The sequence below is a fragment of the Colletotrichum fioriniae genome, assembly GCF_027942845.1.
Source record: "Colletotrichum fioriniae strain IMI 355084 chromosome Unknown scaffold_11, whole genome shotgun sequence".
Taxonomy (NCBI): domain Eukaryota; kingdom Fungi; phylum Ascomycota; class Sordariomycetes; order Glomerellales; family Glomerellaceae; genus Colletotrichum; species Colletotrichum fioriniae.
In genome coordinates, this window is record NW_027076847.1 from 3,419 (window position 1) to 139,192 (window position 135,774).

A 135,774-nucleotide genomic window follows, 5' to 3' on the forward strand; every position below is an offset into this window, starting at 1 on the left:
CTTTTCCTATCATCATCTAATCAGTCGTTCAGAGTCTGTGCTATCAATGGCGACTACCCCGGTCAACGTCGAGACTGCAAATGCACTCACAGACCCGAGTGCTGCAGAAAAACACAGCAAACATGAGCCGGTGCTTCTGAATCATGTAGCCCATGATGCCCAAGCGGCGACGGAGGGCCAGAAGAACATGTCAGTCATGGAGTCCTTCCGGGCGTACCCCAAGTCTGTGGCATTCTCAATGGTCCTCTCTCTCTGCATTGTCATGGAGGCATACGACACCTCCCTGATTGGCAACTTCTACGGCTTGCCGCAGTTCCGCCGAAGATTTGGAGTGCGTTTGGAGAACGGCGACTATCAACTTACATCAACATGGCAGTCGGGTTTGCAAAACGCTACTCAAGTTGGTCAGATGATTGGACTCTTCGTCGGCGGCATCGTCGCGGAACGCTACGGATACAAGAAGACTTTCCTCGGCGCCCTTGTACTTAACATCGCCTTCATCTTCCTTTTCTTCTTTGCGCAGAATATCGGCTACCTTCTCGCAGGAGGTCTGCTTTGTGGCCTCCCCTGGGGTGCCTTCCAAGCTTTGACGACAACCTACGCCGCCGATGTCACGCCCATGGCCCTTCGACCGATCATGACAACTTATACAAACATGTGCTGGGTTATTGGGCAATTCATCGGTACTGGTGTCCTGCGAGGACTCCTTTCTCGCCCCGACGACTGGGCTTGGCGCATTCCCTACGCCATCCAATGGGTGTTCCCTTTGCCAATCATGGTTGGTGTTATGCTCGCACCCGAGAGCCCGACTTGGCTGGTTCGCAAAGGCCGTCTGACTGATGCTCGCAACGCTCTGCGGCAACTGGCGAGTTCCTCGACAACCGATGCTGAACTCGACGTCAGCATCTCCATGATCGCCCACACGAACGAGATGGAGAGACTGAACTCGGAGGGAACGTCATACATTGACTGCTTCCGCGGCACCAACCTTCGTCGTACGATGATTGCCTGCTTCGTTTGGGTAGGACAAGTTGCCTGTGGCGTTTGGTTTGGTAGCAATGTTATCTACTTTCTTCAACAAGCTGGCTTTGACTCGGATAACTCTTTCAGCTTTGGTCTGGGAACGAACGCCATGGCCATTGTCGGCACCTTTCTCTCTTGGTTTCTCCTCCCCCATGTCGGACGCCGGACGCTATACGTCGTTGGTCTTTGCATTATGTTCATCGTACTAGTGACCGTCGGCGGCATGGGCATTCCGGCTCCTCGTCCAGATCTAGGCTGGGCATCGGGAGCCTTGTTGATGGTCTTCGTCATCACATACGACATGACGGTCGGACCGACTTGCTACTGCTTAGTCGCAGAGATCCCTTCCACCCGACTCCGAATCAAGACGGTTGCCATTGCCCGCAATGCCTACCTTGTGGCTAGTATCGGTGCGAACTTCTTGAACCCACCCATCATCAACCCCAGCGCCTGGAACTTGCGAGGAAAGGGAGGGTTCATTTGGGCAGGTATCTGCTTCTGCGAACTGGTTTGGGCGTACTTCTGTCTTCCCGAACCGAAGGGACGCTCTCCAGCTGAGCTTGAGATGTTGTTCGAGAACCGCGTGAGTGCACGCAATTTTGCACAGGCTAAGGTGGAGGTGTTTGCAGATAATGTGGAGAGGGATGAAAAGTACGATGGACCGATGGCGGTCAACGTTGAGGGCCGGTGAGTAGGATTAGCAGCTGGAGAAGGCACTTGTCAAATACAACATCATGAGCTTGGCCGAGATACTACACGAACTCCTTCTTGAGCCTTTCGCCGATGAGACCTTCAGGGAAATGATCTTCTGTGATGAGAAATGCAGCGAGACACTCGATAAGTCACTTAGTAGCTTTCATGGTGATCGGAGGTGAGGATAGACACGACAGCATTGTTTTCAAGGCCGTTTAGGCAGAATAAGTATTCCGCACGGGCATGATGAGTATCGCTTCCATCTTGGTTCGTATTTACAATCTAGTAGTCGTATACAGAAGCAACTTCCAATGCCTCAAACAATCATTGCGGCCGCGAAGTTCAGTTGAAGTATAGGAGGAAGCAGTGTCCTCCAACATCCAATCTGATGTGACAGAACCAAACGCCTTGGCCCAGAATTCCATGACTCAAGCAAAGATCCTGGACCAGTTTATCGAACCAAAACTTCGACCCAATACCTCCGTAGGGTATCATGGCCTAGAACTTCTCTAGCAATAGACGACTGCTCGTAAGGGGAGAGACACGGGCTCGACAGCTTAAGACAGTGTCACTGAGACCCACGTCTATACACGCAGTGGGGCAATCTGCGACTTCCACTTCTTGCCTTGAGGCTGGCGCCCAACACGCGCGACCTCTTCATCCGACAGCCAGCGCTGTGGTTCCTGTTCCTGTTGCTGTTGCTGTCGCAGGCCGGGGCTGGGGGCCACTAGCCTCGTTCTCTTTGCAACACGGGGTTCATCCTCGTGTTCCCCAGCCCCTTCGCATCTTCTCTTGGTTGAAAGGAGAGACTTCGGCTCGGCACTCTTGGGTGTGGGTGTATTCTTAGCCGAATGCTTAGCTGGCTTCCCCGGAGAGTGAGAAGAAGCGGGCGTGTTGTTCTTTGAGTCGTTCTTGTTCGGGGCCACTTTTGATTGCTCTGGCACCAAGAAGAGAATCTCTGACATGTGCCTTTTGATTTCTTCGAACCATTGAGAGCATCGTTTCGTGACGAGTTTCTTCAACCCCTGCTCAGAGAGGTAAGAAGTGAAGTTGCTCGCACTGGAATAGTGGTCGTCGAGGAGATCGTGGCGCTTGTTGTGCGGGATCTGACGCCAGACAGAGTCTGGGGGCGCAACGGACTTCGACAGAAAGAAATTGAATACACGCGAGTGTGCAGCAACGGAGAAGTGATCTTTAACTCCCGTTTCTTTGATCTTCTTGGCAAGCTGAGCTGTAAGGCATATAAGAGCCAGACGTTGCTCACCAAGTACGGTGTATGAAAACTGAGTTGTAGACATCTTGAGTGGTAAATGGTGGGGTTGTCCGGTAAAAAGAGGGTAGCTCTTGTTTCCCAGAGGTGTCCCAGTGGTGGTTATGAATGAGGTGAAAAGATGTATGGTCTGTCCAAGAGAGAGCTTTTAGATTGTAGAAGTGTGTGTGCAATGAGCAAGAGTGTGATTAATGCCGAACGAAGAGAATGAGAATCCATGTGGGATGAAGGGCGGTTTATATCAGTCTAGATGGACGAGTAGGAGAGTACCGCGACGGTCCAGGGCGTCAACCTTGGTTCTAACTGCAAAAGTTCGACCTGGATGTCGAAGTGAGTAAATTGGACAACAACGCCTCCTAGGCAGAGTCTGCGACATCGAGTAGATCATTGGGTGACCGGGAACTTCAGTTAGTTGAGTTTGAGGCTTGAGGGGTTCTCTAGCTATATAAAGTCTGCAGATGTGCCAAAAAGGTGTGGTGTACACGTTGAGAAAGCCTCTAGTCCGGGATGTTATCTTGAACGTGTATCTCCGAAATCGTTCTGACGGCTCCCAGCCGCGGCAGAGCGATTGAGATATCCTGGGGAGGACATCACGGTTCACGAGACTCAGTCGACCCGGGACTCAAGGTTTACGCCACTAAGCGTTATCCCGTACCGTTACGACCTTAACCAGGCGTTTGGGCAGGCACCCAGGAACGTACAAGAAGTCATCCGTGTGGTTGTGGAGAGTAAATTTTGACCTGGACAGACGGCATGCGTGAGCCAACGATACTGCGAAGCGTACAGTACCGCACCTCAGGTAAGGAAGAGAAAATTCCTCAAGTGGAGTACACTGTAGCATGGACCTCGAGATGAGAGAGCGCAGAGAATCGATAGTGAGCAGCTCTTGCTATCGTATGATATGCTCCTTCCACCACTGCATGACTTTCTACAGATGAACTTTTGGTCTATGAATCGACTGGGATATGAGAGTCCTATAGCCTTCGGACCCAGTGCGGCGGATCAGCCAACTAGGCCTAAACTCTCTCTTTGCGTGCCCCGTTTGAGGACTTCTGCGGTTAGCTTTCCGAACAACCAGGGTACCTGGGTCCTGTCCTGGGTTTGGCCGAGCAGGCGTCGACATATCTGGGCACACTTAAAGATCATGGTCTGGGTCGCTTAGGTATTATGGCATATACACAGTGAATCTCCCAAGACTAGAACGTGTTATAGACGGTCTGGATTGGAAAGATACGGGCATCAAGTTGTCATGCGAGCGAAGAAACGCAAATACCTGGTAGTAATCCTAAGAGTGCCCATCTCAATGAGATGACATGACCGACTTCTCCATTCGCCTCTGTCTAAAACAATTTCTCCAGATGAATTGGAAGATCTAACCGAGAGGTCATGAGAGGCGTATCATACTTTCGAAAAACAGAACGTCCTGTCAATCTACAACTTGTCAAGTTCAGTCGTGTTGGCGGCCCCATACTGGCCTTGTTTTCCCTGTGTCAAACTGAGTGTTTAGCCGACTCCGAAATTTGCGGCTCCGAGACTTTTCTCTTTCGTAGGCTGTCTTAGATGCAAACATACTCTCATTCTCCGGCTTCATCGCCGGAGACCGGGATACGTGAGTGGCCCGCTCTAGCCATCTGTGTTTGTTGGTTATTTGCTGCACTGACGTGAAAGCTGCAGAAAAGGAAGACGGCGATGATGAATTAAGATTTTAGTGGTAAGAGCGTAGCGTGAAAAGATTGGTTATATAAAACAACGTGGACTCGGGAAGCTTAAGGCTTTGTGCTACATGTCATCCGAGTTGTGGGGGCTAGCGGACTTAGACGCGGCCTTTAGCCGTGGCTGACACCCCTGCACACGGAGCCGAACGTCATAACCTCTAGTACGATGACTCGCTAGTTTCAAAAATGAAGCCGTAGTGACAGAATAAGTCACATAAGTCACGAATCTTGCATTCGGATTTACCTGTTATTGCCGGTGTATCTGCGGTTTGCTTACCTCTCGAGAGAAAATTACCAAACTAAAGCTGTAAGCCATGGTTCCGCTTTACGACAACGACTGATGATGATCCTGCACGAGAAGTTGTATAAAGTCATCTAGTCCGTCCCTCAATTTCTATCAGATGATGTATCACTTGCAATTCTACAAAGTCATACTCTTACTACTCGCCGTACCTACACATCCACCCTCTTCACTCCAATCTCATACCAAGATGGTCAAGACTCTCCCCTTTGGCGGCATCCGCGTCCCAGTGCCGGGATTCGGTGCCATGGGCATCACGTCGGCCATGGGCACTAGGCTCTCGGCCGAGCAGGCGGAGCCGGTGCTTCTGAAAGCAATCGAACTGGGATGTACCTTTTGGGATACCGCTGTAAGTCTGGTCCGAACGCAGCAAGTCTTTTCATGCCGTTTCCTTATATGTGTGTCAGGTTGCATACGACGCAGGTCTTAACGAGAAGATTCTCGGGGATTTTATTCGCAAGCACAACGTCCGCGACAAGGTCTTTGGTAAGTTCAAGTTGACTCGAGGCCTCTGGTTACGACCTAATACTGACTTTTACATGTCAGTTGCTTCCAAGTGTGGCTTTGATGTCTTCAATGACCGCAGTGTCACCAACTCGAGATCCCACATCCGGTCTTACATTGACGGAACCATTGAAAGACTAGGCTTCGCGCCAGACTTGTACTACTTGCACAGAATCGACCCGAGTATGACGTCCTCTCCAGCTTATTTCTACTCGTCTAACGAAGGTTATAGAGACACCTCTGTCGGAGTCCATCGCTGCTCTTGACGAGATCCGGAAGGAAGGAAAGACCAAGTATATTGGCCTGTCAGAGTGCTCTGCCAAGACCCTGCGCGAAGCTAACTTGAGTATGTCCCATCCGCCACAATAACTTCAGCTTCGTCTATTCTACGCCTAAAAACTGACACTTGAAAAGTCGCCAAGGTTGATGCGGTCCAAGCGGAGTACTCTGCCTTTGAGACCCTCCACGAGGAGAGTGGTCTCATCCAAACAGCCAAGGAGTTGGATGTTGCCTTTGTAGCATTCAGTCCGTTGGGCCATGGCTGGCTGGTTGATAACTTTGATTACCAGAGCCCGGAAGACTTCGCGCCCGATGACTTCCGTCGAACTGGTACGTAGTCACAGGCACTCGAAAGCCTTCCTTTACTTCCCTTTCAAGGACATATTTCTGACCTGCATCGTAGTCCCCAAGTTCCAAGGAGAAAGTTTCTACAAGAACAAGGCTATCGTGGACGAGATGAAAAAGATAGCTGCTGAAAAGGGCTGTTCTCTAGCTCAGCTTGCCCTGGCCTGGGTGGCTGCGCAAGGTCTCATCACCATCCCGGGCACCACTAAGCCGAAGAGGCTAGAGGAGAACTGGGCCTCCCGGGATGTGGAGTTGTCTGATAATGAAGTCCTTGCCATCAGAAAGCTGGTGGAAGCCAATAAGCCCGAGGGGAAGAGGTTCTCTGCGATGCACGAGGCCGCAGTCGGTCACTAGCATGGACCGCCGGGATCGTGGATTAGTGATTTGAGCGTCCGCTATAGATGACCTGCTATGGATCGCGGAACCCAAGCTCGAGAATAGGGATGAATTAAGATAACCAGGTGTAATTACCACGTACTCAGTTCCGCCTTCATGAACAACTCGCACACAACTGCGACACTCTCGGAGGATCAATTCAGAGCCGTTCCGGTGTCTTCATACAAGAGCTCCGGACGGCGGTCGGTGGTCGGCGGGGTTATCGGATCCACACTAAGCGGGTCAATCGGACCAGCTTCCTTACGCCATGCCCCGCAAAACCGCGCTAACCTCTGAAGCCGAGTACCTACCTCAGTATCCGGACGCAGAAGTTTGCCATGTGAATGCTGCACACGTTGCAGTAAAAACTCCATTGCCGGTCTGCGATGAATTGAATTTGAATTAATTGCTTCTCCCACCTTCACTGTGGAGGATTCCGTTTGGAGTACGGCGATGCAACATGTCTCGGCTGGCGACCTACAAGGCGTACCGAGGCCACGGTGGCCGTTGATTGCAAAGGAATGTTAGAAGCCATGGAAAAAAGTGCTTCACGCAGCTCGCCGTTTCTCCCTAGTGAGACAGGGTGTCAATGCCAGGGGTGGAAATCTATCTCATTCAGCACACGCGTCCAGCCACGTGTTCACGAGAGTCGCTGATAAGATATGATCTCGAGGCGGAAAAATGGATATCGCGATGTGAAACAGACAGGTCAACAACAAGACAAGAAATTGTGGATTTGATTGATCAAATAGACTTTGGAGGCCTGAGTCAAGACCGGCGAAGACAGGCAGTAATGTCGGCATCGGCGGAGCTCCATGCTATTATTTTAGCGGCGGAAATCAGACATTGTGATGTCCCGATGGTGCCTGATTGTAGAACGAAGAGCACGACAGCATCTCGGCGTACGGATACATGTGAAGGGCCAGATGAAGAGCTCTCCGTATGTAAGGTACGGGGCAACATCGTATTATTTACAGAAGATGCCTAGTCAGGGTCCACGAGCCGGGGGGGAAAAGGTCCCTCCCTTCCATCCACCTCATTGTGTCGTGCTTCAAGGTGGAGCCCAAGCCTCATGGCGCCACAAGAGCTCTCAACAGACAGACCTGGCCCGTGCACCACAGCTGGGGCGGTGCAATTTCCAGGCTGCGAGAAATTCCATTTACTGGCAGAAGGGGCCAAAACTTAGCCAACCAAGCAGGCCTTCGGGGAGATACAAGCAAAGGGCACACGACAGAAGCGTCAGACTTCCCTTCGACACATTGCTTCATTCAACAGCTTGCTTCCATCGGCAGGATTGGATTGACTCCGCCATCTCTTGCCGCCATCATAAAGGGTGTCCCCAAACTTCTGACACATAACCCACAAGTCCCATTTCAGCCCGCGCAGCAGCTGTCAGCTCCCTGGCCCGATCGCCGAGATAGGGAGAGAAAGAAAGCGCCTCGACATCACGACCGAGCGCCCGCAGCCTTACGACCTGCAAGCAACTTTCCAACACCTTGCTGGCACGTCCTTTATCGCCTTGCTATCCGGTGACGACCTGCGCGACCTGCGACGAGTGCTTAGCGTCTCATCTGCGACCATCGCTTGATCTGGCCCGAATCTCAGGATAATCCCCGAGCCAGCCCTACCTCCCTTTCCCTTTGACGATATACCCACGACACTACCCCGACATCAGACACAATGTCAGCAGCGGCAGGAGGTCTTACCCGGCGCCGTGGAGGCGGAGGTGCTGCGGCCGGTGATGGTGAGGCCAGCAATGGCGCCAGCCGGACCAACTCAACGCCCAACATCAAGGATAGCGCCCCCGAGACGAGCTACGAGAGCGGCGAGAACGGCCACAAGATCGCCTTCGACCCCCGTGATATCAGCGAGAGCGCCGAGCGCAGCAAACAACCCAAGCTGACGTTGATGGAGGAGGTTCTGCTCCTCGGTCTCAAGGACAAGCAGGTATGCCGACGACGAGCGCCACGCACCGATTTCCACAAGTGAAGCCAGGTCGCTAATTGACTTTTTTACACGGTGCAGGGTTACCTGTCATTCTGGAACGACAACATCTCATATGCTCTGAGAGGATGCATCGTCATCGAACTCGCATTCCGCGGTCGCATCAGCATGCAGAAGGATGCCTCGAGAAGACGCTTCCCCCTCGCGGACCGCGTCATCGAAGTTATTGACGACACCCTGACGGGCGAGGTCTTGCTCGATGAGGCATTGAAGATGATGAAGCAGAGTGAGAAGATGAGTGTCAGCTCTTGGATTGACCTGATGAGCGGTAAAGCTGCCCCCCCTTTCCCCTCCCTGAAATGGAATGGAGCATGCGCTGTCCACTTCGCCCTTGGAAAGCACTCAGGCTGATGGGTTTGTTTACCTACAGGAGAGACCTGGAACCTGATGAAGATTGGATACCAATTAAAACAGGTTCGCGAGCGCCTGGCCAAGGGTCTAGTCGACAAGGGCATCCTCCGCACCGAGAAGCGCAACTTCCTGCTGTTCGACATGGCAACCCACCCCGTCGCCGACGGGGGCGCCAAGGAGGAGATTCGCCGCCGCGTCCGCAATGTTTTGACCCAGCGTACTGTCGTCCTCCCCGCATCCCAATTCCTGCCCGAGAACCTCGAATTCCGCTACGTCCGCACTCTTGCCATGGTGTGCGCCGCCTACGCTGCCAACGTGCTCGAGAACGCCCTTAGCACCCTCGGCCACGAAGCCCGCGAGCGCGCCTTTGCCCAGACAGACGAGCTTCTCGCCGACTACAGCCAATGGCCCTTTGGAAAGAAGGCTACCGGCAACGGTATCGGTGCCAACCTGCCTCAAGTCATCGCAGATGTATGTTGAAGACAATTCCTCCATGTGGCTATATGGCCTGGATCTAACAATTTTGTAGGAAATCAGCAAGGGCAAGGATAAGGAGCTGCAACTCGAGGTTGTAGCTGCCTGTCTCAGTGTCTTCACCCGTCTTGATTCCCTCTTGTAAACCTAATCGACCTTGACATCCTCGAAACCGATCATTCCGCTGCCCTAGCTTTGTGTAGGGCAGAGCACTGAGCGAATTTCGGGAACACGACTTCCCCCATTTCTCAATCCCATTCACAACCTAGACACATCGAAACGCCCCGGCATTGAGCTCTCCCGACCTTCACCAAATTCGAACCCTCACGAGAAATGATAAAATAAAGCAACAGGGGAATGCGACTTTTCTTGTGCTCCCCATTAAACCAAAAAATGTGCAGCATGTAAGGTGGTGGTGTGGGAGCAGGATATTGGGTTCGCAAACTTGGGGGCAAAATATCATGAAAGGGCGCTATATCCTTCTTTTGCCTCATGGGAGAGAAAAAGGTTTCCAGCAAAGGGAAAAAAACGAAGGATGATGGGACGGCAAAAATACACACGCGTGTAGTTGGTTGGGTTTCAACTACTTTTTTTCTACCGTAAGCGATCGTTTTAATGCAGAACACACTCAGTCCACGTCCCGAGAAACGAGAGCGCAGAGGGAAAATGAGTGTGAGAGATATCAGTTTGAAAGATCTTCGTGGGCTTGTTCTACCGTCCGTCTTCTTGCCTTGTGTTGTTGTGCTAGCTGAAGTGTTCGAGATGTGAACATATATATCTGGCCGGCGTTAGTGAGAACTCCATTTAAAGATTTTTCTTCTCTACAAGACGTACCAACGTCGTGACGATAGCCTCAGCAACACTGGCTATTTATCCTCTGCACTGACGTATGGTAGTGCAAGTTCACGAAGCGAAGGAAGGCAATCATGACATGGCTAGAACGATTGAAATATGTATTCATGGGTTCCCTCCTACGCCGCCATCCCCCTTTTTTTGTGCAAAAGGAAAAAGACAAAACAACGTACAGTAGTTCTCTTTTTGTTCCCAAAACGCCGTTTTCCATCCATAGTGATGATGCAAAAAAAACCGCTCGTCGGTTTTCCTCGAACACACACACACACACACACTTGCGTCCTTCCTCCACTGCTCCGGGGGGGATATCGATTAATCTTCTGTATCGCCAACCTCCTCACACCTCTGCTCTGTTCCTCACAATGGCCTTCTCATGCGTTACGGCTTATTTCTTCTTCTTACCACCGCCAAAGCTCCCCTCAAACCCAGGACGCGCCTTGGTCTTCTTGGCCCCGCCACCGCCAACCTTCTTCCCGCTCTTGCGACCGAGCTTATGCGCCAGCTTATCATCCTTGCGCTTCTTCAAGTTATCCTCGCGCTTCTTCTGTTTCTCGCGAATGGATTTCGCGACACCGTCGCTGCGCTCCTTCCACGCCTTTTCGCTCTTCTTCTTGGTCTGCTCCTTGCGCTTGACGGCCCTCTTGAGCGCCTGCTCGTCGTCGCGCACGCGCTCGCCCTCGGCGCGTTTCCGGGCGATGAGCCACTGCTCCTTTTCGGCAATGTCGGCCTGTTTCTCCTTATCCAGGGCCGCGAGGCGCTTCTTTTGGTTCTGGATCTTGATGAGCGCCGTCTTGGGGTCCGAGGGCCCGCGCTTCTTGTGCGTGTTGAGCGCGTGCGAGAGGTCGTGCGAGAGCTTTGTTCCGTCGTCGAAGGCGACGCGGCCGAACGCAAAGTTGGCGGGTTCGCCATCTCCGTCGTCGTCGCCGCCGAGGCCGACGCGGGGGGACATGACGCTGGGGGAGTTTGACGCGAGCGTCTCCTCACGCCGGGCTTCTTCCTCGAGCTTGGCCTTTGTGCGGAGCTCCTTCTTGTGCTCTTTGCGCTGGGCCTGCTTGAAGCGGCGCGCCTCGATGAGCTCCTGGCGGGTGCGGATCGGTTTGCCGTCGGGCCCGTCTGCTTTGCGGGCGGCGCGGAGGGCTTCTATGCGCGCGGCGAGGCGGGCGCGGAGGGCGGAGGTGTCGGCGGGGAGTTTGATGTGCTTTGGCTTCTCGGAGGGCGGGACGGTGGAGCTCGTTGAGGTTGTGGTGCTAGCGCTCGCGGCGGTGTTGGAGGGACCGGCACTGGTGTCAAAGGTGGGCGAGGCCGGTGTCGAGGCGCCGCTGGACTCTGTGGCCTTTTGTTGTTGGGCGAGGCCGGAGAGGTCGAGGGGGTTGAGGTCGGCGGACTTGGACTTGGACTGTGTCGCGGGCTCGGTCTCGTCGTCGGACTCGTCGACGGTCTCGTACTCCTCGTCCTCGTCCTTGTCCGCGTCCCTGTCGTGGTCGTTGCTGACGGGCTGGGCATCCTTGGACTCGGCCTTCTTCTGTTGCTTCTTGCTCGACTCCTTCTTGGCGGCCGCCGAGGACTTTGCAGCCTTGGTATCGGCGGGCTTGCTGGACTCCTTGACCTCAGGCGCTTCAGCATCAGTAGCATCAGCAGCATCAGTGGCGGCGTCGCCACCAGCAGCCTCGAGCTTAGCAGCCTTCTTCTCAGCCTTCTTCGCCTTCTTGCTCGCGCGCTTCTCCAGCTTGGCCTCCTTCTTCGCCATTCTCATGAGCTGGTTTTGCGACATCTCGGCAGGGTTGGCGTCATCAATCGTGTCGATCGGGAGGTCGGCCGTCTTCTGCTTCTTGTAGTCCTTGTTCATCCGCAAGCCCTGGCCGGGCAGCTCCCTCTGCACACCCGGGATGGGCTCCTCGTCCTCCTTGTCCTCTTCCTCCTGCATCGCCTCCAGCTTGCGCTTGTTGCGCGCCGCCCGCTCGTCCATGACCTCTTTTGCGTTGCGGTTCAGCTCGCTGTCAGGGTCCAGCTTGGCCGTCTTTGCGGCTTTGGCTTCGGCCTTCGTCTGCTTCGTCCGCTTCCATTGTTCCTGTTGCAACAAAGAAGCGTAAGCAAAATGCGCGCTTTTATAAAGGATACCAGGGTGCTATTCAGTTGAGGCACAAGCGATGGAAGGGGAGGAGGCTGGGTTCCTTTCGGTCGCTTTGCGATTTTGCTTTGCAGGGCCATTGAGGATGTAAGAGACGGACTGGGGGAGCAAACGTACAGAGTTGTCTTCTCCATAGTACATCTTTGCCGGAATGAGGGACAATAGACCATCAAAGGCCTTTGAGTGCTCGCGCAGGCGATCCTACGAAGCATGTTAACGTTGTGCCTTTTGTGGCGATCTCACAGGATGATCACCACCGCCGGCAGCCTCTCTCTTTTTTTTCCTTCGGCCAGTGGCGGGGCACGGGCAACACAACGAACCTGCAGAGTAGATTCCGCCATATTCCCTTTGTTCTGTTCCTTGGCTTGTGAAATTCTTATTGAAAGAAGCAAAAGTCCTCCTATGTCTTGGCCACAAAAAGGTTGGTGGGAGTGCTGCAGAGCCAAATGAAAATCAACGGCTAGGCGGGTGCAAGCAGACTCGGTGAACAGAGACAGAGCTTTGATACTGCGGCGGTTGCGGGCGGATTGGCTGCGAATTTTCGGGCGGTTCGAAATTTTTTGGGGTGTGGAGAAATCGCTTATGCGAAATCTTGGCGCTTTTCTGCCGCCGGATCCTCACCTGTTACTCGGGGCGGTGAGCTGGATTTACACCCCGCAATGACATAGCGCCCCGATAAGCGCATCTTATCAAGTTCTCTAGCTTCAAACCTCAGGGTCCAAACTGCAGGCCCCCATCACCAAACCTCTGGCTGGGATTCGCTCATCTTGAAACATATGCTTATCTGACCACCAATGTGTTGCTGCTCTGCACTGCCTGCAGTGCTACACTCAGATACCCAAACCAAGTTATAACGACCAGTGGCATTAATCGCTGCTTTGTTTGGTAGCAAGTCTTTCTAAGCATACACGTCTACTCCGGAATACCATAACACAATTCGCAAATCTATCACACGGCTTGGAAACTCCACCGCCAGTGGGTAAGTGGAACCGCCCAGCTGTAGACCCATTCCGTCCAATAATCAGTCCTACAAGCCCGAACGCCGCATTCCTGGGATTCCCATGCCGTCCCATGCCGTCTGAGAAGCAGTGCTGCCCAGCCTAACCATGTCACTCTCAACAAAGTCAATGACCAAGAAAAGGGCATCGACATCACAACGCCTGTTCCGAACGTTTTGTTCGGATAAGACAACCGCCCCTTGCTAGTCTTTCTCAAGTCGTAGCCGCAACAGTAGCCTCCTTAAAGACTGCTCTCTATTGACCCACTTTCCGTTGTATGTTCGTTCGTTGCAAGCAATGTCTTCAAAGACACCATGCCCTCTCGACGAGGACATATGCCGTGATCATTAGCATCCATTGTGTCGTAGTGGAGGGAGTTTTAGGCGATTTACGCGCCCGCCATTCCAGCTGCAAAGGAGGGCGTCTGCGGCTGAAGTGAGTAGCCATTCGTAGACTTTGCGCTCAGCTCAGCCTGTCGCTGGCGATCGGCCTTTTCGCGCTCGAGCTGCTCCTTTTCCGACTTGGTGATGCGCGGTTTGCGAGTAAGAGAACCGCCTCTGGATCCGCGACCACCTCGGGAGCCTGGTCCGCCCCCACGGCCAGTGCCCCCCTCACCTCGAGTCGTACCGCCACGGCCGCCAATACGACCGCCTCTACTTCCACGGCCACGCTTAGGCAGTCCATCAGGTCTGGGATGTGTTAGTGAACTATGCAATATAGGAATAGAAGTGAATGCAACATACCTTGTATCCGCAGGCTTCTCAACCTCTGGCACCAAAGGTCCAGAGTACACAAAGAAGCCATCTCGGCTAGCGGCCGCCTGCTGTTCCCACAAAAGCTCGGAATCGTCGACAAAGTCATCATCCTTGTCGTACTCATCTTCTTTGAAGTTGCGCTTCTTCTTCTTCGGCTTCTCGGGAAGGTCGGCACCACTTGTCATACCGCCCATCTCCACGTTGCTAGCTTCCTTGTCTGAGTCCTCGGACATTTCGTCGCCAGATTCCTGGCCTGACGCCGTTTTCTCCAAGGCAGCCGAGGCAGCAGCAATGCGGGCCTTGCGATCTCGCTTTTCAGCCAAGCGAGGGTGCAGAGCATCCCAGCCATACTTCTCCTCAGCCATACGCATGACGTTGACGTAGATATTCGTGTCGCCGGGCTTGATAGGGATGTCCAGGACAATATCCGGAGCCTTGTACTCCTTGCCAGTCTCGGCTCTGCCAAAGTCTAGAATTGAACGATCTCCGACTATATCACGAGAGTCGTCCAAAGCATTCAGCTTCGGTGAGGAGACACCGGACTTCTGTGGTTTTTGCTTTGGTGAATGTTTCTTGCTGGCGACAGAACCAGTAGTTGACGCGGCGTCCTTCAGCTTCGCATCTGCCTTGATAGCTGGAACTGGCGGGGGAGCGAGGGCCTTCTTCGGCTCGGGTGCGGGTGGCTTCGAGATCGCTTGTGGGATTGATCTGGCAGGGTATGACGGAGATGCTGGCACAGATGCATTCTCAGTTCGTGACTGAGCAGCAGAGGCAATGCGGAAGTTTTGTGCGGAGGGCGAAGTGACACTCTGCGTGGGCGGATCTACCAAGCTTGCGATAGAGGGAGACGCGCTAGGTCGGTTGACAGTTTGTGTTGCGGGTCTTGGAGATGAGGCACTACCAAAGATGCCTCTGACAGGATCGTAGCTTCCACGGATAGGATCGTAACCCTGTCCGCTAGTACGCGTGGGGAGAACAGTATTCTGTGGTTTCGGTTCAGGCTCGGGCTCTGCGTTCAGAATGCTTTGCATTGAACGCGGCATCTCCTCTCGCTTGGGTGCCTTTTGCGCTGTGTGTTCGGGCTGAGCAGAGCCGGGTCGGGAAGAGGAGCTCATGCCAACGAGGTCTGTAATCTTGGTCTGTCGAGAGGGAGGAGGTGTGGAGGAAGATGCGGCTGCGGCGGCAAGGGACTTCGAATCTGAGCCTGCATCGGCATCCGCAGCAGGTGCCGACTTTCTCTTCCTTTGAATGGGCGGCGCATTGGGATCGCGAGGCTTTCGAGGTCGGCGCACCTTGGGCGGCTCGTCGGGGTTCTTAGGCTTGACGGTAGAGCCAGGTTTGCGACCAGGCTTCTTTCGTGGCAAACCAGCAGCGGTAAGGCGGACTTCCGGTTGAGGCGGTTGGTCTCCTGCGACGACACCGAAGCGAGGTTGGGAGGGATCTACTATGATCTCGTCCATATCCATATCGTTGTTGTTTGGCCGACTGATTAACGGCGAGCCTGGGTCTGAAATAGAGCCGGAAGGTGGTGATGAAAGTCCAGGTGAGGAGCTGTCGCGCATAGCTGGCTCTCCTCCACCACTAAAGTAACACCACGCCGAAAAGAGGTCTTCGAAGGTAAATTCGACAGACACCTGCACCTGGAAGAGGGTATGAGGTTGAAAAAAAAGTTCAAGGCAGTATTTTATACCGTGGGATTACCGGGAATCACAGCAGGTATAGTGCATCGAAAATTCCTTCGATTGTAGTCGCGTGGTGAATTGCTTTGAGAGGTTCGTCCTGAATGACCTCACTTTTTCCCTTCTGACAGGGAGGTGGGTTCGCGTTTTGGTACGTTAAGGTTACGTAGCTCCGGATTGGCTGAAAGTAGGTTGGGGCCAGACGCGGAATTATGTAAGGTAGACGGACTAGGTTGGCTAAGGCAGGAGACTGCTGCACCGATTGAGCAGTGGTCACCTGCGGTGTGGCCGTGCGGAGTTGGCAAAGGTGGGAACTCGTGAATAACCTCAATGATGGGTAGACGTGTTTTTTGACGACAATTGACACCTTTGATCGACAAAAAAGAGATGCTGTGCAGAGAAAAGAGGAGTTTGACGACCGTCAAAGAGTGCAGCTTGATGAGCCGAACAAAACAGTGTTATTTTGAGGATGTCGACGATGGGGATTAATGTCGAGATTGATGGATTTGGCGATTCTGCAGTCGAATTTGCAGTGTCGTGGTAGTTGCAAAGAGGAAAAAGGAGGAGGGGAATGGGAGGTCGAAAGAGGAGATGGGGATGGCTACGTTTTTGGGGGGAACAACAATTATTTTTTGGGCCGACATTTGGCTGCTGCGCAAGACGAGAAAAACGGGGCACCGAGCAGACGTGGATGGCCTCAGCAGGAGTGAATGGGAGGGAAATTTTATTATTAAAGCCGAATTAGAGATTCGGACTAGGCTGGGGGGGACATCGACGGGATCAGATGGCCTCAGGGCCACGAGGAACGTGGACGAGGTGGGCAAGCACGGCAAGGAAAGAAGAACAGGACGCGGACGGGGCGGGTAAATGGATCATGGGGGGGAGGGAATGGGAAAAAGGATGGGAATGGACAGGATGGGATGGGGTGGGCGGTCAGTCACGGTCAAGCCAAGGTTAAAAGAGGGAAAAGGCATTAGGAAGAGAACAACTGGGAATGATGGGAATGGGAGCGGGAGAAGGGAAATGGGAATGGCAACAACATGGAAAGAGTGGACTACCGTACTGATTGAGAGCCAAAGGGGGGGCGTGAGCGATGGGATGGCTTCGGCTGCACCTCACCTCAGCAAGTAATGGGAGTGGGGAGGCAGGAAAGGGAAGGGAAGGGGGGAAAACACCAAGATGACAAGAAGCGATGGCACTTGGAGAACGGGCCGCCCAGGGAGGAAAGCACGAAAGGTCGAGACAGCCGGACCAGAGATGCAGAGAAATGTGTAAACCTCCAACGTGGGCCAGGCGCAGAAAGAAAAGATGGACGAACGGGATGACGGGATGGTATGGCAAGGAACCTCAGGTAAGGTAATAAGAGAGACAGGCTGACTGACAATGGACGGGACGGGGTGGATGGGAATGGGAGCACGACCACCCCCATCATTTGCCCATCACCGGGCAGGCAAGTACCACGAGAGAGCGAGAGAGAGCAACAACACACGTCGGCGGCTTTTTGGGGCTTTCTCCGCTTGACGATGGTGTCTCCTCTTCATCAGTCAAGGCATGTCTCGCCAACAGCCGACAAGGGGAAATAAACACCACTATGGCAGACCAGGGTACAAGAGGAAGGTACGCCGCCCGGAACCAGGCCACGCAGGGCAAAAAGCAGGGCGAGCGGCCAACCCGATGCGAGGAAGTTCGTCGCCTCCAGCTCAGGTAACTTTGGGGAAAGGGCGAACCTGGAAGTCAACCCGCTATCAACAGCCAGCAAGAACCGTCGTGGGCGATGAGACGGGATGGGGATTGGGAAGGGAAGTCTTGCCGCGGCAGGCACTCTCTAAGGTAGTGTTGTAGGTTGTCTCCAGCAATAAGGTACTACATTTGTGTAGTGCGGCACCTCATGCGGCGCGTGTGTGTGTGTGTGTGTGTTTGTATCCGTACGGTACACCTTTTGGATGCAGTAACATGAATTGGGAAGACATGGAGGCAGCGCGGCGCTACGGGGATGCGAGGGGGTTGCAGGTGGTCGATGGTACCTCATCCAGCCCAGTGCGTGCAGCCGCGTGAGGAGGGGAGCAGGAGCCGAGCCGTGGGGAAAGGAAGGAAAGAAGGGGTCGTGGAATTTTTCCCATGGGTGGTCATCGGCAAGCGAACAGGAAAGGGGGACCGCGTTGTGTGGTGCAGGTGCAAGTGCAGGTGCAGGTGGTTGCAGCTTTTTTTTTTCGGAGCTAAGAAATGTCGCCAAAAAAGAGAAACACGGGTCCGGGCGCAGGTACCGAGTACAAAGATGTGCCACCTCTTGTTGTCCTAACAGCCTTTTTTCCTTTTGTTCCCGCCAATCTGAGGAGCGGTGCAACGTTCAAATGTGGGTAAGAAGTGGATCCTGCGCGTCTGACGTTGAACCACGTCCGGCTTCCATTTCCGCCCTAGCGTCCCAGATAACCGCAGCAGGTGCAAGGATCTTTGTGCAAACCACCCAACACCCACCCTGCTGAGCCCGACGCAGAGGTATCCGTCCGCAGCACATAATACTTGGAGTACCTTTCTATGATTACCTAACGGGTTTGGAGACCAAGAGCCAAGAGGGAACTTGGAAAGTAGCCAGGGGGAGGGGCTGCGAAGCGAAGAGATGATGGCCGGGGCACACCTCACCTCATGGTCCAGCCAGATCTCCGCCAGGCTCTTCCCCCACTGTTCAGGGGAGCGAACAACGGCGCAGGGCATACTAAGTATGTACTATTTCAATCCCCCCTTCTGCATGTCTGGCTGATCATGGCGGAGGGAACTGCAGGCCTATGAGCCTCATTGACGATTTCTGCGCAGTATTGCTGTAGCAGGATACATCGCCAGCTCATTTATTCCTCATATTCCCTCTTCATTGTCAATGTTGAATCTCGTGGAACAAGCCTTTCACTGCAGCCTAAATACTTTTTTCGGGGCAACACACAGATGCTGGTAGGTGGTACGCTACGGACATGAAAGACATGTTGCAGATTCTGCAACACGCCACAAGTTCGAAAGAACGTGCATAATCCTTCCTTTTGTCACCCGAACATTCCTTTCCAACAGCGAGACATAAACGACAATTGTGTGTATTTTAAGTGGCATGGTTGGCGGAGGAAAAGAAGCAAAGGAGGGGGGTTCAAGAGGTACACACATCTCCCAGCCGAAATTCCTCTCGGATGTTCTAACCTAATTGCACACAATAATCTCTCGTCAAGAGAAACACGGCAACACCGACATGGAAAGAAACTATGAATATACCTGCCAATATACAAATTTGTCGCTGTGCACAATTGTCGATGCATCTTCCGAATGAACTCTCAAACAAATCCAACGCGTTTCATCTATTCCATCAAGCAGCGACACTGTGCCAATCAAACGGAAACACAATGCTGTGGTGCACAACGATTCGCACCCCCCCCTCGGCATGGTCGCCTGCCAGTCCGCCTCTCCGCCCATCCAAAGTTTTCTGGAATTTTGCGAACGATCGACGCTAATGCAAAACTTGATGTGGCTCAGTCCCGCTTGTCAGCCACAACTCTAAAACGGCGCATTCTCGGGATTTAGGACGAGTCGTTTTCCACCCTCCCATGAGCCTCCATCTCTGGTAGCGTGGCCTGCAGCCAGCCGCCATCACCGTTGCACTCCCCCCTCTAGTCGGGACAGCTGAAATAATGATTGACTTCCTATTGCACCTGTCCCATTCGCGACCGGAGTGGCAGGCGCTCACAGAGAGCCCGAAATTTCGATATGCGGCAATTTTCGACCCCCAAACGTATCTGACCCCTTGGCGCGGTGACCCTGGTTCCCCGTCGTACTCCCATCTGAAAATGAGCTTGTGTTCGGGGTGCCGCACGGGCAGTTCCGAAAAAGGCATGGAGCCTTTGAGCAGGGGGGCACCTCCATGCCTGAGGGGTGTGTAATCTGATAAGGCAGAGCTACAGCCCGATAAGAAGGAAAGGTACGTCACTCTGGACTGCAACCGAAGGGGAAAAAAATAATTGGTAAACCCACCATCACTCCTCCCGGTGAATCGCCAACATCTCATGATCCTACTCTCTTCCAAGTCACCCCTTCCACCCCCCACAACGCAAACATGGAGCCGATGATGCTAGTCGGAGACATTGTCGAAAAGGAGACAGCTCCTGCGAAACCCGTCGTCTTTGACGACATCGACGCCGCCCCGACAGGCTTCCCCGCACACAAGAAGCGCGCAGCCCGCGTCTCGGCCTTCAAGCAGCAACGGCAAGGCAAGCCCACGACAGGTGCGCAAGCCGCGGCCGCGACCTCCTCGATCCAGCCAAAGTCCCGCGACGATGTCGCCGCAGACTCACAAAAGTCTTTCGAGGCCGCCGAGCGACGGAGAATCGACCGCGAGAATAGGCAGAAACTGGAGGATATGAGCCCGGAGGATATTGCACAGGAGAGGCAGGAGTTGCTAAACTCTCTCGACCCGTCCCTCATCCAGCGCCTTCTCGGAAGGGCCAATATAGACGAGCAGCACGGCCCGAATCCCTTTGATCCGCCCGCGGACGAAACCAAGAGAGAGCCGCCGGCACCAACACCAGAGATCAAGATCGAGGACACGTCTGTGCCGCCGAAACCCAAGCCAGCACCAAAGCCCACTACGGTTCCGAAATCCGTCTCATTCGCAGACGAAGAAGAAGAAGACCCAACGTCAAAGGCACCGCCAAAGCCCCCGCACACACACGAAGACAAGGCCCCCGCCGCTCCTCCGGCAGACCTCTTCCCCCTAAACGATCAGCCCGACAAGACGCACTTCCCACAGGCGCCCGCCCTTCCCGACCTCGACCCTTCGCACCCCGACTTCCTCCAGACCCTCCACGAAAAGTTCTTTCCCAACCTCCCCGCCGACCCGAGTAAGCTCGCCTGGATGGCGCCCATCCCGACGGCCGACTCCCCGCCGACCGCGAATCCCCCTACTACCCGGGCCAGTCCTCCCTCCCCATCGCCGCTCTCCGCTTTGACTTCAAGGGCGGGCTGATCCCACCCCGCCTGAGCAGGTCGATCCCCACGTCAAAGGGCCTGCACCACCACGGCCAGGCGCCCGAGGCGGCGGGGTACACGATCGAGGAGCTGGCCATTTACGCGCGGAGCGCCGTGCCCGCGCAGCGGTGCGTCGCGTTTCAGACGCTGGGGCGGGTTTTGTATAGACTGGGAAAGGGCGAGTGGGGCAACGGCGAGGAGGATAGTCTGGGGCGCGGCATCTGGAGCAGTGTGCAGGAGGGACGCGTGTTGGAGAGCTTGTCCGAGGCGGCGATTGTGGACGGCGGTCACAGGGGGAGTCGGGCGTATGCGACGGAGGCGCTGTGGTTGTTTGAAAAGGGCGGGTGGAGGGAGCAGTGGTCTGGTAGATAGTGGCTGTTCTCGCGATTCTGGAGTATCTCTGCTGTGACTAGGCACTCGCCCCGAAATGATACCAATGTTTAGCAAGATTTCCAAAGGGTACATGACCTCTGATATGTCAGTTCATACTAAACGTTCGCCACGTACATTCTCCCACAGTGAAGACCTCGAAGAACCAGAGTATGAGTATGTGAGTGACGTTGTTTCTACTTTCCAAAGTCAATGGGAAGCGCCGCCAGAGTCCCCTCATCTCCCGCAAGAAAACCCCATCATCAGAACCACTAAACAAACTAGCAATGAATGAGTCAGGTCTTGATCCCCGTCACGTTCTCGATATCGTAAAAGCCTACGAGTAATCACCAAAAAACCAACTCAAGCTTTTCGTTAGCGAGTCAAGTCCCACACCCTACTGATTCCCTCGTTGACAGACATTCTTGAACTACGGTAGAGGAGACTCCGACCCGAGCGGAGCCGGCTCCGGCAAACCTTCACGATACGTGTAGCTAGCTACCTTTATGCGCAGGAGCTAGGTCACGCTTTGACCTGTCGTTGGGGCACTTGTAAGGTAGCAGTCACTTGATCTGTCGCTTTACTTTACACAGTAATTATAGGCCGTTGAAGCTCCTGACTCACAGAGATACCTCGTCGTAGAGGGTTCACGATCCAATGGCCGGATTCGCGGGCGTACAGACATCGGCGACGGGCACTTTCTCCAAAGTCCTCTTTGCAGCTGTTGCCCAACGTCTCGTGTCCCCGGTAGAGAGTTGGACTAGCATCATACTAGCAACATCAAAGCCCTAAGCAAAGAGGACATGACTCTTGACCCTTCATGCGTCCGATGCCCTAGGCAAGTCAGCTTTACATAAAGATTCCTAGCTCTGTACATAGAACTCCTGGTCCTAAAGACATTGTTGCCTGAGAGCCTTCGATCCACAAGACCTCTTCCTCCGGACCCTGCCTCCCCGCTACTCGACACGTGCCATGCTCATCCCCACGAGCTTATCTGCTCAAACTCCGCGCCTTCCACGCGGAGGTGTTGTGGACTCTCATACCGGAAAGCGGTCAAGATTTGCCCGGTGCCGATGTGAACCTGTCGGCCGGATGCTTAGGTGATGCCACTGAGCCACAATGTGCTGATTCGAAGTTCGACGGCTTCTCTAGAAGTCAATTCTTGGGGAGCGATTCCGGCCTCGTCGTCTCTAGTTCCAGATCGGACGTATATAGCGGAAAGCTTCTGCCACCCCACGCAGAAGAAACCTACCCGGCACCCTCTGCTGCTACGCCAGCCTTTCGTTCGCTGGCTCGCGACTGACACATTGCAGCCTGGCCGGAAGAGGTCTACGAAAACCTTCATTTTCGTCATCTGCTCCTGAGGGAGTGTCTTGGGTTGACGGTACCGGATCATAACGAGAGTCACACCATCTCGCAACTTGGAAATGGCTTCATGATGCCGCCGAACGATTCGCGGCCTCGTCGACGAATACTTAGCTCGGCTCCTGATTATCTGATCAAGGTCCTCGCTAGTTTGCCCCAAGCTGCGTGGATGCCGTGCGGCTGCTCAACGGCAGCTGTCGCTGTAAATCTCGGGCGGTTTGTCTTGGCACGGTTTCGAACCAGACTGCCGGGCTCTATCTACGATGCATCGTACCCTGAGACGTCGTCCCGTCGAAAGATATCCCAACTCGAAAAACGCGCAAGATGCTAGACTGAGGCGGGCAAGTCCACCTCACTGTGCATGGCTCAACCTAGGTCCACCTGTCAACCAGCATGATCTGTTGCTTGTCCGCGCAGCCAAATGGTCCAACATTGCGAAAAAGACGTTTGACGACGGTGTTCCCGACCGAGAGAGGGTCCGTCCGTAGATAAGGTTCACCTCTGTTCCAGAACCTCTAGAGGTTGGGGTCGACGGGCCATTCATGGGTCTCAAGCATGAGACGAGACCTCTCCACAAAGGATAAGGATTGGTCAATCCACCCGGTGTTGAAAGAGAGTTCTCTCCCTCCCCTCCTTTTGGCATTCGTTTCCAAGGCTGCATCTAGAACTTCAGGCCGGAGAGTCTCTCCGACCGAGCCGAACGAGTTCTGGGCCGCGTTGGCTTACTCGCGTTCATCGCGGAGACCGTACCCCGTCCCTTTTCTGTGCTATCGTCAGTATTTCGAAACTCAATGCTAAGATGTCATGTCAACGAGCACATACCCCCCTCTCCAAGTCTCCCCTGCGGCACGTGTTTACCAGGGGAAGGTGAACTCCTCTGATCTCTTTATACACAGAGGGGTCCACGGTCCTCCGTCCTTCGTTCGGGTGGGATGCAATTGTCTCTCGTTCTCGTCTTGGAAAAGTCTGCTCCCGTGGTGAGGAATTCTGCCGCTTGAGCTTCCTGGACCCGTCGCCGTTAATCAAGGCATCGATATGCACAGAAAACGTTCCGTCATGGGCCGGAGCGATCAGTGATGAGCACCAACACAGGCTCGATAGGAGCGGCGCCACCACCGCCCGGGGAGACGCCCAACTTTGACAATCCGCGGGACGCTGGACATATGCTCCACATGGTGTATATGGTTCTCATCCAGATTGTTGTCGTGGTTTTCTTCGCACTCAGGGTCTACGTCAAGCTGTCAGTGAATGGAAAGTTTCGACTGGAGGATTGTAGGTCTTGACCTGAGGTACCTAGTTCGAATTATACTGATATGTGAGACAGGGAGTTGCCTAGTTGGATGGGTGAGCTCACGACACCTGCGCCAAATGACTTGCAGATGTTGACTGTGTTAGACCTTTACTGTACTCCTGAACTCGACCATTTTCATCAGTAAGAACTGCTCGCGTGTTTTAGAGCAAAACGAGCGTCCGCTGACGAGATGAACAGAATTACATTTCGGCGAAGGATTCCACATTTGGGAGATTACTGCTGGCAACTTCACCGAGCTCCAGAAGGTAAAGTAAATGGTGGAACACGATGGCGATTCCTGTACTAAGAGCAGCATCTCCAGTGGCTATACATCAGCTCCCTTCTGTATTCGCCGGCAGCATTTTTCACCAAAACGGCTCTCTTGCTTCTCACCGTTCGCGTTTTCTCTGTCGACAGGAACGTAGCTCGGATGCTTCACGCTCTTTTGGCATTCTTTCTTCTGTGCTATATACCGGCACAAGTCGCAAAAACTCTCGTCTGTATCCCGGTTCAGGCATTTTGGGATACGACTGTTGTCAACTTCAAGTGCATCGACCAGACTAAGCTGTTCTTGTACGACGGCTCCATCTCGATCGTGTCGGATCTGGTGATCCTGGTTGTTCCCATACCTTTGACATGGGCTCTGCGGGTGTCGTTTGCCAGAAAGGTGAAGGTGGTGGCACTTCTAGGCGCGGGTGGTGTAGCATTCGCCGTGACGGTGTATCGCGTATACCTCACCATCAAGTTCGCAGACACCAAAGACCCGACTGTGGACTTCATCCCTCTTGACTGGACTGTGTGAGTCTCCGCCCTTTGAAAAAGCTGCGTCCAAGGTAACACCCCTAACTGACACCGATTTTGCTAGGACTGGAGAGCTCGCCATTGGCATAGTCTGTGCTTGCTTTCCCTCAATCAACCACCTGCTCGAGCGGCGCAGCGCGATAAGAGTGTCGTCCAATTCTTCCACGGCGGGACTTTCTTGGTGGAGGAAGGCATCGAAAGATTGTCTAGACTCTCTGTCATCTTGGGGCATGAATCGTCGGTCTAGGCTAGCGGCGGGGAACAGGATAAGACTGCAAAACACGACAGCAGATTCGAATGCGAGGCTTGCGTCGACCCCTGGAAGTACTCCTGGCACAGAAAGAGATGAGCCGCAGCAGTCGGATTACGATATTGAGCTGGCCGTGATTTCGATGCCGCAAAGCGAGCCTCATCCGGGAGAGCTAGTAACGACAAGAGTGGGCAGCCGCAACGACGACCTGCTGAACCCTCTACCTGTCATTCGACGTAGTAGTCCTTTCAGAATCGAAGGCCCGTCTTGAAGAAGCCTCCCGTCCGCGTCCATGCCATGCGGTGAGAAAGGAGCCAGGCTCGTACAACGTCCAGTCGTAAGAACAGGTCGTTTAAACCGACTCGGCAGCGGGCCAGCAGGATCACCTCGCTAATCTGGGAAACTCGAGAAACAAGGCTATGGGCCATGCCGAAGCCCAACTTGAGTAATAATCCTGACCAGAGCTAGACACTCTTGCGTCATCAGGATGGTTCTTCGCGGCAAAAGTAGCTCACTGCCTGGCCAATCCCTAATTGCTGTCTTGATCAGCCTCTTGCGATTGCGGGCACCGTGGGATGTGGGCCATGCACAAGCTAAACAGGAACGACGGTCGATAGCTACAATGATCGATTGTGGCTAACTTGGCTACCGTCGCCAATGCTATCGATGCACCCCTGTCGTCAATCGAGATGAGGTTATCGTGGCCAGTCAATCTAAGGTTCTATCCCAGCAGGGTAGTTGGTGCTGGGATCCCCGCAGGCAAAGGGTCGAGAACAAGGGCGAGGAGCATGAGTGGATCGCAATCTCCGTTGCTCTCATGCGGAGGAACAATCGATACGCCCAAACATGGGCAATTCATGCTGAAGCCTGAGCGGGATGGGGGGAGGATAAGGACTACAGGCCTTGACTCTCGACCCTGTCGCAGCTGAAGCGGGTTGGAACCGGAAGAAGAGTTGGTACTTGGCTCGAGCACGGAACCCTGTAATTAGAGATCTTCTATTGACACAGAGGCTGGCAAGATGAACAGACGGTAGATGGAAGAATGGCTAGACGGTGGTTTGTTATTCAGGTCATTGGACACTGGAAGGGAATTGTAGTTTGCTGGAATTGGAACTGGTCAGATGTGGGACAAGAGAAAAATACAGCCAGCCAATAGATGAGGCCACGGAGAGATGAGTAAGACACGCCTTCCTGGAGATGCAGAATTGATACGGCAACGGCGCAGCATTTGGAGGTCTCAGTCTCACCTGCAAGTCCATCATTCCTGCCAGTGCTAATCAAGCTATTGTCTGGGGAGCAGTGGAAGGAACGCCCGTCTTTGCTGTGCCAGCGCCGTAAGCGGATGGAAAACATGTGATTGGCCACGCCTACACCTCACGCCGCCTGAGGTAAGGCCTTAGGTAATTGAAAGCCACACTTCACCTCCAGCTTCTCGCGGTGAGAGTGTGGGAGTGGGAGAGTCCACCGGCCACGACTGGACCCGGGATTCATGGGGTTTGGGGGACGACACCATACGCCGCGCTGCCCTGTCCGGCTACGGCCCGCGTTGGGAGTGTGGAAGTGTGTGTGTGTGTGGCTTGGCTTCCAAGCTGCACCTTGTCGCTCCAGCTACTCAACTGCTGCATACTAGGTAGTCAGCTGCATTGCCTACTAAGTTACCTTGCCTTGTTGCAGAGGCTTTCATATACTCGCTCAATGCTGTGAGCAATAGAGAAAAGGGCGTCATAGTGCGGCTCATGACTTAAGGTATCGCGCCTATCTTGGCTTCTCCCATATTGATTTTGACAACAAACAGCAAACAATTTGATACTTTTTGAAACTTGTGGGATTTGAGAGGTGCGCTGGCAGCATTACATAAGACACCTTATTCAGGCCAGATACGTATCCGTACCTTAAGGTATTCCTCCCATCTCTGAGTGGGCCGTCTGACCGTCGGGAGCCTAACATGATTGAGGACCGGGAGTGCTTGTGTGCCTCCCATCCATTAATCGTACAGCGTGTCAGCTCTGGAGTACTTCCCCAAGGCCCCCAAAGTGCCCTGAAGCCATTGTGAGGCGTGTAGTAAGCTCAGGCCGAAAAAAAGAATAAGAAAAGAAAAAAGTGGCCAGGGTGTGCCAGCCAGAGCCAAGGCGAACCCGCGCAGGCGACGGGACCAGGGGGCGCAACTGGCAAAGCAGAAAAAAATATTCACAAAATCCCACTTTAGCATTCTCTCCCCTTCCTTTCCTTTTCCTTTCCTCTCCTCCAGCCCACACAACAACACGCACCGTTGCACGCCAATCTTCCCCCCTCAGGGTGCCTCCTCCCATTCCCTTTCTCCCCTCTTCCTCACGTTCTTCCCTATCTTTCTTCCTCGGGTCCCTAAAGCCTCACGGCTCAAGCTCCAACCAGTCGTCGTTGCTGTCGTCTGCCTCTCCGTCCTCGTTGTCACTGCACGTGTGTTTGCATCTCGATTCCGACGCCGCTCTGAATCACGACTGCCCCGTCAGCCATCGACCATCGATTCACACGTCATCCGTCGACCAGCTTCAAAGCCAACATCTGACGCCAGCTCTGTGGTATACTCAAGTATCCATATCCGACGTTAGAACACAAACACAAACACCCTGCCATCAATTGCGAGTTAGCAGATCAACAAAGCTTCCTTTGCTGCAAAGAAAAACAAGACGTCGCCGGAATATCCGCCCCCCCCCGGTCAATCCACGGTTTCCGTCCATCGCAAAGCAATACAAGCAAAGCTCTCGAGCCATCGCCATCTACCCTTGTCCGTCTACCCCGACGACTTCGATCTCGACGACCGCCTCTGATCTCTGAGCCAACTGAAGAAGAACCATCAATTCCACCCAAGAACGTCAATCTTCCGACCCGACACTTTCTGCTCTTGATACACACTGTGACTTTGACTAGTTATGGCGTCCTCACAATTGCAGTTTGCCTACCGCACCCAGAAGGGCATCGGCCTGTTCGATGCTGCGCCGTCTTACCAGCCTCTCTCTGGGTTCGCCAATCCTGAAGGGAACCTCCGGTGTTGTGCATACTCGCCCTGTGGCCGTTACTTTGCCTGGGCGAGCCCCGAAGTTGTTACCGTTGTCGACGCTTCCACCGGCCAGCAGGTTCTTGCCCTCCCCATCCTCAATGTCCTCGAGCTCGGCTTCTCCCCTCTCGGCACCTTCCTCGTCACCTGGGAGCGACCTGCCAAGGACGAGAACGGAGATGCGACCAAGAACCTGAAGGTCTGGCGTACTGTCGAAGATGGCGTTGCCGGAGCCGACAAGCTGCCCTTGGGCAAGTACGTCCAAAAGTCGCAGGGAGGCTGGAACCTTCAGTACACAGCCGACGAGAAGTTCTGTGCCCGTCAAGTCACCAACGAAGTCCAGTTCTACGAAAGTCACGATCTCGGTACCGTCTGGAACAAGCTGAGAGTCGAGGGCGTCGCCGACTTTGCCCTGGCTCCCGGCCGTTCCCACTCCGTTGCTGTCTTCATTCCTGAACGCAAGGTAAGCAATCTCTGCGTTAGTTCCGTGAGCTTCTCAACATGCTAACAACTACTTTTCAGGGACAACCCGCTGCCGTCAAGGTCTACAACGTGCCCCAGTTCAACGCCCCCATTTCCCAAAAGACCTTCTTCAAGGGCGACAAGGTCCAGCTCAAGTGGAACCAATTGGGAACTAGCATTCTCGTTTTGGCCCAGACCGATGTCGACAAGTCCAACAAGAGTTACTACGGCGAGACCACCCTGTACCTGCTTAGTGTCAATGGCTCTTTCGACGCCCGCGTCAGCCTTGACAAGGAGGGCCCTATTCATGATGTGACTTGGTCCCCGAACTCCAAGGAGTTTGGTGTCGTCTATGGTTACATGCCTGCGAAGACTACCATCTTCAACCACCGCGCCGTTGCCCAGCACTCGTTCCCCCTGGGACCTCGCAACACCATCATCTTCTCGCCTACGGGACGATTTGCTCTTGTTGCTGGATTCGGAAATCTGGCTGGCCAGATCGATGTCATTGATCTCGAGAAGGATTTCCGCAAGCTCCACACCATTGAGAGTGGTAACCCCAGCGTCTGCACGTGGAGTCCCGACAGCCGTTATATCATGACGGCTACCACTTCTCCTCGTCTTCGTGTCGACAACGGCATTAAGCTCTGGCACGTCAGCGGTCCCCTCATGTACAACGAGGACAAGGTTGAGCTTTACCACGTTGTCTGGAGGCCCCTGGCTGCTGAGAAGGTTGCGGGCGGAGATCCTCTGAACCCGGTTCCCACCCCCCACGCCTCCGCGGCTACTTACTTGGGCTCCGTAAAGACGCCCAGCAAGCCCGCAGGAGCTTACCGCCCCCCTGGCGCTCGTGGCCTCGCCACCCCGCTTCATTTCAAGCGAGAGGACGAGGGCGGCGCGGCCCACATCAGCATGAACAACGGATCTGCGCCCATTGGACCTAACGGGTTCGGACGCCCCCGCCGTGGTGTGCCTGGTGCAGAGTTTGCGGTCCCTGGTGCTGCTCCTAAGGTTCCCGGAGCCGACCCGAACGACGATGAAAATTTGTCGAAGGCGGCGCTCAAGAACAAGAAGAAGCGCAACAACAGAAAGAAGGACGGAGAAATCAACCCAGAGGGCCAGAACGGCGGTGGTGCCTCGCTTGCCCCGCCTCCCCGTGACTTCGGCGCGGGTTCTGGTCACGAGGGTCGCAGCCCTGAGCGCCGTGGCGGTGCCGGAGGTAACCACAGACACCGCAGCCACTCTCGAAACCCCGGTGCGGGCCAGCATCGTAACAGGAGCAACACCCACCGAGGCCAGAATGGCGCGCCGCAGGTACCTAACGCGCAGCCTCAACAGGCCGCACCGGTGACTGTGACTAGCCCCGGCGCCGATAACTCGCAAAACCCGAACGCGAAGAAGATTCGCAGCTTGCAGAAGAAGGTCCGCGCGATCGAAGATCTCGAGATGAGACTGGCCGGAGGCGAGAAGCTTGAGGATACGCAGATGAAGAAGATCGGCACCAAGTCATCTGTGCTCAAGGAGTTGGATGGTCTCGGTGGCGAGGGTCACTAAAGTCATCATCAACGCTTAACGAGAAAGACCAAGGATGCAAAGAGTTTTGTAGGAGAAGGGGTCGCCTAATGGATACTGGAATACTGTAGGGGCCATAGCCCAGATGATACAGGTCCCATGGATCCCTGGCATTTTGGACGAGTAGAGTCAGGATTACGCGTAGAGGATCAGGAAAATGGAAAATGCAAAAAGTAAAATGCACGGTGCTCACACTTCGTGTTGATTCGTGCGCTCTTTTCAACCATGCGAGATTCATTTATGAATGAGCCCGTGAAGAAAGGGGATACCACATTGAAAGGGCTCCATGCTGAATGCGTGGAAGTCAGGCTGGCAATGAGCATCCGATATCCAACCTTGTGAATGAGAAGTAAGCTTGGGAAGTCTGGGAAACCGGGACATACTAGAACAAAGCTGTCCAGGGGCAAAGCTGTCGAGATCACAGTGGTTTATGGGAGGAGAGTAAGTTCGCAGTCTTTCTCTTGATAAGCTTATCCTGCCCTTATCCCTTCTCCTTCTCTCACTTGTTCGATTCTCAGCTCCGGCATAGGAATTACCTTGAGCGATAGACAATTTGGGTATGCGTATTCATAAGGCGGAAGATGGAGGCGAGCTAAGCTAGCGCTAGACGGGCACGCGGGGTGGTGAGGAACCGGACTGATCGGCACGGCAGCCCGGGCGTTTTGTGGGGGTATATGCTTACTACCTTAAGTCAGGATCGTGGCCTGGGGTCTGTGGTTGACATCGCGAGAGGGAGGAATATCGTCGACCCCTGTTTGCCCGTTCTGAGCAACGAGGTGATGTAGAAATAATTGAAGATGTTAACTCGAGTTAGATTTGCGCTGCAAATCTTGAACTTGGATACCGAATATTTTACCTTCGTGGGTACCTCTCCATTAGTGCATCTCCGTGATACATCTCCAGGAGGGATACAGGAAGGTGAAGGCCAAGGGTACTACTTATACCCATTCAACGTCGAATCTGTCACCAGCACCCCATCCGGCCACTTGGCCGGGTGGTTAGACTCTGACGCAGAGTCGATAGTAAATGAAATACTCCAATGACTTCCGTGCTGGAAACGAGGGGCGCGCTGTTCGAATCCGAATAGGGGCGTGAATTATAAGGTCAGTATTCCCCCTCCCTCGTTCCTTCCTTTTTGGTTTTTGACATGTATTAAGAGCAAGAAGCTGGAGGTTCACTTACGTCCGGACTTGGAATTGATCCGAACATAGTTGTTGCTCGTGAAGCTTCTATCATTTTCAAGAGACTATTTACTACCCGGCGTCTACGGGCATCATAAGGTGCTTAAGCTACCGCCATGATGAGAAGGTCAAGCTTGGGTAAGGAATTTATGAGTAAGGAAGCTCGAGTCCACTCAGGTTACATAAGGTTGCAAGAATTGGATTGACTGGAAGCCTGAATCTTCCGCGGAGCAGAGCAGGTTGGGCATGAAAGAGATGAGCAACTTAGAGGTCGACATGATTCTATCATCAATTGAAAATGCATCATTGTCAATTCACTTGACTCTGTGCCACTTATGATTATACTGACGATTATGCTTCAACAGCATTGACGCTTTGCCCTCACCTCTCCCCCATCAGCAGCAAACCCATCATCACTCTTCCCATCCCGATCCCGCTGCCCCTTCAAAATAGCATTCATCTCATTTTGTCTCCTCAACAGAACAACATCATACCCCCTCAACCTCCTCTCCGAAGCCTTCTCCATCCGAAACTTTTGCATCCTCACCCCCAAAACACTCCGAATCTTGCGCACCGTCTGGTACTCGGCCAGCTCGTTACTCGAAAGACTCGCCTGCCCACCCGAAAGATTCCTCCTCGCCCTCTTAATCCTCAGATAAAACTTGACGAGCGGCAGCACAACCTCCCTATTCTCCACGATCCACGCCACGTTTTCTTTCGTTGCGCCCGTTGTGCCACACACCTCGTCGACACAGGACGCCATATCCTCGTACCGCGCCGCCGTCTTCTTGTTCTCCCTGTCGAGCGGCTTCACGTCCTTGAGCACGTCGAGCTTCATCCAGGGCTGCGGCTGGCAGCCGATCTGTTCGAAACGGTCGTACATTTCAAGCTCGCGCACGTCGGCTTCCCTCTTGGCGATGGCGACGGGGTCGCGTTTGGGGTTGGGCGTTGCTGCGAAGGCGGTATAGACGGCTAGGCTGCGGTTGTGGGAGACTACGTCGGCGAGGGCGCTCGTCTTTTCGAGGAGGGTCTCGACTTCGTCTTCATTTTTGGGTAGTGAGATGATTGTTGTGGGCTGTGGTGGTCTGTCGTTGAAGTTGATGGAAGCTAGTGTTGCTTTGCAGCTGGTGGTGGTGGTGTCTGATCCTGGTTTTGATCTCTTGCGACTCGCTGCCATTGTTGCGGTGATTGACTCTGCCATGTTTGTACAACTTTTGTTTTGCCGCGCGGGTTACTATGTGTGATGCAAGAGAATGTGGGTTTGAGGCTACCTTGGGGGAGAATGTAACCGTAAGGGTAACGCGCGGATCTCATGGGAGAGTGAGAGTGAGATAAGGTGGCTCGGCATCGCACGTGTCCAACCTTCTTCGTCTGATGAATATCACGGGCGGGGGAAGCTAAACGCAAACAAACCCGGGGTCTTAGCACCACCACAGAAATGATCGCTGAAACGTTCCCGAAGGGTGGGACACAATGGGTTGGAAACATTGTTTAAGCGCAGTGACTCGGGTTCTGTAGGGCTTGGCGTCGTTCTTCGGTTTCGCGATGAATCGGTCTTTGCCCGATGGAAATTGTCACTGACCCCCCAGTGGTTGGTATGTGCGCAGTTTGAAGCTGCCTTTGCAAATGTCTTTATGGATTCACCATTCGTTTGCTTTCAGTATCCTTTTCTCTTTCGTGAATAACGGGTTGATGTCGCTTTCAAAGCTATGAACTTCATGCACTTTCTGGAAGCAACTTCTACTCTATCTCTTTATTAAGGTATCGGACTCTATCAGCTATGGCTGTTCCGACGAGGCGAAGCCCTTGGCCCAATTACCAAACTTTCCCACCAATGTGTTGTATCAAGAATCTCAAGTCTCCTCTACTCAGACTTAGGGACTTCTATCCATTCTCTTCGTCTTGGCCATCTTGCTCATTCTCTTCATCCGCTTCCCCATCTGTCTCAGTTGGCGATCCGCTAGCTCCCGCTCCTCGCCAGTAAACTGATCACGGGATCTATCGACGGACTCAAAAAGGTCCTCGAGGGCGGCAACACAGTTGTGTTGCTCCTTGGGCACTTCGACTGGCTCGGTAGTCGCAACCGTCCGAATCGGCGAGAGACCGAGTGGCGACGGACGCTCCATCGAAGGCTTGGGTGATTCCTTGCGTTTAAAGATACGACGCCCTCGACGTCTTTCCATGGAAAGGGGTTTCTGATCGTCCATGTCGCTGTCGGAGTCAATCAGGATCGTGGGTGAAGATCCGTCGCTTTGAGGAGGTGTGATGAGGGCATCAGCGGGCCATACTCTAGCAAGACCTACAGTTTTCGCCAGGGGTCGTCGGCGTCGCACAACGATATCGTCGTCGGAGCTCTCGAAGTCATAGACGAACTTGTCGACGCACTGATGGGTCTTCGCTCTTTTCGGTGTGCTGACTGGGCTCAACGGACTGGCCGCCTTTCTCTTCTTGCCTAGAGCGGGTCGTTCTGCAACGAAAATGACGTCTTCAGTGTCCTCTTCCATACCGTGCTGGTCGTTCATTCCGCACTGCTGTAAGGAGCGGGAAAGACTTCGAACATCGCTGTTCTCTTCGACAGAGTCTTCCTCTGTCTCCTCCTCTCTCACTTGAACGAATGTGTTCCCACACTCTTCGTCGTCGATATCGTCAAATGGTAAGAGTCGGGCAGCATCTTTGCGCCAGGTTCTGAGGATGTCGCTAGCCTTGAATCTGTTATGCTTCCAATAATTGCTCTCAAGCAAAGGATACATCTGAGGAAGAAGTATAGAAGTGGCTATATTGGCGTTTTCTCCACTCCACCAAAAGGAACGCGCCGTCGGCATCAAGTGAGCCGTGTAGCATTCGGATATGAGGCGTTGATCGTTGTCGTTCAGCAGTTGAGTAGCGAGCTGGGGACACTGAGAGTTCCAGTTATCGATTGCATTGGTCAATGCCAAGAAGGCAAGCTGCTGATGCAGAGACGTGCGGTTGCCTCTTCCGACGTTGATGTCATCCATCCTTTAGGCGTGCCGCATGTTAGTGTGGCTAAAACTTGGGGTTGGGGGCTGATGGATCCAAGTACCTGAATGTGATTCGCAGAAGCCGCTCAATACATGTCTGGATGAAGCCGAAGGGGAGTTGCAATGACCAAGAAGCTAAAGACATAGTTGACGGTCAAGTTAGGTATGAGCGACTCTCAAAACAATACACCATGGGATTTTCTTACCTCAAACGAAGGGTAAAGCCATCGGTGACCTTAAGTTAAAGTAAAGATTGACAGCTGGAAACCCCTTGAGTGATGCTAGACAGGGCTCATAGAATGAAGTTAAAGTGAGGGTCGTGGGAGAATATAGCAGGCATAAAGAGCGAGGGCCATCGAGGTAAGTGGGCGAGTTCAAGGAACGAGGGGGGGATTTTCGACGCTCTTTTCTTTCTGAAGTAGAAAAGCAAAAATTTAAATTTACCGTTCTATTTTTTCTGTTTTCTGTACTTCACTTTTTTCTGGGAAGGAACGACAATTCCTGTGGGGCTCCTGCCTTCCTTAAACCTGAGATGCCTTGGGGTCTTGACAACGTGGAAACGTACCTTGCTCTAAGTTCATGACCAAGTTTACCGGCCCTCGGTAAGCAAAATCTGTCATGATTTTAGGGGAATTAGGAGGCGGTAGTTTCCATAAAGAGACCCAAAGGTAGAGGCTTTGGAAAGCACTCATTTTTATATGACACGCTTCCCAATCACACCCTGTACCATACTTCATTAAAGCAGAGGGAAAAGCGTTCCAGGTGTTGTCTTCATGGAGTTGCTTAGTAGAAATTGACCATTGTATTCTGGGATGACCTTTGTTTCTAATCTGAACTTGAAGGGCAGTTGCCTTGTCTTTAGTTACATCCCATTGGCTATTTACATTTCTCATGCCTCCTACAACACCCCCTGTTGCTTTGACTTCATGATATCCTATACGTGCAGTTTCGGGATGACTACAGCGATGGTCGCATCTGGGCAATTCAGCAGCACTAGCAAGTTGCAAGGCCAGCATCACAGCCAGCTCTGGGCACATCGCCGTACGTGACAGCGGCGCCACCGAGGCGTTGGCCCACAAAATCATTATGGTGCCGCCAGTTGAAGGCAAGTTAACAGTGGCTGAGAATAAGCAGGTGTAGAATGACAACTCGCACTACCCTTACATGGAGAAACCCGGTCTCGTATCCATCCCCAATCCCACGAGATTCGGCACCGTGTAAAGAACAGCAGAGCCGGGCGAGGTTGTCAAAGTTTGAAAGAAGCACAAGATCATCTTATACCTAGACGGTGCAATTTTCGGCGCATCACTGCCTACGAAGGTGAGTGATGTTACACTCGAGAGAATTGGCTGCCTGATAGACAGTTTTAGATAGACGCAGTGGATTAAAGTAAGTAAATAACGCATCAACGAAGGTCTGCAAAGACTCAACAAGCCGTTCTCTCCTATCAAAACTAGCGTTTATCTTGTGCTTGAAAACACTAAAAGTGCCCCCAGCTTCTGCTAACTACATGAAGTGCTAGTCCCAAGAACCGGTGCCGCCAGTGACCCCAGTCGACCATCCCACGTTACCGGCCTGGAACGACATCTTCAGTGAACCATTCCGGAAGAATTGAACCGAGTACCATGGCTGCAATACCCCATCTGTCAGTTTATTACGTTCTACGCCCCGACGAAGCGGGGATTCAGCCAGAGCTGTATGATGTATATGAAAACTCACTCCGATAGAGCCAGCTTGAACGGTATAATCACCACCGACGTCATTGATATCATCGTAGTAGAGGTCTCCACTGGGAAAGGGTTCGCCGCACAGTCAGTGAATCATGCTTTGCGGCAGGTATCATGTCTGGTGATTTCCAACTCACAAAAGAGCACCGCCCGGAAAGCCCGGCGAGAACCCGCCAAGGTTTGCGGTAAACTGTCTGTCCTTTCCGTTGACGTTAACGTTGACGGTTACGCGCTGATAGAACCAGACGTTAATCAGAGAGCCTGTAGCGCTCATCTTGGATTTGAATGCGCCAGCATCGTTAGTGGCCATCGCGGTAACAGGCGTGCTGACGCTTTGAGCCAGAAGCTGAAGCTTTTCCTCTCCTCCCGGCTGGGTGAGAATGTGGTCGTGTAGTTCCTGAATATCGGACTCCAGGATTGCCTGCTGTTGGGTTTTGGCGACGACATCCTGCAAAAGACTGAGAGTCTCGGTTTGAGCCATGTTGGGATGAAATAGACAAGACTGATGATGGAGAAAAGTCAGGTGCGTTTGAACTATTTAAGATCTGCTGTGGAGAGTTGTATTTCATAGACAAATAGTATCTACTCATGGGGAAACTCTTCGTCTAGTTATACTTCTCCCACGTTCACTTCTTACATCTACTTTACGAACAAGAAGTCAATAGAATCACGCAAACATGCAGCCAGAGGTTGTGGCTGGCTGTAGTGAACTCATCTAGAGTGGGATGAGGTACTCGAAAGTCGAATCATATCATCAGAATATGATGTGTGGAAGAAACGTGTGTGATGAAGTTGCGGCTGGACTGCCTTAGTCTCAAGAGAGTTTCCACTACGACCCTGTCATGAGTTGAGACTAAAAACACAGCATATGTTCAAGTGTGACAGCGGGGAAGAAGTAGCATGGGGGAACATTCAGCTGTGAATCGGGGTTCCCTATTGGTCAAAACCAGAGCAGCCACCGTCTGGATCACCCGTATGTCCATCCACGCGGTGAATCACGCCTGGGGCCGGCTGTGATGAGTTCAAAAATATACGCTTGCGGATTCAAAAACAGACGCTTGCAGGAAAACCTGTACGTACCGGAACAAAACTGTGTGTCTCCCCAGCATTTCGGGAGGAATAAAGTAAAGGCTGAGCGAAGACATCGTATCTGAGTAATCTTGTCAACGAATCTGTGCATCTTGCAAAACGTGACCATTTCTCGTAAGAAATCGCAGAGCTATCGTAAATCATTAATCATGGTTTGTCAGTATGTATAATTTCATTCACAGCAGTTTTACTAAATCCGGTGAAAGAAGCTGTTTTGATATCTTCCATTCGTCTTCATACAAACAGAACAAAGAGAAAACACAAGGAACCTCTTAATGCCATAGGACTTGTAAACTTATAGGGGGAACTTGGAAATCTATAGAAGTGAGTCTAGACCACCGCTGATAACAGCTCGACTTTCATGCCGAGGCACTGTCAGGCCTGTTAGGCCTTGACTTCACTGCAACTTTATCATCTCATGTAATGCCATCAAACGCTCATGGTCCTGAATCACGTTGCATTTCCGAATCTAATGCCTCATCAGGTTGGCCAATGAACCGAGCCATTTTCGGGGGTTACTCGAACTTGTAATTAGCTGAATGTATGAGGAAGAGTCCTACGACAGTGGCTCTGAGATGAGTGGACGACATCAAGGCAAGGGGATACTGAAGATTGAACAGTCCCCTGTTTTGAAATTTGCGAACCTCATTCAGAACTCATGGCGCGGTTGACTCTCATAGGCCCATAATGATTGATATTTCCGGATAAGCCATCCGATCGAACGCAAAATTTTCGATGAATCGGTCGCAATGCAGACGATCCCATCCCAAACGGTAGCTGACAATGTCATATCGGGCAGACGAAACCTCTACTCCGTGCCGATTTTGCCTCCTCGGTATCCCGCTTCTCCTGTAAAATCATTGATTTACTTAACTGGAAAAGGCTAAAGAGTTAAGAGGCTCCATCTTGGTTCCTTGAATATGGAGCTTTGATATTACGTGAAACTTGGCTAGAAAACAATGCTCATCGACTTCCCGAACTGAGTAAGACGTGGTAGGTGACTTCTGTACCTTGTTTACTGACAAGCTTTCGTTCTCCTAATTGAAGATCATGGAACCTTGTAATGATCGGCCACTGTTGTCAGAAGTTAGGCAAGTGGAGCTGTCATCCCACAAGTATCAAGAAAAGGCGGATGCGATTGGACGGGTAGTTCGGATGATGGCAACTAAGTCGTGGATAGCGATTAATCAACTGAAATCCTTGGTTCGAAACTAGATCTTTGTGCCTCAGAGCTCGGAGGCCTCTACAAATCAAAGGAAACCAGACTGAATGAAGGAAAATACGCTATGTAAACTCTTCGAGCTTAAACTTGAACGCAATTCGAGTGTCATGTGTGTAAAGCAGGCTTGCAAAATTATCATGGCCATACGGACGCGGATTTTGGGTAAAAATATCCCAATTAAGATTGGAACGACAGCTCAGCCATTGAAGTAGCCAAGTTTCATTGCATCCATTCTTGAAGCCTACTTCACTAAACTGTCATTGATTATTTCAAATTCGTGATAGCATCTTCGTTTCATACAACGTCGGAACTGGGAGTTTAGTATCCATAAGGACCCATTGTGTGGCAAATTCCGTTGGCACACTTGAGTAAGGTGACCGAGGGGGCAATACGACCGATCAATCCATGTCACACACCTCTTTTTGAGTCCAGACTTCAGGGTGACAGGACTCAAAGACGTTTTGTGCGGAGAAAAACAGGTCAGGAGGCGACCATGCCAGCTGGCAGTCATTAGAGTGGTAGGCAACCCTGACTAGCTGAAACGGCCTAAGTAGGAGTAAGCAATGCGTGGTTCGTCCTGTCATTGGCCTTTCACGTTCATCTTGTCATTGTCTGCGTCCGAGTCCAACACGCCAGCCGCACTAAATGGTCTAAACAAGTAATTCCAACGACCGCGCCGTATACATATATTCGCAAACGGCGCCTGTTTAGGTTTCTGGCAGGTTCAGAGCTGCATACGATATAACGAATGACAGGCCTGACTCTGCATGACGGACCGCATCTTCGGGAGAAACATGGCGGATCCTCGCGGGACTCGCCGCAGTGCCAATGTGTTTGATCCCAAGACATTGGTACCTTCCCCGACTTATGGTAACATGCCTAGGTAATCTTTGATCATCCTGATCTGTTCGAGACCTCAGTAGAATGAACTCCGCACCTTGTCATCCTTCCATACCAACAATACCGCCGAGGAGTCTCTCTTCGAGAGCCGAGGAATCCTGGGAGCCGAGGAACAACAAGAAATGAGGAGAACATCTCGTTGAATATTCCTCTTTAGGCGTAGATGCTATGAGGCTGTGGATATCATCGCCTTCTATAAGAACTCAGAAAGCTCACCACAAAGCCACGATAGCTCATCACCCACTCAGGCACCTCAGCAGCTAACCGCAACCGCTTCCATTCTCTTCAGTTCTTTGCCATCTTGTCCGCGACAAGTCACTTCACGTTCATTCTCTTTACAAGTCCAAGCACTTTCAAACGCAACTACCTCACCATGAAGTTTCTCAGCACTCTCGTTCTGGCCTCCACCGCCTTTGCCTACCCTACGATCCCGCAGGAAGAGACCAAGCGACAGTTGGGCGGCACCGTCGGCAGCACGGCCAACGAGTTCAAGACCGGCGGATGCAACGACATCATCTTCGTTTGGGCCCGCGGCTCCACGGAGATCGGCAACATGGTGGGTTTGCCCGAATTCCTTCACCCCAACTGTCGAATATCGGTGACTTTGATGCTAAAACTTTCTTTTCTTTGAACAGGGCACCGTTGTGGGACCCCCTGTTGCCAACGACCTGAAGGCCGCATTCCCGGGTAAGGTTGCCGTCCAGGGTGTTGACTACGCCGCTGGTCTGGACACCAACTTCCTCCCCGGTGGTGCCGACCCCGTTGGCATCAACCAGATGAAGAGCATTCTCAGCGATATCAACAGCAAGTGCCCTACCGCCATCGTCGTCACTGGAGGTTACTCGTAAGTCTCACAGCTTCGTTGCTTATTTTCTTGGTCGGCTCGAGATGCTGACCGCTTCGAAAACAGCCAAGGTGCGGCCGTCAACCACCGCGCCATCGAGAACGCCCCCGATGCGCAGAAGACCCAGATCGCTGGAGTGGTGACCTTCGGAGACACCCAGTTCCGCGCCGACAACGGCCAGATTCCTAACTTCCCCAAGGACAAGATCAAGATCATCTGTGCTGCCAACCCGCGCGACACTGTCTGCGACGGAAACTTGAGCGCCGCCGTCCTGGCACCTCACCTGTCGTACGGCGCCAACGCCCAGGAGGGAGCCGACTTCCTCATTGCGCAGATCAAGAAGGTCCAGGCCTAAGGCTGTCTTGTCTTGTACTATCTGCCATGCTGAGGCCCAAAGGGGACATTGCTCCCTCATTGAGAACGGTGTCCCGCGATCAGATCTACTGAGTGGGCTGATGGGAGTGGTTCCGCACATATCATGAAAAAAATGGCTGGGTCCCCTTTTTGTTTTGCTTGCGACATGAGGCTTCCGGAGGCTTCTGTTCTTTTGTTTCTATCCTGTCTGGCTTTGGCCAAGACACGCGGTTGTTAGTCCTGCTTGAGTGCTGCATCTTTTCTTTCCAAAATACACTACCGTTACCCGCCAATCTTAATTTTCAAGACCAGTGACCTGATGAACATGAATTTTCTGCCCACATGAGGCCAGAGTAAGACATGTACCATAAGAACGGGACCTCATTGCGGCGGTGCCGACAGACAAGACCACGCCACGTGAAGGTCACATCCGTGCTTGTCGCTTTGGCCTCGTCCAATGGAGTATCTTTACCCTAAGGGCGCACAGAGGCTCGGGCCGCACTATCAGTTCAGATGGATAATTTATGTGAACATGTCAATGGGTCGCTGCGTTTCTTTTTGCGCGCAAGCTGTTTCACACTGAGCTTTCGTCTGCCGAATTTCCGTTCCGTATCATGAACAATGACATTGGTTTGCTCCGTCACTTGGGGTGGATTCAGCAATCCATTGAGTTTAACAGCTGTCAACCGTCCGATTTGAGTTCCACAACGAGAAAATGCGAGCAGCAGCAACCTGCAGCACCGTTCCAAGCCGTTGAATGTCAACATATCCTGCGGGGAGCCAGCTTGCTTCTGTGCCCCCACCGCGATGTTTTCGGGGAATTATCTGTGGGGGCTGAAAAGGGGCCAAGACTGAATGGAAACCCGTGTGTCTAAGTCAACCAGTTGCAGTGAGCTGTCTGATATAGATGAGAAGCCATGTTCTTACCATTTTGAGTAACTCCCGCGAAGGATTCTATTGCTGCGAGTCCCGCTGTTCCACAACCCCGCCTGGGGTGCATGCAGACTGCGTCACATTGGTGTGTATCCACCATTGGCCAGAATCGGCCATCTTACGAGATGCGATTGGAGGACGACCATGGAGAAGCCAGATCCCTGTCAAGTTGAGAACATCGCGATCCCTTCGTAGTCAGAGTGCCGAGGCAGACGAAGCCATCACTCAGGGGGCTTGGCCAATGTCCATTTCTTGACGTCGACCGGAAACAGACTTGCGATTTCTCCTCAAATATTTTTGATGAGCACACCATCACACGGTAGTAAGCCGAGAGTGACAACTTCGTTTGCGTGAAGTGACGGTGCATCTCGTCCTGTAAAATCTCCTCTTGCGGAAGCAGTTGCGATGAAGCCTCAAACTTGATGGACTCAATCAACTCAGACAACTTCAATAATGTAGCAGCCGAGGCCCCGAGGCTCATCATCTTGGTGTATCGAGCTGGCATCACACTCTGTGCTGGAAGTATTGCAGATAAATAGCTTAGACGTATTCCTCCCGCAGAGTGAGGCTATTCCCACAAGATTGAGAAATCATTTGGCAGACCTCGATCTCAATCAAAACGGCAACATACCAATCACCATGTTTCTCACCAAGCTTGTCGCTCTTTCTGTTCTGTCTTTGTCCGTTGTAAACGGCCAGGGCACCGACGATTGCCCTGAGATCCCAGAAACTGGAGTTACTATTGGCGATCCTGTCCCCATCCGACCGGAAGATATCCCAGCTGGCTGTTCTGACTTTGAGATCCTTGTTGGTTCGTTATTTACAAACCTGATCCGCTAGTTCTCCAAAGCTGACTCGAGGACGTACAGCTCGAGGAACGAGTGAGCCTAACTTTGTCGGCGGCGGCGGCAAGTTCGGCATCATTGTCGGCGACCCGGTCGTTAGTAACGCCACAGTTGCTCTGCCTGGTTCCAGAGGATATCCAGTTCAAGCAAGTACTGGTTCTCTCATGTTTTTACCAAGCTTATGTTAACTCAAAAATGCCTGCAGTATCCTGCCAGCTCGCAAATCATCACGGGCGTCCGTCAAGGTTCCAGAGACGTGGTCAACCGTCTCAAGTCTCAGGCTGCTGCCTGTCCCAATCAGAACTTCTCTCTCGTCGGGTACTCCCAGGGCGCAGCTGTGATGCATGCTGCCGCAGCTGACATCCCGGCTAAGCTCTATGGCCGCATCAAATCTCTCGTGATGTTTGGGGATGGTTACTTGAAGCTCGGAGCCAGTCAAAGCAAATTCCCTGCCGGTTTGAACGAGAAAGTGAGGCAGGTTTGCGCAGCCGGCGATCCAGTAAGAATGACACCGACTTCCAACTGATCTCAAATGACACCGGCTGACTTTTCCGTGCCCTGATTTTCAGGTCTGCGATGCCAATGGCACCTGCACATTCTTCCACCTCACTTATATTCGCCCTGAGTTCATTGATCCTGCCGTCGACTTCATTGTCCAGAAGTTCAGTCAGTAACTCATCAACGGGCAATCTTCGAAGGGCTACATAGTTGCAAACCGTGGCAATCTGTGGGTCGTCAAAACAAAAGCACAAGAGCTTTGGGTGTGACCGCTTTCCATGGCCTGTTTTATCTAGCTTAACATCGAACATGACAAACTTGCGTCCACGCAAGCCACCCCCATTCAAGCTTTAAACCATCCCTCGGATAGCTCTTCCTCCATATCATGATAGACCTTGAACTCGCAGTAACAAATCTCAGGATCATTCTCAACGTCAAAGTTGAAGTTCGCCTCATCATCACTGATGAGCACCTTCCGGAGGCCACTACCTTCATGTGATGACGCCTCTACCAGCAGTGGGACCAGGCAATATTGCCGATTTGGCTGCCAGTATCGATCTCGTTGACGACAGATCCGCGGACTGTGTTGTGGAAGATAATGCGTCGATCGGCCTTACCACCACCTGAACCTGATATGTTCGTTCCATAGATGTGAAAAGGCACGCAGCCTCGTCGACAGTATTCCCAACGGTCAGGATACCATGGTTTCCGAGAATGCACCCCTTGCCATTTGGACCAAGTGCGCGAGCAATACGGTCACCTTCTTCGCTACCCAAGACGACACCTCCGCAGCTGTCATACACAGTATATGCGTCTCCTCGAAACATACATGCATCTTGCGTCAACATGTCTAGCCCTCTGCCGAGGACTTACCACGGCTTGCCAAGCACACTATGGCAGTGTCAAGCAGCATGGGCATCCGGTCTAGCTTTATGAACCGAGGCGTGAATGAGAAACCGGCAGTAGCCGGAGGAGCAGATCGATTGCCACCAATATGACAGAACCATCTAAGTTGACAAAAATCATGTCGTCAACTTTGAAGAGGCCGAAATGCCGGCCTAGGGGGTTGGTCCAAAACGCATTCGGAAACTCTGGATCACGGACCGAAATATGACCGCTCATCCCCTCGACATAGCCTTCACGATGCCAGTGACGGAAAGCAGCAGCCATATGATCGAGTTGCCACTGACAATGTGATCGGAAGTCCAAATGCTTTGGAATGCCGCCAAGAACAACGCCACCATGGGACAAAGCTTGAAGCGGTGTTTTGTTCTGCAACTCGTGGCCGTGTTTATTTCGGGAAGTCTCCGAGTCGCTGTTACTGACGGTGTCAGAAGCGTCAACTGAAGCCATGCTGAAGAAAGATAGAATTTGTTCTTTGGCTGTGTTTGGTGCACGGTCAATGCTGTTGATCGTGGTGAGAAAATCAATCTTCCTTTGTAACACTATTTCCCGGGATTTGGGGTTTGGTAAACCTAGTGCAAATCCGTCCCTGCTCTGATAATAATCTTGCACAACGCTTCAGAGCACCTACTTACTTTATCATGCACATTTTATCAAGGAAAGATTCTGTATTGCAGGTAGAGACAAGTCGAATTAATTTTAGATGAATGGTGAACCGATCGTGCTTTTCCGGGATGGCCTTCTCGATCCAACGGTCTGACTCCTTATATATGTGCACCTCAACAAGAAGGAACAGAACACATCGTCTCTGCATCGTTAATGTCCACAGAAGAGCTTGCATGTAGCAAAAGATCCTTCATTTCGAGATCGATCCATGTCAAAAGGGACAAGGACGACGCGATTGTGTAACATGCTGCATTCGAACTACTTGCGGATGACAAGTGCCACCCTATCTCCCCTCAGGGATCTCCTGTTCCGGGAGTACTCTGTTACAAAATTCGAACCAGTGGCTTCAAATGATCGACTACTTTCTTATCATTGAGTGCCAAATGCGGCAGGTAAGCCCCAGGTTTTGTTGCTCGTCAGTGCGGGGTTGTGAATGGTCGATGTGATTGATACATTGGGCGATGGACCCATGTAATCCCGTAGAAACATGCCTATATCGTCACGGCCCATCGGTACTTCCAGAGATCATCTGGATGAAGAGTCCTGCGTGATTAAAAGCCACCTCTTCCTGAGATCTTATACGATTTGACTTACTCTTCTGTCAAAGTGTTCGCCGGAAAAGACGAATAGACAAAAGCCCGACTGCTCTCTTAGTCTTCCCTGTCTTTCCTGTCTCCACAATGCCGAAGTCAATTAGGTGTCGAGTTGAGCATACAGGAACGTTTACGGGTTGTCGAACTTGCCGGAGTCGTCATGCCAAGTGCGATGAGGGTAGACCGCAGTGTGCAGCTTGCCGTCGAAGTGGGATCAGCTGCGCTGGATACACCGCTCGTCTAACCTTGATCGAAGATTGCTATGCCTCTGTAGAAGCAAACCGGCACGGTCCTGAAGTACCTGAGTATCGGTACACCTTATTTTCAGGTCGAATTCATCCTCTGGTAATTCCTGCACATGCTGACGCGGAAGGCTGTGTCTCCAGACTCCGAACGTGAGACCATGATAAGCTAGCTCATAGATAGCGTGGCAATTATTATTCCTTCCGTGTGCCTTCGAGACGTTTGCGGAGTTGTCAGTGCTGAATGAAGCATCTCAAAGTTGGCTGGCGATCCTGTACGCATTACTTGCTCATAGCGCCTTCCAACTCAACAAAACGGATTGAACCCCGCGTTCCCCGAATTACTGGCAACATCTGGGCAACGAACACCAAGAACGAGCTCGAATGCATTTGAAGAATGCTGTGAAGATAGAGATCCACGATTCTGGGCAAGGCGTATGCCAAGACCTATTGATGGTCTTGATTGCAATGACCATGGGATCTGTTAGTATTTTGTGTTGCACTTCTAGTCTTTCGAAGCTGACGGACTTCAGTTATGTCATGGAAGCCGTGATTCACGCGTCTTTCCACTGGATGCTGAACGTTTGATACGAGTGAAAGGGCTTTCTGGCCACAACTCTGAAATAGTCAGAGTTCCTCATCACACTTATACCTATATTAGGGTCATTGCAGAGGCTACTTACCCCCTCTGGGATTTTGAAAGCGAGCCTGATCGCGCAAGCTTACTGGTATTCGAAGCAATTGCAACCAATAGTTTTCATATCCGCGCAATCCCTCAACACAGGGCTAGATCCCAACGAAGAAAAAAGTGAGATGATTGGGCATACAGACATACACCTTGAGTCGCAAGGTCTTTGGCGGGAGACATTACATTCGAATGCACACGGCATCCCTGAGTCTCTCATGACGCTGCTTGCTCAGACGATTCAACTAAGCAATGAGAAAGATCACCTCGAAGCTCGCGCACGCAGCAATCCAAAGCTTGCTCGTGACCTCAAAACGCACGTCAAGACCTTGGAGGGAATAATATGGACCTGGTCGATTGAACCCGAAATAGCAGTACTATCTGTGGCCGACAAATCCCAGCCCATTAACGAATGGAACTTAATCACCCAACCTTCTACACAGCCAATGGTACAAACGATGCATCGAGCGTTGATCATCTATTTCTATCGCCAGATACATGATGTCAACGCCATGCTACTTCGAAATGTCATCCATCAAGCTTTGGGGCACTTGGAGTCCTGCATTGATACAATGGTTAGAGGCAATGACTTTGCGCTTGGCATAGCGTGGATGGTCTATGTTTGCGCTAGGGAATCCATTTCTCCGGAATTTCACGAGAGGGCACTGAAGTGTATCAGTATGACTGATGCCCGAGGACTGCACCTTACTTCAAGGCCTACTGCTGAGGCGGTTTCATTGTTATGGGAAAAAAGTCAGCCACTGAAGTCGTCGATTGATGATGGTGTTCTCCTAAAAGAAACATTATGCCCTGGCTAATCGGCTTCAAATGGCAATTTGGTGAGTCATTCCAGCTTTTGAACAGTATGCTCAAAGGAGCAATGTGATAATTGATAGCCAATTGAGATCCATGACTTCCAAGATCATGTTTCTAATTATCGCCTTGAAAGAAAACCAAAGACAGAGAGGTACGACTAGTCACAGCGTGACTCCTGCGGTCTTGAGAAAAGCAGCCAATTCGGATTGAGGCCCCTCCTTGAGAGGAGCAAATGGCCTCCTGACCCCTCCAGTCTTCCATCCTCGAAGCTGGTCATTGTAACTGTGATGTCGGATGGCCTTGCAAGTTTCGGATGATTGGATACAGCCTTACAAGGAGTAATATGATGAAGATATTTGCTTGATACTGAGTTACTGAATCAGTGTCTTCGTTTCGGACTAAGTCAATGGAAGAACAGAGGCCTTTTTATCTCTTCTGATGAAAGTCATCAAGCCATGTTTCGGACCCAAAGTTTTAGATATTCTCTTCGTCGCTCACGCGCACTTGCTTTACTTTCGGTATCATCTATCATCGTTCATGTGCCTTCGGCACAAATCGAGTTAATCAAACGAGATAATTCTCAAAGAGTAGCTCGAAACAGATTGGATTGCAGATCCACGTGTATTGCTCTCCAGATCTGTCTCCTCATTGACCCGCTGAGGAAACATATAGTAATGGTCGTTGACTAGAAAGCTTACTTCTACGGTGGTTTCTCCTGGAAACGGCCTCGTGCCAAAACCGCATGCAAAGCGGGCAAGTTTCCACGCCTGTACTCAGGAAGAGCTGTGCATCTTGGCTTGAACATCGGCAACCCTATTGTCTCCTTCCATCTTTAGCAGCTTTGCAGCTTTTAGTCAAGATAAACGATTTGAAACCCCAGTTTTTATCAAAAGTGTGCCCCTCACATAGGCCACAATGACCTGACTACCTTGGATGAATAAGTGCACGTGTATCAACTTAGCGTCTCAGCCGGGTTTTGCCGTTCGAGATATGACCTCAGCGGCAAAGTCGAGGGAAGTTCAACCGCCACAAAACATATTCGAGAGGTTTTTCATTCTGGACATGATGGGTTTGATAGTTGCACTAATTACCATAAGTTTGATCATCTCTGTTAGTTGGGTGGTGTTCATTAGTTGCAAGAAGCTCTAGCTGCTTAGGTGATGACTAATTTCGACGTTGTCTTTGCTCCAAAATTCAGTGTAAGGCTCCTGGTCTGGTTGGTAAGCAGGCCCACTCCAGACTTCAGAGAATGATGCTGCCAATGTACTCCGTACGGGACCCACGCTAAGCAAGGTGTCAATTTTCGCCTTCGAGTTTCGAGTTTGGCACATTGATAGACGCGCATAGATGCCGCTGAGTGCGCGGAATGTGAAATGTGCTGAGCCCTTCCGACTCTAAAGCAACCGTTAGTTAACAGAATCTCACATGTGCGACATGCGTTGGATGTATCACGATTTCAGACCCTCTCAACACGATACAACGCATCAAATGACTTGAGTGGTATTCTCATGGTTCTTCCATGGGATAAACTGTGGTTTCTGGAACAGCTACTACTATGACCGAGTGGGTCAATTTACAGTTCCCTACAACATGCCGGACGTGTTTGCCTTAAATCGTGGGTCGTAGTGGGTTAGACTGAGGGTGGCTGTCTACGTCGACATCAAGCACGGCAAATACATGACGGAGGTGTTAAGAGAGCTAAATGAGAGCCCAACGAGGCGAACACAAGATTTGGAGTCAATGAACCTGAGATAGTGAGACAAGCAACATAAAACTTCAACAGAATGCGCAAATATGACTTGCCACGTTGACCACGAAGCCAACGAGTAATATTGCTGGCTATATGTGGAAAGCAAGCGCTGAGCCTCTTAGACTCCAAGGTTTTGATAGGGAAGCTTTCTGCTGAGAACTCTTATGAACGGCATGGTACTCCCGTAAAAGTCTGAGTGCATTTTGATTGATCAGAAACTCATCCGAGGAGCCGAAATTTGGCATGGCTTTTACCATACCGTAGATAATATAGTTCAAGTTAACTCGAGAACTCGTGCCACGTGATTCATGGTCTATGGAATGGATCAGAGACATGATCTACAGGTTCGGAACCCACGAGTATCCATACCCCAGTTCGATCGGGCTTGGGGACCCTGAGCTGAAAGTGAGTCAAAGCAGAGTGCAGGCTGCAGAAGACTACCTTATACGAAAACACACATGCCATTCACACGATCTTTCGTAGAAAAGCCAATGAAATATCTGAGGCATTCATGGCTGTGTTAGGAATACCATTGAACCAGGATAATTCACATTAAGCAGGGGTCCTAGCCTCTTCTTCAGCCCCTCCTCGTTTAAGTGACCCATTGTGTTTATGTTGGCTCCACTCGGAATAGCCGTTCTTCTGCGAGAAGCGATTTTAGGCATGTTCAGGCAGAAGGAGACAGCTCATTCACTGCCGAAAAGAGGACATACTGGCCCAGCCGCAGGAGTAACAACCTCAGATGAGCCTAGTACGTGAAGTTTTCGTTCCATCTTTTTCACGCAAAACTATCCTTTCATCCAGAAAACGATCCAGGCTCTCGGAGAGGCAGGGTCTCAGGAATCAAAAGTCGGCTACGTTCACCGCAGGATCGGAGAATTCTTTTTTCTGAGGCATGCCAGGGGTCCCAACATGGTTAATGGGGTTAAGGCAGGGGTTTTTTCAGCTAGTGGGGAATACGTTTCCCATCTCGAAATCGTTCGGAGCTGGTCACACTAGTTTGCAAACTAGTGAACATACCATGGAAACCATCAGCAGACCATAGTGAACAGTCCGTCGGAGTAAGCTAGCTGATTTTGCCATTCGAGCGGGTGGCAGCGCACCGTTCGGGCCTAGGTGTTGGCTCCCGTACGGCTTCACCCGCAGTAGCGGCCAAACTATAGCTTGAAATGGCCGTTCTGGACTGTTATATCCTGGTTGACAACGTCGCAATGCAGCAAGCACTCCGAACATAGGGTCGGAAAAACGCATGGCCTGACAAGGTATGAATTGAGCTTACTTGAAATTAGCCGTAGGATTTTGTCTCACTTCGGAGTCGCTTAGAGGTGGGTGTCCCGAAGTAGAAATAAGCATCTCTTGAAAGGGAATGCAGGGAGATGGGAATGATTGCCGAACTATGCCATTCAGCTTTCGGACCCAAGCCCACGGTACCGTCCAAGCATGGTGGATCATGGAGCATTCTGGGCATGAATCTCGTGGAGAGAACACTCCGCTTCGGTCTCATCCGAAGCCTAAAGTAAAATTTAGCGAAGCATTGGGGCTTGCTGAACTATACGGAGTTCAGCTGCGATGATTCTAGCCCAGTCTGAACAAAGTTGCGGTCTAGATGGAATCAAGCATTTGAAGTATGAAGGCACTTACAGAGCTGTTGTGTATAAGAACCACTGGTCGGACTCGGAAGGAATATGTTTCTTGCTCACTCATCACCTCAACTCAAGCAGCTTTGGCTTTACCTATCACTCTACACATCTTCCAGTCATCTAATTCTTTAAAACAAATCAGACAAACCTCACTCCAGGTTCTTACCTAACGCCACGATGAAGTCCTCCATTATCACTGCCCTCGTCGGCGGCATCATCGCACAACGTGCTGCCGCCACCCCTGCGGACGAACTCTTCGCACGTCAAGCCGGTTGCAACCGTGACAACTGCTTCCGCGCGCTTCTCGGTTCCAAGCCCGGCCCAGCTTCGGCGTCTGTAGACTGTTCATCATGGATGCAGGTCACTGAGACTCCTTGCACTTCAACCGCGACCCAGACGGCTACCGTCACATCGTACACCACTACCTTGGCCAATGCCTACCCCGGGCTCAAGAAGATGAAGCGCGAGGAGATCGAGGCTCGCCAGGCCTTGACTACCACTGCTGCTGCCCCAGTCTGCACACCCAAGCAGAACCGCCCAAGCAGCATGCCGGCCTATGCCGAAACGGGCTGCAAGAGCACCATCGGAACACTCGTTCCCACGGCGCGCTACTCCTCTGCCTGCTCCTGTGACGGCATCACCGCCACAACCACCACGCTGGCTACCCCGGTCACCACTGTTACTGTCACCACCACCGTTGAGGCTGCCTTCACGCCCACGGCCACACCCACGGCATTCGTCCTGCAGGGTTCCGGCGACCGGAGCCTGTACGTGACAGTCGATAGCCAAGGCGCGCTCCGCCTCGTCCGCGATGCGTCTGTCGCCACACCATTCTACGTCGACAAGGCCGGACAGATGCGCAACTTGAACAGCCCGGACAAGGTCCTCGTGGACTACTACCAGCCCGACCCTGCCACGGCCAACGACAAGGTTTACAGCGACTTGCAGGGCACCGGAAACTACCCCATCACCTGCTCGTACACCGGTCGCTCTGATGGTGCGTACTACGGCAACTGCCAATCGAGCGGTTCTCCTACTGGAAACCCTGTTGTCTATGGCTTCGGATACTGCCCGAACCAGGGCGGATACGTCTACATGATCCCCAACAACTCAAACGTGCGCTGTGCTGGAGGTTATGCCTTCCTGGGCTTCTGGCTGCAGGCTTACACCAAGGCCTGAAGAACTCAGGAGCTGATTTGTTGTGTTTTCTATTCTCAAAGAAGGGGACAGTTTCGTATGAGACTGTTCTTTCCCAAACAACTTCTTTGCTCAAAAAGGCCATTGGCCTTCAATTCCTCCTTAATTTATAGCATTTGATAGTTTGTTGTGGCGTTTCAGTTTCTAATTAATGATAAGTTTAAAATAATTCACCTTGACACGATTTAAAAGCAGTGATGATGTACGGCGCACAATGTTTTGTTGTTCGAACCGTTCCCCAAAAGCCGAAGTTCTGGCAAAAGATTCAATTGTCAGCTTTACGCTAAGCCACCAACTCACACTCGATGAGATTCTCGACATCCGACTGGCCGCACTTCCAGAAGTTGACGATTCTCAAATTCAACCCGCTCTCCTCAATCAGCTGGTGCCAGTGGTCTTCGGTGCGTTCCAACGCCGAGAGCTGGGTCATCATCAGAATATCGCCGGCTGTGGCCTCCCAGTAAGCACCCGTGCGCGGAATTACCACCTCAAAGATCAACAGCTTGCTGTATCCGGGCTTCATCGCCTCTGCCAGGGGAGCCAAAATCTTCTTGCAAACGTCATCTGGCCAGTCGTGCATGATTGAGTGCATGAAGTAGGCCTTTGCGCCTTTGATTGGCTGCTCGGTCAAGAAGTCGTGGCCCATCAGCTCGATGCTGGTGTCAATGCCTTTGACGTCGTTGATGACTACTGGAAGATCCTGGAGGATGAGTTTCTGCTTGACTGTTAGCAATGATTCAAGAGAATATGTTGGACCTCGAGCAAGACGGATCCTGTGAAGGGGAAGAACTGACGCCTGGATGATTCGGGTACATCTTCTTGAACTCATCAATGTCATGGCCAAGGCCACCGGCGACATCCACCAGCAGTGGTGCATCGGGTGAAGTATCCGCACCTGAGAACAAGGTCTTCTCGACAGGGTACAACGAAGGGTGCATCCAGGGCACCCGCCCTTGTCGATAGCCTCCCACTGTGAAGTCATCGTCAGTGAACATGTTTTCATGCCTTGGATCCTACTTCTTAACCTACTGTGATGGTTTGTGTGAGGCCCCAGTCCTATTGAACGGAGGTACTCAAAACAGTTAGGCGAGTCTGTCTTATAAGACGCGTGCATGGCTGTATGTGCAGCATCAATAGGATTCTGCCAATTGGTCTCCCGGAGAAACTTGGAGAACTCAATTGGGCTTCGACCAATGCCACCTAGTCTGTAATTTGTACGAGATATCAGTTGGGATGACAGATTTTGCGGAAAACATAGAGACAGGTATTCTTACAGCGCAACATAGCCGTCGCCGATGACATCTAGGGCCAATGACTTGGTAAAGTTGGTGAGTATGTACTCATCCTGCGCTGTCTCCTTCAAATGACCCATGGCGCAGACGTGACGCAAAAGACGTCCTGTATACACTGTAAGCCGAGCAACCTTCCAAGGCTACATGATGCAATCCACTTACCAAGAAGTACCGGATCAACTCTGAGAGTCTCGGCCAGAGCGCCCACTTTTTGGGGCTGATTGACACCATTTTGGGCCATGAGCTTCCATAGGCCAGTGTCGACTCCAGTGATCAAAGCTGCGTTGAGTCCCGGCTAGCTCCAGTCAACAAACTTACAACTTAATGTACCGGGTTTAGGTTAATACTCACGTCCGCCCACGTGTGCTGTACCATTTGCTCACGTGGTGTTTGGAGGGACTGAAGAAGGCTGCGAGTCTTGATGACCAGTTCATGGCGTGTTTCCTCGTCTCCCTCGACTAGCTTCTTCTGCAGATCGTTAATGTCTAGGATCAGGCCATCCACAGCCGTTAAGTTGCTCGGGCGGGTCGCAAGAGACAGGTCAAGGTTCTCAGTCATTTTCAGATTTCGTGAAGAGGGACGAATGGTAAAAGGAAGGCTGTAAAGAAACTCAAACTTTGACGATCTCCAATATGTCACACCAGCGGTTCAAAGAGGATTGTCTTTAAGTAATGCAGAGGCGCAGCTTCTCAAATTGTCAAAGTGGATTATGGATATCCTCAGGAACGTTGCAACGATTACTTCCCGCTGTACCCACTGAAATCATGTTGGCTTGGTTGGCTTCCAACAGAAGTCACCACTTTTACATCCGTTTTCGTCTCAACGCCCGACAAGGGGACTGATAGAGTCTCTGGGGTGCTAGTTGAGGGGTACGTAAGTTATCGCGTGATGAAGTGCTGTTTGCTTTATAACCCCCACACATCAATCTTCAAGAACAGGCATTGAAATCCTATAGGCCCAAGCCGGTGGGAGAAGCGACAAGATTGCACATCGGTAATGAACCAACAAGTTATCCCAGCCGTCAACAACTTACACGTAAGCCTTGACAGACGGGCGAGCCTTCCCCGGGCTTCCGGTCTCTGGGGTCTCATTCCCGGACTTCCTCCGAGGTCGCATCAGGCCATAAGTGATAGTCTTCAACCAAAGTTCCTTTCGAACCAACAGCTCGGGAAAGGATGTTGACGGTTGATCATCGACCAACAACCAACAACCAACCTGCATAGTCATGGATAGTGTGGAAACAGACCCAAGTTGAAATGCACAACAAGCGGAACCAGTCCGAGGCTTATGGAATAATCATGTTTACGCCGGAGATCTGAGACGTTGAAAGCCTTCTGCCTCTTTACTTACTTTCGTGATGGTGAATCTAGGCCTTCGCCGTCATTTGCGCACCAATTGATATTTCTCATCTCATCATTCGGTAGGCATAGTTTGTCAACATGGTCGACGATAAAGGTCCAATGATCATTGCGGTCTGTTGGACCTTCACTGCTCTTGGCCTTATATTCGTTGGTGGACGGCTCTTCGTTCGAGCCACTGTGCACCGAAAGCTATTCAGTGATGACTACTGGATCATTCTCTCATCTGTACGTCTGTTCAGTTCTGCGCCCTCTGGATCATCGATATCAAAGCTTGAGGCACACTGGCTAACAAGTTGACGTCAACCAGGCCTGCGCCATCCTCTCGAACGCATTGGTGACCATCTCAGTCGGTTGGGGCAACGGCAACCACTTCACGGCTCTTGATCTAGAACAAAAGCAGAACACGGTCAAGTGGATGATAGCGGCTTATGTGCCCGGCATCGAAACTCTCGGCTTCCCCAAGCTAGCCGTCATCGCGCTTCTCACCCGCTTGCTCGCGCCGGGAAAGCTTCACCTCCGGATACTCTGGTTGATGGGAATTATATGCTGTCTCTCACTGACAGCCATGGTTCTGACACTTCTCCTGCAATGTACACCTCCTAGAGCTCTTTGGACGTTTTCGATGCCGCGGAACTGCTTAGACCCAAAGGTTCTAGAAGTATTGGCTTTCTGGGCTAGCTGTGAGTAGTTATTCGTGATCGCAATACCTGGTCCCGAGAGCACTGACTGACTAATACCGACAGCCTTTTCTGCCTTTCTTGATTTCTACTTGGCTGTATATCCAGCAGTGGTGCTCTGGAAATTGCAAATGCGGTTTCAGAAGAAGCTGGCGCTCACGTGCGCTCTTGGAATGGGCATCATGTAAGTGTCATTGCCGCAGGCTGAGAGGCGTGTCTGACGAAGATCAACAGCTCCGGATGTGCTGGTGTTGTGAAGGCTACGGGTGTACCAACGCTTTCAAGCCAAGACGTCAGCTGTAGGTTTTCCAATCATCTAAGCCTCAACTACAGAGCCTGCAACTAAGAAATTATCAATTGCAGACGACTTATGTGACCCACTATATTGGACATCGTGAGTGACTCCTTCTCTCTTTGAAGTAGGACTCGACTCACCTGTGGAATCGACAGCATCGAGGGGAACCTCATCATCATCGCGGCTTGTATCCCGATTCTACAGCCTATCCTAGAGATGTTCAAAGGGCGCAGCATCTGGTCTCTTGACAAGAAGTCGGGCAGCTACCAATACAACAGCCACAGCAAGAAAAGCGCACATCAGCAACAGCATATGCAGCAAGACTCGATCGAACTAAGAAGCAAGCCTAGAAAAAGGTAGATGTGTACGGGTTCACCATGCACGCCAAGGAAGACAGTGAAGAGAGCATTGTAAATCCAGGAAAGCATGCTGAGACATCCTCTTCTGGACGCCAGAGTGATACATATCCCGAAAGCGAGGACAAGATTGTGAAGAGTAGTACCGTCACTATCGCGTACGATCAGGGGGAAGAGGGACCGACCTCAGCAGCAACGCGATGGGCTGCAATCTGAGTTCAGTCAGAGAAGATAGCATCATCAAGAATTGAGCTCAAAATATTGACTCTAGGAATTTATAGGCAGTAAGGCATTCTTCAGCCAGTGCGACTGCACTTGCCCCCCCCGGCTTTCAGCCCTTCTTCAACAAGCAAGGTGAGACTGCCGCGTTTCCGAAGACGCCAGTGACAATCCAGTATCATATCAAAGAGCATTGGAAGACGCTGAACCAACGGCTGCTACGTCCCAAGAGAATATGAGACGGGGACGAGCCGCAAAGCCGCCTTCGTCGCGCTGATCTCCTGGCCAGTCAGGTTTCAGAAACGTTGCTGAAACTGGTGGGGGGTCCCCCTCGATGCCCAGACTAACACACGGCAAGAGGCAGCTTTTTCATCCCATGTCCACAAGGCGGGATACTTTAACTCCACGTCAGGCAACTGACAGGAATGCAAGTTCGTCTCATAAAAAAGAGAGCCTCGAAGTTGTAGGTTTTTTTTTTTTGCACATTTAGACAGACATGATGCTGTCTTCATCATTACTATTCCCTCTCGCGTTCGCGTCTTATACGGTCGCATCAGAGGTCCAAGCACACTTGGGCGGGGTACGAACATGCCCCTGGACACCACTCGAGACACTGTTGGAGTGCTCGACTTGTAATATCGCGACAGAAAGAAAGCAAAATGCAGAGACTAGGCAGAGGCAACGGAATGAGACGACAGTAAATGAGCCATTAGGATGGACGGGACCTCATGGATGTGCGGGAGCTTACTGCCTATACGCAAATCGCGGCTTCGCAAACGGGCGAGGGATCGTCATTATCTCAACACCAGAAAACGTGCAGAAAGCAAAGAACTTGGAACAAGACCTACAGACTCCGAACCGGGAAGATGATCTCTCATCACGGAACCCATCATTCCAGATCGCAGAGGTAGAAGGCAAGGGACTCGGCATGCTCGCCAACAAGACCCTCGCTCGGGGCGACACAGTCATGCTCAAGACGCCAGTTCTCCTCGCCCACCGCGCCTTCATCGAACGCACGCCAGCAGCAGACCGGCATTTCCTCCTCGACAGCGTCACGAGCTTCCTACCAGCTGCAACACGCAAGACCTTCCTCGGCCAGATGGGACACTTTGGCGGCCACAAGGTCAGCGACATCATGGCGACCAACTCGTTCCAGATGGACCTTGGCGGTGGTGTGCACGGCGACGGCCACCACTACGGCAACTTCCCCGAGGTGTCGCGGTACAACCACGACTGCCGTCCCAACGTCGCCTTCCGCATCGACGGCCTGCGCCACCGCACCACCGTCGTCAGGCCGGTCAAACCCGGCGAGGAGCTGACGATATCGTACCTCGACCAGCTCGGCGTCCGCTCCGTGCGGCAGCACCGCGCCAAGAGGGCGTGGGGCTTCGAGTGCGGGTGCTCTCAGTGCAGTCTGCCTAAGAAGCTTGCCACGGCGTCGGATCAGCGGCTGATGGAGGCGGAGGAGCTGGAGAGGCAGCTCTCTGATATCGGAGCGAGGGTGACGGTGGCTATGGTGGAGAGATTCTTGAAGTTGTATAAGGAGGAGAGGCTGGAGTCGAAGCTGGCGGGAGCGTATACGACTGCGGCGCTCAACTTTAATCTGCTTGGGAGGAATAAGCTGGCTGTCAAGTATGCCAAGCTAGCTGTTGAGGCGGGTACCATTGAGAGCGGGCCGGAGACGGGGGACGTTGAAGCGATGAGGGAGTTGGCGGCGGATCCGAAGAAACACTTTACTTGGAGAGGGAGGCTTAGATAAGGATGCACAAAATAGAAACTCGTGGCCGGTTTATGTTCAGTTGAAATAGACACACCACCATTTATGCACTTAAAGCTCTCGACCAATTTCTTCGGCCCCCTCAACGCCGTCTTTGGAGGTGTTAAAATCACAGTGAATCCCAAACAGGAAAATGTACATTTTTTGAGCCTCATCAGCCCTATCACTGCCTTAGGAGGTGTTGAAATCGCAGTGCAAAATTTACAAGGGTTCGCACATCCCCTCAAATCTAGGTGGGCGATGCGCCAATTGAAGAATCTTTCCATACCGAGATAAGTAAGTTATGAAGAGCAGACACAACTCTTCACTGCAAAAAGGACAGCATGGCTCGTGAAGTCGTCTCGAGAATAAGGTCTTAGTCAAGAGCATAGCAACAGCAGGGGTTCATCCCGAAAGGGAAAGCAACAGAGTCAAGCACCCTGCCACAGCCCGAAATGAGACACCTTGTCGTCCTGTCACGGTCAGCAATAACATCAGACATTGCATGCGTACTCCATAGCTCCACGTGGGTCGTGATAGACGCAGGTTGACGCAGGTCCAGATTTCAGACTTCAGAGAGCATTCGACGCAGGCCTCTTAATTCTCGTCGAAACATTCGTTGAACAAGCTGCTGTGCAGCTGGTTTAAATGAAAAATCTTAGATCCTCCCGTGACGTTTTGTAAAGAACGCGCCGCATGCTTGAACGCAGATCCGGGTTCCCCCCACAGGAAGCGGGTTCCCTCATCTAAGTCCAACGGGCCCCATCGCGATAACCTTTCGGCAGATCCGGGCTGCGGGCCGTTCAATTGTTTCTCGAATGGTCGCCGCGCGGCGAGTCGGGCGAGCCGTGGTTCTTGGTCCTCAATGTGACACATGAGCTTGGTACGGAGCAGGAATGCGACTGTTTTGAGCAGGTTATCCTACGTTGACGGTAGAGCGCGGTTCCCAGATCGTCGACTGATTGCGTGGGGAGTGTTCTGGACTAGGTGTTGTCGTGGGGTGAATCCCATCGGTGTAAACCTAAATGACAACTACATGACAAGAGAGATCATCCACAGCTCAATACCCTTTAATCTAAGGGCACGAGGAAGAATATTGTTAAAGCTGGTAAGGTTATCGTGATCGCTGTTCTAGGGCGTGCAAACGTCCCTGAAGATCGTTTATTTTGGGTCATGGGGGGGCTCCGCCAAAACGCTCGAAACGGGACTCAGTCAAACACTTTCGCTGTTCGTGGTCGGCTCGGTGAGCTCGGTGAAAGAATGATTCGCTGAAACCTGACTCGCCCAACGGCGTGTCCTCGTATGATGGGGGAAAAAGCTCGGGGCATGAATTTCTGGACCAGCATGTTGTATTATATTGGAAGCCCAATGCAACTCGGGGCAGGCGCCCTTCCCCTAGTCTAATAGAACGGCCTACCCGCGCTGCTAACTGCGTCCAACACAGAGAGGTCTTCCCCCCCTCCCCTTCCTTCTCGCGATGATGGATGGGTGATGTCTCACGCGCAAAGAATCCGCCGGCAGTCCGGGAAAAAAAAAAAAAAAAAAAAGATCGAGATCAAAGACACGGGACGCTAGCCCCAGGAACAAGGAACATGGCGGCAGAGAGGCAACTCGGCGCCGTGGGCTGGAGAAGGTTCGTTGTGCGCTGGACGTCCTTGTGACGGGATGACAGGCGGGCGGGTGAGAAGGGACGGGGCTTGGTTGGTGGTGTGTCAAGATGTGGGGGGGCCCGAGGTGCCGGAGGTCCCACTCCGGATCAGTCTAGCGAATGGCAATGGTGCCTTGTCGGCCGATGCGGAATTTTTGAACATCCACCCAGCCACCCCGGCCACGAGCCAGTGACGTAGCGGTGATGGTCCTCGGCGGGATCCACGCTCAACTTCTTCTCTTTTTTTCCCTTCCCTACTGCGATGTACTAGCCCTAGCGCGCCTAGTATTGAGTCGTATCGCGAATTAACCTTCCGTCCGGCATCGCCAGCTTGTTTTTTTACTGATCGTCTAGGCCTTTTGTTATGGGGAATTCTCAATTGGGATACCTGGTGATGTGCGGGCGACCGACCTGCCCCCTCCCTTCCTCCTCTCCAGTGTAAGACAGACGTAATGTTCCCTCCAAATGAAGAAAGTCGAGACTAGGGTTGTGGTTTGATTCATCAAATTCAAACGGCCTCCTTGCTCGAAGCAAAACAATTGATCAAAACGGCGCATCAGAGACGAATGGTCCCCGAGACGTGGTGGACCCGAGTTTGGGTAAACAGCTTCTTTGTCTTGGACACAATGCGGTAGAGCTGTAGGTAAAACAAGCTTGAAGTGGCACTCGCTCAGGCGCAGAAGCTTGAATTCTCCCCCTCAAACCCGGGTTACTCGCAGTTCGGCAGACCAAGCTACCGAGGGAAAAGCTGCATATCTGCGTCGTAGTCCGTGGTGTTAGTCCAAGATTTACCCTGCAAACTCGAGCGGGGGGGATTCGACCAAGAATTGCGTCTGCTTTTCCTACGCTTGTTCAATGCTACCGTCAATGCCCATGGCACGAACAAATGTTTCCACTCACACTTGTTCAAACGGGCACTTCGACCTTTGCTCCCCGAATGCTGTTGGCTCTTATCACTGGTTCTTCGTGACATCCCTACCCCTGCTTGTCACATCCATAAGGCCCATGACTTGCAGGCCCGGGCTTCCCACCCAGCCCCATTCAATCGTCCTCGCCGGGGGTGGCCTTTGGGAGGTTCGCTTGGCAGATTTGCAGTGAGCCATACCCATAACGTTGCCCTGCCCTTTCCTTCTTATTGAAATGCGCTCATTATGGTAGACGGGCGTCATATTTCTGTCACCAACTACATACTATTTATCACTTGTGTCCTTCCCTCCCCGCCCTTTGCAAGGTCTAGCTCAGCTGTCATCTGAGCTCTCATCTTCCTTCGGGTTGTCTCTACTAGACTCTCACCCACCACCGGCCACTCACACATAGCTCCCACCAGTCATACAACATACACCACCATCCAAAATAAACATAATCTCAACACCATGGCGCCGATAACACCAATCTCAAACACCCTTTCGGCCCTCGCCGCAGGTCTCACAAAACGCCACCCATCAGACTTCCTCCCGCCAACAAGAACCCTCCCCTCCCCGCTCCGCGCCATCCTCGCCTCCCGCCAAGTCGTCACCACAATCACCTCGACCCCCGAGACGACAGAAGAGTCCGCCTCCAACAACAACCTCAGCGGCGGCGCCATCGCCGGTATCGTCATCGGCTCCATCGCCGGCTTCCTCCTCCTGCTATGGATCGTTAAATCGTGCGGCATGTGGAGCCGGCCCAACGACTGGTCCGAAAAGGACGAGTACGACGAGCGCAGCCGCCGATACCGCGGCCGATCACCCGGCGCCAGGCATCGTAGGCGTACGCAGCACCGGTACCACCACGAGACCTCGAGGCATAGCCACAGCCGTCGGCCTTCGTATGTGGTTGACGAGGTTCGGTACACGCAGCCCGTTGTCGTTGACAAGAGGAGGAGGGCTAGCGGGTCGCCTTTGCCGCCTGCGAACGTGTATCGCAGCAGTCGCAGCAGGACGAGATACTAAACATGAGAAGGGGAAGGGCGGGCCGGGTTCCTCTGGTGAGACGAGGACCCAGGTGCATGATTAGATGCTGTTGTTGCGAGGTGTCTTCGGTTTTCATTCCAGCTTCCCGAGGACTTTTGTTTGTGTAACAAAGACACACGGAGCAAACACAACTTTTACGACTTTATGAAATGTATTTATTTGCGTGCGGTACAATGTAATTAGACCTGATACCAAGAGCAACGTCGTGTGTATACATCAAAGACATCTCTCTCTTCTAAGCTTTGTATATGACAGATGCAAGAGTTGTTCAGACGTTATGGCGTTTCGCGTAATTATCTCATATCTTATGCCTTGAAGTGGCATACCACTTTCGAAGTGTAGGGGAATACACAAGTACGCAGTGTCGCAAGGTCTGATATAGTGCCAAGTCCACCTCGGACGGAAGAGGATCAAGACTTTTGCAAGGCCGACGATGAGCGAAGCTTATCATCTCGTAAATAAGTGACCGTCGAAGTAGCGCCCAGGATACCTCAGACCCAATGACTAACACTTTAGATGATGCTTAAGAGGCTCGGGGCCATGTCTCAGGTTGAACACTGATAATAAAGTTACATTAAGCGACCAAAACATGCTGCTATCGTAAATGAGCTTCAGTAACGATTGTGATACGATCGCTATCATTTGAGAATCGCAACTGTTGTCATGTTACATACCTACCTTACCATGAGCACTCCGATGCCGCTGCAGAAACATCTGCCACATACGGCCACAGTCAGAGTTCTTTACCTAGACAAACGGTCAACTAGAGTTGTAGAGCTTAAATTGCCTGTATTACCACACAGAGACATCCCTCCATCTAGCAGAAGGGACTAGAAGCCTTCTATATCCATGTAACCCATCGCCTGATCCATGACTCCTAAAAGCGGATGTCCCGATTCCCAAGTATAACGCCATTTCCATATTCTTCATCATAATGATAATGTAGGCAGCACAGAAAGCTCGGATGCTCAGCCAGACTTCGTCTTGTTCTTCTGAACCCAGTCGGCCCACTTCTTGTACTCGCCGTACTCCAAAGACTCCTTCTTGCCCTGATACCGCACGACCTTGAGCTCGACGTCCTGCCACTTGCTCTTGCTGCCCATCCAGCCCGCCTTGCGCATGAGGCTCACGAGCGTCTCCTCCTTGGTCCACTCCTGCTCGACGGCGACGTCGGGGAGGTACGTCGCGCCGTAGCGTTTCCCGTGGTAGAAGAAGCTGATGCGCAGGCCGTGCACGCCGAGGGTCCAGTCCATGGCGTCGTCGGCGTCCTCAAAGTCGGTGAGGAGGGTCACGGCGACCTCGAGGGAGGGGAGCTCGGGGGCCTCGACGGGCGGGAAGCGCATGTCGTGCAGCGCCGACGTGAGGGCGTAGCTCGACAGACCGTCGGCGAGATCTTGTGCTTCAAAGGTGCCAATGCAGCCGCGCAGCGAGCGGTGGCCCGAGCGGGGGGAGACGGTGTTCCAGGTAACGAAGAGGGGGGACTCGGAGATGTCGTCGGCTTCGTCGTCGTCATTCTCGGCGAGGGAGTCGGTGGAGGTTGCGGGTGTCTCGGCGGAGAGGGAGATGCTAGAGCCGGAGGAGGCCGAGGCGGAATCGCTGGAGGGTTCGGCAAGGCGTTGTAGGGCCGGGAGGAGCTTCTTGCCGTCCTTGCCGTCACCGAGGCCCGGTGACAGGGTCTTGGCGTATTCAGGCCATGACTGTTTGATCTCCTTTAGGGACAGTCCCGGCCGCTTCTCCAGGTGCGAAGCCAGAGCCTCGAAGCAGTAGAGGCAGTGTTCAACGGAAGCCATGAGCTCGTTTCAAAAGAATCTGGCGGGTGGCGTGAGGTGACAGTGGTGGTAAGGGTGGTGGCGTGTCTTGGGAATGAGACGAGGAGCTACAGAGCGTTCCAAAGAGTTGTTCGGGCTGGCGACCGCACGAGGTTCAGCAGGGGACGCGGAGATTGACGAGTTTTGCAGTAGTCGAGTACGAAAAAGAAGGAGATGTGGATGGCGAGGAAAGCTTCCCCCCAAGTGAGGTCAGCTTGGGCTGGGGAGGGGCTGCCTTCCCTCGAGCATAAGGTAGCTCAAGGTGCTGATCGGCGCTACGTACCGCTTCAAACCCCACTTCAGATAACGGAACCCCGCGATTTGGCCCCGGCGGTTGTGCAGTTCTGGGGCATTTATGTCGTGAAATGTCACTGGACATAATTTGCATGGCTCAGTTATGCAATCACTGTACCGTGGCTGACGCGAAATGACTGAGCCACACTTGTCAAGCCACATCTCCCATTTCCTGGATGAGTAAGCTACCGAGTGCTCGTGAACCAAAGTCGAGGAGGAAGCAGACGCTAAAAATATCAGCGGGCCGCTCTAATGGTTTTCCCGTATCAAACTCTTCCTGACGTCGATGGAGCAAGGGTCAGCCAGTTTCGAAACGCCCCCTGAACAGGAATGACACTGGTCCGAACGCCTTCTTCATCCCGTCATTCCGCTGTCGAAAAAGTGAGCCGCCCCCTGGAACCGGTCTGTTCTCTACACCTCTCCTGTCTCTCGCAAGGACGAAAGTCTGGACCAACCCACGTCCCGGGAGCACCATTCCCACTGATCAACCTCAAAGCCAAGCTTCACGAATAAGGTACACCGGGGTGAAGACTTGGCAACATGCAGCAGCCGGGGTAGCGTCCGCAGCGTCCCCTCCCCTTCAAGAATCAAAACCCCGCCTTCCCCTGCTGACTTTGCTACCGGAACTTGCTGAAAGCGAGCGTCTTCTTGTCTGATCTTCGCTCGTCCTAGCCTTGGGCGACAGGGGTTGCGACCTTGCGAGAGAGAGAGAGGAGGATCGATGGGCTTTCTGTGACAACGGCACTCATTTTGACTAGTGGGGCCACTGCTACGCGGCTTCTTCGTCACAGCCCAGTTTCAGACGTTGCCCCATCGTCCCCTCTCGAGTCCTCTGCTCCCGCGATCAAACCTCTCCCCAAAAAGATGCCGATCTATCCACTTCCCTAACGTGGGCTTGAAGCAGAAACCTGGCGGATGGGCTGGGGAAGAAGGGAGAGACGAGAACAGAGGAGGAGGAGAAGTCTCCAGATGATGGGGATGGGCCAGCCAGTCAGCTCCATGTCCCATGATTTCCTTAACTCTCTTGTTCCAGGTCTTGGCATCGTTCCTGTAAGTGCAGATGACACGCCGGGAAGTCCCTTGTCTTCATCCACATCCAACTTGGCCTCGTCTGGAAGAGCTCGCGGCTGCCTCCTTCGTGGACGACTAGGGCCATGGAAAGTTGAGAGGGGAGGCGGCGGGTCGCGGCGACCACGGCCAGGGATGGAACCGGGCGTTGGGAAGCCCTGACCGCTTGGCCTCAACTTCATGGTGCGGGAGCGACAGGACTGTAAAGTTCCAGTCAGAATTTGGATGGCAGATCTGCGTGTGTGTGGCCGTGTAGCCGTGCGCTATCGATGCTCCTCGTCTATAGCGTCCTTGTCTGATGTGTGATGTCGATGGTGATACTTGGCACAGAGAGGTGGCCCCTGACGGAAACCGGGGGCGAAAGTAAGGTATGTGGGCATTGTCGATAACATACAAATACGTCCATCTCCTGACCGTGTTCTGTTTCTTTCGATCTTGCCAGTCAACTAACACACACTCTCTCTCAACGTACTTGACTTCTACAACCTTCTCTTCTTGTACAACTTATCTGCTCGTCGCCGGCCGACCACTCGTTCCATTCAACAACTTTTCCAACCAACCGTCAAAATGAAGTACTCCATTTTCACTCTTTTCGCCGTTGCCGCTGCCTTCGTTGCTGCCGCTCCTACCGAGAGTACGTTGCCATCTCGACTTGGATACCATGGATGAACTTGGGGGTATACTAACATGAGTCCAGTGGTCGAGAAGCGTCAGGCTGCTTCCACTGTTCCCGTCAACGAGGCTGCCATGACGGACGCCAACGGCAACATCGTTCCTTTCAACACCGCCGGTGTCTACCAGGCCAATAAGGAAGCCGGTATCTAAACGACCAAACCCACTCGACTTCAAGAGGAGGATTGAGAAATAGAGACCGACGGACACTATCACGAACTGCTAAACGACAACACAATATTATTAAACACGTCCATAAACTCGTAATCTGGCGGCAATACCGGTATGGAGGGTTATAGGGCGATATAGGCATCATGGCAAATCAATCAATGATTTTGGCTTTACTTTGATTTTTTGGGACCGGAATCAACGGAATGGGTGACAAGACAATATCCCCCCGCCTTCTGTGGCAGATAATTCTGAAATATAACCTGGCAGTCAGTAACACGCCGTTATGCGGTTGTCGCTGGCTTCCAGCCTTTTCTTCTCACAGAAGTCATTTTTGCAGTACCTCTCGCGCTCTCTCCCTTCTGCACTTGCGTCAGCAATATTGTGTCTGATGTCTGTCAATCAATGCGCCAGCCGAACTGTCACTCACCATCCATCACGTCAAACTGACTCCGCAGGTGATCAGCCTCTCGAACATGACCAGAAGAGGAAGTGTCCCGACGACGGTTGCTATTTTCTGCTTACTGAGAACCTGGGAAGACCCAGGCTCGAGAAAAACCAGAACTTGGCTGTAAGCTTAAACGCGCCAAACCCACTCCATGTGGGCGGTGGCAGGGGTACGCCCTGAGAGGGGCAGCATGCGCAGTTCGCTTGAGACACCTGGGGCAGTGGGCACAACGGCCTGTCTCCACGAACAGGAGGAACTGGGGTCCCGGTTTATCGTCTGGTCGCTCAGCCACGTTTCATCGTCTTGCGAAGCGGGTTCTCTTCCTGCTTTGATACAGCTGCTCCGCTGAATAGTCTGCTGCGTTGCGGACGGGGTCCGGTAATGCGAGTGCCTGTTTCTGGGTGTTCCATGGTTTCTTTGTTTTTCCAGCGAGCCCCGTCTGTCTGGATTGGAGGCTGAGCGCAATCGCTGGCACGGCAATGCTGACCCGAGTCTCTGGTCTGTTGGGGCTGTTTGGCAACAGCAGACAGGGCCGCTCCACACCGCCTGTATGCAATGATCCAAGGTCGACAGCAAGAGGTCGGGATCGTTTGGGGGCTCAATAGAGTTTGTGTCTGATGTTTCGTTGGCGTTGGGGCGATTGTTCGGGAGCGTAACGCATCGCAGCCAAGGACGTTACATTCCGGACATCTGGGTCGTTGACAACTTCAGAGTTGCTCAGTCGTCGGCTGATGGATGGCGATCCGACGAAAGCCAATTGTCGATGATACGGCCCCTCGACAAGCTGACGTCTTTGACGTGAACGTGGCGGGACGGGTGAAGGACAAGGATGGCTGCTATGGCATGGCCATGCGTCCGATCCGTGCCTTTAGCGAGTGCGTTATCGTCTGAAACTGACTGCTTGACTTGGCTGCTCGTCAAGTCATGCCAGTCGGTTGCTGTTCTAATAACGGCGTGCTTGATGCTCTATGGCGATCTTTCATGCTTTCGCATCACTTTACCGCCGTACCAGGCGTTCAGATGATGTACTCTCACTTGATCAGCGCGAACGGCAGCATTGACGTTGAGTGACCCAATTGAGACATCATTTGGGTTGTCTCAAGGGAAGATTTAAAGTTGAATAGGTACGGTAAAAAGGCTAAACAGAGATGGAAGGCACAGACGAGAGACAAGGTGACGACCCACTTTCCAGTTTCCATCGTTTGGGAAGGCACGATGGCCATTGCAGTGCACAGCCACCTCTCGTCACCTCAGGCGTTGACTCACTTGCTTCTTCCACTGTCTTTCAATTCCGCGCTCACTTCCAACGTGTCTTGGTCGTTTCTTTCTACCAAAACCGTCTAGTAGCCGATGGTCTCGACTGCAGACAAACCATCAACAATCTTCCGACTTCCCTGCCCTACCATGCCACAACATTGCACCAACAGCTCAAGCAATGGGTACTTGTTCCGTGGTGTTGGGCTCCAGAGTCACATCCAATGCAACCAAGTGGATTAGGGACAGACCCAACCTCAATTAAGCTCGTCGTAAACAATCCGACCTCGCCATGACATCTCACCTTTCCCATTTACAGTCCTCATCGAGATTAACTCGCGCAAACTCCTCGTGGAAAGCTGCAGCCTTGACGGATCACAGCCTCACCGTCGCATGCAAGGACAGCACGAGAGATGAACACATTGCAATCGAAAGCAGGAACCGGAATATGTCTCTCGTCCCTGGCGTCAGCAGTGAGACGCTCGAATTAGCCTCGAACTAGGCCGCTTTCAACATTCCTCCCCACCCTGTCAGCCCTGCTGAAAATGCCGTTGGTTTCTAGGGGGAGGAGTCCAAAGCTTAGAACAGACTGAACAGCCAAGGAGAGGTCACCACATCATCAAACAGACCAACAAGACCGGCCCAGTCACCCACGTTCAGACGTTGGACCAGCCAGTTAGTGGGAATCCCTCCCCAACACGACTTTCACTAGTTACAGCAGCCCTCGATGTCTGTTTGGCGCCCCCAGGACGAACGAAACGTGTCTGCCTATGCCGCGAAAATGACACAATTTCCAATGGTCTAGGCGGGGAATTTCCCAAGTGGACCGTTTTTGGTTGATTTTGCCTGCGCAGCCACCACAAGCGCGTCTCATGCCCATCGACAGCCGATCCTGAAGGAAGACGACAAGCGCGTAGCGAGATGAAGTTGGAGCCAACCCTTGATCTGCCCGACCCTCCACCTCGCTATGAGAGCCGCAACTCTGGGATTCGCGTTTCCTGTTTTGTTCGATATCAGCCAGGCTGTGAAGCTGGGGGTGCGCACATGTTGGCACTGCGAATCACCTAGACCAGGAGGACTTTGCAGCCATCTGTTCGAGGTACCGCGCTTGTTGCCTACTCTGCGGTTGTCTGCCATGCTGTCAGCGCATCGTCCCTGACAGTGTTATGCTGCTCGCTATTACCTAGTCTGCGAGGGACGAGGTGGGCATGAACTGATGGTCAGGGCCGCTTGCCCGACCGAGTGATATCGATCGCATGGCCCTGAACTCAGCCGCAAACGCCATCCGATGCCTCACACCCAGTACAGAGTAGTGGGTGGGATGGCAGCATTCCACCATTTGACGATATACTCGCCCTTGCGTGGTAGTCCGCGGAAGGGAGCCGCGCAGGGGAAGGGGCGGTGGCTGTTCTCGCGGGAAGGCGTCATGGCGTTAATCTCCTCCATGGCTCGAGACCCTGAGATCCCCCTAGCTTAGCTTCTAGGCTCCAACAATCCAACGATGACTAGCGGAGGACCCCAGCTGCTCCCAATGTTCCCACTGCTCAGGCTCCCTGGGTCCTTCTCCAAAGGTATTCATTACGCCCCCAATCAGTGTTGGGAGCTGGACTGGGCTGACAAGGGGCACCTCACTGCGGAAACCTGAAGTATCTGTCCAATGAAACAATCGTGGCTGTATACAGAGTACGCTTCACCGCTTTCGACCTGTTGTCAAGCGGCTCCAGATGCCCTGGTGCCCAGCCAATCCGTCTAGGGCAGAAGCAAGTTGTGACTAGAGCGGTGTTTTCTAGACAGGGCTTAGTGTGCTTCGATATACTGCAGCCTGGCTGGGGATTCCTCTTGCTCATTTCAGACGTCCCGGCTTTCTGGAAGACGTGGTTTTATATATAGCAATTGCAGACACACTCGAATCAAGCAATCATCTGCCAGCTGGGTCGCCTCATCACAGCCTCCCTCTCCGCGCTTCTCGGGCCCTGTTCCGACTAGCTACCCCTGTTGTCATTGTTATGATTTTCGTCCTGTCTAAGACCTTCAGCTTATAACTCCCTGTGTTCGCCTTGAGTCCAGACTAGTCTCCCTCAGCCTCGAACAACAACATCAACTGCGGCGACACGAGTCGAAAGCCTTCGAGGAATATCATCCTTACCACAAGCAACAAACCGCAACAATGGTCCTACATCGCCAACAAGCTCAGTTCGACAGGTCAAGATGGCGCATGGCGCTGCTTGTGCCTCTTTGGATCCTTCAGTTGCTAGTCTTCCTCGTCGTCATCGCTCTCTTCTCTTGGCGCCTGTCAGATACGCTTAGGAACTGGGAAACTGAGGAGGAAACAAAGGGGATGTTTCCCATGGTAGAGGTCGTGTAAGTCAGGGTTGGAACTGTGTTTACCGCCAAGTCCGTGTACTGACCCGTGTGTAGTTGGGAAGCTGTCAACATCGCCTTCTCCCTCGTCTGCCTATTTTCCACTTTTTATGAAATCTCGAAGCTCGCCGCCGAAACCTTGACGCCATGGACCATGCTTTTCACACACATCTTGAAGATCGTCTGCTCCCTGGCCGTTCTGGCTCTTGATGTTGTGGTTTTCGTGCAGAGAAAGGATAGCCACTACTCAGTGGTTGGTCTCGGCTTGGATTGTTTTCTTCTGTAAGCCACGCCGATAATCATGACTCTATGAAGGACACAACTAACAACACACAGAATTCTCGTCGCCATACCAGGCGTTTACTCGATCCAGACGTATCGCCGACTCGTCAAGTACGACGACTACCATTACCCCGTAAACCACAAGCCGTACGGCTTCAACGACCTCGAAGGCGAGACTTCCTACAACGGTCGCCTGTCCATCGGCGGCCTTAGCCTTGCAGACCGCTCCCTTCGGCGGATATCCACATCGTCCACAAAGTCATCGATCCAAAAGCAGGAAACACAACATATGGCACAACAACAACAGCAGCAGCAGGAATCCGAGGCGACTTCCCTCCAGCGCAGACCTTCGCAGTACAACAACGAAAGAGACACGCAGTTCGATAGGTACATGGTTGAGCGTGCCATGAATAACGAGTTTGGGTGGGCGAACAACAGTAGCCCCGGCGCGGATTCCCTCGGCCGCAGCGACAGCTACGTCGGCAGCGGGTCCATGTCGAACGGAAAGGTCGTTACGCGGGAGAGCATGGGACGCGCGCCGAGCTGGGGAAGCTCGCATGTTCTCGTCGCTGTGCCGGAGATGGACGAGGAGGAGGCGGTACACGGTCGCGGGGGAGATAGGCAGGCGCTTCTTGGACACCGGAGGCAGGACAGCGACGATAGTATTGTCGGGCCAAGCAGCCCGCCAATCTTGTCGGCCATGCCGCCGCCACCGAGGATCGAGATCGAGGAGTCGGATATTGTTGGCGGTGGTGCTGGAGAGAACACCTGGGAGCGGAAGCGCAAGAGGAGCCAGTGATGCTTCCATGGTCCTCCAACTCGCGGGGAGAAAAAGCGGATGATTGAAAAAAGGTGAACGGATATACCCTTCTGATTTTATGATTTCTCTCTTTCGCTTCTTGCACAGACACTCGGCGTCTGATTGCACACTTGTATATTTTTCATCTCATTATACCACGTGGGTCACGGCGTTCCGGGCGTTGGATCAGACGACACCAAAAGAGGGGGAAAGATGGGATGAAAGAGAGATCCCAATGTTTACGAGCTACGGCTTGGTTATATATCACTCTCGCTGTTATTTACACGATATTTAGAACTAAATAGCGTTACACTGTATTATGACGCTTGCTTTTCAATTTGTCCTATCGTGAAAGTGCCTTTCCTGGTAGGAGTCCGAGTGGAGGTGCGCGTGCACGGGAATCATACATGAGGTCCATGGTCTTGACTTCTCGAGAGAATATGCAGCCCAGGTCAGCGTGCTTGACTTAGTCGGCTTGCTGACATCAAGAGCGCCCCTCTGTATGAAATCCTGATTCTCTTACCGCAGATCACTTCCTTCCATTCGACTACCAGTACCTCATTCCCTTTATAGGCAATCGTTCCACTGCAACGAACCCAAAATTTGACGCGAGCGAAATCATACATACATGAACACGTAAAAGGGCATCAGGAATGGGCTTGATATTAGTTGTAGACTTGGTCTCAGGACTCTCTCACTTCCCATACCCGCTCAAAGATACCCTACAAGGATACCCATCCGTAGGATGCGCAGCGCCCGCCTCCACCATGAAAACCCTCTGCCCGCCCAACCCGCTCGTATCCATCTTCTCCTTACGGCCGTCTATCTCGCCATAACAATCCCGGATATCAAACTCCCGCACCACGCACGCCAGCACGGCCCTCGCCTCCGTCATGACGAGCTGCTGGCCCACGCACAGCCGCGGCCCGTACTCAAAGATCCGCCAGCCGCCCTTGGGCGGATACAGCTTGTCCGCCGGATCCGTCACGAGCCACCGCTCGGGTAGGAACTCGTCCGGCCGGGGCCAGTACCGCGGGTTCCGGCCAATGGCCCAGTGCAGCATGTTGACGGCGATGCCGTCCGTCGGGTAGGCGTTGCCCTCGGCGTCGTGCAGGACCAGGTCGGCGCAGCCCTGGCGGATGCCGCCCGCGGGCGGGAAGAGGCGCAGGGACTCCTTGATGCAGGCGTTTGTGAAAGGTAAGGCGTTGAGCAGGGCCGGGTTCTCCGCGATTTTGGCCGGTGCCGCAGAGACGTCGGTGCCGAGGACGGCGTCGTGTTCTGCGCGGACGCGGGCTAGGATGGCTGGGCGGGAGGCAATGTTGTGCAGGCAGTAGACGATCGTCGCGGCGGAGGAGTCGTACCCCGCGAAGAAGAACATGCGCATGTTGCGCGTCATGAGGGAGAGGTAGGCCGCGTCGAGCTTTCCAAGACCGGCGTTGCCCGGTTGCGCGAGCCAGTTCTCGAGGGCGCTGTCGAGGACGGATTGGAAGTTTTCGGATTTGTCGCGGTTGTGGGCTTTGTTTGCCAGTAGCGTGGCGAAGCGGGCGTTGATTTGGTGCTTGATGTGGTTGTCGAGGATGCGCCCCCCGTTCCAGGTGCGGAAGAGGAGGAAGGGGTCGATGGGGGCCAGGAGGTTCTCGGGCTTGTGGGAGGTGAATTTGAGGCGGAGCTGGCCCTTCATTGCCTCGGCGAGGGGGTGCTGCTGTTTCTGGGTTTCGAGGCGGACGTTGAGGAGGACTTCGCCGATGACGTCGGTGATGAGGTCTAGCATTAGGGGTTCTAGCCTGAACATGTCTCCCTCACCACCACCACCACCACCGCTGCTCCCGGAGGAGACCCTGGCGCGTAGCCGGTCGGTGAAGGTGGCGATGTTGCCGAGGATGATGGGCACAGCGGCGGTGATGTTCTGGTTGCTGAAGCTGGGGTTGAAGAGGGCGTGGAGGTTCTTCCACGGCCGGCCGTTTGTGTCGAACTGGCTCGGTCCGCCGGTGATGGGGTGGAACCAGCCGACGAGCATGGGGGGCTTCTGGGAGCCGGCGACCGGGTGGTAGACCGTCTGGTGGGCCATGTCCGGGTCCAGGACGACGAGCATCGGGTCGGCCATGGGCCAGGTGTCGATGTAGTAGGCGCCATTTTGGCCGTGGAGCTCGCCCAGGCGGGCGAGGACGTAGTTTGCATGGACGCCCGGCGGGAGGGTGTCGAATGCTTTCTTGGCCTCGAGGAGATTACCGAAGAGGAAGCTGTGGGGAACGATTGGCTGTATTTCGTGGTTAACCTCATGTGGATTTCATGATAGCCTCTCGTGACGCGATGAAGCATGATGAGAAGGAGGGGGGAGGGAGAACTCACCAGTCCCTGCTTCCTCAGCTCGGCCATCTTACCTCGGTGCCTCCTCAGAAGCTTAATGAAGTATAACACCGATCCCACGGCGGCGACCAGGATGGCCGCCGTGAGAGTCCTCAGTATGTAAGCCAAGATCCCGTCCATGTTGTGCGACTAGAACTCGATGTTGAATATGCAAGATATGTCACCAGCCGATGATTGTCTCGGGAGTGTCAGCCACGCCGGGTTCCACTTGGCGCCAGCTGCGAGGGATTGCAGAGATGCCCAAGCAATCTAAAAACGCCTCCCACCGTCGTCGCGTGGCACAAGTGCAATTTCACCAACGGTTTTCGCGTGCGACGGTGCGCGGCTGAATGGACGTTTAAACTTTTTGTTGAAAGAAAGTTCTCCCGAGTATTTAAGCAGAGGTATTTTGAGATGCAGTGAAAAGAAAACGGCGCCGTCAGCGAATGAGGTTCGCTCCGATTTAGGCTCCCGCGTAAGCATTGACTCCGTATCCGACTCTCCGTACGGAAACCTATGTCTACTTTTCTCACCTGATTCGTTGCAAGCTAGGTCGCTTTAAGGTTCGCTAGAGCCCTATGGGCCATTCCGTAGGATACGGATAGCTCAGGAGGATTCAGGGGCCCCATTTGAGGATTGGAGGCCTAGAGAGGTTGTCACTTGTCAGCAAATCATCCTGGGAAATTAAGCCATCTTCCACAATGGTCCCAATACCTGAGTAGTTTCGCGATAGACGAGATTGCATCAAATTCACCGTTTCGCCAAATTGAAACGTAATAAAAGATTCAAGTTGGGGTATCTAATAATGCCTCTAAAGTGATGAGTGACAGAATGCAAATCCCAATTTCTTTTTTGAAGAGAATCCCCATGGTACGCCAGTATTGTTCTGTGTTGCCTTTTGCTTTCCTTTCCTGATCCCGTTATTTCCAATTTCCCAAACTCCCGTCTCCAGATCCCAATGCCAAGGAGATGCCCTGGGCAATAGATGTGCCAAAGTTTTCTTCCTTCCAGGCAACTAATGAAAAAAATGCTGCAGAATGCTGCCTTCGAATCTGCGAGAGACTGATCCTGACGCTGAATGATGCATCGAGTAGCTTTTCCTCCTCGGGCTTGTTGGTGTACATATAACGTATACATGTTGCGATCCGATAAACCTCGGCAACAGGGGTATGCGGGAGGATTCCCATCGGCCCATGGCGCAGAACGAGGCGTGAGTATATTTCGGACCAAGTGGCTGACGTTGAGAGATTGTACAATCGAAGGCTGTGTTGCTTCTGCAGTCTCGTGCTCAGCATGGCCAAGTGGCGCCGGCAGATCGCTGTCAAATATGATAGCTCGACAAACGACTGTCTCTACCTCGGCACACCGCCGGCGAGGCCTACAGCAACGGACGATGTCAAGAATTCCAAGTCGTCGTAGGCCTGACGCTTACAGCCCCGCGGCGGCTTTCCCTTGACGAACCCATGACTGTAAGCATCGCCGAGAACGCCTAGGTCCGTCGTTGAGTCTTCTGGGTGATCAAGTCTGCGCACGACAACCAATGACGACGCGCGGGACATCATCCAGATCTCGTCGCCTGGCCTCGTTTGGTAGGGGACCAGCACTAGGGCGCCGTGATCCTGGGTCAAGGCTATGCGCCGACTGCGGTCCTTGACAAATGTCTCGAGAAAAGGGATGATGGGCTCTGTGCTTGCGGCGAGGGGGCCTCTGCCTGACGCGGCGTCGGAGAGTAGATTTCTGTCGTCGAGTGCCCAGAATTGGCGGAATGAGTCAGGATCTTCGCCAGCGCCCACAGCCTGCTCAAAATCGCCGAGGCCAGTCAGGCCATTGAGAACTGGGCTCAGAAATCTGCTGAATGACTTGACGATCTCATCTCTGGTGAATCCTTCGGGATGCCGGTCCGTAGTGATTTTGTTGAGGTTATCGCCCGACAATGTCCGCAACAGGGTGTTCATGTGATGTTCCTCATCGGCGTTTGGTGAACGCATCTTGTAGATGATGGTCAAGAGCTTGACTAATGGCAGAAGCTCCTTCATGTGAAACAGCTCTTCGGATATCTCGACAACTGTGTCAACGTAGGTGCCTCCTAGCTGGACCTGCTCCGAGAGAAGATTGCTGGCAGGCATCGTCTTGTCGAGTGAGAGATTCATCGTCGTATGCGTGTGCGTGTGCGTGAGTGTGAGCGTGAATAGGAGATGGGATGGATGGTTGGATGGATGGATGGGTGAAGTGTGTCGATGAAGAGTGACGGGAACGAGATCGGGCATGAAGACTTGGCGTAGCAGGAAGGGGGGCATATATCAAGAAAAGAAAGGGCCCAGACTGTCGTCACTGTCCACAACGGCGGGTCATAGTGGCCTTATCTAGGCGAGCTATGAGTTTCCGAGCTGCCGGGAGTCTAGCAGCAAGGGTTTGGTACAAGGGGACGAAGTGCTATGTACCGGTAGGGTATTGTGTAATTAGACGAGAGAGACTTGAGAGCGCGCTTGCGCCTGCTTCTTCCTATCCGGGGAGCGAGTCCGGGGAGACTAAGTTGGCGTGGTTGCGTAAACCGGCGGGGCCCACTGGATGGGAAGGGCAGGATGTGCGGGTTGGAGTGGACTTGATGCCGGTACTGACGGGGCCAAGAGGACCACGATGTCATGCGTTATGGAGACTGGTGAAAGCTTGAATGGCGTTGGAGCTGTAGCTAGGTGAGCTGTCCGCCCTGTATCTAGCTACGGATACTTGTGTACGTGTGTGTGTGTGTGTGTGTGTGTGTATGGAATGGTGTCCATTAGTCGTGCAGAAATGTCAGGATGCAAGCCTGTTGTCAAGGTTTGCATCAGCCGCTTGGCACTGGGGTAGTCTGCATCTTGGTAACCGCATTGTGACTGGTCTACTGCGAGGTACGGACAGAATGAATGTGTGCAGATGTAACTGCATGTGCAGTGTATCCGTAAGGTAAGGTAAGGTAAGGTAAGGTAAGGTAAGCAAGGATGATATGAGAATGAGGTATCCGTGCAACGGCACATCCAAGCCGTACGAGTAACAGACAAAGTAGACAAGGCGGACTCGGGCTGACGGGAAGATGGAAAGATGAACAGAAATTGGAGCGTCGAGGTATCCGTAAGGTGGTCAGGTATCAGGTAAACGGAAAGCAAGGCGCAGACGTACGCAGTAAGGGGGAGAGACGGGAAAAGTCTGGCAGAGATGACGTCGAGACGGGGTTCCGCTTTTGACGGGTCCCCGTTGCGTTAGCGCTGCACTTCCGTTACCAATTCGGGTACGTACCCGTGAATCTAGGGGCAGGAACCGGGCACACGGACATTTTTGGTGCTTTCCTTGCTTGCCTGCCCTTGCCTCTGCTCTTGCCTGCCCCTGGGCTTTGGGCCCTGCCTGCCTCATGTCGGGTCGCTTCAGGGTCCGCTCATCCAATGTCCAACGTTGGAACCGGGAACTTGTTCACGGACGCATCAATTTGATCGAGCACATGAAGCACAGTCCTTTCAGTCCGTCCGTCAATTTCGAGCCGTTTCTTCATTTCTTCATCTCGCCTGAGACGCAACATCGAATCAGATACACATGTCTACGAGATTAATATTGTTTACAGCGACCAACAACAACCCTAACGAGTCAGCACAGGCATGCGAGATATGCCGACTCGGAATGCAAGCCAAGCTCCTGGGCAGCAAATGTGCAGAAGAAGGTGCTGACGACTGACTTGCTGTTCAAACGTTCAGAGTTCAACGCTGATGTCAACCTGTCTCGCTTGTTCCGGCGAGGCGGCACCAGTGAGAAGGGAACCTATCTGTGTGTGTGTGTGTGTAACATACGGCACAATTCGTCGGCCACGGTGATCTGCCAACCCCGCGTTGATCACTCCCACGTCTCTCCCTGTCAGCCAACTTCAGACGATTCAGATCCTTCAACGCCAACCGTGTCGTGTCGTCTCGCCCAACTCGTATCATCATCACCGTTGCTCTCCGCCTCGCTCGGCTTCCATCTATCGCCGCCGGTAATACATCCTCAAGAATTCCCAATATGGTCAAAGTTCTCATCATCATGGCCGACTACGGCCATGATCCCACAGGCAGGTGATCTTCATCATCATCCTTCCGCTCGCCCACCCATCCTATCTCGCCCATCCCCTAACGCCAAGTCCCCGACATCGTCCCGGTCCTTGTCAGACTCCATCTCCGTCCCCCTAATCCTCTGGCCCCGCACCAGCTCCAATCGTCCAAACATGGCAAAACCCTTACTCAACGGGATCCGCGTTACGAACCGTAAAGCTAATCTCTCTTTTCTTGCTTCGCAGAGGTTGCTGTCCCCTACCAGACCTTCAAAGATGCAGGATTCGATGTAAACTTTGCAACCGAAACGGGCTCAACGCCCCGCTGCGATGTCCGCATGCTCGAGGGTCTCTCCCAGAAGCTTCTTGTACGATGACTCTCTTTCTCAACATGTTGCAAACGTCATTATTCTTCAATGTCAACACAATTGCACCACGGGCGCTTGCAAACCCCCCCCCCTTTGACCAACATCCCGCCTTCCCCCACCCGCCGAGGCATAGCAATATGGTGATGGAATAGAGTTGACCTGCTACCCGTCCAACAGGGCGCCGCGGCCTCCACGATAAATCTCTACGATACGATGGTCAAATCTGCCGAAATGCAGAAGCCCCTGTCCTGGACTTCACTGGGCTTCACGCTCGATGACTTCGACATTGTGCACATTCCTGGCGGTCACGACAAGGAAGTCAGGCAGCTCATGGACTCGACCGCCGCCCAGAAGCTGCTTGCCGATTACTTCCCCCAGACCAAGAAGCCGGGCAAAAAGATTGTCTCGGCTATCTGCCACGGTCCGCTGGTGCTTTGCAACACCAAAGGTCAGGACGGCAACAGTGTTCTGTATCACTGCACGACGACGGCCCTCCCCGGATGCTTCGAGTCGCTGGCGTATCATGGAACCAGGCTATTTCTGGGCGACTATTACAAGACGTACGGTGCGGGCACGGAGAATGTCGAGGATTCGGTAAGCATACGGCTCAAATCAACGGGCACGGCTTGTTCAAGTGCTTATTTCGTCAGATGCGCAAAGCGGTGAAAGATCCCAGTCAGTTCAAGAGCAGCTGGATGCCCAACCGACCGTTCGTGTCCCTCCCCCTCCTCCCACCTTCTGCAGATGCAACAACGATTGCTAAACATCCAGTACAGCTTCGTCGTGGAAGACACTGAGTACAACTACATCAGCGCGCGCTTCCCGCCCGATGCGGCAAAACTAGCCGAAGTGACTGTCAACCTTGCTCATCTCGTCCACGTTCAGGGCTTCAAGGGTCAAGACCCGACTACGGCATCACATGCCGAGCAGGCACTAAACTTTTAAGCTTGTCGTCTACGTGGCATTATTCTCGCATCCGTCGTCATCATTAGCGCTAGAAACGCACATTGCAGTTGCAGCCGGAGGCTGGAGGTTGAGACTCGTTCGAATGTTTCGTTTGTGAATCGGCTTGCGTACTATAGGGGTCTTGATGCGACGGGCCCATTGAGCACGAATTCCCAGTCTGAATGACATCAATGTCGTCATGGTGATCTATTTCAGTGTTTGAAAGTTTGGGGGTGAGGAGTAGCATTGTGCTCCGGCTTGAAATAAGCTCAGAGACCGTTGCCAGCGTGATGTGGATACTTGGGGTTCAGCATGATGCTTGAAGTGAATCCTTTTCTCCAGCTGGCAAAGCGACACCGAGGCGGCAAGTAGAAACCTTGCCAGATCTACAATCTTAAGCGGCTGTATTCTTCGATCCTACTTTGCAAGCTCCGCAATTCTCTGTAGAGCTTCATCAACCCCTCCAGCAACAATCGTCGGCTCGGTGTCAATGACGCTCCCCAGTGCGTCAATCCACCCCGCCCCGGCCCGGTCGATCCACGCAGACTGCCACCCGGCCGCTCTCGCTCCAAGTGCATCAAACGGATTTGAACTCACCAGCCAAATATCGCCTTCTCTGCTGGTCATGCCCACCTTCTCCGCAAAGTGCCGGTACGTCGCCGGAGCGGGCTTGAAGCACCGTGCCCCTTCAACTGTCACCAACTTCTCGGGGCCAAAGAGACGACTCTTGCGTTGGGTAATTTCGGGGCAGGTCCTAATGGATGTGCCAACCATGTCATCCGTTCCGTTTGAAAATACATAAGCGTCGATGGACTTGTCCCCTTCGACAATGCGCATCGCCGGCTCAATGTCTGGGAAGGCCTGGAGACCGTTGTAGGCTTCCATCAGACGGTCCTCGTCCTGCTTTGAGAGAGTCGGTTTCTTTCTTTCCGCGATGGCGTGCTTCAGCGCTGCGCGTGTGATGTCGGAAAACGGACGGTATGTGCCTAGATGTGTCTCACCGTCTCAGTCAAGTTGGCTGCTACATTTCTTTTTTTTTTTGCCTTGCAAGACTCGGGCTGCGGTACGAACCCATGCTGTTGATACGCCATGTGTACTCGAGCTGGTACCGCCGCCACTGCGCCGCCAAGGTCTTGGCTTCATCTTCGTCGCCGTAGAGCTCTGCAAGTTGCTTTGCGATGGATTCGGTCGACAGGAGAGTGCCGTATAGGTCAAAGGCGATAATCGTCTTGGGCTTGTCCTGCGCCATGTTGCTCAGATGGCCCAGACTCACCAGTCTCAAAGTCAGGATTTCGTTGCCGGTTATAACAAGATCGGTCTTGCACGAAAAGCTCGCGAATTGAACGATACGATGGTCAGATGGAAGGAATGTCGTCCGAACGCCTCTCAGTCGGCTTCCGTCACCACAAACGCGGGGGAGGGGAGGCGCACTTATACCCGGCTCCCCCGCTCCCCACAGACTCGCGCTAAAGTGCCCTAAAATCGCCCTCCGTCCGAACGGATCGTGAGGTGAGCTCCGAAAAGCAACGTCGACTCAACGTCATCGATTCCCGTCTGTTCACCTCATCTCACTAACATTTGTCATGAGAAATTTCTCACCTCGCAGAACTGAAAACTCAACATCCCAAATGAAACAATGAGAAATTTTGATGAAGAGTCACTTCAATTTGAAACATTACGAGACTGCCTCTCAGCCGCCGTTGTAGAACGCGTGACAAAACCAGCACCGAAACCAAAACGCCGCTCCAAGAAGTCGAACCCTCGCCGACAAACCAAGTCTCAGAATGATGATGGCCCCTCGGCCGTCACCAGTGGTACTGGCGACGACGATGACAGCACCCGGGTGGACGCAGACGACATGATCGACTTCACATCCTACCTCGCCTCCGAAACCTTTGACTCCTTCCCCCCGGACCTCAAATCCCTATCCCACGCAACTCATACAGCTGACCCGTCCCTTCTGCAATCCCGCTTCTCCCTGCCTCTCACCGGCGCCGACGTGGCAGACCTCTTACCCACTTTATCCGCGGACGTCGCGGACTCGCTGGCAGCCTACCACATCGTCGACCCGGAGAAACAAGGCGCCCACGAGTTCCTGGCGCCCGTGTTGACAGAGTATATCTCTGCCCTCATCGCACCGCCACCTCCTCCGCGGTCGACGCGAGATTCTGTAGAGGGTTGTGAGTTATGTGGACGGGACTGGATCGGGTTGACGTACCATCATCTCATTCCGCGCATGGTGCACGATAAAGTTGTCAAGCGCGGGTGGCACCGCGAGGAGGAGCTCAATAACGTCGCGTGGCTGTGTCGGCTATGCCATTCTTTTGTGCACCGGTTTGCGGGGCATGAGGAGCTTGCGAGGCAGTATTATACTGTTGAGTTGTTGCTTGAGCAGGAGGAGGTTATGAGGTTTGCGCAGTATGCTAGTCGGGTGAGGTGGAAGGGGAGGTGAGAACATCATCAAACTTGCATGTTTGGAGTTTTGGACTGGGAAGCGAAGGGGGAGGGTGATATTTTGCTATTGTCCTGCTCCCTACGGTTATCCAGCCATACTTTCGAGCACTCACTTCCGTCTAAATATCACTCGCCGACACATCGTCCCTCAGCCGTCCCTCGAACAAAAACCCCTTCTACGATCCCGAGGAATCTCGCCCAGCCGTTTCAAGACCTTGATGACGGCCTGAGCATCATGGATCAAGCTCACACCATCCCGACACCTCCGCCCTCGACAGCCTCCCGCCCTTTCTCAAAGATATTCCTAGGCAAGTTCGAATTACCACACGCCAAAGGCGCATACTTGAGACAAATCCTCCTCCGCTGTCGCTCACAGCAGTAATTCCATACGCACGCCTCGCCCGCGTTGCAGCTGCTCGATGAGGTACACGTCTTGGCCTCGTTACACCCCTTATTCTCCACGCAGACCTGCCTCCGACCCGGTTCGTCCAAGTTCCTGTCGGCCTCGCGAAGACAGGCGCACAGCGTTCCACCGCTGCCGGGGCACTGGTAGAGGTTCACGCCGTCAAAGGGGCAGTCTCGGGCGCCGCGGCAGCCTGGGTTGGCGTATTGGGTTGTTGTGACGGTGGCGACTGGCGCAGGGAGGGTTGTTATGGAAGGGGTGTAGCCCCAGCAGCTGCAGGCTGAGGAGTAGGCGCTGGCGCTGGTGCAGGAGACGGCGGCGTACGAGGGGACTGAGGTTGGAGATTGCGTGGCTGGAGCGCGGGTTGTAGATTGGGAGAAGATAGTGGTTGGAGTAAGGGGGATGTTGTCGGTGTAGATCGTGGTGGTGATGGTTGAAGTGCTATTAGACCATGTCAGAGATGTATCCGCGAACTCGTGTTGGTTCTTGGTCTGTGGCATTTACAACGTGTCTGGGATGACGGTGGTCTGCATGTAAGAGGAACAGTCCGAGCCGCGACTTGTGACGTCCGGGACCCCGGCGGCTCTGAACGTGCCAGTCACTCTGCGGGCGCAATTATCGGCGTTGCATCTTTGAGCAACGACGAAGGGAATGATGCCTATGATGGCGATTATGATAGACTTCATGTTGACAACGTTGTTGTATGTCTTGAGTTTTTGATGGTTACTTGGGGCTTGAGCGCGACACGTAAACGAGTTATAGTAGACGGCCGGCCCCCTTTTATGCATCGTAGGATCTCAGTTGCAGCATAGGTCCAGAGATCTCACTACTTCCGGCTGAAGCCAGCTTGAGCAATCTTGGGTAGATGTGGCACGGTCAACATAAGCGGATGCCAACGAATGAGACCCGGCAACACCAGCTGAACGTGAAGTCACCGTCGGATTATGGCTCAGTAACACCGCTGACACCTGCGAAGCCAAAGTGGGATTCCACAAACGGTGTCTTGCTATACTAGGTCAATCACAACGGTAACGCTGTCAAGCCCCATGTTGAGTTGCGGTCTCAGTTTCCTATTACCCCAGAAAAAGGGCTGATGCGTAACGTAGTGTATTCGATATCTGGTTTGCTTGCTTTGTGTCCCTAGCGATACCCCAAGTCGTGGAAAAGAGTCAACAGGGTCTCTTGAGACTGTCTTGGAGCGGTCATACCTAATCAGACGCAGGACGAGCAGATCAGCTGAGCTTTTTGATTCAAATTTCAACCCAACTCGGGCAACTTGAGCCGTGATTCTACGCTCATTTCCGACCAATAGCTTTGCCTCACAACTAAGACCTTGTCTCGAGGTGACCCAAAGGATCATATTCCCATGAGATGAACCACAACTGGTCTCAAATCGATTCTGCCGCTGGTTCAACACCATCAACATCACTCTCATCACTCTCCAATAACCCGAGACTTCCCAGCAACGCATCCGGCCCGGGTTCCCGGCCCAGGAACTCAGTCATCATCTCCATCTCATCCCTGCTACCGCCGTACTCGAGGATACCATGCCGGTATCGGTCCCACGCTTCAGGACTGCGAGGGTCCTTGGCGAAGCACGACTCGAAGAAGGAGGCCGCGAATGCTTGAGCGCTTTGTCGTGGTAAGTCAGCACTACTCTGTGGCCGAGCTCAGATTATTGGTAGAGGGTCTCAGCTCGCCAGCTTTGGATGAGACTGTAGAAACGATTCTATCCAGCAAACATACCTCATGTAGGCGTAGTAGCCTGCATCGTAGAGCTCGATGAGATGCGTAGAGTGAACCAGCCCGTAACCTCTCTCATCCGGATTCGGCTTGAGTGTCATGGAGTCCTGAAGGTCGTTGTAGAGCTTCACTTCATCCAGCTCCCTCAACGCCTCGGTTGACTCTTGGTTGTTCACCATCATATCAAACGAGGCAAATACCCTGTTCAGCGTCAGTATTCCATCACCAAACCAATAACACAGGGTCGCAAAAGGAAGGGGATAAAGACAAAATACTCACAGCTGCCTGAGGAACCATAGTCCCCGGTTCAACATTTGACTCTGGACCAACTTTTCCGCCAACTCCTTTGGTATCGTTTCCGGCGGGGGCTCTTCGCCGTCCGGATGGTCTTTTTCCCACTTCGCCATGTACGCCGGATCGACACGCGTGTAGTGACGGCCCACCTTGACGAGCTCATCCGGCATCCAGCACCACTTCTCCAGCATCGTACTCGGCGCCTCGCCAAAGTCGGGCGCCACGCGCGTTCCGTGGAAGCGGGTGTGCTTCGTGCGAGATACAAGGTCGTGAAGCCCGTGGCTAGCTCTGCGTGGAAGATATGAGCGATAGCCATCCCCATCGAGCGGACTCAGGAAATGGGGTTTCAAGAATCCAGTTCGAGGACAACAACGTGCAAGAGGTGAAGACGAAGAAGGGGGCTGGTTCAGGCGTACCGTGAAACAGGGTCACGACCTCGTGATGCTTCAATAACGCACAAGACGCGGCTGTAGGGGGCTGAAAGGCACACATGAGCACCGTGGCAGGGTAGACTCTGCTACCATCCTCCTTCAAGAAACCCTGTTGAGGGGTCAGTCATCCTTCTTGAGGAGCGAACCCAAAGGGAAAGAGGTCTCGGCAACGTACGCATTGGAGGTTGACATTGCACGCCGTCCGGTATTTCCCTTCTCGCCAGAGAACGTCGGTATACAGGTATCCCACAAATTCCCCCTTTCTCTCCCCTCTCCCCTCCCAGACGGCCCAAACCTGTACATCCTTGTCCCAGATCTTCCCAACTAGATTGTCATCCGGTATAGGTTCAAATTCAAGACCCAGAAACTCGGTGAACAAACCCAACATGGCCGATAGGGTATGGTTCAGGGGGAAATACTCGGAAATCATCTCCTGGTCAACTTCTGCCTCTTCCTCAAGAAACCGTGTATAGTACTCGAAATCCCATGGCAGAATATTCCCCCTCCTCGCCCCCTTTCTCTTCATTAATAGCATCCCCTGTAATCCCCAGATCAATTCTCTTTCTCTCCGCAATCCTTGCCATCTCTTCCCTTCCCCGAGGATCCAACCCCTTACTCAACCGTTCCAAGAACCTCTCAACCCACCCAGTCGACGGCGCAACCCTCCTCTCGATCCGGAACTCCGCGTGGTTCCCGTACCCCAGCATCCTCGCATTCTCGTCTCGTAGGACCAGCATCTCCTTGAACAACGGCACGTTCTCGGGAAACCGGTTATCAAACGCAACATAAACCCGCCTCCTCGTCTCCGGATCACGCGCATGCCGCAGCACAGCATCGTAATCCGCCCTCTCCAGCGTAACGAATCTCTTGCCCCTTTCCTCGGGCACGTCGTCGTCCCGCCCAACTTTCCATCTCTCCATCTCTGCTCTCGGCACACCCTCCAGCTCCGCCTCCGTGAACCAGAGGCCTCCGCCACCCTTGTACAGGTTCTTCCTAAACGCCCTCTTCAACTCCTCAATCCTCTCCCTCCGCTCCAAATACACCCGGATCCCCTCCCCGTCCAAGACCCCGTGCCCAGCCCCGCGATAATCCAACCACAAGTCCTTCACGATCCTCCTCTCTTCATCCCCAAGCCCTTTCTCATCCCGCTCCCTGACGGCGTCAACAAGCTCATAGACCCCCTTCATCCGCAACCTCTCCGCCGTAGACGCAGACCAGAGCCTCATTGCATCCTCCACGGCCTCGCTGGTAGCCTTGTCCGGGCCAGAAAAGCGGAGCACGCTAAAGGAACCAGCCTCACCCTGCGTCTCGTCGTCGGCGCGCAGGAAGGGGCCAATGGTGTTGGCGAAGGTCGCTTCGGAGGGCGTGATGGTCGCGGCTGCGTTCTCGCGGGCGGCGCGTTGGGTTGCGAGGACGCGTTGGACCATGGGGACGATTTCGTCTGCGGCGAGGACGCGGGAGAGGGGTTGTGGCGGTTGGCGAGGCATTGGCGCGCTGATTTCTGGCGTTGGGCTCTGCATATTGAATAAATACCCGGACAGGTTTAACAAGTCGTTGATTTTGAATAGCTATGTAGACGATATGCTGTATGTATTTCTGTTTTGTACGACTTCAAGATGGTTATCGACATCATCCAGCTGTATAATACTTGATTGAACCCCCTTTGAACAAGGAAATCAATCCGTCACAAACGACGCAACTCCTTACCACGTACAGCTGCAACCTCATCCTCTATCCCTAAACGAAAAAATCTCGTAATACCTAATCCGTCAAAAAAGCCTCATCACAAGACACACATCGCCAAGCTCCTCCTCGTCAACTACCTCACATCAAAAGCCAGTGATAGGTCGACAGGCTCTCATCCCCTCTCCCACGCCGCACACCCGCATCATACCGGGTCATTTTACACTAACGCCGGACCCCCGCCCGCCGAGGCGGACCCGCAACTTGGCCTCCCCTCGGCGACTCGGCACCGGGGGGAAGGGGCACCACCCCCAGACGCCGATGATTGGACCGCCGGACTCGGCACGATGGGTCACGCGGATGCCATCCCGTTCGCGCCCGCCAGTCTGCAGGAGACGAGGCATAGCTTAGGAGCGACATGACCCTGCCCTCGGTTCCCCCGCCCTTCTCTCTACGTCTGCCTGATACTTACAATCTCTCTCCCTCAAAGCATCAAACTCGCCCATACACACCACCTCCGCCTCGAAATCTAGAAAACAAAACGAATCAACTTCAGTCCGCCTCTGTCTCACAGAAGCGAACAAAAGAGACTTTTTTTTCCCCCACTCTCTGACCTTGTCAGCCCCTTTTCCTCCATATCTGAAGCAGTATACTCGGCAAACAGTTCATGCACGTCAAAAAGTCTCTCAAAGTGCCGCCGACTCTATTCTCGGAAACGGGAGGGGTGGGGTGAGTGAGCTTGAACCGTTTCGCTGTCCTTGTACCCAAACTAGTGTTCAACTTCCTCGGCAGGTGGACCGAAGAAGGCCGCGCTGCGAGCTGTGTTCTGGGAGAAGAGAGAGGCAAAAAGATTATGAGATGAGAATCTTCTAACACTAACGGCAAACCGGCATGAATTTGTTCATCTCAGCTAGGAACGGCTTTCCTGTCAGAGAAAAAGGTTGGTGGTCACTGCTTTGGCGAGTGTATTTATCTCCCCCCCTTTTCCGGCTGCTTTCTTCGAGATAGGTAGCTGGCTGCTTTGGCTTATACAAGAATCCATCACCGGTGAATTGAACGTGGAATCTGCTGCCAACTGCTCAGCTGCGGATAGTTGAGTAATGCAAAGTAATACCAAGAAGAAGAACAACTTCAGTGTTATCTCCTCCTGAATTTCAAATATCAGGGGTCACTGAAAGCAGTTGGCCAGTTGCCTGAACCTGCTCCGGTCCAAGCTCTACTGTAAGATGGAGTCTCGCACCTGGAGTAGCTCCTATGAGAAATCTCATCACCGCCTCACGTCACAAACCCAATTCAAACCTCCGACCTGATATCCGTGTCCAGCATCGTCCGCGAGAATGAGAGAAACCCAACCTAGACCCATCCCGCCCTCTCTATCTCTCTCTCTCTCTCTCTCTCTACTCCCCCTAGGAATAACCTCGGAAACGGTCCCCGAGGCAAAACAAAAAAGGGCCATAGCAGACTTTCAGCCTCACAAGCATCGACAAAAATCTCTGTGCGAGAATGGAGCTTCCTCACCTTTCCCATCTCCGACAAGAAACCCAGAAACAGTAAACAGCATAAGCACAGTCTATGCTTCTCATGCTTTCCTCGCCTCCCCCACACTAGGTATCTTACCTTACCTTACCTTACCGCAGCTAGACAGCTATGTGACCGCAGCGACCAGAGCTTCATCGCCTCGTTCCACTCGCGACAACCCGTTCCTAAGCCAGCTGAACCGTCCCGTCTGCCAGATCCTCTCCCCGGATCTTCCCCAGCATCCCCAAAAGCGGTAAAAAACGGTTTGCCCCTCCCCCCGCCGGCCAGTCATGCAAAACACAGTTCTCATGTCAGCCGACGCTGTAGTATAAATCATCTCAACCTTTCCAGCATTGGCGCCAAGAATAGCCAAGACAAGTAAAAAGTAAAGACTGCCTTGGGCTTTGGTCTGTTCTCTGAATGCGCCTTGGATATGCTGCGCATGGGTAGGAACGTGATTGGGAAACAACCTGCTGGCTGGCGTGCTATGGTATTGGGTGACCGCCTTGGTGATGCCCGTGCCTCCCAGCCTCGCCTCCTCAAGTTGTAGGTTGACAGATTCGCGGTATGAGGAGAAACACATGGCTCCCCTCAATTCGCTAATCTTAGTCTAGCTGATACTCACTCTCACCTCCCCCTCGCCGCTGTCTTTGGACCCTCAAAGGCCAATTTCAGACTTCCGGAGTGGCAGAAAGGCAAGTTTAAAAAAAGAAGGAAGACAAAACTGCGGTCTGAACTCCAGACACAACACCCAAAGCCTATTCCCCAAATCGTGAAAGCAGGTAGAGGAACTCCAGAAAGAGACCTCCCGTCGTTACCATGACGAGAGAGAGAGAGTACGGCCTGACTTTGACAGCACAGACGACACCAATGAGAGAAATCATGCATTGCGTCCACTTCTCGGCACGACTCCCTAATGGTGTTTCTCATGGGCGATTTTACCTTCCACCGCACCAGCCAGTGACTGGCAGAGGTTCAGCCAACGTCGAGCACCGCTCTGAAGTCTGGTCATGGTGCCGACTCGGTTGCTCCCGTTCGGGGAGTAGACACTCGAAACACTCTTATCCCATGTGCAGCCACTGCTGTTGGCCATTAACATGGTAATTCCATGTTGGCTCCTTGGTGCCAAGACCCATGAGACTCCCGTTCTCTGCCATCTGGAAACTTTGTTTCGACTCGACAGAAAGCTTCAATCACAGCAAGTATCTATCTAGTGTACCTAGAAGAGTATGACTGTAACTAATAGACTAGATAGCTGATAAACGTGCAAGAGACTGCGGATCAGGTAGGGAAGTGACTGGCGAATCCGGCTTGGCTTCCGCCCGGCGCGGCCGTTCTCAGGGGAATCCCGCCCTCCGATTAACGCCGAACGCCGGGAGGCTCAAGGAGACGATCACCTAGAGCCCAGTAAACGGGGTGATCGGAAATAAGGTGTCCGCAGAACTTGGGACGAATCCCAATTGCCCGTGTTTGAGCGGTCGAACCGCCTCCGACAACCAGGGCGATCCCATTCCAAGGAGAACCACCGTTCTCTGCCTTGTAGACGGGGGCTCCTCCAGAAGCAGGCTCATGCCAGTCTGACCATCCACACCACTGAACCCAATAGTTGGAAGGGGTTGTCACAGTTTCATGCGCATAGAAGCCAATCAGACTCGCCTGGAGGAGCAATCCCCGTCTGTGTCCCGGCCACAAGGGCCACATCGCAGTTCTGGCATTCATGCTATCTTCGACATAGCGGAACGTTGGGTGTCAGTGAGCACGGCAGTAGGTCAGTAATCTGGATGAGCAGGTCAAAATTCAATATCACAAACTCGCGTTGTTGGCTCCTTGAGCACCGAAGGCACGTGCGAGACGCATGGATGATGTGAGACAGCAGCAGACAAGTGCTAACAGCGAATACAGGCTGCGGCGCATGTGGTGATACAAAGAAGAAAGAGAGGCGGGGATTCGCTGCTAGACCGAGATGGTGACTCGTGAAGCTGTAAGCTTATTTTCGAATCTCACCGACTCCTCCAGGTCATGAGTGACTTCCATGAATCTCTAAAATCAACGGAGCCAATCAAAGCAGTATAACGGCTGCGGTATCACGGAGTGCTGGCGGGTCTTGGCACCCGGATCGCTCGGAGGTTGTGCGCGCTGGCGATTGTGCCTGTCCCTCTCTCTCAGTTCATCAACTTATCCTCCCACTTTTGTTGACCCAAGAGTGAGACAGGGCTTGCCCAGACGCCGGAGTTGGGTTAAGCTCCATTATTCTTGTTGGCGGGTCCGAGTGACCCCATTGGAAAATACGGAAGAATTCCTTGGGAGCTCATTTCGGGGAGCGTCGTCAACGAGTCCCGCTGAAAGATTCCGAGGTGGAAATGGGGCGGGAGGAGTGGGAAAAGTCCGCCGAGGGCCGGGCCACCGTCGTTCCATCAAATTTTGATTTTGCAGGCTCACAATCTCGATTGTCGCCAGGGCTCCAGAAATCCAAGTGATTTCTCTTGCTTGCCAATTGTGTTTTCTCGAACTTGTTGTAGGAGTGGACGTTGGTACCTTGGCTCACATCAGCGGGGCCTAACGTAACGCACGCGCACGCGAAGCACGACACTGGAGTGGTTGAGAGAGACAGAAACTGCTGCAAACACTTCCGCCGAGCTCGCCCCCTTGTCGGTACTGTCGACTTGTTGTTTGTGGGTTACGCGAGTACGCGGGAACGTGACTGGCTGCCGTGTTCGGTATTGTAGGTAGCACAGACAATATCAAACTGCCAAGACCGCCAAGTACGCTGGAGCCTCTTAATGACGATGAATGCTGGTGGTGGTGCCCTACACTCACTCCAGTGCTCCCCCCCTCCTCAGCTGGACTGACACAGACGATACGCTGTAGCGCTTCAGCGGTGAGACAAGGTGATACGGCGACGGGTAGGACCTGCAGGCCATGGGACTTCAACACGTAGCGGAATTATAGACCTGGTTTGTTGGCCCAGGTGCTGCGAAATGCTGTGAAGGGATTGATGTTGAATCAAACAACCTGACGACGTTAAGTCTTGAGAAGCCGCCTGTAGACGTTGAAGCGGCTGCAGGATCCAAAGCACCTAGGCTCTAGTCGCTCGTCTAGCGCAAGAGCTTGCAGTCATTGACTTCGTTCGTAGTCGGCGAACACGGACATCGCGGTGGTTTCGAGTACAGGCACTGGTACTGAACGCCGGTGCAAAGACAGGCCTCTGATTAGTGTTTTGCCCGATGGATATGTGATGGTCGTCACAAGTTTTTCGAGTTAGTCGCCGTTTAGATGTATGGGTGATCCATGATGCCGACTTGGTGAGGTCTCAGTGCTGGCGTCGTGTGAATGGCTACTAAAAGTCGACTATGGCGCACGCGGCGAAAGTGTCAAAAGACGATCCCTGGCTTTTGTGGCTTGCAATACAAAGTAAGCCGTCACCTATGCCAAGATAGGGCGCCTGGTCTGGTGGGTTTTGGTGGATGACATCCATGTGGCGGACAGACAGTCGTCGGGCTCGGGATCATCCAAGTCCGCGAAGTTCGCGGTCTGGCCTCTGCTGCTCGCAGATCAATCATCAACGACAGCGCGGCAGCAACAGCTGCCGCCAGCGTATGTACTCCTCCGTCGGTCGTCTGACTTGCTGTGTAAGCAAGCTGATTAGCTTAAGCAAAGTCGGATGAATTGCAGGTTGCACGCACCACCGAGATTGTCACCATCACAACGATATCCCACATGCTTATCTTGCGTTCTCCGCAATAAGTCGAGGCTAGCCACCACCCAAGCTTTGCATCTTGCAGCATAGAACGGGTAGCGAGTGATGGCATCGCTTTTTCGGCGTGTCCCGCGTATGGGCGGGGAATCGCATCGATTGGCAGAACGCAAAGTGGGCGATATGCACAGCTGCTACCCAGTTACGAAGGGGGAGACCACCCCATGGGCTCATTTTGCGGCCAAGGAATGGTATTTTGGGGGAGTGTTTGCGATTTGCGAGGAGTGATGCGAGAAGGATGCAAGATCACGAGATGTCGGGTTTGGGCTTCGCGCGTGTTGCATTCTGATTCTGACGAGGTATGAAGGGGTTACCATCGGCAGGTTTCGGTGTGCCTGTGCTGCTTAATGTGGCCTAGAGTAGTAGACGCTCCTGTCATGGCCGCAGGACCTCAAGCGTGAAGCGTTTCGCTGGAGGCAGAGGTAAAAAAACCCTCTTGGTTGCATTGTACAATGCGTCTGCCCCCTTTGAGTCCCAATCGAGCCATGTGTATCCGTAGAGCATCGTCCCATCCCAGTGACGGCCGTGACCGTCTGTGTCCGGGTGCGGAGCGTATCGGCCGGCCGGTACAGACTGTAATAAACTCTACATTGCTCTGCACTCTACGGCAGAGACAGAAATTGGAGTGTCACAGGCCGTTAGAGGTCTCATGTCTTGACTCTCAGGCTGGATTGGTGGATGTGGTAGGTAGTGTTGCCGCCGTATTACCCGCGTACTGCGTATCTGCACCTCGCGTAAACGACGTCCGTAGAGAAATTATCGCCAGGCCTGGGTCTCTACGGCGGTAGAGAGAGATCAGCAAGCGGGAAACGGAGGAGTAAACTTGACCGACCCCGACCTCCTGAGGCTCCTGAGGCTCCTGAGGCGTCGGGCAGCGGCGTCCTCGTCGGTGGGCGGACAGCGGTCGCGCGGGAAACATGTGGATTCCGGGATTAAGCGATGTGGGAAATTTGAGATTTCTTCCGTAAGCAATTTACCAGAGGAAGGGAAAAAGCAAAGGAAGAATTCATGACGACAGTGGGGTTGAGCATCCAGGAACGTCGTTCGCCAAGTGGGGGGCTAAGGAAGGAAGACTCAGAAAATTGAAAGGAAAAGAAGAAAAAAAAAAAAGTCAACAGCTCAAAGAAAAGGTGGATACCAAGGTAGGTACCTTCCCAAGGCTCGCCCGAGGCAGAACGGAGGTACCGGTACTTCGGACAGGTACTTTGTCCCTTCGACACCGAGCGATCCGAGTACTCCTGCCCCAGTGCTCGGGAAAGCCATGCTCTCACCCAACCACACATTTCAGTCTTTCACCTCCAGTTTCCTCTCACTCGGCCGACTTTTTTAGAGGCTGGAAATTCTCGAGCTTACCCAGATTTGCTCCATTCGCTTTCCGCTCGGTTTCGCTGGGTCCTTTTCCTCCCCTGGTCGTTCAACCTGGCGGCGGACGAGGCCACGCGGGCATCTTTTGGCTGTGCTTGCTTGAGGCTTGAGTCCCTGGGGGCGGCGCTAAGAACAAGACAGAGCGAGTCGTCGTCACCTCGACCCCCAATCATTTCGCATTTGGCCTGGTCGGCTCCCTCTGAGCTCTAGGCATGGCCCTGCGTAACTGCGTCGCTATCATCCCTGCCTGCGTGCGCGATTGCGTATGTACTACGCAGTAGTGCAAGGCGATACTGGCGGTAAAGAGAGGCAAAGGCAAGGTCGCTTGTTTGATGCGGCGCCTCGCGTGAGTATTCCGTTGACATCTTGCATCATCATGATCTGGCCTGTTGTCTGGTTTCCATTACCCCCGTCTCCCGACTCTGCAAAACTTGAGATGACATTCATTTGGCGCTTATATGAGGCACATCAAGGGTGATGCCATTATCATGAAGCCTCGATGATGCTGGGATCCTAGCGTCTAAGGGGTCGAGGTCCCTTTTTTCGTTTCCCCTCCCCTTCCCTTTCGTGGCGGTGGACTTTGGGCGGAAGTTGGAACCACAGAGCTAAGGAATGCAGGATACCCTTCGTTCGCGTTCCGTCTTTGAGCCTCGGTGCCGTCGCCGGCGGCCGATGGATTAGATAAGCGCGTCCGGCAGTGGGATTTCGAGAAACAGGGACCTTCAGGGAAGGGATCGGATGGTGGTGTTGGTTGAGTTCGAAGCCATTTTCAAGCCACTGACTGCAAGCCCCATTTTGACAGTGACGTTCTCTAACGCCTTTCGTCAGGCCACCCAATCTGATTCACATCGACGCCGGCATCGACGGGCCAGCGGCCAGCCCGATTATACCGTCCGCTGCTTTCACCCAGAGTCGCAAGCCCCCCTCCCCATGACTCCACGATGGCGCCGTCGTCTCGGCCCAATGACCCGCGCGGGCCACTGAAGTCTGAATTCAAGGGTGCGGCCGCGCGATTGTACCTTGGTGGTGCGCCGATTCGAGAATGGCCCTGAATGTCGGCGGTTGCAGCTACCGCACGCCGATGGGCCTCCGAAACCGAGATTTGCGTCGTCGACATGCAATTCCCGAACCGTAATGTACCGGCGTCAGCTCCGACTTTCGTATTTGGGAGGTCCCAGCCTCGCTTTTTCATGGTTGACCTGCACCTGCACCGTAGAGATAATCTCCATCACAAACCTCGCTACGAGCTTGCGACAATGGGGGCCTCGGCTCGGTACTTGCAGACGATGCAATGATGACGATAATCTCAAAATCGGGTGAGCAGCGGCTGTTTGTTTCACCGAAATGATTTTATTTTCAGGGGTGGACAGCGGCCAAACCAAGGAAGACCGAAGACGTATATGTCAAAGTGCCATTCCGTTGCTTCTTCCTGCTGGATGTGCGACACGTTGCGCGGGGCTGCTGGTAGAAGCCCCGGTCCCCGGGGTGAGCGGTGGGAAGCACGGGTCAAACCGTCAAACAAGATTGTTGGGACGGTTGGTTCGTAGTGATAAGTGTGCCCCGTACCGGGAATCATCAGCCCTGTCGTCCGGGTCACCATCAGCACGCGACACGTCTTGTCTTTCTGCGACTTTTGCTTGGGTGCAGGTGACGCTGCCAAGTGGGAGAGAGTAATTTAGGTACTGCAAAGTCTGTCGCGCGCCGACTTGGACGGGGGTCGGGGGTGGACTTTGCGGGCCTGGACTCGAGATGAAGCCGTCCGCGATTGAATAGACGAACCCATTTCCTTTGTCGTTGTCCAAGGTACGGAGATAGTCAGCAATGAGGTCTTCGCAAACGATGGAAACAATTCATCAACACAGTAGGTAGAGTCTTCGCGAATAAGATTGCCGCTAGGCGAATGGAAGAAAACATGAACAGACCACAGCTTCTAGATCAGCTCACTGATTCCCGATCCACCACGGAGATGTTCCGTAGATGGATGGATGCGATGGAACGACTTTTGCTGTGTTGCTGACCTCGGAATTGTGATCTGTAATCCACAAGAGAATGCGAAGACGAGGGCGGAGAAAAAAAAAATGAAGCAGACTAACGAAAAAATCGAAGCAAAAAATTGGATCGTCCCGGTGTCACCCAGAATTCTTCTTCCTCAGGTACCGGCCGGTAATGGCGCATCATCACGTAAGGCAAGCCCGCCCGCCCATAAAGCGCCAGAGATGCTCCTTCCCGCTCGCGCCACAAGCAGCGCCAGCGGACTTGGGAAGGAACGGAGCACGACGGGGAGTACCTAAGGTACCTTCCCTAGGAAGGTAGGAGTACTTGAAGATACGTACCATTCAGAGCAGCCTCCTACCCGATCAACTGCAGGGAGGTAAGGTGCGCATCGCCCAATCCCTGCACTCGTTTCTTACAAGATATGCCCGTGCGCCTTCTCACTCCACCTTTCCCAGCGTTTTCACCAACGACGAGGGGCCGAACTTGGAAGCCACTGGTGACTCTCTCTTCCTGTACCGCAAATGCCCCGCTCCATAGCGACAAGTACCTATACCCAAGCCGCAGCATCCGAGCTTCCTCTCTCATTTTTCTCTCTCTGATTTTGTGTCTTGTGCGCTCACGGCGCTGCGTGTGACTTTGTTTTCCCACTCTACCGCCCAGGTTGGCGATGGCCCCCAATGGGCAAGCAACAATGGAATCCACTACTCCGTACCGGCATGGGTGAATACGTGAAATACGCAAGTACGTGTACTTCCACTGCTACAGCATCTGCCCGGCTTGTGTCAGTCATCGGGCAGTCAGTCAGTCGGTCAGTCATCACGGACGCAGAAAGAGACAGCAAAGCACAAGCACCGTCTTTTCATCCACCCCGGAAAGATCGACATGAGACCTCGCAGAGACGGCGCCGAAGCTTACCAGCTTTTCGACAGCAATCATGACAGCAGCACTCATGACCAACCAGTCCATGACGATCATTCCCGAGGGCAGGATGATGGAAAGACGGCAGAGCATCATCGACTTGGCATATCTGCCTTGCTATGCTTCGCCTGTTATTTGAATCCCGCGTATGGAGTATTAATAGGGCAAAGCGAATGGAGGAAGCAAAACCTGGACGATATTCTGCAAATCCATGAGCAGTCGTTACAAGCACGAATATACCTGCAGCAAGAGACGCAGTGGAAGACGCAGACGGCGGTGGCCGAAAGACAGACGGAGGGCGGGCGGGATGACGGGAGTACTCGGTACTCAGGATGGTGTTTGCCAAGAAAGGCATGCTAAGGGACTCCAGGGTTGACCTGGGTGAAGCAATAGGTACTGCAGCAGAGCATCATGGCTCCATTTTCTTTTCGATTCGGACTTTTCACTTTGCCCAGTCCCAGCGTCCCACGCACCAAAACGGACCACATACCGCCCGACAGTTACCCCCCCGGTCTCGGTCAGCTGTGTAGGGACGGGAGACTCGCGCCCACAAGGAAGAGAAAGGTGGTCAATGGCACTCCGTACTCCGTACCCACGATAGGTACCTTACAAACCCGTCGACCAGCCCACCCAAGAGACAAAGTCCGCGTACCGTGTACCTTGACGCAAGGCAGTCTGGGTACCCAAGGTACTCGTACGGTCCCTCCCCCTCTCCCCTGGTACCTCGCTCCGGTCCTCACTGTCCTCTGCGAGAAGGGACGGAGAGCAAACTAAGGTCGCCCACACTCCACACACCACAGCGACCATCCACACCCACCAGGCCTTGGTTGCCTTCCACGCAGTCGCTGCACCCAAAAATCTCTCGGCTTCTGACAAGCACCCCGGTCCCCGCCGCTTCCGTAGGCCGGCTTGGGCAGTCTTGGTACCTTTCCGCTGTGTCTTGGGTGTCCTTGGTACTTGTCACTCCACACGCTCTCGTTCAAAGATGGATTTCCAAGAGTCCAAAGGTCCAGAGCGACATTGTCCCAGAGCTCGGCCTCCATCTGCAAAACTCTTGGGACCGTGGACCTTGTCTCTTGTTCTTGTCTCCGTTCTCACTCTATCCCGTCTCTGCCTTACCTTAACCTACTTTGCCTTACCCTGCCGCTTTGCCCGCCTGTTCCGCTGCCTCATCATACATATCAATCTAGTCATCCACACTTTCCGTAACTTTGTCCCTTGTCTCATTCCCTTTTGACCTCCTCTCCTCCCTCTCCAAAATACCTTCCCCCCTTCAACGTCCTTGGTTGTTGTTCATTGATTATTCACCTATTTCCTCCTCCTCCGGAGACGACCAACCAACTCACCGACACTCGAAGCATTAGTGGAATTAGGAATTTTAGGGATTCCAACAGGACGGTTCACTGGGACGTGACGTAGCTGGGTCAGCAAGCAAGACAGATTCAAGACACCACACAACGCCTGCTGGATGGTTCGGTTTTAGTCAGACACAGAAAGTCGACGCACCCCCGGTAGAAGACCAACTCGCCCTTTGGTCCTCTCTACCATCACTTATTACACCTTCCAGCTTCGCCCCTCGCATTGCGTCGCGACTCTCGACTTCCTTCCCCTCCGAGGGCATTGGTAGCCATGCAGGACTTCAGCACTTTCCTGAAAGGAAAGCCCACGCTGCCATCTCTATGGACCGGTAACATCAACTTCGCCAAGCTCAACCCCATCCCCCACCGATATCGACCCAGTCGAGCAAAGAGAAACCAGAAGAAGCGCGCATCCGGAAACTACGCTGGCGCCGAAGATGTCACTTCACTGCAAAGGTCGCTCAACCCTCTCGACACATTACGGAAACTGCAAAATCACAAGTGGCGCCTCCTCGACCTGCAGTACACGATCCTCGTCGCCCTCATCATTTTCTCGCTCTGCATTACGCCCTCAGCGCCACTAATCAAGACCCTCGCCGTCACTGGAGGCCTCCTGCTTTTGACGATACCTGTTACGAGCCAGTTCTTCTTCCCAGGATTGAGTATATGGGCATACCTCATCTATTTCTTTTGTAGCCGGTAAGTCCTGTTGCTTGTGGTGCTAGTCGCCTGGCTTGGATGCTAATTGAACATCAGCTTCATTGATGCGAAATACCGCCCCCACATCTGGGTTCGCGTCCTCCCCGCCCTCGAGAACGTCCTTTACGGTGCCAACCTCTCCAACATTCTGTCCGCCCACACCCATCCGGTTCTCGACATCCTCGCCTGGATCCCTTACGGACTCGGCCACTTTGGCGCTCCCTTCATCTGCGCTGGCTTCCTCTTCCTCTTTGCCGCTCCCAAGACGCTTCCGATTTTCGCCAAGTGCTTCGGATGGTTAAACGTTCTCGGCGTAACCATCCAGCTTGTCTTCCCTTGCACTCCTCCGTGGTACGAGAATGAGCATGGTCTCGCTCCGGCTGCGTACGGCATGTCCGGATCCCCCGCTGGTCTGGCCCGTATTGACGCTATTCTCGGCATCGATATGTACACCACCAGTTTCTCGACCGCTCCGGTTCCTTTCGGCGCTTTCCCGTCGCTGCACGCTGCGGACGCCGTCATGGAGGCTCTTATCCTGAGCTACTGCTTCCCCCGCTTCCGTCCTCTTTTCGTCATCTACGTTGGATGGATTTGGTGGGCGACCATGTACCTCAACCACCACTACGCGGTCGATCTGGTTGGTGGCTCTCTGCTCTCCGCCGGAATTTTCTACTTCGCCAAGGCCCGATACTTGCCTCAGCAGCAGGCTGACAAGAAGACTCGCTGGGAGTACGACTACGTTGAGATTGGCGAGCAGACTAAGGTTTTCGATGAGGAGTACGGACGGATGTATAACATGGGATACCTTCAGCGCCGCGGCAGCTCCGATAGCGATGAGTGGACAGTTGGTAGCAGCTCCAGCTATAGCACATCCAGTCGGGGTAGCGGAAGTTTGAGCCCCGCCCTTTCCGAAGAATCCGGTCGCAGCATTTTCAGTATCGAGATCAGACCCGACAACGACAGATACGACATCCCCCAGCTCACAGAGGTGGCTGTGCGATAAACCACCTCGTCGCACGCGCAGGCCTATTCAGAAACACGATGCACAAAGCGACAGTGCCGCGAGCCCGAAAGGCGATGGCGCCGGATCAACCTCGTAGCGCGCATTGGGAACACTCGGACGATTCTTCGAAACCACGTACCCAAACACCCCCCTTAACCAATACCTCTTTATTCGATTCTCATTAGCACTTTTTTTCTTCACTCAAAACGGATACCACTTTGGATTACCTGTACCATTTGCATCAGAAGCACAGCAACGGCGCAATAGTGGTTTATTTTTACAAACGACAGTAACGGCCGGAGACACAACGATCTCGACAGGCTTAGGAGTAACGGCCTCATGGATGACCACAACAGCAGAAGAGAGACCCATGGAGTAGGGGAAGGGGCATGAATGGAAGAGATGGGGGACATGGGACGATATAGAGTCCCCCCGTACATATTAATGTGTTCAATGTCGAGATCCAGCTCTACATCGTCCGGCATTAGGCAGGATGAGATGGAGATTGATCTCTGGCGCCCGACCAGCAGGAAGGCGGGCCCTATGTAATGTGGAGGCACGAAGGGGAAGAGTATACCACCAGTAGAGGTAGAGCAGTCGCTACTGAAGTAGTTGATGAGGTGAAGAAAGAAAGAAGAGATTACCTATTCTCTCGATACAATTATTCCCTTGAATCTGTAACGTTTCGCCTTCTGCAGTCCGCCTCAGTTCAGTTCGGACTGAGTTCCAGGCCATGGACAGCAAGCTGGGGTAATAGCCCGCATTCCGACGTCGAGTGGTCGCCGATCATCTACGCCCCCATTCCATGGGCTCTCACTCTCAACTCTCCATTTCCCCAGCTTGCAGCTGACCCCCCTCTCACCCGGCTCGGCCGGCCAGTAGGTTGCGCGGCCCACGGCCGGGACTTGTGAGCTACGGCACCACCACGGCACAACCGGCAAGGATTTCATGGTGCTGTGTAGAGAAAGTTCTGTGGCGTTGAGATGGCGCAGACGGCGCAGACGGCGGGCTTAGATGGACAAGGTGGAGGAAGAAGAGGGGACGAATGCAGCGGAGGCACGGAAGGGCTTGGAGTGAGGGAACGGCAAAACGGGAATGGAGCAAAGTGACGCTAGAGCCAAGACCCGAGCGATCGGGTCCGGCAAATTGAGCCTACGAATTTGTCCCCGCTCTCAATTGCGGGTTTTGCTTGGTGTGCTTGGTTTGGCTTTTCCATGGTTCTGGTTGTGCAAAAGTTGCCAGGTTGGATTTGTGCTGCGCCGATTTCCAGGTTCCGAGGGGCCGGGGGGTGGAGGGCCGGGGGTCCACTTCGCCGAGCAAGGATTATTGGCATGGGGTTTTGGGTTTCTTCGTTTCCGTCATTTTCGTATATTTCCTATGGAGTTTCGTAACCTCTTGCATAAACATCTATCTAGCTTGAGTTACCTGTGCTTCTCAGGGTTTTCTCCCGTAAAGTCGAGATTTCTTGTACCAAATTCTCATTCTGTATGTAATATCCCCTACCTGCCACCGGCACATTCAACTCATGAGCCATTTGCGCATCGAAAATCGTCCCGCGGTCCCGTTTGAGTTTCCAACATAGTTGTTCCAAGCCATTCCCAAATTCCGCAAACCTTCTGCCACAGGATCGCGGTCTTTGCTCTTGGCTTCCTGTACCGCCCGTTTCGTTTCTCCCCCTTTCTGCTGAATCTTATCTATCCATCTTGTGATGTTGAATAGCAAGGTGAAAGGACTGATCCCTTGGCGTCGCGCAGAATAGATTCCGAGGGCACCCAGCATGCCCGACCAAAACACAACTCGGAGCAAAGAGTAATAAAGCCTTCGAGCGGATAACCTTCGGTCTGGGTTGAAGTCTCTGGGCCGACCAAGCATGTCTAACTCTGCGAGAACCCAGAGAATCAGAGCGAACGCTGATGGTAAAAGCGCATGCTCTACCGTTGTCCTGTGGTACCACGCGGATTGGAATTGCCACATGAGAATCATGTATATTATGGCGCCGAACACGACGATCACCGTTGCATGGGTACCGAGATATTCTGGATATCTCACGACCTCTATCACGCTGTCCGGGAGTATCAAACCCCAAAGTCTCCAGAATAGCGGAATTGGCTCCTGTCTTGAGCGTGTTCTTATTGGAGACCAGGATCGGAGGACCTCTCCACCGCCTCGGCCGAGTATCAGGGGATCCATTCTGGAAGCCAATTTCACTGACTTCTCTTTTATTCTCAGCGTGGACGCGATGTTCTGTCGAACCTTGGCGAAAGAGACGACATATCCGACTCCGTATGACCGGGCCACCAAGATGCCCAGGACGCGTCTTAGTCTGGTATCAACTACCCAGGATCCTGAGTCTCCCGCTTGAAAGTCTTTTGGTGTGATGTTAGCAATTTTGCGGTCCTCTGCATGCCTGAAGGACAATGGGGTGCCATACCTTGACTGGGATCATCTAGTTCAACAATCCAAACTTCCTGAACTTTCTTACCTCCCCTGGAGATCATGAAAGTTGAGTCTGGACAAAGACGGCCGCGTAACAGGCCGCTCCTACCCGAAATTATCCATACCGACTGTGCTGACGGTGACTTATCCCTATGCCCAAAGTCTTCGTCCAAATCAGAGCAGACGCCTTCGATGAAAGGAGTTTGCCACTGGGTTGGCTTCTCCATGCCATTTGGTATTCTGTTTGGGAGTAGAAGGTCGGTTTGAACAGGGATGAGTAGCCAGTCGTCACCGCTCTGTAGTTCGTCTTCTTCGAACTGACTTGTGAGGTATCCTTCCTTCTCAGCCAGGTCCTCTGGCGTGATCTCACACAAGCCCGCTGCGCCTATCTCCTCTGAATACAGCTCAGTTTCGGTCGGGATAGATGCATCCACATCCCCCGAGGCCATCATTTCAACCTCTTCTGTGGTTCTTGGTATGGCATTGCTAGTATTATCATCCAATGACACACTCTCTTGGAGCTGTCTCATAATTTCGCCCTCCTCACTCGCACCATCGTCCGATCCAGAGGGAGTCGATCCGGAGGGAGCCAACGAATCCGAGTCCTCACTATCAGTGTCAACATTGAAGATGACGACCGACCTCGCTTCCGGCTTTCCCTTGTCATCGGCAGAATCCTCGGAGAGCTCGTCGTCGTCATGCGGCATATGGCTTGTCGTAAGAGCGTAGAAGCTACCTCTGATCGAAAGAAGACCGCCTATTGTAGATGTCCTCTGTCCTAGACTGGGTGTCTGTACGATCACAAGACTGCCGCAGAGGGTCCGGTACTGGGCTGGATCACGGATCGCGCAGGCAATTCCAAGTGCGGCGGAAAGAACTTCCTTCTTATGATAGCAAAGATGAAGCGGGGTGAAAATGTGCTTATTTTTGGACATGATCTTGTGGAAGCGGCGCATCTGTCCCCAATCGTCGAGACCATCAATACGGATGCGGGTCGGAGTCTTTCCTGCCAACTCTCGCTTGCTGAGTAGGGTTTTCACTTGATTGCTGGTCTGCGTCGAAGATACAGAGACGAGGACTGGCACAATGCGCGGTACCTCAAAGTGATGTTTGTCAAAAAGCTCTTCTTTGCATTCGTGCAGAATACGCACGAACTCATTCAAGACGATCCTGTCTTCTGGTTCGATTACAGCATTGGGATTAATCTCTGCTTCAGTGCTGGTATTCTCTGGGAATTTTGGCGTCAATATGACTGTGAGCGGCCTCTGCGGTACCCTTGGCGTCGGGGTCGAGGTTGAGGTCGAGGTTGAGGTCGAGGTTGGGGTCGTGGTGGTTGACGGCATCGTCTGCATCACCACTGGAGGTGGGTTACCAGAAAGAGACCCCGCATGAGAGGTTCCTCCTAGGCTGGGTTTTGTCGCATTGAATCTCACCGGAGCCGGGGAGCTTTTGATCGTGCTCGTTCCAAGCGAGGGCGTTTTCTTCAGAGATACCTCTTTCATGCGCCGGACAGGATTGGTCATGCTCTCTCCTGGGCTTTTGCCTGCGTCGCTGTTGTTGAACGTCTTTGAGCCAACCGGTTTCTCATTCACGGCGACAGGCCGACGAGCAGAAACTTTCACCAATATTCTCTTTACAAGCATCATCACCAACCCTATCCCCAAGACTAAGATGATGATTACGAGTAACATTCCATCCAGAAGTAAACCGAGGAATCGTTCAACAGCGTCTGACTTCTCATAAACCTTATCCACGGCCGCTTCGATTCTGGATTCAGAGATGCAAGCCTCCATTGCGCAAGGGATAAGATGCTTTGCTGGTCGGAGATTCTTGGAAATGTGATATACGCTGCAGCATGTGGGCTGGTCCCCAGTAGAGACACAGTAGAATGGAGATGTAAGAGACGGAGGCTGGAATCAGGGCAGGATTGGGGGCATTAGAGATTAAATGGCGACTCGAGAGGGCGATTAAGTCAATGTACTGCGGCCGTTGTCAGACTCGACGACGGGGATCTATTGGTCTCTAAAATAGGCAGTGCAGTCATGTGGCACAGTCGAGTACGAGGTGCGAGGCAGACAGGAATCCTCAGCCTGATCTGGGGATTCCAAGAAAGTTCATTGAAAAGGATCCATATCGAACGATGTTTCTTCTCAACAATACGTCGCATTAAAATGCTTGAAAGTTAGTTAACTGGGTTGAATCATTGCGAGTCTTCACTTTGTGTCAAAAATGGCCGATAACGACATCCGATCGAATAATAGAAAGATCGTCGATGCGATCTGGGAACCATGCGATTCGAGTGCGGCCGTCTCCATTCAAAATGGTCAATTGAACAAGTTCTTCAATCACTGCGCACGGCAGCAATCATCACTTGACAACTCCGCCGACCAGCCAAGCTCGGTGGACTATATGGATGAGATCGTAAACGCCATACGCTTACTTAGATTGAATCCATCAGTCTGTAAAGATCAACTGCTACAGCAATCGTCCTCACAAGCAAGCAACATGGCATCAGTTGAATGCGCAGTACGTATGATGCTCATGACGGAGTGCGAAACCGAAGGAACTGTAGCCATAGGAAGCCGCAATGTCTATCGGTGGGGCGGCAGCGAGACGTTGGTGGACTACTTGAGCCGGATTTATCCACGGTCTACTTCAAGCAATGTGTCTAAAGATCCCGTTGACCTCAAGAATCTCAGATGCCACGTTCTGGCTAGGGATGCTGGTGTGAAAATCCAGCATACCGAGAAGCTATCGGATCACCTGAACCTAGTATGCCGTCCCAGGACCAAGGTGCTTTTGGTTTTCTCTCATAAGGCATTCCTCGAACACAGCCTGGAGATAGTGAAAGCGACCCGCCCGGATCTGAGCCATACTACCCACGACGCATTGGCACTGTAAGTTCTCATGAGACCATAATCAACGGTGACTTCTTAGCTAACGTGGCATCCAGAGGCTGTCTACCCGCAAAGCTCATCGACGAGACGCTGAGAACTTACAATCTGCTTTTCCCGCTGATTGGAAGCACCAAGTCTCAGAAACTGTGGAAAGGCTGGGTCAAGCGCGAAAACTTGGACCCAAGTCTCTTGAAAGCCTCCTCTGGCCTCTCCAAGAAGGGCACACCACGAACATTACACGATCTCTACGAGGATTTCCCATACTGGGCCCCCCAGTTGGCCCGTCTGCTGGAAGAAGTCGATGATCCGACTCCGACTACTCGGTGGGAGAGATACGCAGAGCGGAGAAAGTCTCACCGACATACGTACAAGTGCGCCATCGCCGCGCTCGTGGTGGCTGCCGTCTCGGGGACGCTGGCGACATTGTTGGCAGCTGTTCAGGTGTGGATATCGTACTGTGATTGGGACAAGAATACCAACAAGACACTATGTTAACTCGAGTCCGCCATAGTTTCGGAGCGAGAGAAAGGCATTCAATGTTTTTCGTGCTTAGAGCGTAAAGAAGTTTAGTATGCCATACATGATGGACTCGGGCAAGTCACGCCACCGCACAATGAAGAAGTGTTGATCATTCGTCATCATTGCGACTAGCTAGCTAGCAGGCCAAGAGCCAGACTTTCTATCTTCCTCCGCGTCTGTGACCCGCATGAAACCCTCGCATACGAGGGGCATACATTAGGTATCGATCCATCCAACGCCTGAAACGAAATAAAAGCAAAGCCAATGATAGCCTTAACCCCCTCCAACACTTGTGCCTCATCCAGTCCCTACAGTATGGCTTGCAAGAGCGGCTCTCTCAAGATGTAGAAGCCTCGTCGTTGCAAGTAGAGCGAGAGTCAGACAAAGTTCGTGGCGAAGGTGGGTATGAGCGGGTGAGACCGTAGACTACATCATCAAAACTCAGTGTGTACTTTTCCATCCGGTACAATGCATGCAAGAAAGAAAACAAAAGTGACCAAGTAGGTATCTGCGAGCTTTCACAAGTAGACTCGCTCGCCACTGTGGTCGACAAAGCCAAATCGCACGGCTCTGCAACCGGTGTATATACTCTGACAGGTTTTATGGGCAACTTTGATATGCTGCGCGAGCATCGTTGACTACAGCAGCTATGCTACTTGAAGCCATGTCGAAAGGGCTGACGGAACGGCTTCTTCCCGAAACTGGCAGACTTCTAAGCGCCAGGCACCGGGACGGGCGTTTCCTTCTTGCTTGATTTGGGCTCGTCTGTCTTCTCCGACTTTCTCTTCTTGCGCTTCTCCTTCTTGGGCGTCTCCTCGGCTGCGGGAGATGACTTGGAGGGGATCTGCGGGATTGGGACCGCGGATTCGCGACGAACACTGGGTGGAAGAATAGGTGTCTCCTTGCGGGTCGAAGCAGGTTCATCAGCCTTGGACTTCTTGGAGCTCTTCGACTTCGGCTTCGGCGTCGAGGTCTCGGGGGCCGGGCTGGATGCGGCGGGGAGGCTTGAGAAGGAGAAACCGGGTTTGGGGACGGTCGGCGGCGGAATGGCCGTCACTTTCTTGACAGAGTCCTGGGCGGGAGTGTCCTGGGATGAAGCGTCACGCTTGACCTTCTTAGTCTTCTCCTTGGATGACTGGGCCGGGGTGGATTCTTCGTCTGTGGGCAGCTTGCGCTTAGATGCCTTCTTGGACTGGCTGGGAGTGGCGAGGGTCGGCTTAGCGTTGGATCCCACACTCGAGATGGACTCGATGCTATTGCGTCGCTTCTTGCTCTGCTTCTCCCTGGTCGCGGGCAGAGGCTGCGAGTTGGGTACCTCGATAATGGTAGACTGAGAGTCCTCGACAGGATCCTTGGCGACCTTGGACTTCTTCTTATCCTTCTTTGAGCTCTTGGGGGTAGGCTCGTCGATATCCATGGCATCATCTGCCGGAGCTGCAGGAGTGGATGTGTGCTTGGACTTTTTGGTGCGGGTCGGCAGAGCAGGCGTCGAGGTCATCTCGACGTCTTCGTCGGAGGATTCGTCAAAGCCGATCTTTCCCATCGGAGTGTCATCAGGGACACCAATAGGGTGGAAGCGAGCTCTCAGACCCTGCGGCTGGGGACGGGGAAGGTTTGGCTGAACGGGTCTGGGAGCGCTGGGCTCGCTACCAACCAACTGGGTCACGCGCTTGACGTGCAGAACCTTGTCGACCTTCCTGGAAGCTAAGCTGTGGCGTTAGCAATTTGGTCTAATGCGCTTGTTTTGTCCTCCTTACCTGTCTCGTAGCGATTGCCCTTCTTGTTGGGAATGAGAAGCTCTACAGCAGTGGCACCCACGTCGAAGCCGACAGTGTAGTCCTCCGAGTTGTGCTTGAAAATGGCGTCTCCCTTGTGCGCCTTGTCCAAGGGAATCTGAAGCTTCTCAACGATATTGATGGGGATGGAAGCGGGCGCGGTGAAGTACCACAGCTGCTTGCCGTCGAGCTTGGCCTTGGTGAAGAAGTCGGTCATATCCTTGCCATCCTCATCGCCTTGCGCTTGTCTCAGAACAAAATCCTTGCCAACGAATCCAGGAACGTTGAGGTCCTTGCTGTTACGTCTGGGGGCAACAGCAGCAGCAGTCTCCTTGTTGGTCTCTTCCTCCTCATCAGAACTGGAGTCCCCCTCTTCATCTGCCTCGTCCTCTGCGCTCTCCTCGCCACTGCTGGAGCTCGCCTCGCTCGAACTGGTCGAGGCCGGCTTGGTCGCCTTCGCGCCATTGACCGCGGGCTTGGCTTTGGGCTTGGTCGTCTGTTCGGCCTCGCTCTCGGAATCACTCTCCGAACCGCTGGAAGAGGTTGTTGAAGCGCCATTGGTAACTGGCGTCTTCTTTGTGGCATTCTGCATTGGCTTCTTCGCAGTCGGCTCGCTTTCGCTCTCACTGTCACTTGAGGACGAGTCTGTGTCGCCCGCCGCCTCTTCCGCTGAGGACTCTTCGGAAGAGCTCTCGGGCCTAACTGGTGCTTTCTTGGTGGCAGAGGGCTTCGCGTTGGAAGTCTTGTGTTCGACGTCGCTATCGGCAACCTCACCGGCCTTGTCGCGCTTGGCCTTCTTCAGAGGAGTACTGGCGGATTTGCTCGACGCCATCTGACCGTTGATCTTGGCGAAGAAATCGGGATTAACGGGACCACCATCATCATCGCTACTATCACTGTTGCTAGAGCTATCGTCGGAATCGGACTCCTGAGCACGAGGGTCGAACTTTTCGGCCTTCTTGGCTTGTGTGCCTCGGGCGAATTTGCTCTTGGGCTTTGCGACTTCTTGGCCTTGCTTCTCAAGGATTGCGCTCAGCGAGTGGACTCCATCAAGCTTGCGTGACGACATCGTGCCTGGGGTGCTTCTGGAGGCAAGGCGAAATGCTGGCGTAGAAGGAAGTGAGGGCGTCGAAGCGACAGGAATGGCTGGGACAGGAATTTTTCGAGGGTCTCGCAAAGATTCAGAAATCTTTGCAGGGATCGCACGGACCAGAGGTGGGGTCGCGGTGGTAGCGGGAACCGCGACGCGGTGAGAGCCAACCCGCGTGTCTGCCGCGCTTCCGGGGGACTTAAAGTGCGTCGGCGTGGGCGTGGGTGTTCGGATGCGCATGAAGGATTTTCCAGCGCGGTTTTTCGGTGTGAGAGCTTCACCTCCAAATCTCATATCGCGATCGCGGGGTCCGACGAATTTGCCTGCCATTTCGGATTGACGCCCACGGTGCTCGATTGAGTGGGGTATTGCAAGTTTGACTTTGGTAGAAATTGAGCAAAAGTCTGCGTGTGAGTTTGGCCAGTTGAGGTTGCGATGAGACGAGAGAAGAAGAAAAAAGAAAAGCTGACCTGGTGTTGGCAAGGTGGAAGCAGGAGGTAAATTGCGAAAGGCAGTCTCGACCTGGGGCGGCTACCTGCCTTGTACAGACTGTGAGAGGTGTGGTGGCGTACCTTGCGATTTGAGCAAAGCCGGGAAGGAGTGTTCTTTCCTGAGGTTATCGTATTGTTGCTTCTCGGCAGGCACATTCAACACCTTTCCTGCCGTTTCCGAGTGTCACGGAAGCAACCTTTGAAAGAATTCATTTGGAAAATCATTGCCCTAGAAGACTTTGCCCTTGCAACTAAGAGATCACAATGGCAACGCCAAAGCGACGCAAGGTCGAGACATCTGAGGGCTCAAGGCGTTAGTTGTCACCCCTGGTGCTGCTTTCAATGGCACCTTCACCTAAGCAACGGCTAACAGCCGAATAGCAATGAGCGCATTTGCTTTGAGGCAACAGTTGCTTCAAGCAAGCCCGTCCTTGTCTCCAGCACCTCAAGCCGAGTCTCAGCCAACCCCTGATCCCCAAGCATCAACTCCTACGCCCACACCCAAAGTACGGTCTCCCGCGAAAGGAAGATTTTCAAAACGGGTTGCCTCTACCGAGGAAGAAAGAATCCAGCACATGGCAAAACCGAATCCCGGGCAGAGTGCATCTACGCCAATAGCAGGAGCGACAGAATCCAAGTATGATCTCCCCGCCTCGCCCTTCAAACATCCTCTGATGACTTCTCAGTAGTCCTAGCGCAGATCCTGACGAGATCGACCCGGCAAAGGTTGGACCTCAGCAGTTCTCGACGTTCAGGCCGAGTAAAAGCAACTCTCGCAGAGTTGCAGGAGGCATTCTAGAGCTGAGACTCCATGACAGCGAGGTAAACACATCCTTGCATACGCTATTAATTCTTTCATTAACAAGTCAAGCGGTTTCTGGTGCTCGGAAGTTATGGTATCAAGGTTCTTGGTGGCGAGATCACCGTAGCAGGGGCAAGCATTCGACCTCCAGATGGCATCAAATGGGTTCATGCCCCTCACTGCCATGCGATCCCGGTGCTGCGCTGCTCGGAGGAGACAAGACTTGAACTGCATCCTCACCCACAGGGTGCAAGTTTGCGCAAGCTTGAACGACTTTCACCTCTCTTCCGAAGTTTGTGGCATGAACCCGAGGGTAAAGCGAGCAAACGAGGCGCAAAGACCGATACCTACAAGATTGTTAGTTTATATATTGGACGGCTCGAATCCCTCGCATACTAATCATGTCTAGATTTGTACCTCTGAAGATGCGCCGAAGCGAGCTCTGATCCAGGATCTGCGATCGCATCCCGCTTGGAACAAGAAATTGGCGGGGTTAACGAAGGCGAAACCAGATCAGCCAGCCCTCAGCGTGATGCTTTGCGGCCCCAAGTCGTCCGGCAAATCCACCTTTGGCCGTATCCTGGGAAATCGGCTGCTCACGGGCGCTGGTCAGCAAACTCGAACCCGGAAAACACCACCCTCAGTCGTTGTGATGGAGCTAGATCCTGGGCAGCCAGAGTATACTCCGGCAGGTACAGTCGCCTTGGTTCAGGTCAGAGAACCCAACTTGAGTCCATCTTTTGCCCACATTGCGGCGAACGAGCAGAATGTGACCGTTATAAGATGTCACTCAATAGCTTCGGTTTCACCTGCGTCCGATCCAGAGCTCTATCTGGAGTGCGCACTCGATCTGTTTCGACGCTACCAAGACACATGTAAAGGGCTGCCGTTGATCATCAACACCCCGGGTTGGGTCTTGGGAACAGGGCTGGACCTACTAAGTGAGCTCGTATCGACGATCAAGCCAGCCGAGGTGATCTACATGTCCGAAGACGGCCCTAGGGAGACCGTCGAAGGCTTGCAAGCGGCGTGTAAGACGGTTTTTACGCTGCTTCCCTCGCAGCAGTCAGAATTCACTTCTAGAACTGCGGCACATCTACGTTCGATGCAGGCGTTGGCGTATTTCCACACCAAGAGAAACCCGTCGAATCAGCTGCTGTGGAACCCTACTCCGCTTTCATCATCGCCTCCGTTGATGGTCGGCTACAAGGGGAAGAACCGCGGAATCACTGGGATCGTCAGCTATGAGTACCAACCGCCGGCAGACCTTCTTGCAGAGACTATCAACGGGTCTATCTTATGTCTGGTCGAGACCGAGGATGTCAGAGCATTCACTCGTCTAGCTAGAGAGAGCAGCGACTCTACCGCTGTGACATCAAACGTTGACGTGATGGACATCGATGGTATCGCGCTGGACTTAGAGGCGATTGTCGCCAGGACGCCTGAGGGAATCCCTTATATCCCAAATACCGATGCCCAAACTCTGGATCCACGATACGCGCAAACTTTGGGCCAGGTGCTACTACGAGGCATCGACACAAAGACCGGCGCATTAGAGATCCTCACACCGATACCCCTGGAACGTATCGAAGCAGCCAAAGCAGCGGGCCACCACTTGATGCTAGTCCATGGCAAGCTCGATTCCCCCGGCTGGGCGTACACGGAAGACCTGTACTTCCAGTCCTTCAACGGCAGTGATGTAGATAACTCCAAGTATGACACGGTGGAAGTCATGGACGAGGATACGGAGAGCGACAAGTCAGACGAGGAGCCCGAAAACCTCGAGCTTGCTGGCGATGTCAGCGACACGCCGTGGATCGAGGTCCTCCAGGGCCACGAGAAGCGTCCCGTGGGGTCGAGGGTGTGGAGAGTCCGGCGCGATCTCGGGCGGGCCGGGCCGGGCGCTGAATGAAATAGATAACACGGATATCATTTACCGGTACTCTAGAAGAAGGTCCGGTGAGTATCTACCTTTGTGGAGCAGAAACTTAAGATAACTGTAGCCGGTGGGCTGAAAGATACCTCATTGTGTAAGGCAGAGGCGTCTCAATATCCGTACTTATCAGTGGCGTATTGGATAGGTACCGCTGACACAGCGGAATTACGGGAATGCACCCCTCCACATGGAAAGTTAGAATGCGGCGGCTTGCATCCACATTTCTAGGTACTCCCGTCCGTACATGTGTGGCACGCACACACCGTCCCGCGCATGCCATGTGTGTCTTGAGATGAAGTGCAGCCCGATGCAGTGTGGCAGTCCATTCAGGGCGGCCGCATTACAAAGTACCCGAGTACCTACTTTATACAGTGACACGGTACCTAAAATGAGTGAGTCCCTGCATTGGGGATTTACCCCACATCCCCGATGACGTCCGTGAGTTACCTTGGGTTGAGGTCCCCCAATTGTGCCCCTCCTTCGGCCCCTCCCCCTCTTTGTCATGCTTTCTCATCGCTTATTTCCTCCAAAACTTTAGCCCCCAGCGGCAGTTTTCTGCGGATAGGTGGACGTCCAATGGTGCTACACGCAATCCAGATGATGCTCCGAAGAAGCTTTAATCCGTGGACTTGCCCCCCGCGAGTGATAAATCCGCCCGCGATCGTGGGGAAATTAAAGCCTGCCGTATTTCATATATGAATTAGTACTTTTAGACTATTACTGATCCAACTTATCTATCCTTCATCTCGAATAATCTACTTCACCTGCTTCCCATCACTGCTGTTCTGAATCTCTAAACTCCTGGTAATGCACAAGATGACTGAGCTCCCAGAAAGCAAGGTCGATGTCCTCGTCATTGGGGCAGGCCCTGCTGGGCTGATGCTGGCTCTCTGGTTGTCCCGACTCGGTGTCAAGACCCGTATTGTTGATAAGAGGACCGCCAAGGTCTACTCTGGGCAAGCAGATGGGTGAGGGGATCGGCCACCTGTACGACACGACAAGTTCTCACATAAATCACAGTTTTCAAGTGAGATCTCTCGAGATCCTAGACAGCTTCAGCATCGCAGAGCGCGTATGGAAAGAAGCAAACCGCATGCTCGGTAAAGCCCAACCTCACCTCTCATGCCCTGAGTAGGTAGATAGATCTCACTAACACCACCCACAGAGGTCAGCTTCTGGAACCCCGACGAGAACGGCATAATCCAGCGCAGCGCCAAATCAGTAAACACGATCCCAGGACTCTCCCGCTTCACCGAATCGGTTCTCCACCAAGGGCGCATCGAGCAATTCTTCATCGACGGCATCCGCGCCTCATACCCGTCCAACGAGACACCCCTACAGGTCGAGCGCATGGTCATCCCGACCTCGCTCGAGATCGACGAGGCTGCGGCCGAGGACTCGGAGGCGCACCCTGTCACGGTCACGCTGCGGCACTTGACGGAGGAGGAGGCGACGCCGACGCAGATGCTGAGTAATCTTAACGATGGCATCTTTCGGAGTAATTTGGCTGAGGACGATGTCGCGGGGATTTTGGACAGGTCTAAGGGAAGAGAGGCGAGGGATGAGGTTGTGAGGGCCAAGTATGTTGTTGGTTGCGATGGAGCGCATTCGTGGACTAGGAAGGCGCTGGGGAAGGAGTTTGAGATGAAGGGGGAGAGTACTGATGCCATTTGGTGAGTGATCGTGCGATAGCGCGTGGTGAGGTGTTGCGCTGACGGTAAATTCTAGGGGTGTGATGGATATCGTTCCCATTACCGACTTCCGTAAGTTCTCACATCTGCCACAGCGATGTGGTATGCTGACGTGAAACAGCCGACATCAGGTTCCGGACCATGATCCAGAACACGGCCGGCGCGCTGATGATCATCCCTCGCGAGAACAGGATGGTTCGTCTCTACATCCAACTCAAGGAGGTCTCGGCGGGCGGTGGCCGCGTCGACAGGTCGCAGATCACACCGGAGATTATCTTCAAGTCTGCCCAGAGAATCTTCAGCCCATACAAGTTGGAGTACCACTACTGCGACTGGTGAGTTTGACAAAAGTTCTCTTTGCAGCGGTGGATAGGCGCTGACGTGCTGTTAGGTGGACGGCCTACCAAATCGGTCAGCGAACAGGCGACCACTTTAGCAAACTCAATCGCGTATTCCTCGCTGGGGGTAAGAAAAAACTCCCATATTTCAGCCCACCATCTATCTCTTTTAGGAGCTAAACCATTCGATGTAGACGCCGTGCACACGCACTCCCCGAAAGCCGGCCAGGGCATGAACATCTCGATGCAGGACAGCTACAACCTCGGCTGGAAGATCGGCCTCGCGTGCAAGAACATCCTCCCTCGCGACGTCCTCTCGACGTACGAGCTTGAGCGCAAGAAGATTGCAAAGGACCTCATCTCATTTGACGGCAAGTTCTCCAAGCTCTTCACGGGCGCGCCGCCAAAGGATATCCAGAGCGAGACGGGCGTGTCAGACGATGTGTTCCAAAAGGCGTTCCATACTAGTCGGATGGTATGTATATACACCCGCTCCCAGCATTTCCTCCGGTTCCCCTAGTATTGAGATGGGGGTTGAGTGAGTGCGACATGAAGCTGACGTAGGATATCGCAGTTCACAACCGGCGTCGGCGTAAACTACCAACCAACCGTCCTCGTCGCCAAAGAAGCAGACCCAGACCCAGAAACCGAAGACGACTTACCCAACACCCTTACAAAGAGCACCGCAAAAAGCACCCAATCCCTCGCCACAAACTGCAAACTCGGCCAGCGCTTCCCCTCCTACAAGGTCATCCGCCAATCCGACGCCCGCCTCTGGGAACTGCACCACAAGCTCCCCTCCAACGGACGCTTCCGCCTCGTAGTCTTTGGCGGCGACATCTCCCAACCCACCCAGCGCGACAACGTCAACGCTCTCGGCGCGTGGCTGTCGAGCTACCTGCCCAAGCTGCCGACCATCGGGCTCTGTCCCGCGTCGGATCCGCATAGCGGGCAGATCAAGTTCAAGACGGACGCGGATCCGAGTATTGTTGATGTTGTGCTCGTGCACTCTGCGCCGCGGGACGAGGTTGATTTACTAAGGGACGTGCATGAGGCGTATCATCCGTTTGATAGTAAGCTTGGGTGGGATTATGACAAGGTGTTTAGTGATGGCAAGACGTTTTATGAGGAGCCTGAGAGGGCGTATGAGAAGTATGGGATTGATTCGGGTAAGGGCGCTGTTGTTGGGTTACGACCGGATGGGTATGTTGGGCTTGTTACTCCAGTTGGTCATGATGGGGCGGAGCAGATTCAGAGGTGGTTTGATGGTATATTTCAGAGATCATGAGATGGTTGGCATCGTTTGTAGGCACATAAAGATTGGTCGGCGTGACCTAGAGACTGTGAGAAGGGTATCTAGCTCAATGAGACTTCTTAACGACGTGCCTGGTAACCATGAGGACGCTTGTAATGATCATTTGGAGGCCCGCGGAATACTTAATTCGAGCGTTTCCATCGATATCTGATACATGTTGGATTTCGAAGTCCACGATGGATGCCGAAGGATTGAACGAAGGTACCTCTCGGTAAGCAAGCCATGGTGTGATGCTTTCAATAGGGTCGACATGTTTAGGCTCACCAGCCCAGAGGCATATGAAATGTCATCGTGTAAGACTTCAATGATTATTGATGCACGAAATATGAAACCTGCACTGCTTATTGGATAGATTGAGCAAACAACTTTGAACTCTGAGGCAGCACGGAAGACATATTGCATGCAGTTTGGGGAATGAAAGGTCCGGAAGAATTCGGGACCGATCTAAGTATCGAGGGTTCACAGCCGCGCGATTGTCATTGGTCGATGCCGAGGCCCCAGCCCCTCAAATTAGGTATCAGGAGAGAAAGTGTCATTTTCCTGAAAGCAGTTTCTCCTCTCCTCCAACATCTTACCCCTTCGCCATCATGTTAACTTCCAGCACAATCTCCATCTCTTTTCCCCCTCTTTTGGTCTATCCATTTCATCCATGACATCCACAGGCCAAGAAGGAAAGTTCTTCTGAGCTTCATAGAAACCAGCGGACCCCGATCCTGAGCGTGTGACATATCACTCACACCCTGACGCCAAGTATTCCAAACACGATGCCACGAATCCACACAAAGAAAGAAATCACAACCCAAAGTCGAAAGAAACCGCACTTCCACCATTACTTCCTCCAGGTCCAACTTGATCCCTCGCACTCATCTCATCCTCAATATGAGATAGCCACGCACTCTTCTCGAAAAAGAATGAAGAAAGGAAAATCCATCGATACCGCTCGCAACGCTTTCGTCTCTTCGTTCTCATCGACTCATCATGACAAGCCTTGTTCCAAAAGACTTGGTTTGTTATGGTGTTTTTGCCTCATGCGTATGACATGAGATGAGGGGATTCCTCAGGCCGATCTCGGGGAAAAGAGAATCCTTGCTAACTCCGATGAGAGCACGGACCATGTGCCTAACCCAATTCAGTCAACCCATGTACCTCGCCAAAAATGGCATATGGCGGGGAGACCAAAATGGATTGAATATCTTGGTATGGTATTGCGGCCGACACTGACTCGATTTGCAGGGCGACCGCAATGCTATCCCGAGAACTGCGACCCAGCACCTCGAAGGTCATCTGTCTGACCGTCATCGGGCTGAGCCTCTACACCGACGGTCCCTTCGCTGCCGGGAATGAGCTGGTCAACCAACATGACTGCATCAACGGCACGCTCGATTTGGCTTTCTTGTCGCTCGCGGCTCCCCGCACGATCGCTGATCACAAACTCAAGGTCGATGTCTTGCTCGAAATCCTGGAGGCGATCCCCAGCCCCAGTTCTAGCTCTTTTCTCCTGAGAGAGCTGTTTTCCCGAAGCTCCCCTAAGCAACCTCAATGTTAGCCAAGCCGAACCACGACGCAACCGAACGAATGAATAAGATACGAGGTAGGGAACTTGGCGGTGGATGATATGAAACCTCTCGCCCACGCAAGACTCAAGCCATGGCACGCCTGACGTCGAGTTGGCCTGGGAGCGCCTGCCCCAGACTCGCATGCAATCCTGCGAACCCGCGGGACCCAGAGCAGCTTTGCTCGGGTCGCGAATCTGGTAAACAACGGCTTTCAAGGTCCAGGAAAGTATGAATCTCGTGCCTCCACATACAAGCCAGTATGGCGTACTTGCTCGCGGTGGCGGGGAAGCTCCAGGAATGAGTGAATGTCATGCCTCCACATGCGCGCCGGCATGACTTACTCGCTCACGAGGCCGTGTAGAGCTGGATTGGGGGAGGGATGCTGAGATGCCAAAAAGAAGTCATGGTGCTCATGGAGCAGCGTGCGGTGCAGCGCTACGGAGGAGTGGGAGAACGAGATCTGGTACTTACGACTTGGCTGAGCCCTGCTGGGCTGCGACAGAGGTCATGCTGAGTCTCGTTCGCCTCAGCGTCGCGATGCGGGTTGCAAGGTAAGTCAGGGTGTGCTTGCAAGTGAAGGCGTGTATCGGTGCGGTGGATGTAATGATCTTGGGGCCATTCAAGTTTCAACGAAGTGGCAGAATGGGTAGACGTAGAAAGGCCGTGATGTTTGCCAGGTGATGTTGCTGGTGTTGTCGCGCGGCCGAGAGCTGGCCTGCCGTCGGATGGGAAAGATAATCTTTGACGGTGACTCGAGAGTAAATCTTGCTTTGGTACTCAATGTAATAGAACCTTTACTTGCGAAAGCTAAACGTCTTGAAAGAGTGAAGAGCTTGAGGAAGGCCAGAGAAAGTGCGAGGTAGGTAGGTAAGTATTAAGGAAAATGGCGGCGGTGGTGGAAGCGAAGGAGGCAGAAATGGCACATGGGTGGTGAGGTGGGTGGTGGTGGTGGTTTTTGCTGGTGGTAATATTGGGTGAGTGACGGCGGGCAAGTCGCAAGAAGCCCAGGACCCAGGTACGGGTGTTGCTCATGCCAAGGGGGACCAAAGTGCGAGTGTCTGTCATCTCTGCCTCTGGGTCCTGCGGCGGGAGGATTCCCCCAAATCCATCTGCCCAAGTGAGGGGCTCTGCCTTCCAAGACCCAGGAACGCTCCTGGGGCTGCCGCTCTTCAAAAATTTACGAGCTTAGAGCTGTCCGACTTACAAACAGGGTCCCTCCTCGAATAACGCAGGTTCCAACCCCAGAGAAGATCTCCTCGGGGGGGAGGCTGTTTGTGTTTGTCCAAGACTCCAGCTGCCTTTCGTGGTCTCCATGGGGAGATGGACTCCTGCGACCCAAGACTCGAAAGTGACATGCAGATTCCCAAGGCACGAATCCCCCCCTACACAACGTACGTAAGGTATGCTTGTTTCGCTTCCTCTCTGCCGCTCCGTTGAAGATTTTGTTATCGGTCACCTCTAGATGCAATTCTCCCCTCGCGCCGACGAGGGCAAGGTACTGATTGTGATCGGGCGGTAGAGGCAATCCATGCCGACCGAAGAGGAAAAGCAGCTTCTTCAATGAATCCTCTACTCATACCTACGTCCCGGCTTCACAAGGTAACGAACGTTCACTGCTTGACTCTTTACCCGAATCCTTTTGCGCTAGCAGCCGGCAAAAACACCAATCCTCTGTTTAATCAAGAAAGAGTGGGCCACCTCGGACCTGTGTGTATACGGGCTTTTGACAGGCATCTACCTAAACTTGGAACCCTCATGCCCCGCTGGCTCTGGCACTCCCATCTTCCACTCACCCATCCATTGCTTCTGCTTTTTTGTTCCCCTCCACCCCTGCTCACCTTTGAGTTGGGCGCTTTTGCGGTCGGCTGACAGTACGTACCTTATCGAAAGATGAGTTACTGTATCTTACCTTACCTTACCTTACTTTTCCTTCATGTTGAAGACCGACTCGCAAAGCGGAAGGACCCTTGAAGTTGTGCGGCTAGAAGTTTCTGAGCATGGTGCAGTGGCAGACATTGCTGGTGAGTTGACACGGAGGTAGACGCAAGAGAAGAGGACGAGGAGCAAATGAAAACCTGTAGTCCTGTTACTTGGTACTTAGCGCAAGAGCGATTTGACTTGTTAAAGGCGGTGCTGTAAAAGTCACAAAGCTTGGAGAGGGTGGAAGAACGGTGGAGAGGTGGGAGTGCGGCATCACTGCTATCCGGCCAAGGTACCTGGCAGCTGCCAGAAATCCTAGAAATGATGAATGATTCTGGTGAGGCGGGGCGAGGGCGTGCAACAGAAACTTAGGGTGAGGGGTAAGGTCAGGGACTTGCGGTACCTATCTCCATTGCTGACTCAGGGGGTCAAGCTCTCGTCATCTGCAGGTGTTGGTTCTTGCGAAGCTCCCGTACTTGACGGCGTCCATAGAAAGCCCATGAGGTAAGTTCGCGGTCTTGAATCGGCGCGGGGGTCTACCTAGGTACGAACCGATAAGGGGCACCGGGGGGGTCGCGGTTGAAAAACTCCATTGACGCGAGAGAAACATGTACCTAGGTACTCCAAGGAGGAATGAAACAGGCTTGGATCTTCTTGGTTTTCATCTTTCCTTTTTCGAAAGGGCTCTAAAATCTGTCCGGTACCTAGCTCTTCGTGCTGCCACCCGTACTCTTCGTAATTGAGCCTGGTAGGCACGTAGGGTCACGGATGGACCGCAAGCTTGAGGTGCAGGCGGTACCTATGGTAGGGGATGGTGGATGGGGCAGCCGGGACTGGGCAGAAGTTCAGAACAAGTTGTTGCGCGGTGACATGGATTTACTAGTCCATTGGACGCAAAAGTAAGTAGTCTCCGCCCTTAAAAGGGTGTTTGAGCACAGGAAGTTGGAGCTCTTGGGTTTAACTCAAGATAGCCACACATGTATGTGCCTGCCCGGGCAGCCGGGGTACATAGAAGCACGAGAACAGACATGTAGCCCCATTCTAGGGCCTGATCCTGGGACGGTGCTCTGACGACGGCCATCTCGGACGATGCTCTGACGACGACCGTCCCGGGCGGTACTCTGACGATGACCATCTCATCTCGTTCGGCGAAATTCTGATCGAGCGATGTACCTCGAACGAGGCGGGCGGTTTCTGCCTATGTACCTTATGGACTTACAGATACCTGTCAATGCCTGGTCCGTCATGGAACCCTGCACCTGAGATCGCGGAGACGTGATGTATCCATAATTCCTCACTCTAATATTCCACCGGGAAGGACCTTGGCGCGGTCCATCACGAAGCACAGAGGGGGTGAAAATGTTGCCAGTTCGCCAAAGCGAGCGCCGTGAGTGACATGGGATGTTCTCCATTTTCATCAATTGGTGTTTTACCAGGGCAGGGCACCCGACCTTGGGTTCCTTACACCGAATTCATCAAAACTCCACCACCCAGCGCGCAGCACATGTCACCCAACCCATCCAAGCGCATGGTGCACCGTAAGTCGGCGTCTCCTCGCTTCTTTGCGCTTGTAAAGAACATTTTGATGCCTGATTCATTCCGCGTGTTTCGTCGCGAACTCTCTTGCAAGCCACCTCAGTTGGTTGAGGTTCCAGGCCGACGTATTGATTCTCGCTCATCGAGTCACAGACGGGCGGCATTCGGTCGGCTGTCCAAGGCTGCTGGGATAGGGATCTGTCCTTCTTGACAATTCAGCTGTCCAGTGATCATCACCCAAGCCTTGATTCGGGTTGTTCTTTCGGAATATATGAGGTGTTGGAAATATCTCGGGGATGGGGGCAAGGACTTGTCCGCTGTTTACGTAGGACGTCGGGTATCTGAACTTTCCCCAGCTCCGGCCAGTCTGCCTGCTTGCTTCAGCAACGTTCGCTGGTCGCATAATTCAATGTGGTCCGGACCTGGTCGGTGTCTGCTTGTTCCGCGATTACCTCGATCGCCAGACTGCCGTCATTCGAACAATATTTGTGATGTGGCAGGTGCCTGCCCTCCCAGCCAGTCTTCTTCGTCATTTTCCCACCTCAGCCCACCATCGCTTTGCATCAGCCACAATTCTACCCGTCGATGGGATGCGCAACATCTCGTACAAATCACAGCCCCATTCTTTTGTCTTCACGGCGCCGATTTCTATGAGGCGCAGCTGCGCGCAGCGACGAAGCAATTCAGGCACCGCTCACGAGTCCCTCACCTGGTTGTCAGCCGTGCCAGCCTTTGCCAAGATGAGCAAACATTTTTTTTTTCCACCATCGTTTCCGTCTGACACCTTCTCAATCACACATCGTCTAACCCTTCCCATCTCAGCCACCTTGAAATTCTGTAATCTGCCACGACCCCGCCGAGACAGAGATCCTGATCAATTTCAGCCCCAGTGATTGAAGAGTTTTTTCTTTTCAGCATTCACATTGGATGCTGCAATCTCACCTGTCGCAGTGTCGCATGCACGGCAAAGTAGAAATTCGGGGTGCAGAACGGGCGCGCGGGGGCGCGCACGCTTGACACCTGCCATTGGACTCGACTCCCAGGTGTACGTGGCTGTCTCTGAATCTTCAGGGCCATCCATCCACTGGTCAATTCGGGATGAGAAAAATTTTTCACGGCTGCACTTTCACCCCTCACGAAACACCATACCTTAGCTTCTCCATGCGTTCATGTTCTTCGCCCGCCTGCGTGTCATGACCAGCCGCATCATTCGCGAACCATTCTCCAGTTCGCCAGATTCGTTAGCGGCTGCCTCTCACGTGCCCAACGTCTGCCTAATTGCCTTGCGCACCGACTAGCGGTTGGATCGGAAAACGGGGCAAGTGCTAGCCTTACCGGACTTATGCGGCGTTTTGAGATTGTGCCTCAGGAATCAATCTAGACAGCTCTGCGATTGCCATCTCGAAGTTGATTACGACGACTTATTCGATCAAGAACATGCGAGGTCAAAATAAAGTCGATTTATTCAGATGAAAGAACGGATCCGGATCCGTTCTTTAGACTCTTGTCCGTGCACAAGGTTTGGCGGGTATCACGCCAAATTGGGATGGAACGGGTCTGCTTGACGTGGATCATCCCAAGGATAATCCCACAAAGATCGGGTCAGGAATAGTTGAAAGAAACTGGAAAGCTTGGTACTGTCGACAACAATCAATTGTGATGCCGATGCATGAGAAGGGTATCCCATCGCTCGTCTATCTAAACTATCTAATAGCTTATGTAAGTATACTTAAAGGTGATAAGGTATAAAATGTGAAAGATATACTGGGCTCCCCACCCCAACTTAACCGTCGAGTGCCAAAGCGGGCAGAGAGTAAGTTGTGCGGCGCACGCTGAGGCAGGTGCCATCCAACTCTAGTTGGTCCAAACGCCCCGAATCCAATTGTCACCATTCCCATGCCCAGAATCGCTTCACTTCTCCAGCCGCTTCAATATGCAGAGCTTGAGAGTGAGAAAACGCATGTGCAGAACCTCGTGGGAAATCACAGCCAACCCTTGTCCGAGCTGCTTGGTTTGCCCTTGCAGCCTCTCAGTACTTGTCTCTGCATTCCTGCCAATATTGGTCGCGACGCATTGACCCATCAGATTTGCAGCTTCCTTTTTTCTTCAGCGTCAACCAACCGCAAATCATTGGCGTCGAGAGAAAACTTATGTAATCCCTTTGTGATCTCATTGACGTTTTTCTTCACCCCGACCAGATTTATTCGTCCCAGGGAACCGGCCGAGTCTCCTCCACCGATTTTCGGAGCGGAGACGCGTCCGCTCCCGCGCACCACCATTTCGGTACTCTCCGAGGCTATCCCCGTTCGAGTCAAGCCCCCCCGCCAGGATCTAGATCAAAGACAATTCACCACTGGTCGATCCAAGGCACCGTTGCATGTTGCAGCCACAAGCCGGGAACGTGTGGTAGCACATGGTGCCAAACCAGTGGCTGCCGTTAGACCCTTAATTTGAGAATTGTGAACCAGCGCCGCGCAGGTTGGTTGGTACGTTGTTGAGTGGTTGCCCGACAGCGCCTCCGGAGCGGACTGAGACTCCATAACTGAGGTCGAGCCGGGTGACGGCAGCGGTTGCGGAGGATACTTGTGAAGTCGGCCGCGTTGAAGTAAAGCCTAGGCCACCTGACAATGCATGATCGTTTCGGAACATCGTGTACCGCACGTCACGTTGAGAGCGAGTTTCCTCTGCATTCACTGGTCTGGACCGTTGAACGCCAGCACTGTCCTAGAGTCAGTACTGCATACCCGATAGGTCATCGCCACAGGATTCAGAATAATCGTGAAATAGAAACGTAGAAAAACGATATACAGACGTAAAGAGTATGAGCAAGGGGGTAGGACTCACGTTGAAGTGGAAAGCTGTACATCTATCGACAACGCCATGACTGAAGATTGGTGTGGAAGTGTAGATGAAAGAGAACTTGTTCAACAGTAGATAACTTCCAGATGTTGATTCGAGAGATGGCTTGAGCCTTGAGAAGATATAAGAGAGAAAGAGTGTGATACAATAGCTAACGACCTAGACAAAGACCGGAAAGAGAAGGCGACTTTAAATCTAAGAATCTCAACCTACGAGAATGAGCGGGCAACGAGAGAGTGATGGATTTCCCATTTTGAGGCAGCCTAGCTAACTTGCACCCTCGATCCGCCTTACGCCAGTTGAACAACTCGAGGTGACAGATCGCAGGGGTAGGGAGGTCGCAGGCAGCAGATCTCAGAAGCTCCGGGTTCTTGTTACGAACGCACCTGTAGTGTTTCCTCGGCGGCGTCCGGGGGAGACGGAATCATCATGTCGTGCCTACATGAGCAGATGCATGCAAGTAAACGGCGGTAAGGTAGGATCGCCTGTGTGGCGTGGGTAAACAACACTGCATCCGTGCGAGAAGAAAAGAGGAGACTACAGAGCCTATAAGATTTCAACTTCCAGATGTCAGGCGCAGGGAACTGCTCCGGCTACCGAGGATTCCCGGCTTTGAATTGCGCCAGGGGGGGAACTTCGCGCGCTTCCGCGCTTTAAAGGGTGGTTACACAATACACAGAGCTCCTCATATAAGTTAGAAGAAGGCGAAATATGCGAAAAAAACGCCGTATGCTGGTTCGTGGATGGCTTAGATTCAAGATGGGGTGGATTTTGCGAATGCGTTGGTCTTTGGGGGCTAAATCATAAGTGATAGCTTTTTCGATTCGTTGATTTTGGCAGCTTTGGCAAGATTGTTGCCACCGGCGTATGCACCACGACGGCCGTTGCGCCGGCCGGTCCACACTTCCTGTTGCCTTGGCGAAAGCCTGCTCAGAAGTTGTACATCTTGGCTTTGAAGATGCAAGCGTTAAGTTTTGTAGGAAATAATCGATAAGTTCATACCCATCTGAAGGTTAACTATACTCACGGAGCGTATCGACTACATGCTCTTTGGGGGTTTTGAGAAATACTCACAGTTGCGCGGCTAAAACATACTTTTTCTGAGTTGACCATGTTGGTTGTAACTTTGCGCACCTCATTCCAGCCAAGTCTCTAAACGCCGATGGGGGTCACATCATAGCAGGAGGAACCAGTCGCCTGGCAGAAGGCGAGCGATATCAGTACTATGAAACGTGAGCATATGCCGCCATCCTCATACTTCCCATGAACATACCTCATTAAGAATAGAAACTAAGTAAACCTGTTGTAAGCCACAGTAATTGGTGAAGGAAACGGCCTGGCTAACGCCTTAATTCGTGCTGTGCCGCACGCGACAAGTTGTGGGCCCACCCTATTGCGACACAATGGGCTGCACTGCCAGCTGTAGAAGCAGGAGAACAAAGAAACTGAACAAAGTATGCATGCGGCTAGGGCATTTTAGCGTCGCGAACTGGCGATTCTGCCAGAAGAAGGGGTCATGAGAACTGCGCATGAATCAGCTCGGGCACCAAGAGACAGGGGAGCCAGAGAGCGGTGAAGCGGTCATTCAAACGGGATGATGTGGCCTTCGGCCCTCTGGGAGACTTGATAGACTTCGGAACACGGGTCCAGACCCAGGTACGCCAGGATCATGAGAAGAAGATACCCCTCCTTAGCATGTTATACTCTCTCCAGGCTGAATTAACGAGGATTTTACGCGCCGAGGTATTCCCCTGCGTACTCTCGGCCGTACGCAAATGCGAACATCTTTACTCGAGCAATTTGAGTAAACTTGCACTCGAACCCTGCCAAAAAGATGATGGCCGATGGTACGGACGTACTTACCAGCGGGTTGAGTAATCGGACGTCACTTCTGTTCTTCACAAGGTTCGTTGCACCGCCGCACCAACACAGCTTCTCGCTACAGCCCAGACAAGCCACATTCCATGCGATTTACTGCTTTTCTGGCCATATTCATGATCGATCGGATTTGCCCAGAGAAACTTGGCCAATTGGAATATCTCCCAGCGGTGCATCAGAATACCAGCTCGTGACGAGGAAGTATTGCAAATTGCACACCACATAATCGAAACAACCTCAGTCATAAATGATAAGCAAAAACTCTCAGATGTGAGATCTGTCCAGAGACTTGAGGAACACTGTCAGTGTGTGATGGTTGTGCCTGGGCGACTAGGAATGATCTCTGGAAACTTTTCTGATGACGGAAGATCCAAAGGTCCCCGGGACGGGCCCGGGCGTGGCTTGCAGCTCGCTTCCCATCATTTTCCATGTCATAGGAAGAGACAACATACTCTCAAAAAGATATGGAGAGGCTGTGAACTAGCAGACGGGGAGGGGAGACGGGGAGACCCGACTCGAAGCTTAGGGCGTGCATGCTGCATGCCCGGGACCCCTCCCCGGGAGGGTGGCGCGAACGATACATGCAACGCACAAATGACAACGCAGGAGCCGGAATTTTCATGTCTCCCGGTAAAATACACCTGCATCACCGGCCACCCGATCCAGCAGCTGTCAGTGGAATGTGATTTATGACAAGCTCACAATTCCCCGTTAGCTCAAGCCGACCTGACTCAGTGACAGCGGACGTCGAGCACCGGTGACAGTGCGCTACCATGCTCGCTCGGACTCAATGGCCATTGCGATTGATGGGGATCGATCCGAGGCAGATGCAATCGTCCAGAAAGAAGAAATTATTCGGTAAGACGTCTCACTTCCAATGCTACCTCCCCCTCCATTTGGCCCCCTCTTTCAGCCTGTCTTAATTCCGTGGGCCCTGACCCTCCCGCAGCCTGTTTTTGCAGGACGTTGTATCTGGGCTGCAAGATCGATTGCAGCCTTTACCAGCAGAGACAAAAGAGCAACAGCCCAACACGGGCACATCTCTTGTTTCACTCCCTCCCCACCGCACAACCAATGAATATGATATCTGACTTGCATGGGAATTGACACCGAATTCCCTGCGAGATTACATAGTTACATAGCCTGAGAGGTTATCTTTTCGTCACATCTCAGACTCGAGATCAAGGTGTTCGAGGCGTTGAGCTAGCAGTGCGCCTAAAGCCGTTCGAGCCTCCTCTTCCTTAATTAATATGCAAAGATGAACTCTGGAAGTTACATAAGCTCTCTGAAAGCAGACGTTTCTTGATCCATTTATTTTCCCCCTATCGTACACTTACCATGCCTCCCACCCCCTTTTAGTCTGCTTTTTACATCTTGCGTCATGAATTGAGAGGTTTCATTGCTACGTGACGATCTGTCCAGATCTTTGGGATGAAATATGCGCCCTAGCCCCCACCTCGTAAGCTGATGTTCTTCGTTCAGTAGGATGTTGTGTGTAGACCTGGTGATGTCGCACCGTACATGATACAAACGCCCACTAGGTCTATCTTGAGAATTGGCACATCCGTAATAATATAGGTAGCATTGTCCACATACAATAGGTGTCGAATGAGGTTGATTTTGCAGAGTTTCTCTTGTAATCATGGAGAGGAAATTGGATTGTTGGGCTGGCGGAAAAGCCAAGTGATAATCATTACATACTCCAGCCCTGAGCTCCGGTCTTTCCGAGATATAAATTTGTATCCATGGGAAATCCTTGCGACTCAACTTCATGTTCGAATGCCAGTGTAATATGATTGGACTAGCCGTCTACTTAGAAGGCGTGAATATGAGTTGCGGGCCTTCAAAATCGCCTAGACAATTTCTTTTCACTACCTAGGTAAGATGATTTCGTAACACAGGCAAATCAATGAGTAATTGTTGATGTAATGATCCCACGCAGAAACATCCCCCATTCGACATGGGAGAAGAGCTGGAACCGAGCGTCTTCGCCTTTCTACGTACCAGACTTGACCTATCGCCCAGAAGGCTTCTTTCATGTATCAAGCTCATGCCAGAATATCAATGGAGGAAGAGTCTGATCACAGTTAGATCTTAATCAAAGTTAAGCCAACCTTATCGCTGAAACATTGAACATCAGAATCATCACTTTCTCGATCTGCCTGGTGAAAAGCGGTTCAATCCTTCGAAGCTTTGCGAGCTAGTTCTAGCCTAAACCCCAAAAACCAACTGATCAACAATCCAAATGGCGTACCCTTTCATCTTTGCATGAATAGCGGTGTGTTGAGAGCTTTGTCTGGGAGAAAGAGGTTCAGCTGGAGACTTTCTAAGGCTCTAAGTTGTTCCTCGGCGGCTCGGCCTTTGTCCTGATCTTGTAATCGTGACGACTTTGGTTTAGGAAACCAGCACATGTGCAAAAGGTAATGCGTCCTACAACATGAACCTAGCAGGAGCATTAGTTGCAGGGATCGGCGTATGTCAACCGTACCTTAGATCACTTAGGCTAGGCACAAATGAATGGTAAATCGGTTCGAACTAAGACCGGAAGTGCGGTTGGGCGCCGCCGCATCTACACGTGTGGATCTCGAACTAACGGTGACACATCACCAGCCGGTGCGCTAGCTTTCGCTCGGGGGGAGCTAGTTGTCAGGTTCAACAGCATGTCGTGACTAGGGCATGAGCTAAGGTTTCATTTTTCTAGAACCAACTTCTAAGAGAAGCACATCATTGCTCTCTTTCGGATATCGAAGAACCGCAAAATGAACGCGCAAACATACTGCGGATTCTAAGAGACTTAGACTGGTCATAATTGTGTGAGCGATCATCATATCAAGTCAGGAGCAAATCAGCAAAATCACAGGCGAACTTACCTACAAGCTAACAAACCCTAGTGAAACATTGTCCTTGCGCGACTAATCGTCACTGCCTTACCTTGCTCTTTTTGGCTCTCACATTTCTCTGAACTTTTCTAATTTATCGCTTATCCTAGTGATCATGCAGCTAATCTGTTACATGCTTTATGGGATTTGTCATCCTTATTCGTACTGTGGAAGATACCGATAATTAAGAATCGTGTTTCTGATCCGTGATATCATTTAGATACCGCCATGATAAGTACAAGGTCGGCATAGTCTGATAAGTCATTTGTGATGTTGCCTTTTGTGAGTCTTCCGGCGAGAAAGGGCGAAGGAACAAACTATCAAGCATCTCACCTATGAATTCACTCTTACTACATGGTTCACTGAGGAGAATTCACATGCGATCGGTATTCAAATGCTGACTACTTTTATTTGCCACACCGGGAGCCGTTGCAAGTGGGCAGTTTGATAGTCTGTCTACACGAGATTAATGGCGGGAAGGGCTCTCTAGCTTCGTTCTTTGCATATGTTTGGCCGTTTAATCCAATACATGTTTAAAGACATCATGCTGTTAGCCTGTTAGTAGTCACTGGTGCTGTTGGGAAAGCGAGGACTCGAGTAATAAGTCTTCTCGCAAAGTACGACCTCAAAACCAGTTTGAGCACCGGGGGGATGGTGTGCTACTTTAACATTGGGCTGCTACGACAAGTCACTAGCGCCGGTGGTATTCTACTGCACATGGAGATATTGAATGAGACTGGAGAGTTTTGAAAGATTTCGCTACAGCTTGTCATTATTCAGCAGCCGCGCTGTATCGAATATACCATGACGTCAGACATCTTACTTGATCTCCTTCATTGCCATCGAATGCATGCGTATGACTGTAGACGGCCAGCCACTGTTGCACAATAGCGATAGCTTAAGGAACATGCGGGTTCTTGTGACTTAATTCAAGGACTCAATGCTCCGATGAACATGAATCTATAAACTGAAGGAAGTCGAGATACTCACTGTGCCCAGGAGTATGATCCCCTGCAACGGCGCACCAAAGTGTAGCGCCATATCCTTTGGGAATGTTACTTCTTCTCTGTGTTAGTTGAGAATTGAGCCCCGGCAAGCGCCACCAGCGGGGGAGTGGACTGGACGTTGGAAACGGTGTCAGCGCCACTGCCTCGACTAGGGAGTACCTGGGTGACTTTGTCGACGATACTTTTGTTCGTATTCATACGAATCTGTTGTCTGGAAGAACTCCCAATGCTTGCACTCTGAGGGTTATGGAACGACTGATCAGAGAGGAAGCATTGGGTTCGTGTAAGTTCTTCTTCATGCCCACACCGAGCTTGACTTTGAACAAGATATTCTTCACTAAGGAGAAAAAGCTGTTAGGCTCACGGGATGGTTGCAGGATAGATTTACATTCATGACAGACAGAGACAGAAGCTTTAACAAGAAAGACACACGCACGGCAAGGAGGAATTGACAGAGCCACACAGAGGTTTTGTGGATGACATTGAGCATATGCGTAGCCGGAGGCGAGGAAGGCGCGGCGGTGGTGGTATGCTGGTATTGTATAGCTCGCTAGAGATCTTCTTCAAGCTTGAAATAAGATGACAAGTACGAGGTTGATTGCGCAACGTATATTGGATCTGATACGAATGTCAAGTATGGCGAAAGTCTAGATGGTGTTGCTTAGAGGTCGGAAGAGGCAGGCAAGGCGAGTACGTAGTGGAAACATGCAGGGGAGAACGAGAACTCGACTGCGTTGCGGATGAGAATAGAGGAGGAACTGATGAATTGTAGGTCATCTCTAAGGTATTTGACAGAGGGTCATATTGGATTTAATAGTTTTCTGAGCATCCTGTCTTTCGTAGAAGAATGTGAGGGCGAGTTGCTCGCAGGGATATGAATAACGTCCTGCAATGGCCCGCCAAGGGCTCATTGGATGGACTAGAAAAGGTGTCAACGTACTCAGCCCGACGTGCAGAACCATTTACGGCGGGAACTGGGCGAATAAGTGGAGCTTGTGAAATGCACTCGGTCTCTCGGACATCTCTCAATTGGCCCAGCAGGGCGACATGTGCGGAGGAATAGACAAGGGGTGGTAGACTCGGGGAAAGATAGCGCCGGACCGGGGTACAGGGATTGGCAGACGTGGGGGAAAAAAAGAATGTTTGACAAGAGGCAACGAAGCTAGAGCCTCGATGGGACTGGGCTGCAGGAGCAAATGGAGCAAGCTCGGAATTGAAGTGGACGCCATCGCCTTGGTCCAGGCATCCCAACGATCTTCCCCCCCACCTCCTCTAAATCTGATGTTGTCATTCTTGGGAACCTACCAGCCACCGTTCTCTTCCCTTTGAGTATGGATGCCTGAGTTTCTTGTGGTCAAGCCGATTCCAGTGACGCTCGAGCCTGCCGCTTATGTCCAGATCACAACGACTGTCTATTGTCGCACCTATCCACCATCCATGCCGTCAGGTGAGCCGCGTCCATTCCAATCCTGGCCACGTGCCGCTGCCGATTCTCGGCTGGATCTGAGGTACTGAGTGGAGCATACGCCTTCATTTTACTTATTTGATAATTGCCTTCTTAAATGCGCCTTGGCTATATTCATCTTTAAGACTTCGGTATTTGTCTCATACCTACCCTGATTATTAGATCCTTATCTCAAAGATAAACACGTATCCGATCCATTCACTGTTGTGTGTGTCCTGTCGCTTGCTCCATCAATAAGTTGGACTTAATTGGCTTCGATGTAGAGGCACTATCTCCCGATGTCGTGAGAGCTATCTGACGGCAAGATAGTCAGCTCGCCCATCAAACCGCCTCTGCTATCTTTTGGCAACGGGGTAATAACAGATCAGTTGATCTCGCGGACTTCTCATTGCGGCAGTGTATATCAAAGTGTATTGCGAGAAATGAGGAACGGTCGACTTCAAGCACCTTGTTTGGTTTCCATACTGTCAAGGATTCGATTATGAAAGGCTGTGGAAACATTTATCAATGAAGCAACCCCAATGGAAGTCAGCCTTTTGATAAAGGTATAGCCCAGGGGCACGGCACTTGAAGCGCCGAATATCAGACAAAGTACTGCTGCATTGCCATGCACTGAGCTGAAGACCCCAGGAACCACGCCGCTTCAGATTATCTACCTAGTGGCTTCCGTCCGCTTTCTACTACTCCCCCTCCATTGACTTGAAAGCTGTGTCTGTGCTTGGTGACTAAAAGTTAGCAGTTGTTGCACACTATTAGAGGAGCACGTGAGGAGTAACTAACGCACGGACTCGAAGGTCCTTCGGTCCCACTTGCGATTTTGTACGTACCGATGGGAGATGGCCCGTGCATGGTGGAGGGATCCTGTAGTGTGCGGGTAGCGTGCCTGCCAGACAGGACCCCTGCAACGGCGCACTAAAGTTTGGCGTCGTAAAGGGCCACATCGGCAACCCTTCTCTCATCCGTGTTATTAGCCCAAAACTGGGCCCCGACACCTGACAGCTGTGCCGAATGGATGGACTGGGCAGCGGGAACGGCGCTAATGTCGCCGTCGCCGCCTCGGCCGGAGAGCAGCAGGCTGGCTTTTTCGACAACTTTCTCATTTCTTTTGATGCGATTCTGTTGTCTGGACCGGGCCCCAATGCTTCCGGCACTTGGATTATTGAGGGCTTGGTCCGAGAGGAACTGTTGCACTCGCGGGAGCTTTTCTGTCTGCCCGGACTGAAGCCTGTTGCGGTCCATTAAACCTCTGCTGAGAGAGACGTTAGCCTCCCACAACCAGGTCAAGTATCCGGTGGGTAAGCCGAGCAGAGCCTTTTGAGTTCTTGCGGATAATTCTGGGTCTGTTGGGAATAGCGAGAAGACTAGAGAGTATGGGCGGATGGGCTGCTGGCAGTCCAAGTGGTAATTGAGGTACGGTGAAAGCTTTGGATAGCGGATGGAGTGGAAGAAACAATAATGAATCGTAAGTAGCAGGGAGAGTGGTCAGAGCAAAGGTATGTGTGCATATACTAAGGTAGACTTCGCTGTAAACCAAACGAGCTGTGCATCTGCTGGAGTTTCCGGCGTCATTGATCTTGATTTCAGCGGGCGGAGTTGCATTTAAATAATTCCAGTGAGTCGCTTTCTTGGTGGAAGAGGAGATGGAGAATGGGGTGTTGAAGCTCGAGGTGCGAGGTCGAGTTGTCGATGTCGATAGATAATAGGAGGTGTGTGGCAGGGTGTGACAGAGATGGTGTGTTGGGGGGGTGAAAGCTAAGGTAGGAGGTGCGTGGAAGCTAGGAGGGGCAGTCACGCCGTATGGTTCCCATAGATATCTGGGGGATGAGAGCGAGCGCCAGGGCACTGGGCTCTGGGTCGAGTAATGAGGAACAGAGTCCGATGATGCGCGAGCCAGATTTAGGCGAGGACAGGCAAGGAATACGGACGAGCGTCCTCTTGCAGTTGAAGGAGCACACCGAGAGGGTCCACATGCGTCAGCTTTCTAGGGCATGGAACCGGGTTCAAGCTAGGTATCTTAGCCCACGCTAGAGCACGCCCTCCCTTGTGCGTTCTTGTCAAGTGGACGGGACCCAACCAACGGCCCTCGAGCGGAGCAACAGATGGTTTGCTGGCGAAGCTTGCAGCCTGCGAAAGCACGAGCCCTGAGCCCAATCTGGAGCGTCTTTCTTGAGAAAAAAACACAGAGACTGGGCAAGTTCTAGAAGGGGAGGAGTGTCCCTATGTCAGTACTTCAATCAAGTATTCACCATTTGTTGGTTCCCCGGGTGCTCAGCTTGACAGGCAGGCAAGGGGCCGTCGCGAGCATGATCGGAACATGAGCTGGCTACACTAGATCCTTACCGGCTGGACTGCTGGCTCGGATGACGCAAGTTGCGGCTCCCTATTGAGAATCCGGACGGAAAGACTCAAGTATGATGGATGCAAAATACATTTTATCTAGCGAACAGGCGAGTCACCGAAATAGAGTCTAAACAGAGCTTAATTTTCTACGAACATTGACAATGTATCACGTAGGAACTTTTGGAGTCTCTTGAGTCCTTCAACATGCCATTGTTGTTTACTTAAGTATTGATCATTGCACTTCAGAAATATCGCAGAATATCGAAAAGTTTGTTGAGGCATCCCCTACAATAGCCCACAACATTGTACAGCGGGGACAGTGATACGAACCACTGCACTGCGCGCGTCATTGTGATTGGGCTGTTTGAACTTGAAGGCTTCAATGTGCCCTAAATTCGGCCTCTGTACCTCCGCGGAGTGCCCAAGTGGTTCGGAGAAGACTCAAGTAGGTATGGGTATCCCTGCCACTGTAATGGCGCGCTCTGGCATGGGTGTGGGTGTGGGTGTGGGTGTTTTCCTTTTTTTCCTCTCTTTTTCTTTTTTTCTTTCTGGTTGTGTCTTTTGGGAACGAACGATTGATTCGCGACGGTGACTACAGACGACGCGGAAAGAATTAAAGGCAAGGGAAAGAACCACTGGTTGAGAAAATAACTTGCGAGGGGCGTGGGGAAGTGCAACAAGAATTTGACAGACGGGGCTGCATTGCTGCTCACCATGTGCGCTTGCATAGTACTAATACATCGGGCTACAGGAACCGGCCACACACCCACCGTCGTGCCCGTGGTTTCCTGTTGTATGACTAGCAAGTCCCCGTCCGCATCCTATTCCTCTTCGAGCTTCTCACCGAACCCCGTGAGGAAAATCCGTGAGGGGTGGGAAAAGCGTGCTGTGCTGCCTGAGCAGGCAAAATAGTAGGCAGGTAGGGGGCCAGCGAGCTGCGTAAGGTAATTTAAGTGGACCCCGTGTCCCGTTCCAAGACACTTTTGGACGACTATTACAATTCCAGACCAACCGCCAACCGGCCACGGAACCGGGACTGGCTCCGAAATAGCAGAGGCATGAGGTGCCGATATCCATCCACATACCAACCTTAGCTATCAGTACGAGGGGGGTGGCCAGGTGGGATACGCTACCAGCGCCACCCGTCGATCATCACCCTTGTTCCTTGGACCAACCCTGTGCCTTGGACCAGCCCTGTGCATTGGGTAGACTTGAAGCGGCTCCCGGGACCGTTCGGTGATAAGGTATGATGTTGTCGGCGGCGGCAAACCTACTATCCGTTCGGCTGTCTAATGGCGAAGGAAAACGCACTTGCGACAAATGACTGGAGTTCTGCTACCTTACTTGGTTGGACCTGCGAACTTCGAAATAGCTGGCTAGGGCAGGCTACCTACCTAGGCACTACGCCATCTGATCAGGTAGTAGATGTTCCGCCCGACACTCTCCCTGTTCCGCTGATAGCAGCGGCAGTACAAATTACACGAGAGTCACCTGATTAAGGTGGCGTGGTGCACCATTCTATTCATTGCGCGGAAACGATTACTGACGTCTAAGCTATGAAGTCCCACAGAGAAGTCCATTATGAGTATTGTAATACAGCCAGCCTGATCGAACAGCGGCATAGCTATGATTGAATTCGGGAACCCTTTAACAAGATCTTTGAGATCCCCTTTGCCATTGATTTTCTTACCTTATGCCGCTGCTTCGCCAAAGAGCCACTCAATTGCGGAAGGACCCCGGTTCAGAATCCCTGAAAGACAGAATCAAAAGACTCGGAGATGGGCAACAGTGGTGGCGGCATCGTGTGGCGCTAAAGGTATCTTTGTTGAACCAGTGATACACTCTCAGTCCTCGTCAACACGCAACCTATCGTTGTTGAGGTACTGCTTTGAAGACTAACGTAGGTTAAATGGACCCCTAGAGTGGTCTTTCGCTGAGACCTGTTGCGTAGATTCACCAACATAGAAACGAATGGATCTTTCATGATACCGTGTGTAAAACGAAGAGGCAGAAGTTGTTACGGGTATGGATCGAAAAGCCAGAAAGTCTTGTAATTCGGACTGGAATATCGGTCCTAAGAAGTCTGTGTCAGTATGGGCGGTTAAGGCAAGCATTCATGAAGACATTCCATAACTGTCGTTGCAGATTTGATATCGTGTGAGAGTGATGAATTCAGCTTATTATACAATACAACTTCAACTTCAGAGTGGCGGGACACGGGCACTCAAGACCCTCAAATACGTTTGACCAAATCCGCCAACACTTGCTTCCTCCAATTGAAGAAAATACTAGCATGTGTGTCGTCTTCGATTCTGAGGCTCGCACTACCTCCCAGCCGCTTGCCAATTTGTATTCCGTGATTCATAGGGACAAACATGTCATGTTCACCATACCAGAGCCGCACAGGCAAATCAGACCGAATATCCTCGATACGGAATCCAAACTCTGTACCGACAAGGTGACCGTCATTGGTGACGCCATCAATTCCTTGAGCGTAGTACTGCCGGCTCGCCATGACCATTCGCCCCACAATCTCTCTGTCCGTCCAGATCCCGGCTTCTTGCTTCGGGAAAGTTGCTTTCTTCTTCTCCGCATCCTGAAGCTGTCGTTCGAGTCGTTCTTCGTCTGAAAGATGAAAGCGCCCTTGCTGATGGAAGAACCATCCGGCGATTCGAGGGACGTAGCGCCATCCATAATTGAACCCGACCCAGTGGAACCATCCGGCTCCGCTCATGCCGATGTCGGGTGGCCCGATGCCGCAGACGATGGATACGCATTTGAGCTTCTCGCGAGGCATTGAGGTTGCGCAGGCTAGTGCGTAAGGGCCGCCTCCAGACACGCCCTATCAGGTATTAGCAGCCTAGTCATATGATAGTGGGCTTTCCAACATACTAGAACCCCGTATTCCTTCAGCTTCAAATGTGTCGCAAGGTGTTCCAAGTCTTTAGGATGATCGAGTAGTGTTCGCCCGGGTTGAGGAGTGCTCAGTCCCATTCCCGGACGGTCCGTCGCAATGATTCGAGCTCCTACATCCAAGGCTGCTTCATGAAGGTGGCCAGCTTCGACGCGGGAGCCTGGAAGGCCGTGGCAGTAGAAGATCGGTTTACCCGTCGCGAGTCCAAACTGTGAATACCCAAGTTTCCGGCCATCTGGCAGCGTGAGAGTATCAGAAGTATCCGGCTCCGGAACCAATCTGGAACCCAAAGGTCTAGGTAATGAGTCCGCCGTGTTAGCGCCTGTGTTGCTATTCCCGAGCAGCAGTGACTTGATGTATGATATTGACATTATGGTGGATGCATGTGTACAGCGCTAGCGCCTTGAGGGTTCTCCAAATATGAACACTGCGGATGGAGTCGGTATTTGTATAACTTTCGTCCAAAATTATAGTGCTTATGTCGGTCCGGAATCATGCGGCGTGGGTATGAAGATCGCGAATGATTTGGTCGCATCGGGCTAGGCTCCCGAAAGTGCCCGATTCTGTGCACGGGGCTCAGACATTGGTAGCTCAGCTTCGAGGCGTATGTCGACCCGGTGCTGTAAGCACATGTGAGCCTGTGAGTCACCAGCTAAACTGCGTGAGATATTTCGTCAGGAAACCAATATCCCTCGTTGGATTCGGGAAGAATGAACATGAACTGGGGTTTGATGCAACATGCGGTGGACCTTAGATGATGATGGGGTTGTGGGTACCAAGCCCCACCGAACCCTTCCAAGGATACCATGAACTAATTTAAAGTTCACTGGACTAAAACGGGTCCCTGCCGAGCCAAATTCGACAACGTCGTTGGCCGTGTGATTTATCCTTCGTGACAGGCATTATATGTGGCAGGTAAGGGAAGGAAAAAAATAGGAAGTGTACCTAGGAAGGCGTTGAAATTATGAAGGATCACTTCTCACGAATTCCACGTCTACCATGTAGGAAGGGCTTTCAGGGTAACAGCACGGGGTCGGTTGTTGTTAGCTAGTCCTTATTCTCAATTATAACAAATAAGCCATTGGAGGTAAACCTGTCGCTCTGCAAGCTCTAGCTATAGTCTATGAATCTAGTCAGGCTTTGAAAATTGGCACCCGAGTCCCAAAAGATCTGCTTGTGGAAGAGTGCAGCTACCTTCCTCAGAAGTAATAGTATTGATAATGCCGTGCAATTGCGCCAATATCTCTTCTATCTCTTTGGCAATTCTCTCTTGGCGCGCGCCGAGACTCTCAAAGATACTTGTGCACATCAATGGAATGTCTTTCGTAGCATTACCCCCGGTTCTTGGTTTGAAGAAGAACTCTATTCTAGATAATGCTTCCATCTTCCTCTTTCGTATTCGATCCCGTCGTTTGTGAGCTCTGGTATCGACGCGGTCATCAGCATTAGCACTGCATCAAAGCTCAGGTAGAATATGTTGTAGTCGAGAGCCAAGCTCGTGAAGGTATATAAGCCCAGAGTAAGTCTTACCTCTGAATACTGCGTTCTTCCATCGATATGATGGATGATAGGATTTTCCGAAAGTTTCTTCTCCAATGATGCAATATCGATGCCAAGATGGGATTTGGGAGCGCTTAAAGAGTCAAAGCTCGCATTGACTAGAGCAGAGGTGTCGTGCGGAGATTGAGAAGACCATCGCGGTTGTGGCAGAGGGAACATCAGCTTTTTGGGGAAAACGTAAGAAGTAGCCTTTGCTCTTGAACAAGAACCATCCCAAATAAAAATCGAGGGGCATGCGGAGCCAGTGAGTTTCGCTAAAAGTGTTCGTCGCTAGACCTCGCCCTGAGCCCTGATTCTGGGCCAAAATAGGTAAATCAGTGTAGCCTCACCGGGCAAATTAGTAGAAACGTCGTTGCGTGAAAAAGTCTTACCCTTGATCGGCAAGGAACGAGTCATTGAATTTGCAGGCTTCTGAGGTCAGAATGCTAGCGTTCCTCGCAAGCATTACGTGTTTTCAGCTGGACCGATCCCCAGGGCTCTGGGCCCAGCCATTCTCATCAATGTCTTAGGAGGACCAGGCTACCTGTGGTAAGGCTGATAAGTACACAGTCAATGCTTCTATCGTGCGTAATGCCTGTCTCAACCAAAATCCCAACAAGAAGGACTTTGGTGTGGGTGCTTTGGTGTCAGAGTCAATATAAATTTGCAGCAAAAGCACTGCAATAGCGATGTGAAATCGATTCATCCAGTGATGTCCTCCATGACTCGGAGTCTCGGACTTGAGACAACGGATATTCATGTCTTTGCTTGAAAAGTAGCTACAGCCACGGATCCCGATTTGAGAGTAAGCCCGGCCAATTTCAGCCCTGTGACTTTCGTTGTGTGCCGTGTCGCGTGCAAGCCTCCGCGAAAGCGCATTGGATTGGATAGCAGAAATTAGGAACCTGAATGAATCTACATCATTCCAGATTCAAGAGGGCAATACGTTGCAGGTCAGATGGCATGTGCAAAGACTAATGCAGTCCTCCCATCATAGCTTCCAAGGTCTTCGACGCCAATTGTCTTGATGGTTGCATATGAGGGTTAATTAACTCATGCAAGGTCGTAAAGTAGCATAATGGGTACTTGGTTGTCAGCGTCATTGGTTTTGCATGAAGCCAAGCGGTAATACGTTGTACATAGCCAGGGCACAGGTGCTGAGACAACTGTCAGACCTTGCTAAATGAAGATAAGGTACTTGGCATGCTATGCCCCTGATGTGGATTAATTGATTTTATTCTTTCGAGCCTGCTTCGGAACTTCCGAAGCCTCTAGTTTTGAACGGAATGGCATCCTCGGTCGATTTCCCGTCAGGGATGGGGAGAGGAGTGAGACTGTAAGCACTGTTCTATTGTGTACCACCATTCTGAGCTTTCAAGATAATTTTGAACACTGTTTGATCTTATCTGGAATCCCATCTGCGCCGGCATGATATGGATGTGTCGTACATCAAAGCAGAACTTGCACCTTACGGGCCTATGAAAGTCTCCAACCGCTCGGCCCGGAACGCGGGTCACCGCATGGGACAGAAAGGCCCCACCTCGGGCCAGGATGCGGCCAGGATGCGGCGAGTGGACCCAG

At 52.6% G+C, this 135,774-nt stretch overlaps 30 protein-coding genes across 30 annotated transcripts; 17 read left to right on the forward strand and 13 right to left on the reverse strand.

The window, feature by feature from the left end:
- Positions 1-46: 46 nt before the first annotated feature.
- N0V96_008657 (uncharacterized protein) lies at positions 47-1,714 on the forward strand (the record flags this gene model as incomplete). Its single annotated transcript, XM_053196960.2, has 1 exon — positions 47-1,714. One exon carries the CDS (start codon positions 47-49, stop codon positions 1,712-1,714), a length of 1,668 nt encoding a protein of 555 aa, XP_053045648.2.
- Positions 1,715-5,192: 3,478 nt separating this feature from the next.
- On the forward strand, positions 5,193-6,484 carry N0V96_008658 (uncharacterized protein; the record flags this gene model as incomplete). Its single annotated transcript, XM_053196962.1, has 6 exons — positions 5,193-5,351; positions 5,410-5,488; positions 5,549-5,689; positions 5,739-5,852; positions 5,921-6,115; positions 6,189-6,484. The coding sequence occupies 6 exons, from the start codon at positions 5,193-5,195 to the stop codon at positions 6,482-6,484; spliced, it is 984 nt and encodes a 327-aa protein (XP_053045650.1).
- A 1,701-nt stretch (positions 6,485-8,185) lies between these two features.
- Positions 8,186-9,479, forward strand: VPS74 (Vacuolar protein sorting-associated protein 74; the record flags this gene model as incomplete). Its single annotated transcript, XM_053196963.1, has 4 exons — positions 8,186-8,452; positions 8,531-8,777; positions 8,880-9,331; positions 9,390-9,479. 4 exons carry the CDS (start codon positions 8,186-8,188, stop codon positions 9,477-9,479), a joined length of 1,056 nt encoding a protein of 351 aa, XP_053045651.1.
- A 1,092-nt stretch (positions 9,480-10,571) lies between these two features.
- Positions 10,572-12,655, reverse strand: N0V96_008660 (uncharacterized protein; the record flags this gene model as incomplete). The annotated part of the gene is made up of 3 exons (XM_053196964.2): positions 10,572-12,254; positions 12,432-12,515; positions 12,635-12,655. The coding sequence occupies 3 exons, from the start codon at positions 12,653-12,655 to the stop codon at positions 10,572-10,574; spliced, it is 1,788 nt and encodes a 595-aa protein (XP_053045652.2).
- Positions 12,656-13,700: 1,045 nt separating this feature from the next.
- On the reverse strand, positions 13,701-15,629 carry HPC2 (HIR complex subunit; the record flags this gene model as incomplete). Its single annotated transcript, XM_053196965.2, has 2 exons — positions 13,701-14,001; positions 14,056-15,629. 2 exons carry the CDS (start codon positions 15,627-15,629, stop codon positions 13,701-13,703), a joined length of 1,875 nt encoding a protein of 624 aa, XP_053045653.2.
- Positions 15,630-19,833: 4,204 nt separating this feature from the next.
- Positions 19,834-20,742, forward strand: N0V96_008662 (uncharacterized protein; the record flags this gene model as incomplete). Its single annotated transcript, XM_053196966.2, has 1 exon — positions 19,834-20,742. One exon carries the CDS (start codon positions 19,834-19,836, stop codon positions 20,740-20,742), a length of 909 nt encoding a protein of 302 aa, XP_053045654.2.
- Positions 20,743-27,729: 6,987 nt separating this feature from the next.
- Positions 27,730-29,870, forward strand: N0V96_008663 (uncharacterized protein; the record flags this gene model as incomplete). The annotated part of the gene is made up of 2 exons (XM_053196967.1): positions 27,730-28,317; positions 28,377-29,870. 2 exons carry the CDS (start codon positions 27,730-27,732, stop codon positions 29,868-29,870), a joined length of 2,082 nt encoding a protein of 693 aa, XP_053045655.1.
- Positions 29,871-31,427: 1,557 nt separating this feature from the next.
- Positions 31,428-32,246, reverse strand: N0V96_008664 (uncharacterized protein; the record flags this gene model as incomplete). Its single annotated transcript, XM_053196968.2, has 1 exon — positions 31,428-32,246. The coding sequence occupies one exon, from the start codon at positions 32,244-32,246 to the stop codon at positions 31,428-31,430; it is 819 nt and encodes a 272-aa protein (XP_053045656.2).
- A 697-nt stretch (positions 32,247-32,943) lies between these two features.
- On the reverse strand, positions 32,944-34,213 carry N0V96_008665 (uncharacterized protein; the record flags this gene model as incomplete). Its single annotated transcript, XM_053196969.2, has 2 exons — positions 32,944-33,778; positions 34,131-34,213. 2 exons carry the CDS (start codon positions 34,211-34,213, stop codon positions 32,944-32,946), a joined length of 918 nt encoding a protein of 305 aa, XP_053045657.2.
- A 1,373-nt stretch (positions 34,214-35,586) lies between these two features.
- Positions 35,587-36,276, reverse strand: N0V96_008666 (uncharacterized protein; the record flags this gene model as incomplete). Its single annotated transcript, XM_065758417.1, has 3 exons — positions 35,587-35,643; positions 35,788-35,857; positions 35,933-36,276. The coding sequence occupies 3 exons, from the start codon at positions 36,274-36,276 to the stop codon at positions 35,587-35,589; spliced, it is 471 nt and encodes a 156-aa protein (XP_065612810.1).
- Positions 36,277-39,379: 3,103 nt separating this feature from the next.
- Positions 39,380-40,205, forward strand: N0V96_008667 (uncharacterized protein; the record flags this gene model as incomplete). Its single annotated transcript, XM_053196971.1, has 3 exons — positions 39,380-39,562; positions 39,642-39,850; positions 39,917-40,205. 3 exons carry the CDS (start codon positions 39,380-39,382, stop codon positions 40,203-40,205), a joined length of 681 nt encoding a protein of 226 aa, XP_053045659.1.
- Positions 40,206-41,776: 1,571 nt separating this feature from the next.
- Positions 41,777-42,656, forward strand: N0V96_008668 (uncharacterized protein; the record flags this gene model as incomplete). The annotated part of the gene is made up of 4 exons (XM_065758418.1): positions 41,777-41,948; positions 42,007-42,077; positions 42,188-42,451; positions 42,552-42,656. The coding sequence occupies 4 exons, from the start codon at positions 41,777-41,779 to the stop codon at positions 42,654-42,656; spliced, it is 612 nt and encodes a 203-aa protein (XP_065612811.1).
- Positions 42,657-49,952: 7,296 nt separating this feature from the next.
- N0V96_008669 (uncharacterized protein) lies at positions 49,953-50,954 on the forward strand (the record flags this gene model as incomplete). Its single annotated transcript, XM_053196973.1, has 1 exon — positions 49,953-50,954. The coding sequence occupies one exon, from the start codon at positions 49,953-49,955 to the stop codon at positions 50,952-50,954; it is 1,002 nt and encodes a 333-aa protein (XP_053045661.1).
- A 301-nt stretch (positions 50,955-51,255) lies between these two features.
- On the reverse strand, positions 51,256-52,822 carry N0V96_008670 (uncharacterized protein; the record flags this gene model as incomplete). The annotated part of the gene is made up of 5 exons (XM_065758419.1): positions 51,256-51,687; positions 51,767-51,977; positions 52,247-52,370; positions 52,427-52,543; positions 52,648-52,822. 5 exons carry the CDS (start codon positions 52,820-52,822, stop codon positions 51,256-51,258), a joined length of 1,059 nt encoding a protein of 352 aa, XP_065612812.1.
- Positions 52,823-55,900: 3,078 nt separating this feature from the next.
- On the forward strand, positions 55,901-56,931 carry SET5_3 (SET domain-containing protein 5; the record flags this gene model as incomplete). Its single annotated transcript, XM_053196976.2, has 2 exons — positions 55,901-55,906; positions 55,993-56,931. The coding sequence occupies 2 exons, from the start codon at positions 55,901-55,903 to the stop codon at positions 56,929-56,931; spliced, it is 945 nt and encodes a 314-aa protein (XP_053045664.2).
- Positions 56,932-59,949: 3,018 nt separating this feature from the next.
- On the forward strand, positions 59,950-60,507 carry N0V96_008672 (uncharacterized protein; the record flags this gene model as incomplete). The annotated part of the gene is made up of 1 exon (XM_053196977.2): positions 59,950-60,507. The coding sequence occupies one exon, from the start codon at positions 59,950-59,952 to the stop codon at positions 60,505-60,507; it is 558 nt and encodes a 185-aa protein (XP_053045665.1).
- Positions 60,508-61,496: 989 nt separating this feature from the next.
- On the reverse strand, positions 61,497-62,318 carry N0V96_008673 (uncharacterized protein; the record flags this gene model as incomplete). Its single annotated transcript, XM_053196978.2, has 1 exon — positions 61,497-62,318. One exon carries the CDS (start codon positions 62,316-62,318, stop codon positions 61,497-61,499), a length of 822 nt encoding a protein of 273 aa, XP_053045666.2.
- A 6,089-nt stretch (positions 62,319-68,407) lies between these two features.
- Positions 68,408-69,682, forward strand: N0V96_008674 (uncharacterized protein; the record flags this gene model as incomplete). Its single annotated transcript, XM_053196980.2, has 3 exons — positions 68,408-68,601; positions 68,659-68,883; positions 68,938-69,682. The coding sequence occupies 3 exons, from the start codon at positions 68,408-68,410 to the stop codon at positions 69,680-69,682; spliced, it is 1,164 nt and encodes a 387-aa protein (XP_053045668.1).
- A 694-nt stretch (positions 69,683-70,376) lies between these two features.
- On the reverse strand, positions 70,377-72,169 carry N0V96_008675 (uncharacterized protein; the record flags this gene model as incomplete). The annotated part of the gene is made up of 2 exons (XM_053196981.2): positions 70,377-71,939; positions 72,032-72,169. 2 exons carry the CDS (start codon positions 72,167-72,169, stop codon positions 70,377-70,379), a joined length of 1,701 nt encoding a protein of 566 aa, XP_053045669.1.
- A 1,211-nt stretch (positions 72,170-73,380) lies between these two features.
- Positions 73,381-74,178, reverse strand: N0V96_008676 (uncharacterized protein; the record flags this gene model as incomplete). The annotated part of the gene is made up of 1 exon (XM_053196982.1): positions 73,381-74,178. The coding sequence occupies one exon, from the start codon at positions 74,176-74,178 to the stop codon at positions 73,381-73,383; it is 798 nt and encodes a 265-aa protein (XP_053045670.1).
- A 2,075-nt stretch (positions 74,179-76,253) lies between these two features.
- Positions 76,254-77,392, forward strand: N0V96_008677 (uncharacterized protein; the record flags this gene model as incomplete). The annotated part of the gene is made up of 5 exons (XM_065758420.1): positions 76,254-76,283; positions 76,346-76,447; positions 76,625-77,041; positions 77,098-77,156; positions 77,224-77,392. 5 exons carry the CDS (start codon positions 76,254-76,256, stop codon positions 77,390-77,392), a joined length of 777 nt encoding a protein of 258 aa, XP_065612813.1.
- A 417-nt stretch (positions 77,393-77,809) lies between these two features.
- N0V96_008678 (uncharacterized protein) lies at positions 77,810-78,641 on the reverse strand (the record flags this gene model as incomplete). The annotated part of the gene is made up of 2 exons (XM_065758421.1): positions 77,810-78,378; positions 78,464-78,641. The coding sequence occupies 2 exons, from the start codon at positions 78,639-78,641 to the stop codon at positions 77,810-77,812; spliced, it is 747 nt and encodes a 248-aa protein (XP_065612814.1).
- A 387-nt stretch (positions 78,642-79,028) lies between these two features.
- On the forward strand, positions 79,029-79,844 carry N0V96_008679 (uncharacterized protein; the record flags this gene model as incomplete). The annotated part of the gene is made up of 1 exon (XM_053196985.1): positions 79,029-79,844. One exon carries the CDS (start codon positions 79,029-79,031, stop codon positions 79,842-79,844), a length of 816 nt encoding a protein of 271 aa, XP_053045673.1.
- A 1,793-nt stretch (positions 79,845-81,637) lies between these two features.
- N0V96_008680 (uncharacterized protein) lies at positions 81,638-84,237 on the reverse strand (the record flags this gene model as incomplete). The annotated part of the gene is made up of 6 exons (XM_065758422.1): positions 81,638-81,881; positions 81,996-82,193; positions 82,272-82,574; positions 82,777-82,826; positions 82,893-83,167; positions 83,334-84,237. 6 exons carry the CDS (start codon positions 84,235-84,237, stop codon positions 81,638-81,640), a joined length of 1,974 nt encoding a protein of 657 aa, XP_065612815.1.
- Positions 84,238-95,579: 11,342 nt separating this feature from the next.
- AUR1 (Phosphatidylinositol:ceramide phosphoinositol transferase (IPC synthase)) lies at positions 95,580-97,010 on the forward strand (the record flags this gene model as incomplete). The annotated part of the gene is made up of 2 exons (XM_053196987.2): positions 95,580-96,007; positions 96,065-97,010. 2 exons carry the CDS (start codon positions 95,580-95,582, stop codon positions 97,008-97,010), a joined length of 1,374 nt encoding a protein of 457 aa, XP_053045675.1.
- Positions 97,011-99,343: 2,333 nt separating this feature from the next.
- On the reverse strand, positions 99,344-100,153 carry N0V96_008682 (uncharacterized protein; the record flags this gene model as incomplete). Its single annotated transcript, XM_065758423.1, has 3 exons — positions 99,344-99,376; positions 99,572-99,909; positions 99,958-100,153. The coding sequence occupies 3 exons, from the start codon at positions 100,151-100,153 to the stop codon at positions 99,344-99,346; spliced, it is 567 nt and encodes a 188-aa protein (XP_065612816.1).
- Positions 100,154-101,951: 1,798 nt separating this feature from the next.
- Positions 101,952-102,838, forward strand: N0V96_008683 (uncharacterized protein; the record flags this gene model as incomplete). Its single annotated transcript, XM_053196989.2, has 2 exons — positions 101,952-102,343; positions 102,400-102,838. 2 exons carry the CDS (start codon positions 101,952-101,954, stop codon positions 102,836-102,838), a joined length of 831 nt encoding a protein of 276 aa, XP_053045677.2.
- Positions 102,839-103,574: 736 nt separating this feature from the next.
- Positions 103,575-105,706, reverse strand: N0V96_008684 (uncharacterized protein; the record flags this gene model as incomplete). Its single annotated transcript, XM_053196990.2, has 2 exons — positions 103,575-104,566; positions 104,620-105,706. The coding sequence occupies 2 exons, from the start codon at positions 105,704-105,706 to the stop codon at positions 103,575-103,577; spliced, it is 2,079 nt and encodes a 692-aa protein (XP_053045678.2).
- A 776-nt stretch (positions 105,707-106,482) lies between these two features.
- On the forward strand, positions 106,483-108,932 carry GRC3 (Polynucleotide 5'-hydroxyl-kinase grc3; the record flags this gene model as incomplete). Its single annotated transcript, XM_065758424.1, has 4 exons — positions 106,483-106,531; positions 106,919-107,040; positions 107,090-107,377; positions 107,430-108,932. The coding sequence occupies 4 exons, from the start codon at positions 106,483-106,485 to the stop codon at positions 108,930-108,932; spliced, it is 1,962 nt and encodes a 653-aa protein (XP_065612817.1).
- An 840-nt stretch (positions 108,933-109,772) lies between these two features.
- Positions 109,773-112,273, forward strand: N0V96_008686 (uncharacterized protein; the record flags this gene model as incomplete). The annotated part of the gene is made up of 8 exons (XM_065758425.1): positions 109,773-109,924; positions 110,010-110,056; positions 110,122-110,629; positions 110,685-110,719; positions 110,769-110,982; positions 111,039-111,112; positions 111,180-111,460; positions 111,560-112,273. The coding sequence occupies 8 exons, from the start codon at positions 109,773-109,775 to the stop codon at positions 112,271-112,273; spliced, it is 2,025 nt and encodes a 674-aa protein (XP_065612818.1).
- Positions 112,274-135,774: the final 23,501 nt, after the last annotated feature.